General features: G+C 43.4%; 2 protein-coding genes, 1 long non-coding RNA gene and 1 pseudogene across 5 annotated transcripts; 3 read left to right on the top strand and 1 right to left on the bottom strand.

Moving 5' to 3' along the window:
- Positions 1 to 31,606: 31,606 nt before the first annotated feature.
- On the top strand, positions 31,607 to 32,588 carry LOC128098702 (glyceraldehyde-3-phosphate dehydrogenase-like; annotated as a pseudogene).
- Positions 32,589 to 42,758: 10,170 nt separating this feature from the next.
- On the top strand, positions 42,759 to 47,077 carry Dlx5 (distal-less homeobox 5). Of its 2 annotated transcripts, none has more exons than XM_052721350.1 (3): positions 42,759 to 43,311; positions 45,203 to 45,305; positions 46,367 to 46,480. In XM_052721350.1, the coding sequence occupies exons 1-2, from the start codon at positions 42,957 to 42,959 to the stop codon at positions 45,292 to 45,294; spliced, it is 447 nt and encodes a 148-aa protein (XP_052577310.1). In that variant the 5' UTR covers positions 42,759 to 42,956; the 3' UTR covers positions 45,295 to 45,305; positions 46,367 to 46,480. The 2 variants fall into 2 exon arrangements, with proteins under 2 accessions (XP_052577310.1, XP_052577308.1); XM_052721348.1 differs by having other exon boundaries at positions 42,763 to 43,311; positions 45,121 to 45,305; positions 46,367 to 47,077.
- A 6,081-nt stretch (positions 47,078 to 53,158) lies between these two features.
- On the top strand, positions 53,159 to 116,942 carry LOC128098180 (uncharacterized). 2 transcript variants are annotated; one of them, XR_008214163.1, is made up of 3 exons: positions 53,159 to 53,331; positions 54,919 to 55,397; positions 98,271 to 116,942. It is a non-coding gene; the product is annotated as an uncharacterized LOC128098180 (long non-coding RNA). The 2 variants fall into 2 exon arrangements; XR_008214164.1 differs by lacking the exons at positions 53,159 to 53,331; positions 54,919 to 55,397 and adding exons at positions 60,812 to 60,890; positions 61,685 to 63,113.
- Positions 56,157 to 61,667, bottom strand: Dlx6 (distal-less homeobox 6). The gene is made up of 3 exons (XM_052718962.1): positions 60,836 to 61,667; positions 59,397 to 59,590; positions 56,157 to 57,552 (listed from the first exon to the last, which is right to left on the bottom strand). The coding sequence occupies exons 1-3, from the start codon at positions 61,290 to 61,292 to the stop codon at positions 57,301 to 57,303; spliced, it is 903 nt and encodes a 300-aa protein (XP_052574922.1). The 5' UTR covers positions 61,293 to 61,667; the 3' UTR covers positions 56,157 to 57,300.
- Positions 116,943 to 144,179: the final 27,237 nt, after the last annotated feature.

Here is a 144,179-nt window from a genome sequence, read left to right as displayed (position 1 = left end):
GACTACCAAAAAAGAAAAGAAAGAAAAAAGATCAAGTGCATTCGTTCCCATGACAATCACTTTACAAACTATCTTCAGGTTCCTGTTGCTTGTGTTTCTGAAACTACTCTTTTTAAAAATTAAGATCAATTAAACTTTTCCTTTCAACATTGCATTGTAGATTAAATTGATTTCATCATCAAATTAATCTGACAAAGCCTCTTCATTCCTAGAGAGCCATTATTTAGGGATTTGTCAAACAAATCTTTATGTTTTTGTCCACTCAAGACTCAACTATGTGAATACTTCTGCTGAAGAATTCAATTTTTAATTAATTTTTAAATGTTCTTTTCACTGGCACATAATAATTGTATGTATTTATAGGACATTACCTAATGTTTCAACACATGTCTGTATTGAGAAATGATCAAATCATGATATTTGACATATTCATTACCTCAAATATTTACCATTTTTGTAAATTTTATTTATTTTCATTTTATGTATATGGTGTTTTGCCTGTATGTATGTCTATGTGTGTTCCCACAAAGACCAGAAGAGGGTATCAGATCCTCTGGAACTGGAGTTACAAGTGGTTATTAGCCACCATGTGGTGCTGGAAACTGAACTCAGATCCTTGGCAGGAGAAGCAAGTGTTCTTAAGCACTGAGCCATCTCTCCAGGTCCCAAATATTTATAATATTTAATAAAATATGTTTGTTAATTTTTGAGAATTTCATACGTGCCTCCACTGTGTTTTGATCATATTCACTCCCCACTCTTTCCCTAACTCCTACCAGATCATTTCCCATCCCCTCCCAGTATCACGTCCCTTGCTGTTGTTTCACAACCACTGAGCCCAGTTTGTGCTGCCCACACACTCATGGTTGTGTCAATATACCAAGAGCCACATCCGTAAAGAAAGCCGACTCGCTGCCAGCAGCCGTCAACTGTCAACAGCACCTAGCTTTGGTTGGGGGCTCATGAACCCCTCCCTTATCTATGCTGTAATGTTGACTGGGGTTGGTCTCATACAGGTCTTGTGCAGACAACCACAGCTCTGTAGTTCACAATGCCACAATCTTGTCATGTCAAGAATATATTTGAATCTGCATCCAGCACAAGAGGAAAACACACAATATTTTGTCTCCCTGCCCCAATCCCTTAAAAAAAATAATTTCTTAACACTAATCTTCCCAGCCCTGGGCTCCACTTCACGTCATATTCTGGTGCAGGGGGTATCTGTTTCTTCTTAATGTTCATCACTACAATGCCTTTTTCCATTTGTTCCTCTTTGGGGCCTCAAAGCATACCAGAGACCCTTCTCTCCAGTTAGCAAGGGAAACACAGTACTTCTAATATTTATTATACAAGATAATTAGCTCAAAATGTGTCTCATAAAAGGTCATTTCATACCAAAATCACAAAGCCATTTATTCGCTTACTTTAAAACAACTAGAATACAGGAGTGATGAGTGAGGTGCATGGATGAAGCAGACTCGGCATGGATAAACATTGAGATGGTGGTGAATCAGTGATACAATAAGACATACTTCGAAAAAATGAGAAGATAACATTTGCAAAGTCGACATAAAATTAGTTATTGTTTATTTCCTCTGGGGATAGATGTGTCCTTCAAAAAGCTATTAAATATCTTTTACAAATGGCAAGAAGATAAATACAAGTATTTATTGCCCAAACACACTCTTTAGGAAAGCCTGCTGAAATAGCTCCATAAGACATCTAAATTCTAAATAACTCAAATTTCAAATAACTAATGCTTGTCCTTTCCTCTCTGAAGTTTCTCACATGCTGTCCCCCTCCTGGGATACTTGTCCCTTACTCCCGCTCCCTCCCACATTTACCTGCTAAGTTTTACTGGCATTTCACATTCCACTTACTTTATAATGCAGAATTCTCTAGACTAACTTAGGTTGCCCACTATGTGCTCTCAGAGCATGTTTTTCTTTCCCGTCTCAAGAATTATCACATATTATGTGTATTATTTATGTCAAATTATGGACTCCATGGACACTATGACAAAATGCACATTGCTCTTGACTGTAGCCAGAATGTTTAATCACAGTGCTCAGAATATTAAAGGCATTCAACAGATTTTTATTGACTGGATGATTGAATGACTGAATGAAACCAGGTGATATCATCCACCTAATTCCTAGCCAGAAAGCAAGCTGTCAATCAACGTGTGCTGGGTGAAGGGAGGAAGGGAGAGATAGAACTTACCAGGGTGGTACCCCAAGGCAGCAAGGAATGTGATAAAGTGTTCCAGCTGGATAGCGCCCACCTTCTCAGTGGATAATGGGGATGGTGAGTCAATAGGAGTCAGTCAAAGTAAAACCCAGGAACAGATCCTAGTGACTCTCAGATCTATTGTCCTCTTGCTCTGTCATGCTGCATCCTGTGTGACTGTGCCATACTGAAGGCCCCATCAGTCTCTCTGTCTTCCAGCTCCTTGTTATATTTAATCCAGGAGCAAAGGCCCAGATAGTATTTTACTTGAAGGTAAAATCTATTTTTATTTATTATTCCGGGAAGGAATAAGCCTCATTGGTATGGGACTGGATAACTGGCTTCCTCCCTTTGTGATTTGTGCGTCTGTGCGTTTCTGTGTATGGATCTGTACAGTTTTGGATGGCTCTTGGTGACAAGACCTTTTGGCACTGCAGAGGCGAACATGTCAGCGGTAAAGTAGCACCCACATTTCCTCCATTCTTTCTTTCCTTAAGAATTATTGAGTTGCCAAAATTCTCTCTGACAATTTTCTCGTGTTCAGCGACCGTCACAGCAGGACTGACTTCTTTATCTCTAACTCAGAAAAGGCATGAGGCCTAGCCTTGAAATGAAGGTTCTGATAATATTTAATCTTTTTTCATCTTCCTTTGCTGAAGCTTAAGTCCCATTACTTCTGGTCCTGTCCTTGTTGACTAATGAGGATAATTGGTCCTTTCCTCCTGAAAACATCCTTTTATGTGTTTTGGAGAGTTATTATGGCCCTTTCAGGCCTCTCTTCTCTAGGCGGAGCAGGCCTGATTTTCGTAACCTTCCCTCACAGGGCTGATTTTCCAAACCTTTGATCATTTTTGTTCTTCCCCTCTGAACTCTCTCCAATTTGTCTGTCTCTTTCAAAATGTGGTGCCCAGGAAAGAATTCAACCCTCCAGTTGAATCCTAACCAATATGGCCTTACCCTGTCAATATTTCATGGACATGTAAAAATCTTAAACATTACTTACTGAAATCTTTGTGCAGAAGTTGCTTTAATTTAAAAAATAATAGAAATTAGGAACTTTAATTTGGCATTTAGGACCATTTAATTTGGTATATCTCGCAGAACCTACAAGATAGTACATAACAGCCATTAAAACAGCAAACTGTTGGACAATAGCAAACAGAATTTGAGTCAAAGAGATAACATTGTCAGAGTGGGCCAACTTTTCAAATATGGAAAAAGAATTCCACACTGCTCTGTATCATTTTGCTGTGTTAAAGAGTGTCTGATGGCTGTAAAGGCACTAGCTGCATTGCCTTGAAAACCTTCTAGGAGTAAATTTTCACACCTCGAGCTGATGTACAGCTCGTTTTTTGCTTTTGACTTTAGTTTAAAACTATAGTAACAGTTACCAAAAACTATAGTCCACCAGCTATTTAAACAAGAAAAGCAAAGCCTTTCTGCTGAAATTCGAGAGCAAATTAAGGATTGTTCAAAAGAGATTCTATGTGTTCCATGTTTGAACCGTGAACATCTGTGAGAATACCAAGAACTGTGTTCTATCAATGCTTGATTTTGCACGTGAGACCAAGTCATGAATCGTGAGATGTCAGTAAAGCAGCTTAATGCTTCAAGTGTGAATACAACGGGGTGGGGCTATGGATATCAACAGAATGGAGGAGTAAGACATGGCTCAAGGAAGAGATAAAGATAAAATCAGCTCTGAAAACATAGGCATCAAAGAAGAAAGGAGGGACGAAGCCAAGAATAGAAAAATGAGTATGCACCGGGGAATTGAGCTTGCCTGGAGCAGAGATGTGTTGAGGAGTGGCTTGAAAGCATGTGGGAACTCAGCGAGGTGGGCATCTGGGAGCTGGTGAGAAGAGTTTCTCTTTGGGGAGATCAGTCTGGTGGCAGCTTCCTGTGGGCTGAACATGGGGGCGGGGCTGGACATGGTTGGTGAGCATGGGGGCGGGGCGGGGCGGGGCGGGGCGGGGCTAAGCACACAAAGCAGCTGAGGGCACCTTCACCAAAGTGCTGGGCTGTCAAACTTGTTCTTTTAAATAGAAGCCCAATTACCATTTTGGGACTCTATTACTAGGTGACTTTGATGCAAGTCAAAGAGATACTCAACCTTAAACATCTGAGTCCCAATCCATCAACACACATATTTGGAGCACAGTGGAAATCCAGGAAAACCATTTTAAGATGGATATCTGTAGAGAGTGTTACCTTTAAACACTTAACTCTAATAAACTTTCTGAAGGGACCTAGGAGAAGGAATGCAATATGCATGACCACTAGATGTCACTGTTGCCAGGCTACCTCAAGATTAGAAAGTACAGTATTCAGAGAGCTTAAAATAAAGTCTTTAAAGCAAAACGAAAAAATTTTAATTTGTAATGCTTGCAGCCAAAATGCTTCTCATCCTGTTCCCTGCTACCACACACACATCTACAGTCTTCCTTCCTAAAAGGCAAATTCAAGACACTCATCTTGAGGGCATGTGGCAATCTCTAAAACTGGCCTGTTTCAATTGCCCCTTTTTTCCTAGTGCTGGAGATTGAATCCAGGGCCTTACGTAGGCTACATGAGGGCTCCGCTATTGAACACTAGCCTCTGCCCTCTTTCTGCTTTTTATTTTGAGATGGTATCTCACTGAATTACTGAGATTGGCCCTGAACTTGCTCTGTTGTACAGGCAGTCCTTGAACTTACGATTTCTCTGCTGAAACTTCCCAAGTGGCTGAGATTACAGGCTTGTACCACCAGGCCTGGCTTGATTATTTGTTTGTTGCAGTAGCTTCCTTCTTTAAGCGCTGACTTCTCTATGTCGGTGTGTAAGGATAGGCTCTTGTTTTTTTTAGGAAGTACACTTGCCCATGTTGACATTGTGGGTTAGCTCTTTTTCAAGTAAGCTGACTTGAGGTATTTGGCTTAGCTGTATGTTTCACAGATTTATGACTACAGTAGAATTCTTGAGTCCTCTGTGGGACTGTGTCTCATAATGTAGCTTTTACTACAATGGATAATTTGGAAACCTAAGTCACATTTTATTATGTGTTTACACAGTCCTAACTACCACACCACTAAAGATATTTTAAATATTTCAATTACTTTATATGTTTAGACTATAGACTATGGTCTGAACATAACAACCTATAATACCATGTTTTGTGTACCTAATAAAAGCTCTTAAGTAGCACGGTATGTACTCTTTGTAAATAAACACTGTATAAAATACCTTATGAAATATTTAAAGGCCATCTTCTCTAGTAACTAAATGTTATTAAACCAAAATTCTTCCCCACCCCACCCCCCAACCCCAGACTCCTCTACATTGCTTACTCTTCCCATTGCTGTGATAGAATACCCTGACAGAAGCAATTTGCAGGGCAAGTGGGCGATTTATTTTGGCTCAGGGTTCCAGGAAACACAGTCCGTCATGGAAGGGAAGGCTTGGCAACAGGGGGAAACTGATCACCTTGCATCTATCTTCAAGATTAAGATATGCATGCTAGTGCTTAGCTCCCTTTCTCATTTTTATTCAGACCAGGACTCCTGCCCATGGAATGGTGCTGCCATAGTTAAGATGGGTTTTTCTCTTCAATTCATCTAGTCTAGTATGAGCCCTCAGGCATGTCCTAAGGCTTGACTTCTAGGTGATTCTAGGTCCTGTCAAGTGACAATTGGTATTAACCACAGCATCCTCTAAGATAAAGCCTGCTAGATGGTTCAGCACATACAGGTACTTACCGCCAACCCTGAAGACCTGAATTCCAGCCCCAGGACTCCCGATGCAAACAGAGAACAAACTCCTCTTCCTCTAAAATGCTATTCAAGGTGATAGGAAGTCACGCTCCACTAAAGAGAAAGTTCATTAGCCAACCATCTAATTTTTTTTTTCCTGAGGCGGGGTCTCTCTGTGTAGTCCTGGCTGCCCTGGAACTCACTATGTAGACCAGGCTGACCTCACACTCAGAGATCTGCCTGCCTCTGCCTCTGGAGTGCTGGGATTAAAAGCGTGCATCACCACTTCCAGTTTAAACCCACAATCTTAAACCCTGGGATTTTTCTCATTGCCTGATTTCCTGGGGTAACAGAAGCATTCTCATTCATGTTTCTATCTCTTACTGAGTAGTAACTCCTTTAAGGAGCTAAGGAGAAGACATTAAACAGCGGCTATTGAATTAGGGTGGTCAAAGTGAAGTGGGATGATTCCTCGGGAGATGTGAATCTCCAGATAGAGCACCAATGACAGACCAAAGGCATGATTCCACTCTAGCCTCACTGAAGGAACCAGTGCATTTATTGGGATTTGCTTACAGAAATGTGGGGGATGGGTGCTTCTGAGCATCTTCAGGCCTGAGAAGCCTGCCCCAGCAGGGGTGATGATTCACCCAAGCCTGTCTCTGGAGCTCTCAGCATGACAATTCAGCTGGTCTGAGTCTCCTAGCCCCAGCAACCGTTACTGTTTACATAACCTTGGGGCGGGGCTTGTGAATCTTGCAAGTTTTCAGGAGCTTCCTGAAGCTTTCAAGTTCTGTTAGCTTCTTGAACCTCAGTTCACTTTGCTTCTTGAGTACTGTTTACATAACCCTGGAAAGGGGCCTGTGAATCCTGCAAGTTTCAGGAGGTTCAGTGACACTGTCTACCATGACTTCAGCATACCAGCCAGTCCAGATGTAGAGGGATGCGTAGGACTCAAAAGACTGAGAGCAAAAGCCTTCAAGATCACAGACAGTATGTGCTGCCCAGTAGGGCACAAGGCCCAAGCTTTTGAAAGGTTCTGGGACTGCATAAGAACATGCCTCTGCCTTCTTCTCATCCTTGCCACAGAAAGCTTTCTTTTCTCTCATCTAATGAAACTCACCACAAGGGACAGATTCAGGCTGATAAATCTTTGAAGTGTGTCTATGCAACACGGAACTGAAGTTTACCTTTCTGCACTGTGGTGGTTTGAAAGAAAATGGCCCCCAAAGGGAGTGGTCCGATTAGGAGGCCTTGTTGGCCTTGTGACCTTGTTGTAGGAAGTGTATCACTGTCAGGGCAGGCTTTGGGGTCTCTTTTTCTCAAGCATCCCTCAATGTGACAGTTAGTTGACTTCCTGTTGCCTTCAAGTCAAGTGTAAGGACTGTCAGCTCCAGCACCACATCTGCCTGCATGCCGTCAGGCTCCCTGCCATGGACTGAACCTCTGGAACAGTAAGCGAGCCACCCCAATTAAATGTTTCCTTGTAAGAGTTGCCGTGGTCATGATGTCTCTTCACAGTTCTCTTCTTAGAACACTGACTAAGACATGCACATACCAAGAAAACGTGAGAAATGGATATCAAGCCCTGTGGTAAATGCCATCCAGACACTTTGGAAATATCATACACTATGATGTTTCCTATCATATGTATTCCTATATGGTGGATAGGCATTAGTTTAATTTTCTTTTCTCTTTCTTCCTTTTTTTTTTTTGAGACAGGGTCTTTCTGTGTAACCCTGACTGACCTGGAGCTCACTGTATAGATCCACCTGCCTCTACCTCTACCTCCAGGGTGCTCGGATTAAAGTTGAGAGCCACCAGGAATATTCCCTCCTTCCCTCCTTCCCTCCTTCCCTCCCTCCCTCCTTCCCTTCCTTCCTCTCTTTATCTTTTCTTCAACATGTATGGGTATTTTGTCTGCATATATGTTCATCTACCACTTGAGTGCCCAGTACCTATGGAGGCCAGAGAAAGGCATCAGATCTCCCGGGACTGAAATTACAGACAGATGTGAGCTACCATGTGGGTCTGAGGAATCAGACGGAAGCCCTCTTAACTGGTGAATCTCCAGCCCTGACATTGGTTTAGTTTCAAAGAAAGAGCACTTTTTCTTTTCTCTTGTTAGTTCTGGTTTTGAGACAGGATCTCACTATGTACCTCTAGCTGACCTGGAACTCACGGTATTAGACTAAGTTAACTTCAAACTCGCAGAAATCTGCCTCCAGAGTGCTGGGGTTAAAGGCGTGTGCCACCACACTAGGCTCACATTTCTTGTTCTTAAGTGACAGCTGAAATATTTAAACGATCTGGGTGACTTTAAGAACTTCGGACACTGAAGGAAACATGAAAGGGTGGTTTTGTTTGACACGAAGTAAAAATCAGAGACTTATGTATCTCAGATTAACCTCCTAGTTATGTAGTTGTCATTATCAAATATTCTGTAGTAACAAGCCAGAAAGCTTGATAAATTTGAAGAATGAAATCTGATGCCATGAGATTGGTTTTGATATATTAAAATGGTTACCCCTGATACTATGGACTATACACTTTTTATTGAAAGATTTCTTTTCATAAAGTATCTTTTTGAACTTGTTTTTCTTTCTCACAATTCCTCCCAGGTCCTTCCAACCTCCCTACCCACTCAACTTTATACTGTCTTTCTCAAAAAAAGAAACAGCAAACACAAACAGAAAAATAAGAAACACATATACACAAAACCCACAAAAAAAACAAGGTCAAAATAAACAAGCAAAAGACCAATAAGACAAAAAAAAATGCCCCCAAATTAAAAATGAGACAAAAAGTCTGCAAAAATACCAATGAGTTTGTTTTGTGTTGGCCAACTATTCCTGGGCATGGGGCCTGCCTACCCTGAAGTGAGGTTAATGTACCCCGTGAGACTCCTTTGGAGAAACCTGATTTTTCCTTTGCCAGCTGGTATCAGTTGCAGATAACTTCTTGGTAAGGGGTAGGAGTCTGTGTCCACTTCCCCTCTCAATGCTGGAACCCTGTCTAGCTTAAACCTGTGCAGACCTTGTGAACGCTGCCACAGTCTCTGTGAGTTTCTTTGCACACCAGACCAGTCATGTCTGGAAGAAACCATTTCTTGGAGTCAACCACCACCTCTGGCTCTTACAATCCTTCTGCCTCCCCTTCTGCAAAGATTCCTGAGTCTTTTGGGGGTGGGGGGAGGTTGATGAAGGCATCCTATTTAGGGCTGAGTGCACCAGAGTCTCTCACTCTCTGCACATTGTCCACTCATGGGTCTTTGTGTTAGTTCTCATCTACTGCAAGAAGAAGCTTCTCTGATGAAGGCTGAGTGAGGCACTGATCTGTGGGCACAGCAGTATGTCATTAGGAGTCATTTCATGTTGGTGTTCCTTTAGCAGAGTAACGTAATTTTCCCCGTAAGACTAGAGTCTTAGGTTCCTAGCTACTTCAGCAGTGTCGTGTATGTGCAGATTCCATCTCATGGAGTGGTGTTAAACTCAATCAGAAAGTGGTTGGTTGCTCCCAGAACATTTGTGCCACTTTTGTACCAGTATATCTTGTAGGCAGTCACTTTTGTCAGTCACCGTGTTTATAGCTCAGAGATAATGATGATTACCTCTCTTCTCCAGTAGCGTGCAGAAGACCTTCCAGTACTATGTGTCATGATATTTTATTGGTACTCTAGCAAATGAAGCTTGCCTGGAGATCAGAGGATCTAGCTACTAGTTAACCATAGAAGCCAGGCCGTGGTGGCACACTCCTTTAATCCCAGCACGTGGGATCTCATGCCTTTGATCCCAGTACTTGGGAGGAGGAAACAGGAGGTGATATGACTGGGTGGAGAGAGGAAGTGATAAGGTAGGGTGGAATCTGAGGATTCCTAGAGGTAAGTAGTCTTTCTAGTGGCTGGCTGCTCTGCTTCTCTGATCTCTCAGCTTTCACCTTGATATCTGACTCCAGGTTTTTGTTACTAAGACCAATTAGAATTTGTGCTACAACCATGAACAATCGTCAGCAGGAGTTGTGCTTCTACTTAGGCACCAACTTGACTTCTTCATGTTTGATGACGTCAGTAAGTGTTGTCTTTAGCAATAGAGCCTACCCATCAGGTTGTGGAGAGCAGCCAACAGCTGTGGTAATAGCTTGTAATGTTTAGGAGTTTCTGTGGGGCCTCTTTAGCCAATGACTGAACAAGCTATTTCTGGCACTGGAGGTTTCACTTGGTAGGACGAGATGTCTAGTTGGGACATTGTCCCCCCTATTTTGGGGTGACTCCATTTATATTCCTTTCCTACACACACAAAAAAATATATTGTATATTGGAAATACATTTATATTATATTATATTATATTATATTATATTATATTATATTATATTATATTATATTATATTATATTAGGAAGATTCTACAGTAATAGATTTCCATATGGTCTTTCAAATGGCCTTTGGTGTTAGTTGCCCCTCCCCATGTTCCCTTTTTTACCTTCCTTCCAGTTGTCTCCCTATTTAACCCTCCTGTTCTAGTTTCCTGTTTATCTCTCCATAACACTATGCTCAATTTCCCCTTCCTTGGGACATCCTTTGATCCTGCCTGGTCTCTTACTAGGAATCTAACATCTGTGGTTATATGGATCGTAGCACATATTTTGAAGGTTTGGATGCTAATATCCACATACAAGAGAGAACATATAATATAAATATTTTTTGAGACAGGGTTTCTCTGTGTAGCTTTGGTGCCTGTCGTGGATCTCGCTCTGTAGACCAGGCTGGCCTCGAACTCACAGAGATTTGAGTGGCTCTGCCTCCCAAATGCTGGGATTAAAGGTGTGTGCCACCACTGCCTAGCCAATATTTATCTTTGGGGGCCAAATCACTCAGGATGATTTTTCTGGTTCCATCCATTTACCTACAAGTTTCATGAATTCATTTTTCTTAACAGCTGAATAATATTCCACTGTGTAAATGTACCACATTTTCATTATCCATTCATCAGTTGATGGACATCTAAACTGTTCCCAATGTCTGGCTACTATGAATAGAGCATCAGTGAACGTGGTTGGGCAAGTATCACTGTAGTAAGATGAAGCATCTTTTGAATACATGCCAAAGTGTGGTATAGCCAGAACTTGAAGTAGATCTATTCCTAGCTTCCTGAGAACTGCCACACTGATTTCCACTAATAAGTATTTCCTGACTGAACACTTTTTAAAGTTAGTCTTAATTCACAAAGAAGTTTACACATTTTCCATTAAAAATCATGCTAATAGCCAGACAATGGTGGCACATACCTTTAATTCCAGTACTTAGGAGGCAAAGGCAGGCAGATCTCTGAGTTGGAGGCCAGTCTGGTCTACAGAGGGAGTTCCAGGACAGACAAGGCTACAGAGAGAAACCTTATCTTAAAAAAAAAGGAACATGCTAATAAGACTTCAGTAGATTTATTCTGCCATTCATAGGGTACTTCAGCACAACCCAAAAGAAACTTCTACCAGAAGCTACGTAAAGTTTTCCTAATTTGTGTGATACAAAATTTGTAATCTAGGTGGTTATTTCCACTTGAGGTCAAAATATGGAAACAATAGGAAATCAGACATTTGGCAGAAATTCTAGCATAAGGCTTGATGGAACAGAATAACTATCTGATAGCTGGTAACTAGGGGGAAAAGCTAACTTTGTGTTTAATTTTATGAAAAAAAATCTTTCAGATTAATAATTTATTATTCATAGTGAGTTTGATTGACTATTTTAACCTGAACAAAAGTGTAACATGGTTCAAATGAGAAGCCCAGAGAAAGGGGAAAAAGCAATTAAAACTCTAGCAAAAAGTCCCAGGAGAGATGTGTTCTCTATGATGACGTGTCTGGCTTGAGCTCTGGAAATGCATTCTGTCCGGATGCTCCCACACTCCAACCTGGGACCTGCGCCAGCTACACACCACATCCAAGCAAAGAGAAGGGATGTGAAACAGAGCTTGTCGGGTCTATCCCAATGCCAAACCTTGCACAGGCAATAAGAAGGGGTCAGGAGTTCGTGATCAACATGAGTTCTTTCCATAAAGAATTTCATAGTACTCTGAATCTATTGTCAAATATACTGATTCTATTATTTAAGTTTAGCTCAGGTTGGCCTGGAACATATGATTATTTTCCTGTCTTACTTCCCTATGTTCTGGCATTACAGCCAGGAGCAACAATGCACCGCTTCATATATACTAATTCTTATATGTACAAATATTCTGTTAAGTTATGTTACTATATGGGAATGAAAAGAATGTTCCCTCCAAAAGCTGATCAGACAAGGAAAATCAAGTGTGCACCAGCTGTCTTCACTGGCCAAGGTTCTTGGACCTGAAGTAGACTCCCTTGGTCTAGCCCAGACATGGTGCCATACGCACTAGCAGCAGCCTTCCATCCTAAACGCTACCCTCCTCCCTTTCCATCCAACCCAACCAATGTACCTAAGGAGAAGAGGCAACACTGCGAATTTATCTCCTTTGTCAACACCCATCCCTGCACCACCCACCCATCCCTGCTGCCTGCAAAGAAGCAAATAACTCAGTAAATCAACAACTATGAGGTTGAGAGAAACTGATGCATACTTAGGAGGGTATTTTCAGGCCCTGTCCTTACCTGTGAATGCAGATTAGTATCAAAGGCAGTAATCACAGAGGCAGGAAGAGCCAGATTGTTAGGTCCTGAGCCAGGGAGAGGAGAAGACCCTCCCTGGTGCCGGGCTTTGAGAGGCCTGGAATGCCTGGGAAACGACCTAAACTTCTACTCTCCTACCTTGCTGCAAAAGGTTAAAAGTTCAGCTGCTCTTTGGGTTAGAGCACAAATTCTCAATGGGAATGTTACCCTTCCAGTCCCAAGGGGCAAGACTTGGTTCTCAAGAGCAAGAACGGTAATGATAATCATACTAATTTTATGTATGACCGTGTAGTTATTCCATCAAGACATAGATCATCTATCTTCAGTGTCAAAATTTCATAGGAAAGATGATTAGCCAAAAATGTCTTCAAAGGCTCCTGGGGGTGGGGCACAATGATAGAAAACAGACTGAGAAAAAATAGATGAAGGCATTTTTCTCAGAAATGCTCAATGAAGAAAATGCTGGCAGGAAAACAGAATCAAACCATGTACCAGCAAGAGTTGAGCAAACACGGGCCATTAAGCTTAGCTATTAAAAGAGAACCAAATCAGTACAAATGTTTCTTTCCTTTTTCACGGTATGCATAGACTACAGAATCTAGCATACAAAAAAAGGATGCTTGTATGGGTATCAACATGTGACTCTGAAGAGGACATTTTCAAATATTTGAATGATGCTAAACAGATAGTGAAAAGAGATGAGAGGTGGTTTAAAAAAACAAATAATATTCAAAGATGGCTCAAAGAACAGAAAATTTATGCAGGAAATGAAATTTGAACTGGGCCTTAATAGATGAGAGGCTTTGACCCAATAGAGAGAAGATGGAAAGCATCCAAACAGGACAGCACACACAGCATCCAAACATCAGAACATACTGCAAGGCTCTCTCAAGCCCACAGCGAAAATAAAGTCTCAAGAGACCTAAGATTCTTCAGAGTCCTGCCTCAAATTTGGCCCAATTGACGGTCACACTGAAGACCTCCCCATCCCCTTACCCCAGGTTACAACTTTGTTTTTGCAGTGTTGAAGACTGAATTCAGGACCTTGGACTTTCTAAGTAAGCATTCTACCATGGAGCTATCCTGGCTCCTTTTAAAAAGTTTTTTTTCTTAAAGTTTCACCATGTAGTCCAAGCTGGACTCAACCCACAATCCTCTTTCCTCAGGCTTCTGAATGCTGGAATTTTAAGTCGACACTACCATGCTGTTCAAAAGTTTTTCTTTTAACTTCTAAGTTTTTTAGTTGATGCATTTCTAGTGTGTGAGAAGTGGAATCCATTGTGGACTTTTAATTTTAGATATTTCATTTAGTAAAATATAAACAACTGAAAATTTACCATTTTTATTGTGCACATCAGTGACTTTAGGTACATTTACATTGTTGTAAAGTATCACCACTAACCATCTCCAGAACTGTTCACCATTCCATCCTGACCCTAAACTCATTAAGGAACTCACCATTACCTCTAGCCTCTGGTAACCACAGTTCTATGTTCTATTTCTATGTATTTTACTATTTTACCAGTATGCATTATTTGATCTTTTATATCCAGCTTATTTCATTTAGCATGATGTCTTCAATGTTCATCTTTAGTGCCATTAAATAGCAGAGTGTCTCTTCTTTAAGGCTGAATGTTGTCCATTGTATCAAGTCATTCTTCTTGTTCTTACTCTGTTGTTAATTGGAGAATAAAAGTACACACAATTTCTGTGAAGATGTAGTAGTTTATTTATGTTGTGTGTTATGTATCACATGCTAGGAGGCATATGCCCTGGGCACAGAAGAGGATGCTGGGTGTCCTCCACTATCATTCCCTTCCTCATCCTTTGAGGCAGGGTCTCTCCCTCAACCTGGGGCTTAGATTTTCTCATGCTGGAAGCTAATAAGCCCCGGTGATCCTCCTGTCTCTATCCTCCTTAGAGCTGGGGTTACAGACATGCAAAAGATGCTGGCCTTGTTCGGTAGGTGCCGGGGTCTGAACTCAGGTCCTCCGGATTTTGCAACAAGTCATTTTAACCATTGTGCCATCTGTATGGTTCCTTTCCCCCCCCCCCCACACACACACACTCATTTGTACATAAACTTTTGAAAGCTTTAGAGCAGTATTACAACCAGGATGCCAGATTACCCAAGGTCAAGCTGAAGTTGCTAAAAAGACAAGGGGAAAAGGATAGTTAATGTTACCAACATCACAGGATCTAGAATCACTAGGATGCAAATCTCTGGTCATGTCAGTGAATTAGTCTCTAGATTCCCTTCATTGAGGTGGGAAGACCCAGCCTAAATATGGGCAGCATCATTCCATGGGCTGGGTGCTTGAGCTGAATAGCACCTGTGTATTAACTTTTTTCTACAATTCTCTTGAGAATTCTGCTCAGCTGTGTCAGGCCTGGCTGACCTCAGCTGGGTTTGTGTGTAAATCACCTGCTCTATCAGCTAGTCTAGGATGCTGCAATCTGAAATGATTTGGGTTTCTACGGGAATTTGCTTCTTCAGAAAGCTAAGCAGGGTCTGTCTTCCTAGTGATAGTGGAGGCCTCAGGGAGCAAGGAAAGGCCCCCAAAGGTTCAGCCTTAGAAATGGGCAGGCTGTTGATTTCCTGTGTTCTCTCATTTGAAGGCAGTATGATTTTAAAACGTAGGTTCCACTTCTTGGTGGGAAGAGCCTGAACTTCACGTTGCATAGCACATGGAGAACATGGATCACTTCATGCAAGCCATTGTACCACAAAGGTGCTTCAATTTCTTGCTTACGCCCACAAGAGAGAAAATCCTGTGTCTCTGTCATCTAAACCCTGTAACCCTTTTCATGAGCGCTTCCTATGCTCAGTGAGAAACTGAGGATGAGAAGGCTTAAAATTTCAAGTCTTGTTTTCCAGTCACTTGGCAGGAAGTAACTCAGACCCTCTTGAGACTTGCTTAGTCCTGGAGATTCTCTCTGACCCTGCTGTTCCCCAGATGTGGTCTCCAAGTAGGAAGGTCATGTGACCTCTGAGCAGGCTGGGCTAGAACTGTGGTTCACTGAGATGTGGCTGGTCAAGCCTCTAGGCCTGTTACACCAAGGCTGTTAAGGAGTGGCTGAGGAGCCTGCAGCTGGATTGCCTCACTTGCTCCACACCTGGGGAATCTGCCCTCGCTGGTGGTGTCCCAGGATGATGTTAGCCGACCTCTGTCCTCTGTTGAATTTCCATCATGTTTTTCCGTCCCAATGCAGTCTATGAGGAGGGTCACCTAGCCCCTCCCTCCACTGCTGCCCTCACTAGATTTCCAGTCCTATCATCTTCCATGCCCAACCATGGATCCTATAGAAATGTCTAGATGCCTCTGCATAACATGAGGTCTGAGACATATTCACCACAGCCCTTCTCTTAACCACACATACTGACATCTCTTCCTTAGTGACTCTTCTATGCTGACATAAGGTCACAGTTACAGTTAATCTTGGTTGTCAAATTGAGTGAATCTAGAATCACCTGGAAGAGAAACCTCTGGACACACCTGTAAGGGGTTTTCTTAATTAGGCTAATGAAAGGGGAAAGACCTGCCCTAAATACAGGTGATACTTGTCATCTGTAGCCCAGTCTGAGGGAAAAGCTTTTGCTTTTTGCTTTTTGCTTTTTGCCTGCTTGCTGTCCAGTCCTGCCTGTTTGCCCTACTACTGCTGCTGCTGCTGACGTCACAGCCCAGCTTCTTCAACCTTCCAACATGAACTGAAGAACAGGATCTCTCCAGGAATGCTAGAGGCCTCCAGGGCCAGACTGGGACTCCTAAGGTATCCAGAGCAGCTTCCAGATTCTCAGCCATTGTTGGACTACCCAGGCTGTACCATGGAAGTCAATCTACTAACCTCCCCTTTAATGTGCGTTCATTCTATTGGTTCTGTTTCTCTCAAGAACCCAGACTAATATAGTCACTTATTGTGGCCTCTTCTGGACATTGTAACTATAAACACAATAAACACCTCCTTTTTCCTGATCAATCCAGTTAACTAACACACACACACACACACACACACACACACACACCTGCATACTTCCCTCCAAAGCCTAAAGCCACGACCATTCCTCTCTAACTTTGCTTTTTCTGAATGTCCTCCTCCTTCTGCCCTGTTTTTCCATAGTAAAGACTTTCTCTCCTCATAGGGCAGAAGTTTCCCCTTTATCGTATTGGTGCCCTTTAGTGTCTCATAATAACACCTAAATTTCATCATCAGTTCTACTCTACTGAAGAGTGTGGAAGGCTAAACTGGCGTGGTGACATACTTCTTTCCCTCTTGCTTTGCACAGTTTCTCTTTTGAGTAATTCAGTCTATTTCAGGTTTCTGCCTGAAACATTGAGACTTCCTCCTCTTGCTCCTGATGCACCTCAAGATAAGATCTGGGAATATGGAGCAAGATTGGGAGGGGTTTGTAGGGCCTGAGGGCAGTGACAGAGATAGGGCTTATAGCAGAAACTGGCCTAAACTGTGTAGGTGGCTGAGCAGGTCCTGTTCCCTTTACCAAGTAAAAATGTTTGGGAGTCTGTGACTTTGGCCAAACAAATCACACATATTTTATTTCACAATGCAACTGTTACAGCTACCTCAACCAATCATTTGTCATCACTACTTGTAGTTATGAAGATAATACATTAATAAATAAAAGTGTGTATGACTATACCACAAGTTAATTACTTTTCAACACAAGTAAGTTTCATTATAATATTTTGTATAGTTGTTGCTGGGGGATATAGTTGATGTTCACTTAATCATTTTTATTTTGTTCATACATGTGTACAATGTATTTTGACCAAACCCATCATCCAGTTTCTCTTCTCCAGTTCCTCCCAGATTCCTACCACCACATCTCCCACCTAACTTCGTGTACTTCTTTTTTCCTCTCCCAAGATCTGATCATTTATCTTACTTTTAAAGACTTATTTTTGGCTAGGCTCAGACTTAAAAGGGCTTAAAAAGACATCAAGGGCAGCCTATGTCTCTTGGGAATCTGTTCCTGGAGTTTCTCTTTGACTTCCGTCATTCTCTTGGCCGAAGGTATAGCATATTCTACAGCCATTTTTCTAATTATATTGTTTCTTGAGAGGAATATGTTGGCATTGTAGGGACTTTTGTCCATGGCTTCTTATTCTTTGTTTCTGACAGCATATTGGCAGACATCATCTTCTTTAGAGACATTAAAAAGCTTTCAGATTCTTTGAGCTCTATGGGGCCTCAACCACTGAGGTACAATAGTATCTGTCAGTCCCGGAATATCCTTATCTCCTCTTTTACGTAAGCCAGTTGAGAACACAGACTGGCATCCACAATGCATCTGTGAACAGACTTGGGCTTCCTCTCTCCAGTTCTCCTAGGTCTGTAACAAGAGTGCTCCTTACTGATCGGCAGCTGAACTCTGCCTTGGGTCAAGACCTTGTCATTCCCACCACTGATTCGGACCACACAACACTTCCACACTTCACCCAGAGCATCAGCAGCTACTTCTGTGGCCCTGTGCTTCTCATAGCTGGAGATATTTAGTTTCATCTTGATATGGCCAACTACCTAGGGGAGAGTGTGGGGGAAAAAAAAACATGTGCTTATTTTTAACCATTGAGTTGAATTTGTTTTTTGGTTGGTAGTTATTGAGATGAGAGCTGTCACTCTATAGCTTTGGTTGGCTTTGAATTCACTGTGTATACCAGGCTGGCCTCTAACTCACAGAAATCCTCCTGCCTTGGCTTTCCAAGTACTATTTAGAGGTGTGAGCCACCACACCTAGCTTGCTTTTATTTTATGCATTCAAAATATTGTTCTTAGGCTGAGTGTAGTGGCACATGCCTTTAATCCCAGCATTTGGGAGGCAGAGGCAGGCAGATCTCTGTGAGTTCAAGGCCAGCTTGGTCTACATAGTGAATTCCAGGACAGCCAGAGCTACATATTGAGACCCTGTCTTGAAAAATCAAAACAAAGCAAAACAAAATGGTATTCTTCTTCTTCTTCTTTTTTTTTTTTTTTTTCGAGACAGGGTTTCTCTGTGTAGCTTTGCACCTTTCCTGGATCTCCCTTTGGAGACCAGGCTGGCCTCGAACTCACAGAGATCTGCCTGTCTCTGCCTCCCGAGTGCTGGGATTAAAGGCATGTGCCACCACTGCCCGGTATGATATTCTTCTTGATGGGCCTATTGCTTATAATCCCAGCACTTGGGAGGCTAAGCCAGGAGGACTGCAAGTTCAAGTCCAGCCCAAGTTACATAGTAAGAACCTGTTGAGAAGAAAAGAGAGAGGCAGTGGGGAGGAAGAAGGGAGGGAGGGAGAAAGAGGAAAGGGAAGGAAGGAAGAAAAGATTCCAAAAAAATCTATAGGCCATAGGTTTATCACATACCAATGGGTCCATGATAGTTTAACAACTGCTAAGACTCCTTGCCTGAGGTCCTCAAAGTTCCTCACTAGGTTTGAAAGCAAGAGGCTCACACTGAGGGTTTGAATGACCCACCCTAAAAGCACTGAGGCCATCAGGATCGCCACGTTCCACTGACAAAAACTTAACAACATAGCTCTCTCTAGCTATATGGGAATCCAAGAAATGCAAGCTGAGCATCTTGCAGAGGAGAGCCAGTTGGGTGAGCATCTAACCAGCTCTGCCCGGGGGCAAAGCTTTTTACAGTTTCCCTCTCAGGTCCCTCAGGCCCTTCACTCTGGGGATTCAGTGCAAGGGACTCTGTTCTCCCCCCACTGCTTGCTCCTTGTGTTCCTCACAAAGAAGAGCATTTGCTTCTCCTGTTTCTCCACTGGAGCTCTTCTATGTCATTCTCTTCTACTCTGCGATAGAATTTCACTGCCTACAGCCTGAGGACAAATCTTCCTCCAAGTATGAGAGAAACTCCAGGATGTAAGTTGGCCAGAGTTGGCTGTGGTTATGAGAGCTGTGTATTGACTATTAGATAGGGATTACCAAAGAGAAAACAGATCAGTTTAACACACACACACACACACACACACACACACACACACACACACACACACACACACCAGTGCATGCGCATAGAGCATCCTGTTGCATAAGGAAGACACAAAGTAGTAAAAGCAGATTATCAGCTTTATGACTGGAACAATGTTAGTCTCAAGGAAGATGATAGAGAGACTGCAGTACAATGCTGGATTCCATTCTGATTGAGTTGGGAACTTATGGGCTAAATGGATATGTCCACTTTGTAGTATATACGTGGTATTCAGAAAAGAAGACTTGAAAAAGAAAAATGGAACTTGGACTCATAAGCATTAACAGATTCATGTGGAAAATCTCAAGACTAAAGAATGTAGAGAAAATTCCCATGGGGCTGCTTGTCTAGGAAGGCTGGTGAGTTAGTTATGTAAATACAACATGGTCAGGAGAGGAAAGGAAGAACCACCAGAGAGAAGCAAGAGCAGAGGCCATGCCTGTAGCAGGAATCTTAGATGGTCTTATTAATAAAATCAAACCTGAGGCCAAGTATTGGGGTGAACATTGGAAGATCAGAGAGACAGAACAAGCCACAGCTAACCTCACCTGGCCAACTTCTCAGCAGGTCTTGTTTCCTCAGACTGGAAGCTTCTGAGTCCTCATCCAAATGGCTCTCAGCTGAACTGTGCTGCTAGAAGCCTGAAAGCCTAACCAGCCAAATGCTTCTAGTTTCTGGTCCTCACGCCTTATCTACCTTTCTGCTTTCTACTACCACTCCCTGGGATTAAAGGCTCGCTTTCTGGGATTAAAGGCGTGTGTCACCATGCCTGGCCATTTCCAATGTGGCCTTGAACTCACAGAGATCCAGAGGGATTTCTACCTCTGGAGTGCTAGGATTAAAGGTGTGAGTGCCACCATTTACTAGCCTTTGTATCTAGTGGCTGTTCTGTCTCTGACCCCAGATAAGTTTATTAGGGTGCACAATATTTTGGGGAACACAATACCACCACACATGCCTTTGTGATAAACATCACTGTGGTTCATGCCAACAGTGTTTCAATAAGGACTCAAGGAAAGAAAATGGCAGAAAACAAACAGGGAAAGCTAGATTAGGATACTGTCACACCATGGAAGTTGAATGAGGGAGAAAGGATAATGGCTGCCTGATAGTGACAATGTCCTACTCCCAGGATGGGTAGATAAGTTATCATATATGGCAAAAGAGAATCTGCAGGTCTGGCTGAGGTCTGGACATGAGATTATCCCAGTTGTTTGAGTGGGCCCAGTTCTGATCATTCAAGAAGAGATCAAGGGGTCAAGAGAGAGGTGAGGTCAGAATGTTGGTTACTGATGCTGAATTTAAAGAAGAAGGAGCCCATGAGCTAAGGGGCCTTAGGTCCTCTAGAAGATAGGGGGCAACTTTCGCCTGACAGCCAGCAGGAAAACTTACCTTGGTCATACAAATCCATTTTAAAAACTGAATTAGACCAACAACCTCTGAAGCAGAAGGTTTACTTTCCCTAAGAGCCTTCAGGAGGAATAACTTGAGTTTCTTTTTTCATGAGACCCAGTCCAGACACATGGCCTACAGAGTATATTAAGCAGTGTCATGTTTTGTCATTATGTTTCTAGTAATTTGTTATGGTGGCAATAGACCACGTGAAAGAAGATGGGGAGAAGTCACTAAGGTAGTTCTGAGGCAACACTGATCAGCTCATTGGCTTAAGGTTAATAATTCCATGGTAAATAAAAAAGCTCATGGGTATAGGAAAGCTCCCCGCTTGAGGGAAACTTTAAGTGCCCTGGAAACCCAAAAAAATAAAAATAAAAACTGAATATTTGAAAACAGAGATTTTTCTTAAAATTCAACATGGAAGTTAAAAATCCCCACAACCTCTAATCTTTGATCACTAAAGAAATTCTGTGTGTGTGTGTGTGTGATACATGATGTGTAGGTGGTGTACATGCTATGACATGTGTGTGGAGGTCAAAGACAGCATTGTAGAGTCAGTTCTTTCCTTCACATTTCAGTGAGTTCTGGGGGTCAAAGTCAGCTTACACAGCGAGTGCTTTGACCTCTAGCCATCTTTCCCATCCACCTGGTCCTCTTAAACTATATGTTCTTTTACCATTTGGAATTATCCATTACCACTTAGATGCTTAGAGAACAAAATAACAAAAGGAAGGAGAGGCTCTGTTATCAAGGTTTTGTTTTATGTACTGTGTCCTCTGCACAGGCCAAATAGAAGATGCAGTAAGGAGATAAGCTATGTATGTGGAACATAAGAGACCGAGCTGCCAAGGCCCTTTGGAGCCTAGGGGACCGTGAGTGGGTCCCAGATGTCAGCACTGAACTTCTCACACTGTTAAATTTAGTTTTTACTTTGATTTGGTTATAACTATGCCCTGATTCCTCCCTCTTGGACTAAGAAATATTTAACTTTTTAAATGGGAGTTAAGAAAATTGATGTTGCCAGGTGGTGGTGGCACACGCCTTTAACTCTAGCACTCAGGAGGCAGAGACAGGCAGATCTCTGTGAGTTCGAGGCCAGCCTGGTCCACAGAGTGAGTTCCAGGACAGCCAGGACTGTTTCACAGAGAAATCCTGTCTCGAAAAAACCAAAAAAAAAAAAAAAAAAAAAAGAAAATTGATGTTTTGGAAGACTGTGGATATTTTGGGACAGACTGTGTATTCTGAACTTTGGATGTTTTAGAGAGGCTTTGAAAGAATTTGGATGATTTAAGTAGAAAATGGGACATTTCAAGTATTTGAACTTTTAAGGACTGTGAGACTTTTGAAAGTTAAAATGTTTTATGTGATAGTGACATTAATATGAAATCTTGAAGACAACAGGGAAAGGGTTGTGGTTTAATAGAGATGTGTTTCTGTGTCAAGTTGACACAAGCTTCAGTCACTGGGGAGGACTCTCAATTGAGAAAATGACTCCATTAGATTGTAAGCAAGTCTGTGCAGCATTTTCTTTTAGTAATGATGATTTGAGAGGGCCCAGGTCACTGTGGGCAGTGCTACCCTTGGGCAAGTGGTCCAGGGATATATAAGGAAGCAAGCTGAGCCAGGCAGTGGTGGCACACACCTTTAATCCCAGCACAAGGGAGGCAGAGGCAGGTGAGTCTCTCTGAGTTCCAGGACATCCAGGGCTGTTATACAGAGAAACCCTGTCTCGAAAAACCAGGAAAAAAAAGAAAGAACAAAAAGAAAGCAAGCTGAGTAAGCCATGAGGTGCAAGCCAGTGAGCAGCATTCTGCTGTGACTTCTCCTTCAGTTCCTGCCTCTAGATTCCTGCCCTGCATAAGTTCCTGCCATGGTTTTATTCATTCATGGTGTCTGACCTGAGAGTTGTAAGATATAATAAATCCTTTCTTCCCCAAGTTGGTTTTGGCCATGGGGTTTTATCAAAGCAATAGAAATCCTAATTAAGACATACTGGGATTAATAATCAATAATTTTAAAACATAAAATCTCATAGTAGATTCATATAGGATTCTATTTTTTTTTTTTTTTTTTTGGTTTTTCGAGACAGGGTTTCTCTGTGTAGCTTTGCGCCTTTCCTGGGACTCACTTGGTAGCCCAGGCTGGCCTCGAACTCACAGAGATCCCCCTGGCTCTGCCTCCCGAGTGCTGGGATTAAAGGCGTGCGCCACCACCGCCCGGCGGATTCTATTTTTAAAAACAATGTCTTGTTAGCAGATAAAACTTTACCCTTTCTGTGTGATCATAGAAGGATGTTTAATTTCTCTAGGCCTCGGCGTTTCCTTTTTAAACCCAGGCAATACAGATGAGTGGTAACAGGCTCTATCTTGAAGCTCTTTCCAGCTTTAAAAATTCTATGATTCAGAGACTGCTTACCAACACCACCCTAACACACAACCCACCAATCCACAGTTACCATTGTTGCAGACTATGTATGACACTATTGCAGGGAACAGCCAAGTCTTCATGTACTGTTATCAAAGACGGTTCAGATGCTTGCAGTGTAGGTATCAGGAGAGGGAAATTGGGTTTATCCAAAACATCATTTCCAATCGGTTGACTGAGGCTGACTTAAGTTCTGTGGTAAGAAGTCCTGAGGCCAGTTCCAGGTTAAGCAAATCTTGTGCTTTAATCTTACCTATCAAGTAGGCTGACAGACAGCAGCATGAGAAAACAGGGTATGGCCGTGTGAACCCCATATTTACTGTCTCTGCAGTGTGATCTAAGGATGATAAGGAGGTGAGAAGATCTGTCATTGACATTGCTTGCTATTTCCTGGAGGAGGAGACATTTGGACTGAGCCTTGAAATGAGGAAGTCAAGTTTCAGTAGACAAGGAAGAGGAAAAATGTTAGGAGGGTAGGCAGGGATGGGTAGTAAAACCATGGGTGACTTCTAAGCTCTGTCCACCCAATTATTAGTTGCCTTCTGTTCACCAAGACTTCTTTGCAGCTAGGATTCTGTAACATGGAGTAACTGGCATGCCTTATAGTCAGTATAGAAAACAGACGTGAAAGAGAGCCTTTTTTTTATATCCCTTGTGGTTCTTCACTGCCAGTGACAGGATATGAAAATCGGAATTTGGGAGACTTTTCTCCAAAAATGCATTCTAGTGGGTTTTTTCCCTCAAACATCTTTCTTTAAGAGGTAAACATAGCAGCAGTGACAGCAGCAGCCTTGCGTCTCTGAGTAGTTGCTCTAGCAGTGTATCTGTGTTCAGTCATCCCCAGTGACTGAACTCCAGGAGCAGCATCTAGACAGCTAGCTCAGACTCTCCCTCCAGACGCTGACACTTCAAAAGTATCCAATCTCCTGTATTAAATCCCTTTCTACCTAAAATATCTAGAATAACATTTGATTGTTACAAGAAGTCCTCATATGGGTAGTGGTAAAATAATCAAAGATGTAGAGGTAGAAAGTGTGACCAGAGGACATGAAAGAACTCAAAAGAGCTGAATAAACAAGTCTGGGGACTGAGAGGACATGGAGACATGCTGGTGGACAGGGTTGAAACAGATCCCAGAAGCCTTAGCCCAATCACATGGACTCCATCTTATGGAGTACAACTGTCACCCATGAAGAGTCTCTACAGAGCCCAGAGACTAGAGGTAAGGGGACCATCGAAGATACTGATTGCAGTTGCATGATATGAGGTCATCTGAAATAGACACTCAAGCTGCTAATGGAAAGATAAATTTTCAAGAGCTAAGGAGAGGCTGAAGGTGTAGTTGCTAATAAAAGCTCATCCGTAGATGAAGACCTGACTTCAAATCCCCAGAATCTACATAAAAAGCTGGGTGCAGTGGTGTACACTTGAGACCTCAGCAGTGGTGAAATTTGAGGGGGACACAAGCTGATCTCTGCGTGCTTGCTGCCAGTTAGTCTAGCCCATGTTTCAAAGTTCAGGCAAATTAAAAAATTTGTCTCAAAGAGGGGGGAAGAATGAAAAGCACCTGAAGAATGACACCCAAGATCATCCTCTGACCTCCACACATGCATATGTAACCACCATCACCCCACTAAACACCTATACTCCCCAATATACAAAAATACTAGACTGTCACAAAATAGTTAAAGCTATAAATAGGCCAGTATATACAGATATAGATGGAGTTCTAGAAGTTCTTAGTCCTCTTAAAATGAAGATTCATTCTTTCTCCTTCAATTTCTTTCTTCACAGGTGGGTGGAGGAGGATTTGGTCAAATTATGTTAGTCAGGGATCCTCTAGCTCTACCCACTGACACAGTTGTCTTTCACTGATGAATCGATATAATCTAAGGAAAATTACACTTCCAACAACTGGACTATTGTCCTAACCCACAGAAGAAGGGCCAAGAGTAAAGAAATGTCCCTGAAAGGGACCACTGTCAAGCCCCCACAGTTCCTCCCTGAGTTCCCAGGCCCTGGTTCCTTGGAGCTGCTGGAAGTTGTACTTCTGTGGATCTCTACTTTAAGCCCAGAATGAAACACCTATTGCTTCATTTCACCCTCATGACAGCCTTCCTGATATTTACTTAACAGTGGTATAAATGAGAAAACAGAAGCTCTGAAGATTTACAAAATTCTCAGTGGCACATACAGCTGATTTGTTTTGTCACTTGAAAATTTGAAAGCAGGATGAATTATAAGATTTAGAAAAAGGCAATCAGCACTCCATTTGCCCTATCCACGTCTCACTCAGGTCTGAGATGTCAAGGACAGGACATTGTTTTTGTACAATATTTCAGAAAATAGGTGAAGGAGATACTGAGGCTCAACATTGAAGGTTTTTGTAGCCCTAGAGTTTTTTTTTCTAGATCATCCTTGTATTGTTCTATTTTCTGAGTAAAAGCTAGAAGTTGAATGTTTGGGGATGGCAAAATAGTTCAACAAGTAAATGAACATCCCACAGAGCTTGGTAAACATAAATTTGATCCCTGGGGCCCACATGGTGAAAAGAGAGAACCAAATCCTTCAGGCTGTCCTCTGACCTCCACATACACACTGTGGCGTTCACATAGACAAAATAAATAAATAAATAAATAAATAATGTTTTGGATATTTTGTAATTCTATTTTGTTAAGCTAAAATGTTTAAATAATTTTACAGTACTCATCTACAATGTCTTCTCAAAACCTAGAATTGATTCTCACTGATTGCCATGACAATCATAAATTGAAAACAGGGAAGATGGGCTTCCCAAATGAAAAGGAGTTTTGCCACGTCTACCCTTTCATGATAGTGATTCATTACTACAAACCTGTATACCCTACTTTCTTAGGTTTACAGAGGTCAAGGAAGTTAAGAAATGTACAGCCTTGTCTGGTCCTATAACATTGTGTAGGTCAACCCCTCTCATCATCTTACTTGGTTAAAAAAGAAGGAGGAGGAGGAGGAGGAGGAGGAGGAGGAGGAGGAGGAGGAGGAGGAGGAGGAGAGTAACTTTCACTGCATCCAAGAAGCACTGGGCAAGCTAATTAATAGCTATAAAATGCTTTCAAAAGTGGAATGCTATATCTGTACATGTTAACTTTTTGCAATAATCACGTTAATACCCTATTCACTTCACTGGTAATTGGATAGCACCATCAGAATGTAATGATGTGCGCCATGCAGAAGTCAGGTGAGATGTTCTAATGAGGCTGAGATGAAATGCTGTCAGTGCAAGTCTATGAAGATCGTGTAACACTGTCAAAACTGAAAGCAGATTATGGCACTGGAAGTTCCACCACCATTAAAAGATGTTAGAAGGAGAGGGTTCCACAATCTGGGGCAATGTCTGTTATGACAGATCTGCTCAGGCGGCTTAGAAGACAAACTGGCATTCCTCATCTGATTCTCTTTATCCAAAGGGTTTTTGTGAAAATTCTCTGTTAATTTCCTCCATGAACATCATCATCCCAGAATAGGACAATGATTCTCAACAGCAATTTGTGTTTGAAATGTTCATTGTTCCTTGGGTACGTGGTCCAACGTTAATTACACCAGACAATCATTTCTTTTTCTGGGACAGAGAGTACATTTTAAAAGTTTTGTGAGAGAGAATAGTCCTCAATGTTTCACTCTTTGGAGAAACCTTGGCAGTATAAGAGAACTTTGTTGTAGAGACCACACTTCACAAAAAGAGACATGTCTCTCTACTCAATATGAAGAGTAGCATTTAGCCTCTCTCAATAAATAGTAGATTTCAAAAAATCCTTAGGATGGTTCACCTGAAAAGAAAATGAAGCATCTCAGTATAATGTTGAGCAATTGGAAGCCTTGAGTTTCAAGTCTCTGAAGTTTTCTACTATATGAGCAATTTGTATTAAGCAATTTTTTAAAAATATGAAGGCATGTTGTAGTATATTATTTTAAGATGTGTTACCTTTGTTTATGCTGTGGAACTTTTTTTAATGATGCAAAGATGCATTGCATTCTTTTATGTTTCATTTGTTTAACTCTGTGAAGTTGTGTTACTTTGCCTGTCTAAAACACCTGATGGTCTAATAAAGAGCAAAATGGCCAACAGTGAGGCAGGAGAAAGGACAGGAGGGACTGGCAGGCAGAGAGAATAAATAGAAGGAGAAATCTGGGAAGAAAAGAAGGAAGAGCAAGAGAACAAGGAGAGGAGGATGCTAGGGGCCAGCCACACAGCCACACAGCCAGCCATGGAGTAAGAGTGAAAGTAAGATATACAGAAGAAAATGAAAAAGCCCAGAGGCAAAGGGTAGATGAGATTTTAAGTTAAGGAAAGCTGACTAGAAATAAGCCAAGCTAAGGCTGGGCATTTATAATTAAGAACAAGCCTCCATGTGTGGTTTATTTGGGAACTGGGTGGCAGGCCCCTCAGAAAAGCAAAAACAACCAGAAACAAAGGCATTTCTGCCAAGACTATTGGAAAATAAGCATAAGGAGTAAGGGAAATAAAATCAACCCTTATGAAAAGGTAGATGAGACTGGACTGTGTGGTACTCAGAGGTCCCACCTTTGGGTTCTGAAAGTAGAAGTTCCATCATCGACCTGAACACATGGCTATGTAAGAATGATGCGGGCTGGATTTCAGCTCTCATCTCCCTTCATGGGGGCAAACATGTGCAGTGCAGAACCTGCACAACCACGGGGTGATAGTCTTAAACTTCGAGACACTGATGGACAATGGGCCATGTAGCTTTGTCCCTCAGTAGTGAGAAAAATCTCTGCAGTGCAATCAGATAAATTCCTGTCATGCCATGTTACTAGACAGAACTCTAGGAGGTGGTCTCTTAAAGGATTTTTTTCTTGTTGTTTAATTTCTGCATGTTAGAAGAATACACAAAATCAAGACTTGGCCAAGACCTTTCCACTGACTTTGTCATCTCTGTTTCTCTTCTAAAAGTGACCTGGTTTGAATGTTAAATTTTATTGTCACCGAACACATAGCTTTGATAAGAAAAAAAATGTGAAAATTGTGTCAAGAGGGTCTCTAGATACACCTGTGAGAAATGTGTGTGAACGTGATGAGAAGAGGCAAGAAGAAGCAAAGGCAGATGGGAGTCATGTCATCCAGCTCTCCTGTGGGCGCTGAAACAGTTCTAGAGACCAGTTGCCATAATGGTTAACTCCAACTATGAAACTAAGATTTCCCCCTTTTAAATATGTTTTTAATTTTTAATTGACACAGTAATTGTACATATTTGTGGGATACCATGAGACATTTCAATCCATGTATATAATATGCAATTAGCAGATCAGGCTAATTGGCATCTCCATCACCTCAGACATGTATCATTTCTTTATATTGAGAACATTCAAACTCCGTTAGCTATTTTTAAATTCATGGTTAATTGTTGTCTATCATAGCTATCCTGGTGTTCTGCAGACATTGGAAGTTTTTCCATCATTCCAATTGCACTCTACACTTTAGCCATCATCTATTCATCCTCAACTCTGCCTTTAGCCTCCTCAAACTTTGGCATCCATTAATGTGTTACCTGTTTTCTGTGAGAGCATCTTTCCTCAGATCTCCCTTGTTCTGACTCTAATCCTCCCAAACTGTAGATACACAGCAAAATATCAACTCTGTTTTCTCTTTTCTTGCTATTTTTTTGAGACAGGGTCCCTGTATACAGCCCTGGCTGTCATGGAACTTACCCCATCTGACCTCCTTGAACTCAGGATTCTGCCTGCCTCTGTCTCTTGAGTGCTGGGACTAAAGTCATGAGTTACTATGCTGGGATCAATTCAGTTTCCTAATTCAGGGGATGCTAACATCCAACACTTTCATCCTAAAGAAATAAATGAGACTTACTAAAAGAAAATGAAACTGTTGCCCTAAACAAGCATTGCCAGAGAATGCAGTACCATTGTAAGTGTCTAAGAACACAAAGAAGAGGAGATAAGCAATAGAAATGCTATTCTAGTGTCTAATGCTAGACACCCAGGATGTCAGAGACTTTTCATGCAATCAGCTTACTTTCCATGGACTCATAATTAAGTGTCCTAGTGTCTCTGGCTCTCATTATTCTATGACATGGGGTAACAATGACACTTTCATGCTGGCTCTTGTAAGCAGCAAACAGAACAACGCAGGCCAAACAGCATATAGTAATGCCTGATTGTGGTCATTTTTATATTTAAAAAGGAGCAAGTTTTCCTCCCCCCTTCTCTCTCTCTCTCTGTCTCTCTCTCTGTCTCTCTCTCTCTGTCTCTCTCTGTCTCTCTCTGTCTCTCTCTCTCTCTCTCTCTCTCGTGTGTGTGTGTGTGTGTGTGTGTGTGTGTGTGTGTGTGTGTGTGTGTGTGTGAGTGATGTGCATGTGTGTGTACATGCATCTGGAGGGACTCTGAGGCCACCCTAGGTTACATGAAACCTTACTTCATATGTAATCTCCAACTGTGTTCCTCTCAGGACTGCCTGTCTCTGTCTCAGCCACCTGGAGGGTGGGGAGATGATTTATCATCCATGCACATAGGAGAGCTGAGCAGACATACCTTTTAGGAGCACACTGGGCTACAAAAACAAGAGCTAAAGGTTACACCAGCAGCCCAATGTCTAGTCTCCAGTCATAGAGAGAGGGTTGCAAGATTGTCAATAGGAAGGAAAGAGATTAGGCAGGTTGAATGAGGTAGAAGGCTCACTCAGAGTCAGGAGTTCATTATCCACAGGCCTAGTGAGAGGTAGTGGAAGATGTCTGCATTGTTCACACCAGTCCCCAAAGGGCACATTCTTTACCAACAGCACTGGCAGTTGTGGCACTGCCCAAACCCACCAATAAATTGTGAGGGGGGAGTGGCACTGTGGAATGTGAGCCAATTCAAGTTAATGGAGAGCAAATATATAAACACTGAGGGCCACCTGCAACAGGTTAACGTAGCTACGTCTCAAGGCCACTGTGAAAGTAAATGTGAATATATGCAAAATCTCGGTGGGGCAAAGCACTTGAAGTCTGTAGAGCCTCCAGGAGCCATGCCAGGTACTGCTCATAAGCCCAGGGGCAGAGACAGAGCCCAATCTGTAACAGAAAAAAATTATAGAGCATTTCTCCTAAACTGGTATTTGGTGCAAGGTGAGAGATGAATGTCCTAGAAATCACATAGAAGAGAACCATGATGGGGCTGGAGAGGTGGCTCAGCAATTAAGTGCACTTTCTGCTCTTGCTGAGGACTTGGGTTTGGTTCCCACATGGCAGCTCATAACCATCCATAACTCTGGTTCCAGAAGACCCAACACCCTCTTCTGATTCCAATGGGCACTAGGCACACATGTGGTACACATACATACATGCAGGCAAAACACTCACACGTATCAAAATAAACAGTTCTCTCCTTTTTTTTTTTTTTTTTTTTTTTTGAGACAGGGTTTCTCTATGTAGCTTTGCACCTTTTCCTGGAACTCAGTCTGTAGCCCAGGCTGGCCTTGAACTCAAAAAGATCCACCTGTCTCTGCTTCCTGAGTGCTGGGATTAAAGGCCTGCGCCACCACTGCCCAGCCAAAATGAACAGTTCTTTAAAACCAAAGTTTTTAAAGTGATCCATCATCAATATCCAGAGCCCAATTCATTCTGACTTCTTTTAGAGGTATTCTCCCAAGGACTATCTTTGGAAAGACAGCTATCTCTTGTTCATCACTTCAGTAATTATTCTCATGAGCAGAGAGCTTGGTGGTTCTGTTGTTTTGCTTTTCTGTTTCTCTTCCAGTCTCTTTCATTGTTCTTATAAACTGGGAAACTTATAGGCAGTATTCCCACCCTGACCCATATCTCAGCTGTATGCATAATTAACAGGCCTCAAGAGTAATTCTCTTTAAAATATTTTCAGTGTAACAAAGATACCCTCTGATTCATTTACTTTTCTCAATAATAATAGAAAAATGTCCTGGGGGTGGAGGGATGGCTCAGAGGTTAAGAACATATACTGCTCTTGCAGAGGATTTTAATTCCATTCCCAGAACCTACATCAGGAGCTTCTAAGTTAAATTTCAGGGAACATGATGCCTCCTTCTTCTGGCCTCTGAGGGTATTGCATCCACACACACAAACCCACAGAGGCACACACATATACACACACAAAAAAAAATTTTAAATTTAAAGTCTCAGCTCTCTGCTCCTTCCTGTTCCAGAGACAGTCATATCTTCTGCAGCGCCAGCCTCATCCCTGAGACAAGATGGTGAAGGTCAGAGTGAATGGATTTGGTCATATTTGGTGCCTGGTTACCAGGGCTTCCTTCCTGGCAAAGTGGATATTGTTGTCATCAGTGCCCCTTCATTGACCTCAACTATGTGCTCTACATGTTCCAGTATTGCTCTACCCTTGTCAAGTTCAACAGCACAGTCAAGGCTGAGAAAGGAAACCTTGTCATCAACAGGAAAACCATCAGCATCTTTCAGGACCTGGATCCCACCAACATCAAACGGGGCAATGCAGATGCCAAGTATGTTGTGGAGTCTATTAGTGTTTTCACCACCATGGAGAAAGCCAGGACCCACTTGAAGGGTAAGACCAAAAGGGTCATCATCTCTGCCCCTTCTGCTGATATCCCCATGCTTGTGATGGGTGTGAATCATGAGAAGTATGACAACCCACACAAGATGTCAGCAATGCTTCCTATACTACCAGCTGCTTAGCCACGCTGGCCAGGATCATTCATGAACAACTTTGGCATTGTGGAAGGACCACAGTCCAGGCCATCACTGCCACCCAGAAAACTGTGGTTTGCCCCTCTGAGAAGCTGTGGCATAATGGCCATGGGGCTGCCCAGAACATCATCTCTGTATCCACTGGCTGTGGGTATGGTCATCCCAGAGTTAAATGGGAAGTTCATAGACATGGCCTTCTGTGTTCCTAACCCAAATATGTCCATGACTGATCTGACATGCCACCTGGAGAAAGTTGTCATGTATAATGACATCAAGAAGGTGGTGAAGCAGGCATCCTGGGCTACACTGAGGACCACATTGTCTCCTGCAACGTTAAGAGTGACACCCACTCTTCATCCTTGATTGGAGGCTGTCATTGCTCTCAATGATAACTTTGTAAAGTTCCTTTCCTGGTATGACAATGAATATGGCTACAGCAATAGGGTGGTAGACCTCATGGTCCATATGGCCTCCAAGGAGGAAGAAGCCTTGGACCACCCACCCCAGTGAGGACATGAGAGCAAGAGAGAAGCCCTCAGCTGCTGAGCAGCCCTGTCCCATCTCAGGCATCAACACTGAGCATCTCCCTCACAGTTTGCATTCCAGACCCACAGAAGAAGGGTGGGGTGCTTAGGGAGCACCATTCTCTTGAATACTGGCAATAAAGTTCACAACACACAGTTAGAGCCCTACAGGGTGATGGTGGTGCATGCCTTTAATCACAGCACTTGGGAGGCAAAGGCAGATGGATCTCTCAGTTCAGGGCCAGCCTAGTCTACAGAGTGAGTTCTAGGACAACCAGGGCTGCACAGGAAAACTCTAGTTTGAAAAACAAAACAGAACAAATTTAAAGTCCCCTCCTCTCTCCAGGTTTACCATGCAGGTCAATTGACAGCCATCTTAGCACAGTTATTCATAATATGATGCAGAGAAAAGAGTGTCTGGAATTCTCAAATGACAAGTACTTGGGGGGACATTAAAATAGTACACCCCAAAGCACTCAAATAACAAAGAAGGTAATGGGAAATTTAGGGAAAAGGACCAACTCAATAATATATCCTTTTCTTCCAAATGTGAACACAGCATTCTAGCTCATGTCTGTCATTTGCTTATTTGATTTGTGGATCTACATATGCTTTCAAATTTTCTCCTAAGGTTTAGTGTGATGTCTACATGTATTCTGTTGCTATCTGAAATTCAGGAGTTTCATAAGTATCTTTCCAGCTGTGGCTCCAAGAATTCCTGAAACTTGTAATAAAAAAAAATCCAGACATCTTTAAATCCCATTTTGAACTAATGTGTGTACAGCACAGTAAGTTACCTACTTGAAAATTTACAACTATTTCTAAGTGTTCCTTGATTTTCTTGGTAGTTGATTGAAATGCACACACCAAAGAGGGTGGGTTTTCTAATACACAAACCCATGGGGTACACACAATTATACATCAGAACTTAAGAATCAGCATGCATTAAGACCCCACTCTCCTGATACAATGGGGTGAAAGTTATTAAAACTTTAATGTTGAAAAAGTGAATTTTGATTATGTGCCTTCCCATGACTCAATGATCATTTCTCTGTCTACCAGGGATTGGTTTTAACTGTGCCCAGCCTCCATGCAAGCTCAATATCATTATACAAAATCTCATGATATTTGCACATAACCTACCTACACCCTCTCTCAATCCCTCTAACTAATACAGCATACATGCTACATCTATAGAATAATGACAAGAAAAAAAAAGTCTTAGATCTTCATCACACGTACTTTCTCTTCAGAAATACGTCCAGTAGGAGGTTGGTTGACTCTAAGGATGTAAAATATGCAAAATCAGAGAGTCGACTCACTAAGTCAAGTGCCATTAGAAGATTCTGGCAGCAAGTCAGCCATCCTTCCTGCTCACAGCTTTCAAAAGAGACTCCACTTTAGTGTCAGCTGCGCTTGGGAAAGCGATTGGCTTTTCTTTTCTGTTGCCTTCATTTTCTTCTGCAGGAACACAGAGGGTTGTGAGTCCAGGTGGGCACTGTGCCTTTCCCTGATTATGCTGTGTGGCACAGCAGGAGGACCTCTTATCTCAGACTGCGGTTGCCTGTTTAAAGTTATTTTTTCTTTATAAAAGGTATAAGGCAATAAACACAGCTGTAGAAAAAGGTTTTGTGTTTTTTTGTTTGTTTTAGTCTATTAAAATGATATAATTAAGTGCAATAAAGTTCCATAAAATTATACCATCTGCCTTTGTGCCCTTCCTTGCTCTGCAAGCTTGGCTCACAATGTTTGAATACTCTGAATGCATTTGACTTTAGAAATAGTTTCCTACATCTTTGCATAGTGTTGTCATATCATAAAATACAGAGAGGCCTCAAATCAATGAGTTCTTGTGTGTGTGCATGTGTGTCTTATGACATATATGTATTTGTGTGTGTATGTGAGTGTGTACATGCGAGGAAGCCACAGGTTAATACTGAGTGTCAGCTTCATTTACCTCTTCACCTTGCTTCTGTTGTTATTGTTTTGTTTTGGACAGAGTTGCTAAATGAACCTGGAACTTGTGATTTGATCAGATTAGTTGGCCAACAAGCCCTTGAGATCTGCCTGTCTCTGCCTCCCCAGCACCGGGTTCATAGGCTCATGATGCCCTTCTCAGCCTTTAAGTGAGTGCTCAGGATCTGAACTCAGTTTCTCATTCATGCATGGCAGCACTTTAGCAAGTTATTTACCTAGCCCGTGAATTTTAAAATTCTAAATTAATCTTGGAATTGGTATGCTACTAGTGCTACTGAATTCCCATTTGACAGTTCCTGTCTCCTCAACTGTACAGGAGATATTTTGTTTGTTTGTTTGTTTGTTTGTTTGTATGTTTGTTTGTTTGTTTTAAAGACAGGGTTTCTCCGTAGCTTTGGAGCCTGTCCTAGAACTTACTCTGTAGACCAGGCTGACCTCGAACTCACAGAGATCTGCCTGCCTCTGCCTAGGATTAAAGGCAGGCGCCACCACTACCCAGCTACAAGGAGCATTTTTAAAAATCAAATTTTTTGTTTATTTACTCTTTGTGTCTTTCACATCATGCCTCCCATCCCACCCGTCTCCCTCCCCTCTCTCCAAACAAAATAAAATTTAAGGGAAAAAAAGGAAAAAAGAGGAGAGAGAAAGGAAGAAGGAAAAAATCTCATCACGGAAGCTGCAGTGTGACACGGTGAGTCATGCAGTAAACTCCTCTATCTATATATTTTTACATGCAGACGTTTATTGAAAAGAATCACTGGTCTGGTTCGAGGCCCTTGGTCTCTGCTATACCATGGACTCACCACCGGGACTCATCTTGGACATCCAGTGACTGCTCTGTGTCTTGGGGATCCTACAGCCCCGGACTGACAACCCCACCCCACCCCTTGCTCCAGTAGATCACAAATGGGGAGGATATTGGGGTTCTGGGCTTGGGTAGTTGCAGGGTTGGTCAGCCTGCCCACTCTCCCCTGTCTTCGCCACCAGAGTGAGCTCTCCAGCATTGCCCTGACTAGTTCACCCCTTGCAGTGATGAGCAAGGCATGGAGCCTGTTCGCTGGCTTTCACGTGCTCAAGGTCATTTCTCCCACACCTACACCTTCAGGACCAGCTCTACTATGTTGCCCAGGCAAGGTGTAAGGACCACTCTCCTGAGTGCTGCTACTGATGAGGGGCAGGGACAGCTCTCCTGCTCTTGTGACCTCAGGGCAGCACTCCCACCTGCCTCAGGCATTGATGGGGATGGGTATCTCACCCCTGCCCACACTGCCACAAGACACATGAGTAGTGGGGACAGCTCTCCCACACTCACAACTTCGGGGCTAGCTCACTCACACCTCTGCCACCAGGGTTAGCTCTATTGTGCTGCCCAGGCAAGGTGCAGGGCCTGCTTTCCAGAGTGTTACAAGGAACATTTTTAATTGGAATGTTTATATAGACTTAAGAATAATAAATGTTATATAAGTAGTATCACAGCCAAACTTTCCTTTCAAGAAGATCATCTTCTGAGCTTAGGATGAGGAATGTGCCTCAATTTTGGTTTGCAAAGACGTAGACTAGTGGAAACCCGTTTACTTCCTGCTTAGATAAGCTTGAAGTGCTTTCAGCTGTGCTGTGTCAAATCCATCTCATACAGAATAGATTTGAGAGGACACTTGATGCATTTTCCTAAATAGTTATGTTTTAGCTAAATGAATAAACACACTTGCATGTCTTAATTATAAAAACAAAATATGTATAGCTCCATGATACATACTATCATTTGAAATAAACAGAAAATCTTATTAGGTTAGAATTAAGTGGAAAACAGTTTTTGCCTCTGGGGATTTTTTTATTCAGAATATTTACATAATTACCTAATATTAAGCCCTTTGAGGTTATTTTGTTGGAGGTGATCTCTAACTCCAGACTATTTTTTTTTCTTTAGCAAAGGTAAGGGGGTGTTGCAAGTAACTCGCACACACGAAGAATTTTTCCTTTTGTTTTCCTACTGCCTCCTCCCTTCTTTTCTCCTCATATCCCTCCCAGGGTGAGTTCATTGTCAGTTCATACAGGCTTCCAAACACATTAACTTGGGCTAAACTTCCTAAACATACAGAAAAACCTTGATCCTAAATAGGGAATTAAATAGTTTTGCTAACTCAGAAGATCCATCTCTGAAAGCCATTTTTGACCAGGGCAGGTGACACACCCCATTCACTTGCATTGCCACAGCAAATGACCAGCCACTTGAAGGATGGTGAAGAGCCCTTGCTGAGTTTGCAGTCACTGCTCTTATCTAACCATGCCAATCCATGGAGCTGTTTTCCAGGCAGCCATCACATAAAATGTGTTAGAGCTATTGCTTTAATGACTTACTAGGTTATTAAATAATCATAGTGCTCTATTTCAAAGATAAATGTAGTGTTACTGAAAATAAAATAGTTACTCAGATGTACTTTTACAGAACATTGTAGATGTAACAGTCTTATTAAATAAGATACACAGAGCCAAATGCAGAGTTAAAAGCCCAAGAGGTCAGAGCAGTAGCTGAGACCTGAGCTTACCCTTCCTGCCTCTGCCGTCCTTCCCCTCAGAAAGAGACCTACTTTCTGTGTGTCTGTCCTTTTATTGACTTTCTGTTCTGCCTTCTTATTCGTTGTAAACCCAACCACATGACCTCTTCGTCACTGCCTGTCTGTACAGGCCTCTAGGTCTCTATGGTTGGTATTGAGATTAAAGGTGCGTGTCTCCATGCGGGCTGTATCCTTAAACTCACAAAGATCTGCCTGTCATGTGATCTGGATTAAAGGTGTGCGCCACCACAGCCCGGCTTCTGCTATGGCTTGCTATTAGCTCTGACCCCCAGGCAACTTCATTTATTAACATACAAATAAAATCACATTTCAATACAAATGAAATATCACCATATTTTCCCCTTTCTATTTTAATAAAAAGAAAAAAGGAAAAAAGTTATAACTAATATAAGAAAACTATATACAAAAATACAATAACTATCTACCATATATACAAGCAATAAATACCATAAAACCTTAGACTCACAAATAAAAGATAGATAGGATATCTTCTTTAATTTTGCCAAATACAAATAGACTAGATATTATAAATAGACTAGATATTATAACTGTAATTCTTGCTTGATAACTGTTTTGTTATGTGTAATTTTACTATGTGAAAGTTAAAACCTTCCTTTTTGAAAAAAAAGAAAAGGGGAAGTGCTATGGATATTGTTCTGTATAAATAAAGTGCTGATTGGTCAGTAGCCAGGCAGGAAGTATAAGTGGGACAAGGAGAGAAGAGAATTCTGGGAACAGGAAGGCTGAGTCAGAGAGATGCTGCCAGCCGCCACCATGATTACCAACATGTAAGATACTAGTAAGCCACAAGCCATGTGGCAAGGTATAGATTTATAGAAATGGGTTAATTTAAGATATAAGAACTAGATAACAAGAAGCCTGTTGTGGCCATACAGTTTGTAAGGAATATAAGCCTCTGTGTGTTTACTTGGTTGGGTCTAAGCTGCTGCGGGACTGGTGGGTGAGAGAGATTTGTCCTGACTGTGGGCCAGGCAGGACTGGAGAAAATTCCAGCTACAGAACATGACTTAACCAGTCTCATATTTGAGATCTGTGGAAAATTAAATAAAATGCCCATGATTGGGCACTGTAGTGCATGCCTTTACTTCCAGCACTTGGGAGGCAGAGGCAGGCAGATCTCTGAGTTTGGGGCTAGCCTGATCTACAGAGTGAGTTCCAAGACAGCCAGGGCTACAAAGATAAACCCTGTCTTGAAAGAACAAACAAACAAAAATGCCCTCAATGAATCATGATCAGTAAAGACATGACAGAGAACTTCCTTGCTAGCACTTTTCATTGGACAAATAAAGAAAGCAATGGGTGAAATACTGCAAATAAGTAAATATTAGCCAAAGAACAAGACTTTTAAAGACAGACATGCGCCTGATATGTATTCGAGCCCAAGACAGTCTTGCTTATATTAAGTGTGCATATGAAACATCAGCATATATTATGCAGTCCTTTATCTACTTGAATTGTGTGCATCTGAATTCTGTGTAAAAACAAAACTTTAGATATTTTTATGTGCATTACAGTGAGTCTCATTTCCAAAATGAGGGATGCTCTATTCCCATTTAAAGAGATTTCCAGATGGGACAGAAAGGAAAAGGAGTTCATGTGGCTATTAAATTTATCTCATCTTTATTTATTATTAAGTTTATCTAACCTTCATTTATTACGGGGGACGGGGTTAGTTTAGCTCAGCTGGTAGAGTAGGCAAGCAGAAGCCCTGAGTTAGATCACCAGTGCCACAGTATCTTTCACTACATGGCAAGTTCAAGGCCAGCCTGGGATATATGAGGTCCTGTATCTAAATAGGTGAATAAATAAAATGACTCACCCTCCCCCATACCTTCCATAACACATTTACCAGCAGATTCAGAGTGACACACCCGTCTTCTCTTCTTTAGAATAGTGAAGGACCAGAAGCCTGCCTGGTCCCTCATTTGGATGAAAAGGGGGAGTGCTTCCTCAGATTCTCTAGGAAAGAAGGTGGCCCTCAAAGTCTTCCAATCACCCCAGCTGGGAAGATAACTGTCAGTCATGCACATGAGAACTGAAAGATGGAGAGCAGACCCCCCTCCCGCCCCAAACAAACAAACAAGAAAGGTACTACCCTGGAATGGGAGAAGAAAAGCACGGATCTGTAGGAAGGAAAAGAAAGAAAAGAACGTGGTCTGGAGAAAGGGGTTTATTGAAAGTTGAGACAAAGCACGACCACCAGGTAGTGGGCAGGACCAGCCTGACAAGCCTCTAAGCTGGGGAAGTTTTGTGTGCGTGTGCGCACACTATTCCTGGAGGACACTGGGTGGCGCTCGTGGTAAAGGCTTGTACTTCTTTAGGGTCTCCCCCTCCAACGCCACCACATATCCTTTGCAAATTTCAGCTACCCAAAGATGAAATTACATGCTCCCTCGTGTCTCAGCGGGGAGCGCGTCCTGGAGGAGTTTGGTGCCATGGGATTGTTTCTCCGCTGTCGGGTCAGTTGGGATTTGAAAAGCAGTAAGTGTCCCATCACTGGCCTTAGTACAAAGCTTGAGGTCTTGGTGTCAGAACCGCCTCCACAGCACCAGCAAAAATTATGACCCCGTCGGCGAATACCCTCCAGAGTATGTGTCCAAAGCACTGACCAGACTCGCAGATGGGGCCGACAGCGCACAGACCACAAGAGTGTACCAGGGAAATGAAATTGTGAGCAGACTCCAGGCTGTCCACAGTGACCCTCTCTTGGCTGCATTTAAGAAAAGGTGGTAAGGGAACAAACGGAGCTCAACTCAGAAAAGCAGTCAAGAATTTCAAAGAGGCACCAAAACTTGGTGATTTCACCCTGAACCGGACTTGATACAAGGGATTCACATCTGCATCAAGGCCAATGTTTCAGTACCTCAGGTTATCTGTAAAGATATTGCGTCATTTTATCAACCCTTGATCTTTTTTTGATGTTTATAAAAACATGGACGTGTGTGTGTGTGTGTGTGTGTGTGTGTGTGTGTGTGTGTGTGTGTGTATGAATATATATCTTCACTGAAAAGAGGAGGCAGCACATGAATTTTAGCAAGGTCTAGAATTATCTTACCACTATAACTTTGCCTTCAACCAGATCCTGAAGCTTGTCTGCAGTATCCAGTACCAGTCTCATGAGATGTTGCCTTCTCAGGAAGCTGTGAGAGCCCTGCTAGACTCAGCCTGTTGATGAAGACCATCATGACCTTATTTCCCTCCTGGTTATTACATTAAATCCCTATTCAACAGAATTGGTAGCAGTGAGGGACCACCCATCTCTCCGCACCATTTTTCTTTACCTGTAAACACTTCGATCAGCCCCAGGCATTGATTTGGAAGAGAGATTTGTGCAATTAGGCTCCATGTGTCTAAGGTGACTCCATGGGCTAGGTGAGCATCTCCAAAGCAGGCCAAGATCACATCCAACAAGGTCAGCAGTGTCTTTGCCTCCTTGAAGACACTCACAGGCTAAATCTAGAACCTGGACAACAGCATAAAAATTAACTGCATGGTATCAGGACCAAGGGACAGCAGGCATTTGTTGACCCCTCACATCTGTGTCAGAAGGGAAATCCAGGGACACCAAGGCTGCAAACAGGGACTGACTCATAATGAAGGAAGGGGAGTGGCCCTACTTAACACTAGTTCCCTCGAGTTCACGAAAGCTGAAGTTGTCCAGCCAAGGAAAAGCGACAGTAGCTGTGGTTTTCGGGGGCCCAGGAGGGCAATGACTGGGAGGTGATGCATATGTTGCTGCTTCCAATTGGAACTCCAGATTCCAGAGAGGGACTGCTATCCTTCTTCCAGTTCTCTGACAGAGGGTTTGAGGCCCTGGTAGCTCTGCAGCCACAATAAGAATAAAGTAACGGGGCTGGAGAGATGGCTAAGAGGTTAAGAGCACTGACTGCACTTCCAGGGGTCCTGAGTTCAATTCCCAGCAACCACATGGTGGCTCACAACCATCTGTAATGAGATCTGGTGCCCTCTTCTGTATACGTAATAAATAAATAAATTAAAAAAAAAAAGAATAAAGTAACATTAGACAAAACTCAGGCAAACTTTTACTTCTTTCTCTGGCCAGAAGACCCCCCCTTAATATTCAGGTTCCTGGCCATGGACCCCCCCCCCCAGAAAAGAACAAAAGGAGGCCCAAAACAGGATACAACCCCTGGAGTTGCGTTTTTGAGGGAAGTGGAAGTGGGGCATGAGTGAGAATTATGATACATTTCCTAAGCCCCCACTCAATGAAAACCAGAGTAAAAGCACATGACGATAAAATGAACTTCTTTTGGTGGCCTGTGCCACATGTGTGCATCTTAAGCCCTGTCTCCCTCTCTATATAAACTACGATGTTCAGTGGGCAAGAAATAAAGGGAAGTATACAGGAACCCAAACTAGGGAATTGAGAGGCATATGGAGTGTATGTAGGCAATAGAACCAGGAGAAGGTCATCAGTGGACATAATCCCACCTCCTAAGAGGACTTTGTTCCCTGTCCACTTTCTGGTCTTCGTATTCCCATTTGGTCTGGAGGCACTATAGTCACATAGCTGAACCAATTCACTTTTGCATCAATCTGGCTACTGAACGGAGACACACTTCGTTTAGAAGTTTCCAAGTAGATGAGGATACTGAGCAAAAGCAGGGCTGCTCAGCTCTTCTGGAAAGCAAGCTAGGAGGGGTTAGGCAATGTCAAGTTATTCAGGAATAAGACATTGGTTTTTAACAGTCTTTGCGAAGACTTCAGTTGCAGGAACTCTGCCAGTGACAGCTAAATGGACATATGCACTCTTGAGCATCTCTGTGGAGTCCTGAGAAATATTCTTCTGCAAAAGTGCTTGCTATGCGTCAATCTGTCTTCCAATTTACAAGTTTTCAACGCAATTTAGTCACAACTTGCTTCCCAACATCCCACTAAAACAATACTGGTCTCCATTTATTCCCATCTTCATCCAACACTCCTCTTTCTCTTTGACACCCATTCCCATAACAGTGTTCAGTTGTACAGTCTCCTTTGGTGGAGGGGGAGAGAGACAGGTAGGTGTGGAGCAAGAAAAGAGCAACATGGACCTCATCATCTAAACGTGTGCTTTTGAGACTGCTCATTGGAACACATTGTCTTCAAACAGCACAGAGCTGGGTCCTGGGGCTTCTTGGGTTTTCTTTGTTATTCACTAAAAACAGATCGACTGAGACCCTCACAACAGGCAACAACATGTATAGTCCCTCTGTGTGTGTGTGTGTCTCTCTCTCTTTCTGTCTCTCTCTGTGTCTCTGTGTCTCTATGTCTGTCTCTCTGTCTCTCTCTGTCTCTGTCTCTCTCTGTCTCTGTCTCCTCTCTCTCTCTCTCTCTCTCTCTCTCTCTCTCTCTCTCTCTCTCTCTCACACACACACACACACACACACACACACACACACACACACACACACACAATCCCTGTATCCCCCCCCCCCTTCTCTTTTTTTTAAGCAATGCTTTGTTGTGCTAAAACTAGTTGGACGAGTTAGGGTGTTGCTCTGCTCCGGAGGCCCTGGCCAATGGAACCCGATCCACCCCGCTGTGCGTAAGCGCGCAATTAAGGATTTAACCAAGGCTGTGCTGCGCCTCAGCCAGCAGTCAGCCTGCGGGAGACAGAGCCTCCACGACTCCCAGCCTCCTCCTCCCCGCCGCCGCCTCCTCCTCTTCCTCCTCCTCCTCCCTCGCTCCCACAGCCATGTCTGCTTAGACCAGAGCAGCTCCACAGCCAATTCAGGCAGCAGCGGCCGCCGCAGCAGCAGGACAGCCACCGCTCGGGAGCTATGACAGGAGTGTTTGACAGAAGAGTCCCCAGCATCCGATCCGGCGACTTCCAAGCTCCGTTCCCGACGTCTGCCGCCATGCACCATCCGTCTCAGGAATCGCCAACTTTGCCCGAGTCGTCGGCCACCGATTCTGACTACTACAGTCCCGCGGGGGCCGCCCCGCACGGCTACTGCTCTCCTACCTCTGCTTCCTACGGCAAAGCGCTCAACCCCTACCAGTACCAGTACCACGGCGTGAACGGCTCCGCAGCCGGCTACCCGGCCAAGGCTTACGCCGACTACAGCTACGCCAGCCCCTACCACCAGTACGGTGGCGCCTACAACCGCGTCCCGAGTGCCACCAGCCAGCCAGGTAGGCACGCGGAGGCGGGAGGCAGGTACCCAGGGCATCGTCACCCGGCGGGCGTGAGGTGGGGTGGTAGATGAGGGCCACGCTGTCCACAGCCCTAGAAGGGAGTGGGGGCCCGGAACTGCAAACAGGAGAGCATTTCACCAGGCAATTTGGGGGTTTTCGGTGGAGGAACCTCGGGGAGGTTTCGTCGGGTGTTTTCCCTCCGGCGCCCCTCGGGGGGTTCCTCCTTAGCTGGATTCCTAACTTGCCTAGCCTGAAAGCCAGCTAGGCTGGAAAGAGGCTAAGGGGGGTTGGAGTGGGGGGGGGGGAGATCAAGCAGCCCCAGTGGTGTTTGCGTAATAAAGGGAAAGTTAGTTAGAATTCTGGGTGAGCGTGCTGAGTTGGTGAGATCTAGTGTGGATTAGCCTGAGAAGCGCCCCGAGGCCTCGCTGTGCGGGTGCCTGCAGCTCACCGGGTGGCCTAAGGGCCGGAGGGCTGCAGCCTGACAGAGAAGAGTGAGCAGGGAATTTTGCGGTTTATCCAAGGCATTTCCAAACACAAAAAAGCCATTTAAAATAGCGGAGGGTTGCTGAGAGGTCACGTTGTTAGAGGGATTTTTTCCCCCTCACTCTGTCTTTAGGTGCCTAGAATTTGTCTGCCTCCTCCTTCCTCACCGCCTCCTTTTTTCCGTCCACCTTGAAACTTGCTCAGAGTTACAGTGGGGTAGTGAGCTTGGGCGGTAAATGAGAGGCGTGAAGTCTCGGAGGAGAAGTTTGACTGGTCGATTTTGATCTCTCCTCACCAACACATTAATAAGCCTGCTAATATTAGCATCCCCTACTCCAGCAGAGTGGAGACCACAGCCCTCATCCTCCACCCTTCCTCTGGCAGCCGCTTCACACACACAGGCTCTCCCACTCCTTTCAGCTCCTAGAACTTTGGGGGGGAAGGGGCCATGTGGCCGAGAGGCATGTTTGCAAAACACTGGTTCAGAGACGCCCCCCTCCAGCGGTGTACATTTATAACAGTGAGAATTCTTCCCGGCTCTCTCCCCTTTACTACGAAAATATCTTCCCGACAGATTCCTTTTCAAAGCATCTCTGATTGAACTTTGAGTCTGTTCCTGTCCCTGTCTCTGTATTCGTGCATAAGGGGAAGATTTTTTTTTTTTTTTTTTTTTTTTGGCCAAGAACATATTAAGTCTATTTGTAAAAGAAACCAGACACATCCGTGCCTCGCAGATCTGCAGTGAGATTATGGGGGCTGCATAATCGACTCTCTGTCTGCCGCGGCCCCGACCGACCGCTTGCCGCTGTAGTGAAGGAACATAGTTTGCTTGTTGGTCTTTGAACTTTGGAGACCTTGGCTAGCGTCTTCCCTGCCCAAGCGTCTAGCTTCTGCGGGCGCCCGAACAGACGCCGACAGAAGCGGGGTCACGGCCCAGGGCCTCCTCACTTGACGCCCTGGGAATGGAGTGGGTATTCACGTCCCAGAAACGCCGGGGGAGCCCAGGGTGAATGCGGGGGATGGGGTGGGGTGGGGATGTCTGAGAGAAGTAAGCATCCCTAAAACGAAGGAGCAGCTGACTGTGTGCGAGGTGCCCCACGGCACGCAGGAGCCATTAAGCCGGGTACTGGCCGGCTCTTCTAATGTATGATTTGGGGAAGGGACCGGTTTCATTGAGGTTTGAAAAGTCAAGGTGGTGATATTGGGAAAGAGAGAGAAGACTGCATACTTCAAAATAAGCAAAACCCCAGTGATTGGAGGACCGGTGCAAAAGAGCCTGTTGTCTGCCCAGAAGCTCTAACCGCGTCTGTTTTGATTGTTTAGAGAAAGAAGTGGCGGAGCCAGAGGTGAGGATGGTGAACGGTAAACCAAAGAAAGTTCGTAAACCCAGGACTATTTATTCCAGCTTTCAGCTGGCCGCGTTACAGAGAAGGTTTCAGAAGACTCAGTACCTCGCCCTGCCAGAACGCGCCGAGTTGGCTGCCTCTTTGGGACTGACGCAAACACAGGTAAATCCGGCCGCCGCCGGGTACCGGCCCCGCCTGGCCTGCAAGCCGGGCTGGGCCGCGTGGTTCGGTCCCGACTGGCTGGAGCCGATACCCTAGAACTCTGCAGACACAGACAGACAGACACCGATAGACAGACACTAGCCCTTGCATCCTTCCCTCCACGAGCCAGGCCTGTTAACGACACGTGGCGGTGGGCGCGGGATTCGTCGTTTGTCCCGAGTTGCCCGCCCCCACCCCTTTAGCCACCGAGGGCTGGGGACCAACGTTCCAGAGTGAAAACAAGGGTAGGGGTATTTGTGGGGGCGGGGAATCTCTCGCGCGTTCTGAAGAAATGTCTGGGTCTCTTCACAATGAGAAGCTTCCAGGCACAGTGGCCTGGCTGTAGTCTCCGGCCATGTAAAGGCCTGGGTCGTCGTGTCCGGATCGTGTCCTACCCCTGGGGCAGCTGGAAGCCGCAGCAGCCTGAGGGTCGCGAGGTGGGGGCGGGGGGCGCTGTTGTACGAGGAAACCCTCCTGGATTGTCCCCTTCTTTTCCCTCCCACTCCAACTGGCTGGGGCCTAGAATAAAGAATGCTCAAGTCGCCGCCCAGAGCTTCAGGCAGAGTCTGGCCTCCCAGTGCCGAGGGGAGTGAAGGGAGTCCCGCAAGAGATTGGGAAGTCGCTCCTTTCCCTTGGCACACTGAGCCTTCAGTCTGGCCCACGCCCCTTCTACCCTCCAACCCCCCCACCCCCTGGGGCTCTAGCCTTTGAGTACTCTTAGCCGGTGCACTGGTGCACAGGCCCACACGAGCGCTCAGATCCAGAGATAATAAAAGACAAAGCCTTGGGGGTCTCACCCTAGCTGAAGCCGGGTGCTGCCTGAGAAGGCCAGGGCTTCCTCTGTGGGCCCCACTCCTTGCACAGAGTGAGGTTGCACATCTTGGCAGTAGGTGGACAGCTGCTGGGAGATACCGGGACTGGGTGTAGTCTAGGGGCCAGAAGAGCCTTCACTCACTGCCCAGGGAAAGGCGCGGGCAACCTCTGAGTGTCCCGGTAACGTGTGCCTTTGTTCCCCCACCCAGGTGAAAATCTGGTTTCAGAACAAAAGATCCAAGATCAAGAAGATCATGAAAAACGGGGAGATGCCCCCGGAGCACAGTCCCAGCTCCAGCGACCCTATGGCGTGTAACTCGCCACAGTCACCAGCGGTGTGGGAGCCCCAGGGCTCATCCCGCTCTCTCAGCCACCACCCTCATGCCCACCCTCCGACCTCCAACCAGTCCCCCGCGTCCAGCTACTTGGAGAACTCGGCTTCCTGGTACCCAAGCGCAGCCAGCTCAATCAATTCCCACCTGCCGCCGCCGCCGGGCTCCTTGCAGCACCCGCTGGCCCTGGCCTCCGGGACGCTCTATTAGATGGGCTGCTTGTTCTGTCTTTCTTGCTCAGTTTTGGGACTACAGTGTTTTGCTGTTTTAGAAATCAGAAAGAAAGGAATTCATACGGGGATGTTTGGAAAATGGAAACAACAACAAAAAAGTTCATGTGTAAAGCTTTTTTTTTTTTTTTGCATGTAAGTTATTGCATTTCAAAGGACCCCCTCCCCTTTTTTTACGGAAAAAAAAACTTTTTTTTTTTTTTTGCGCAACTGTGGACACTATCAATGGTGCCTTGAAATCTATGACCTCAACTTTTCAAAAGACGTTTTTCAATGTTATTTTAACCGTGTAAATAAGTGTAGATAGAGGAATTAAACTGTATATTCTGGATAAATAAAATTATTTCGACCATGAAAACTGTTCCTCTTTGGCCCCCCGATAACTGGCTAGTGAGGTTCTGTGCAGGTGATTAAAAGCAGACAAATTTTTCAGAAATCCAGCAATGCAAAGCAGAAGTCAGGAGCTGCATGGGGTAGAAAGGTGTTTGTGCTGGACGCTGTGGTCTATGTATCTGTCTGCACATGTGGTCTGTTTATAGTACTGTCATGTTTAGGGTGTTTTTTTTCCTAACCGCAAAACCATTTAAATGATATTAAACATAACTCCAATTGTTTCGGATAGAAAGGAATATTGAAATCTAAATACATTTCTACTACCTTGTATGTGAGTAAGAAGGCAACAGAAATCCCTCAATAACCTGGAATTCTAAGTTCAAAGTGATTCTGATGGGGAATCACTTCCTCCATCAACGTATGTATTGCAATTAGACAAATTATGATCCTTTTGAAAATGAGCATCCCAAGATGAGAAAGGAAAAGGAAATCTGCTTTCATTCCTACTATATTTTTCAAAACTGAAATGTTGGGGCACAGCAAGTGCTAGCTTATGCCTTGGAGTCCTAATGTGTATGACTAGAAATTTGTCAGGCTCTTTCAGGCAAGAAAATATCCTAAGGATAGGCCAAACAAGGAATACAGGGTAGGGAGCATTCCTTTTCCAAAAAAAAAGAAGAAGAGGGAACTGGGGGAGGGGGGAATCGAGGCCTTATGTTGATTTCATTCCGTGTGAGATGATGTTCTTAATATAATTGTCTTTCACTATCATCTGTACTTTGTGGCTCTTTCAGGAGCAGCTTCTGCCCTGCTTTTACAGAATACAGTAGCAGAGCTAATTCTAAACTGTAGGAAATGGGATCTTCACTGCGATTTCTTTGTGAAGCCATCTTTAAGGCAAGGATGTAGGAGTTGCAGCAACCTGGCCCCTGACTTGCCCTTTCCTTACACCTCTGCACGTAGACATCTAGACTGTGCCCAGAGCTATAGCCTGGGTCCAGAGCTATGCCCCCAGGCCTGAATTAGAGGCATCTTTGTGGCTGGCTGTCCTTCAGTTCACCTAAATCTTTTTCATTATGACACCAAAGGAACATATAGTGTTGGAAATTACTAGATTTATGGGAAATATTACACAGATAGGAAGTCAGTTGCAATAAATGTAACAAAGGAGCTCTCTTGGGGAGGGGGGATTAGAACATAAAAAATTACATCCTGTCGTCTGAGGATTTCAGAAAGGACCCTGCCAAGCAAGCAGTGAGAACCAAAGAGGCAGGCTCTGTGCCCTTGGGCCATTTAAAGAGTCAGCCTGTCTCCTCAATCTCTTCCTTCCTTCCCTCCAAACTTCTACCTCCATTTTTTCTCCCTCCCCCTTTCTTTTCCTTTTTTCCACCAAGTCCACCAGTTTGGAACTCCTTGGGCCTTGGGGGTGGCTGCGGTCCACATCCAGGCAGCCTGGGCAATTGAACCCTGCCTAAACAGGAGAGCATCTCCAAAAACTCTTTCCTGTCCTCACTGCATTCCACCTGGGGTGGGTGATGGTGTTAGGAGAGACCCTAGACCCATCTCGTTTTCTGCAGTGGCAGGGTGAAATGGGGGAAACAGATGAAGGTGTCTATTTTCTGCTTTTCTTTCTTTACTTGCAAAGATTTAAGCAGTTTCCATGATACTAAAAGCCCGGAGCTTTCTGAAGGCTTGGTCTCCATTTCCAGGACCTGTCCTGTTCCCACCTCAGGGTGTGTGTTTGGGAAGGTTGGCAGTGGCAGCGCACCCACTGCACACCCCCAATATTACCCGCCCACTGGTTTCCCAAGAGTGTCAAAAATGTGCTTGGAACATGCTCTTTCCATTTTGACACTCGGAGAGGGTGGCTGTCATCTCCCTGCTCCCATTCCTGGTGGATAGGGGTGTGTGTGGTTTCTTCACTACCTCCGACCCCCGGACTCAGCCAAGCAGAGGGAAAGGCGGGTCCGGGCCTTTCTCAGGGAAAAAGAGGGATGCTCTTTAATCACTGCCCTTCACCCCAAGCCAGGGCATTACTAGTTGTTAAGGACACTAAAGCCAGTTTGCTTGGGGCCAAGCCTAGCGCGGCGGCAGCAGCAGCGGGCGGCGGGGAGGGGGTTGGGGGGTGATTTCAGGATTCCACCCCTTGTGCAAGCCCCCTTGCTCCTCTAGTAGTGGTCTCCTGCTCGTCTTTTTTTTTTTAAGCTTGGTTGGGGGAGCGGTGAACAAAAAATATTCTGGCAAGTGAGTCGCAACGGGCTTTCCTGGCACCACGGGGATTCTCCCCGGGGAATTTAACTCCCTGCAGTCCTGCGCCCAAGGATGTAAAAATAACAGATCCTCAGCAAAGTCTGAAAATATCTCTTTCTCTTGCCCTCCCTCCCACCTTCTTAAGCTCTCCATTGTTTCTCCCTGTATCTAACAGGCGCGCATCATTCCTCACAATATTTTGGCCCTGGCAGACCCCACTCTCCCTGCACTTCAAACTAGGAGTCGTGGGTGCCTGCCCATTCTGTTCCTCACTTGCATAGTTCTCTAATACCCCCAAGATGAATCAAGCAAGCTTCGGAATTAATTTTCTTTACAGTGGACCCCCATCTCCACCTAATACTTTCAGTTTCCTTTTTCAGACTTTCCTGTAAAGCCCAGGAGACCCAGAGTATGTTGGCAGGGCTCGAGTGATTTTTTTTTTTTCTTTTCGATGCCCTGCCCGCCTCCCGGGCCCTCCTGTAGAAGATCAGCTAAATTGGCCTTTGTTTGAGACTAGGGTTGGGTTGGGCGGGTTTCTACTCCCTTTCTCGCCCTTTTTCCTGGCGGCCACCTCCTTGTGGGACAAGAGTCGGCCTGGGGATCCGAGGGAAGCTGCATTCCTGTGGGTGCCAGGCGGCTCCAGTGCCGAGCCACAGGGCCTGAGACACACACACACTGAAGAATCCGCAGACCTCGCTGCCCTTGATCTCACTCTCGTGCTTGCTCTTTCCCTCGCGTCGGGCACCTACCCGGGAGTCAGTCCACTCCCACTCGGATCCACCCAGGGCCCGGCCTTGCATAGGAGAGCTTTGACCCACACAAAGATGTACACGCATCCCCTCCCAGAGACACCAGCCAGAGCAGCATCTCTCCGCCTAAGGACAGCCCTCTCTCTCCCGCCCCTTATACCACAACCCAAGGCGCGCCGGCTAGCCTCCCGTGGCTCCTTTGATCGCACCGGACGCCCAGTGGCTCGCGGTGTCCCGGCCGTGCGGTTCAGAATTACCCACAGCGCGCCTAGGCCGTGCATTCGAGCTCCCTGCCACCTCCACACAGTTCAGTATCTAGCGCTCCCCAGCCCGAATTGCCCTGGATGCCTGCTGGAAACTGCTCTGCACTCCCCCTCTGCTCCTCGCTTCCTGTTGTTCCCAAAGAGGGACCTTTAGGACTACTCAGCCACCCACATCCCAGCCCCCTCCCCCACCTCCTGGTTCCAGCGCCTCCCACTGGCCACTGGGATCCCGCCAACCTTGAGCTCTCCAGCCCTCGGGGAAGGCACACCCTGAGGTCGGTAGCTGGGAGACACAGCTGGGAAGCGCGCCACCCTCGAGGATCAGTCTGCGGTCACCTAGCGCCTCACTCTCAAGCAACCCCCACCCCATTGGCTGGGTGCAGGCTCCCACTGCCCAGAGCTGGGGAGGGGGCTTTTCGGCTCGCTTCTGTCCCCCCACCCCCACCCCGCTCCCGGCTTCCCTCCGCTTGTTCCCAGGTTGCCCGCAGACCCAGTCCCAGTCCAGAGGAAATTTGGGCCTCGAAAATAGCCGGAATCGCGGTGGTACACGTGGGATTGGTTAAATCTTTTCTACATAGCCTGTACCGGCGACCTGCATCCCCGGTGTTCTCTTCTGCCTCTGACAGGCTTTCGATTCCTTAGCGGTGCAAGGCAGAAAGTATACAATGTATCTACTGCCCGAGGAAAACTGGATGGAGGGGTGCAGGAGCCTTCGGTTTCAGTCACCTAGGGCTGCCCGCTGTAATGTGATAACCCGCTTTATACTTTGAGTTCTAACCTTAAAGATAGAAACAGGGAATTTACTCGATTCCCTCTTTAAAGCACTGGAGAGTCCGGTTTTTACAGCGATTGAATGTTTCTGAGCTGTTGTTCGCTTGGACTGACTGACTTCTGATTTATGGAGTTCCGACGGAATCTCTCTGCCAAGAGCACATGTATTATTGAGTCTGTTCCACATCCTAAACCAAGATTTATATAAAACCGTGAAATACCACACATTGCGACCTTTCACCACAGGAGTGGGGGAGGGGGAGGCTTCAGGACCTGATTCTGCACACACACACACACACACACACACACACACACACACACACACACACTCCTGGCTTCAGTAACAATTCTCTGTGGAATCCACCATACACAGTCTGCTGTATTTTTTTTTTAAGAAGTGGGTGGGAGTGAAGGATGGTAAACAGTTCCCAAGCTATGATTTATTTTAAAGCATTTTTTTTTTCTTGAAAGGCGTGAAAACAGAAACTGCCGCTTATTGTCATCCTAGGACTATTTCTGTCACTTGCCATTTGCAAGGTGGGGAAAGAGGGGCGCGGGGGGGGGGCAGGATATGGACTCAACTTTCATCTATAAACAGGGGTCACTAAACAGGGGACATTTCATTATTGCCCTTATATTCACAGGAGGTAGGGAGCCTGCTTGCCATCCCGCAGGGTGGCCCAGGCTGGGCAGCGCGTGGGTCTCTCTAAGGTGTTGTTGGGAGGAGGGAGAATCAACACAGTTGGCCTAGAGACAGGAAAAGAGTGCCCAGGCAATTCTCTGTGCTCAACCTGGAAAAACTGAAGTCTTGGGGATAGAAGGTCTTTAGGTGTCTCTGACAGGGGTGTCCCCACCAGAATTAGACCAGCAAAGTCTCTACTAGGCCAGGGGTTATCCTTCTGGAAGTAATGGAATCTTCAGAGGGTTGACTAAGAGACCAGGAACAGTCTTTCAATCTCTCTCCAGCCCCTCTCCCTCTGATTCTCCCACCCCTTTCTAGTCTGTCTTTTAGAGTTTGAAGGTGACGAACCTTGCCCCATTAGGCACATTGTGACGCAGAAGCAGTCAGACTGATTGACTTAGGGAGGTTTTAATTAATAAAGTTAATGACGAAATTAAAACAAATAGCCAAACCAACTGAAGATGGCAGCTTCCCAGTTGGCTACATTTAATTAACATCTACTAATACATATTCAGCTAATGTCCTCTAGGACACACTATAGCTTCTTCATTGTGAAAGAGAGCAGAGATGGAGCTGGGGGACAGAAACGCTTCGGAAGCAGCCAGGGCATTTTGCTCTGATGACAAGAGCGATTGCAAATTCATTTAAAAATATGTTCATAACAAGTGACAGGCATGTTCTGAGGTGACTTTGGTGGAAACAATGGGGAAACTGACAAACGTTCTTTGCTGTGGGGGAGGGGCCGTGGGGGAGGGGCACCTTCAAATGTAGGGAAATGCTTTGGCAGTGGGAAGAAAGACAGGAGTATTTTTAAAAGAAAAGGAAGAAGGAGGAGGAGGAGAAGAAGAAGAAGAAGAAGAAATGTTATTTGGAACTGCAGGCAGGCAGCAACAGCAGCCTCCGCAAATGCATCAGCTCTACACTGTTGAAGACTTGGACACACAATACTTCAGACCACTGATTTGCTATTTTCTTAATTCTGGCTCTTCTTTTTCCATATGAATCAAACAGTCTTTTGTCCTTCAGGGTTTGATTTGATCGCTACTGTTCACATTTCACTTTTGTATTTTCCTCTTCCTATACCATTACTCATTGAGTGCCCCGTGAAATTACAATCGTACATTTTCAACTCAGCAACCCATTTGCAGTGCAAAAAATAGGGTCTAAATAATGGCTGAATTAGCCCTACTGGACAGTTTCAGATGTAACACTCTGTAATAATTATATTGCAGGCTGGATTAGGATGCTATTATCATAATCTGGACGTTTACAATTATCTGTAATTTGCAAAGATGCGCCAGGTCTTGATTACAGCGGCTTTTTTTTTTTTTTTTTTTTTTGTATCACGCTAACCATCACTAAACAGTGACAGTAATAACAGCTAATTTTGCTGGCAATATAAGAGGTGCTGGGGTGTGCAAACAATTTCACACCTGGATGTGCTCACTCAACCAAGAATACAGACACAGAGCTTCTGCCCTGAGACTCAGAAAAATACTCTCCTGTGCTTCGGCTCAGGATAGATTTCTAGACCCTGAACATTGCTTAAGAGATATTCACTGGGGTAAGTTTTTATTTCTGGCATACTTCTAGGTACCGTTTTTTATTTCTCACCTCACACTCTCCAAGCTGTATATAATGTGTTGTTGTGATTTTCTTGAACTGCAACTTTGTTTTCTAGGGTTTGCTTCTGATCTTTTATTTTCCTTTAACAGTAAAAGAGTTGATCTGGTGAAAACGGGATCCTTAAGAACCTGATTTGCCTGTCTTGCTTCTGTGCTGCTGATGTGCTGGGAGTAGTTCGTGACTGGAGACTAGGGAAAGACCAGGTTTCTGTGAGGTGTGGTAGGAGCCTAGAGTCCAAGCTAAAGTCTATCTGAAAATTGTTACTTACAATTGATCTTAGGTAAATACATTGAGGTTTTTACATGCGGCCGTGATTTTAGGTTTTGAGGCATCAAGAGATCAAACAGAATTGGCTGTGTGGCTTGCTTCTTTGCAGTCAGGTATGCGGATGCATGTTAGCAAAAGCAGGTGTGCCCGAATCTCTGGGCTTTGCAGCCCCTGGGACATCTTCTCTCCAGCTGAGGGGAAAGTTTGTAGAAACACTGGCATCTGAAGCCCTTCAAGGCTGTTAGAGCTGTGGTGTGTGTGTGTGTGTGTGTGTGTGTGTGTGTGTGTGTGTGTAATGGGGGAGGGGAAAGGTATCCGGATCTTGGACCTTATTGCTTGTTGAACCCAAATGCAGCGATCCTAGGGTTAGAGGGTCATGATTGGTTGAGACACAGAACCAATATATGAAGCCAAAGAACCAGTTTAGTCTATGTACCAAGGAAGACAGTAGCAAGAAGCTGTGCTGTTCTATCTATAGATGACGCTGTTTCCTGATCCTGTAGATTTTATAAGCATCTAGAAATGTTTAGTGTGGGAGCCCAAAATGTTTTTGACTTCCCCACACTGCAGAGAAAAGATTTTCTACCATGGCAAGAACCTTTACACTACGTTGAGTCCAAAGATAAGGAGGTGCTTATTTATTAGTGAGGAGGAGAAATTGTCTCTCTCCTATACCTTTACCCAATAGCTTTGCTCCCCACCCCACCCCCTTCACATGGTCAGAATAGGGCTTTGGAACTCAAACTCTGTAGCCTAGGAAGAAGTTTGAACGTGGGGAGGCGCAGTAGACACCTCAGCTGGCAACGCCTTTCACCCATGCCCCTCCCACCAATCCCTCCCTCAGGGAATCAGTTTCCTAGGGGGTCAATACATTTTAAAAGAGAAAATATTAACCCTTGAAGTTCAGGGGGCCCAGTGGGAACCCAGTTCTATGGAGAATTCCAGGGGAACTATCTCCTAGAATTTGTGTGATTAAGCTGATGTTAAGAGATAGAGATCGGATGAAGAAACACCATCGCCCCGCCTCCAACATAGTAACATACATTGGCTGGGTTTCAGAACTCCACACACTCACAGTGGTTTGGCATATATTTGGTGAATTTTTTTTTTTTAAGAAAAATGAGTGTTGGTTTGGATATATGGTAGCTTTCTCTCTAACATAATTTGAATAATTCAGCAAAGCCCTGCTACCAGCTGTACTCCCGCAGCCTCTTCCATTCTTTTCAGCATTATAATTTTGGTTAATTTTCAATTTTAGGTCCTACGTCTCTGCAATTTGTGTATGAATAACAGAATAATTTCCCTCTTTTGTTTCGCCTTTCCTGTTCCTGAATCTAAATAAAGATGGCTTTTTAGTATTAAAAGTGGAAGAAAATTACAGGTAATTATCTTTGACGGTAAAAACGCTGTAATCAGCGGGCTACATGAAAAATTACTCTAATTATGGCTGCATTTAAGAGAATGGAAAAAAACCTTCTTGTGGATAAAAACCTTAAATTGTCCCCAATGTCTGCTTCAAATTGGATGGCACTGCAGCTGGAGGCTTTGTTCAGAATTGATCCTGGGGAGCTACGAACCCAAAGTTTCACAGTAGGAAGGGGGAAAAAAGAAAAGAAAACATTTTTCCTAATGTAACAATGCGAATGCTAGAAAATGACAAGACTGATCGGCTCTAAACCATTCTGAAGACTGACTGAGCGTGGAAGTTGCTCAACAAAAAAAGGAACGGGTATATTGGTAAGTAGTCTTTGCTTTGTGTCTAATTATAGTGACTGTCCTTTTGCACGACTGTATGTCGCTGTCATTATATGGAGCACTCTGAGTATCTCTATTGACTTCTGATAAATGGCTCAGTGGTTTCAAGGTTCATAATTTGAAGGATGCCCAGGTCTGTAGCCATTAATTCTCACAGTATGGGGCTTCCTGCTTGTATGACGAAAAGACTTTTCATTTTCATTATTTCTTTGCTTTCCACGAGATCGGAAGGATGTGTTTCTCCCAGGATAGTACATTTTTCTACCTCGCTAGTTTGCACTTGGGTTTTCAACATTAAGTAGTCAAAATTGTGCACTTTGCTTTCTGGGTTTGTTATTCTTTCCTCTTTCTAATTTTTTTAACCGCTTCCAAAGGCAAATATAGCTGTACTATTTTGGCTGGGAAAAGGGAAAGGAGAATATTCAGATACAGACAGTACTGGAAATGGCTGGATGTCTAGAAATTAACCTTGGAATAGTTTATAATAATGTTTAAAAATACAAAAGTGTGTATGAATCAACAACAAAATTAAAATGAAAGGCCGAGAAAATATCTACAGCTCATGTTAAAGTACCTGAGACAAAGGCTTAGGTGAAAACTGACATCTCTTCAGGCACTTGATAAGTATGTATAGAGCACCCCAGATTAGGAAACAGAAATTATTTTAGAGAGGTTAAAAAATAATGGAAAGGGAGAAAGGATGAAGAGACAGAGACACATGGAGAAATAGAGGACACTCCCAACATTTTGTGGCTTTTACTCCATATATGAAAGAAGACAAAAACATACAAAGTATATATACAACTAAAATTCAACAATATATACAGAAATGTTTCTTGATATAAACGTCCCTATTAGCTTAGTGAATGCCACTATTCACCTAGGAAAGGTGTCAAAGCAATAGAATAGTGCTTTTGGTTGTTTCCTTGGTCTTTCTTGATTCAGAGTTTGGAAGTGGGTTATGCAAAGAGCGTCTCTCTTGTTGCTGTTACTATTTGTATTTAGTTGAATCATCGGGTCCCTGGTCATTGTATTTAGATAAGACCATGCAGTGTTTCCTTTGTGGCAATGTTCGAATTTGACAGCCAATTTTCCTTCTTTCTTTAGAGAAGGGATAGTGGGGGGTTTCTTTCTATCTTCTTCTTCTTCTTCTTCTTCTTCTTCTTCTTCTTCTTCTCCTCCTCCTCCTCCTCCTCCTCCTCCTCCTCCTCCTCCTCTTCCTCCTCCCCTTCCCCTCCCCCTCCTCCTTCTCCTTCTCTTAGTCTTGGATTGGTAAATAAAAATTCAGGAGTCCAAAATTGTCTTTCTTCACGTAATGTCTTAAACTCATTAAACAAGTAAAAATGCTGCCATGTTTGTGCAGATTGTTCTGCGGGTGTAGAATGTCTTAAAAAAAAAAAAAAAAAGTCACTTTGATGGAGAGTCCCAAAGAGGAAACTCAGGGTCTGGATCCCAAGGTGTGAGGGAAAATATCCTTACAGTGATGGGTTTCCAGAACACTGGTACAGAAGCTAGTCTCTCTGTCTCTGTCTCTCTCTGTGTGTGTGTGTGTGTTGCAAAGTTACTTATTAAGGTTGCTGAAGAGAGGAGATTGTAGAAGGGGAAGACAGGGGGAAAAGAAAGAAAGGTGGAAAGAAAGGAAAGAAAGATGAAGAAAGATTAAAAGGAATGGAAAACAAGGAAGGAAAGGAGGAAGAAGAGAGAGAAGAGAAGGAGGGAGAGAGAGAGAGAGAGAGAGAGAGAGAGAGAGAGAGAGAGAGAGAGGAGACCCAGATCACAGGGACAGCTCCTCTGAGCTCATCGTTTAGGCTGTTTGGCAGATGCAGGTGAGTCCTGGAACCTCCGAGCTTCCTTCAGAAGTCCCGAGGCTGTTCACTCAGACAAGTCACATCATTTGTGGTCTCTGCATGGTGTCCTGGTGTGGTGAGGAGTACCAGTGCGAATACCCAGGCATGTAGCTGTTGGGGGGCATACTGACGCCCTTGGCGGAGGCAGAAACGTCCCACACTGGAGGCAGCGCTGGCGAGCGTGGAGACAGGGCTGCTGAACCTGGGAGAGGGTCACTCTCATGGGGGTTACTGCCCTGTTTCAGCAATTTCTTAAACTTAGAGCGTTTATTCTGAAACCATATCTTCACCTGCAAGAAATGCAGCAATCATTATTGCAGATAAACATCAGAACGGTGCCTTCAATGTCATCCTAGACTCAAGAAGCAATATAAAAACAAACAAACAACAAAACAACCATTGCAATTCTAAAAAAGCCCATTCCCAGCCCTCTCCCTTCACTTCTTTACAGCCATCTCTATCCCTCCACTCTAGGCCTGCTCGATATCTTGTTAGGATACCTACAGTCCTTGTGATTCTTGGGTTGAATTTTAGCCTGGGTCTTAAGGCATCAGCATAAAATTATAAATAAATCAAATGAGATCAGTGGACCAAAATTTTATGGATATTTACATGAAGTAGATTTTAGAGCACAATCATACAACTAAATTTACCGCCTCCAATTACTCAGTTTTTATATTTATCAACCCAAAGCTCGCAAAGTTATGCATATCCAAGTAGCAAATGACTATGAATTGATTAAAGGCTGTATGTTCACAACCAAATGCCTTAAACATACCTATGTATATTGTGCACATGCCATGCGATGTGCCTGGGATATCTTTCTCCAGACAGAAATATTCTTCCAATCCTGCAGGGAATAAGGAATGCACCATCCCCCAATTCCCTACCTAGTACGTTGCTTAAGCAAACAGAGGTCATCAATCATCACATGATTGGGATAGCTACTAAAATTCAAAGGCCCCTGAAAACCACACATGAATCACAAATCTGTGTTGGCAGCTTATTTAGGTCAACAACCCAAATTTTTTGATGAAAGAAAATCTATGCTGCAGCTTTACCTTTAAAATTCCTGAATCTGTTTTTCTAAGAATAATAGGAGTCACGGAGCATCTAGAGCTCTTTCATAGCAAGCCTCAAATGTTTTCAGTGGCAACATGGCAATAGAAACCAGGCTGATGGAGAAGAGCTTAGGGAAGTGGCCTGACGACTCCATTCTACACGGTCTTGGCAACTGTCTTGTAAGGCCCAAAGTACCCTTGCTGTATGAAGATGAGGAATGCCTTAATAGGCCTCTGACCCCATGCAGTTGGCTTAACTGATGGCTTAAGAGTGCAGCCTGATATACTCACCTCTAGGCCCCTTTCTGTGAAATCTGAAATGTCCAGCACATCTTTCAAGTCAGCAGGACTGTTATCTGTGGTGTCCCAGGCCATAATTTGGGGAATATTCTCTTTGTTTGCCAATTCTGTCAAGTCCTGTGCTCCAAGGAGGTACCTCAACCTGCACTATTTGGTACCAGGGTGATTTAACCACTGAGCTTAAAGCAACCTCCAGAAACCCTGCCTTACCCATCCTGGAGTGAATGGCTTGCCCATGGATGCCTTTATTAAGCTACTGGAAAATATGTCTAGTTAACTTTTGCTGCTGGTCTCAGCTCTTAAGTTTTCTTCCTATGTCAATGAGTTGAAATTCTTATTAGCTCCCAGGGGCCACAAAAGGATCCTTAAGAAAGGGCCTTATTTTGCTTCCTAGCTGTATCCCCCCCCAACACACACACACACACACACACACACACACACACACACACACACACACACTATTGTTTTGTTTCATGTTATTCTGCTCTGGAATCGGATTTGATTGAATTATACTTTTGTTCACCAAAAGATGCTAAGCTCAGCTGGGGTCGCAGAGGGTTGGTGTATATGCAAATCCAATCCAGCATTCAATACCAGGTCATTTATTCCAAACTGTGTGATCCCGGGAAAGCGCGCAACTGGAGCACAAGCATTTGCCATTTATCTCCTTCCATCCTTGGTTGACTAGGCCAAGAATTCCTCCTGGTGTGCTCTCTGCACGATTTGCAAGTGGGGCCAGCATTTCAGGGATACTTGGGCTTCTTGGGAATTACCTGTGTTTGTGTCAGTCCTAAGGAAGCAGCCAGTTCGGCTCTCTCGGGAAGGGCCAGGTATTGAGTCTGCTGAAAGCGGTGGTTTAAAGCCTGGAGCTGCAGGCTGGAATAAATGGTCCGAGGCTTCCGAATCTTTTTCCCCTTTCCGTTGAACCTGATTTCCCCGTTTTCAATCACTGTAGTTTTTTGTTGATCTGTAAGCAAATGACACAGAGGAGCGGTCACCTGTGAGGCCACTGCTGCCTTCTCCCTTCATGTGACAAGGCCTGTTTAGTTGCCCCAAGTTTAAAAAAGGATCCTCGTAGTAGTATCCCACTATGCCCTGAGCTCCCTGGGTCCACTGTAGCCGTGTGTCCCCAGAGGCTGTGGAATCTTCCCTCTGACCGTGCCTCTAGGCCTAACAATGCACGGTGGTGGCCGAATCTAGGAAGCCCGCTGCATAATAGCGGCGCTCCGCAGCAACGGAGGCACGCGCTGGCGGCTTCCCGGAGTACGCGGCTCTGCGAGGCTTCTGCTGTCTGGGCCGAGAGCGGCTTCTTGGCCTGACTTTTTATAATGCCTGAAGCTGTATCTGAGCCACCCCGGTGTTTACGTGGCCACTTGGTTTTGTGTCACTCAGTTGCAAGCTTAAGTGCTTTAAGTCCCTTCCGTATGTTCGAAATGATTCTGCTCGTGTGGATCAAAAAGCAGAAACAAAACACAATCAGGAGCTCAGAGCAGCCCCAGGCAGGCTGCAACTCTCTGGACAGCAGAGAGTTATCATCAAACCCAGGCCCTCTGTTTCACCACCAAGAACAAAGGAGCGGCCAAAGTACTATCGAAAACCCAGAGAGAGGGGGCCGGGTCAGGATTGGGGGCAGGGGACACCTCAGAGCTCACAGGGGTAAGAAAAAGCCCAATAGTCATTAGTTTAACTGAATCTATCGGCCGCAACAGCTTCGTTCCAGGTCACCAAGGCGCACCAGGTGCCCCACGCAAAGTAGGCCACTGCTTGCCCAGCGTGGGGTGGGAAGCCTAACTAGCTCTTCAGTCCTAGCCCAGGAATGTCCCCAGTCCCGACAAACGCGGGTTACAGTCAGAGGGAAGGGGCACGGCACGGGGCGCACAGAGCGGGTGGGCTGGAAGGCGCAGTAAGGACGGTGGAGCGAGACTAGCGCACAGCCCGGGGGCGCAATGGGAACCGCGCAGGAGGCAGTGGAGCCAGGCCGGCCGCAGGGCCAGCCAGCCAGGGGTCCACGGCGGCGGGAAGGGGCCCGGCTGGGAGAGGCCGGCAGGCAGGCGCCAGGCGATCGGGAGCGCACGGGGCCCGGCTGGAGGCGCGCAGGGCCGCCCGCAGGAGGGGGCCGGCAGAGGCCCCGGCGTGGAGGAAGTGAGCGGGGCGGGAGGGGTGGGAAGCAGTAGGGAGGCGGGAGAAGCTAGCTGCCTAAGCGGCCTCTCACCTGTGTCGTCCCCGCGCGTCTGGGCGGCCGCGCTGCTGTTGTGGTAAGACTGGAGGTAAGGGCTGTGCTGCGAGTGGCTCATGTAGGGGTAGGCGGCGAGCGACCGGTGGTTGTAGGAGTTGCCTCCGCCCGACGCGTAGGGTGAGCCGTGGTGGTGGTGCTGGTGGTGGTGATGGTGGGAGCCGGCCGCCGCCGCCGCCGCCGCGGCCGAGTGCAAGCAGTGCAGAGGGTAGTGCGCGCCTGCCATGGCCGGGGAGGTCTGCTGCGAGTGCGGCTGCGGCGGCGGCGGCGGTGGCGGCGGCGGCGGCTGCTGCTGTTGCTGCTGCTGCTGCTGCTGTTGCTGTTGTTGCTGCTGCTGCTGCTGCTGCTGTTGCTGCTGCTGCCCGAACTCCATGAAGGCGGATTTGGACGAGTCCTGGCCTTCCAAGCCGTCAGCCATCGTAGTCATGGTCATCATCAAAACTTTGGGGGCTGGAGAAAGCCTTCTCCCGGGTTTCCTCCACCCTCCCCCACTTGGCTCGCGCCGCTTTCCCCTTTTGCAGCCACCTTAGCTCCTGGGATCCTTGCAAAATTTTTTAAAAAAAAATTTAAAAAGGAGGGGGCGGAGGTGGTTCTCTTCCTTGCTCTTCTCTAATATATATATATTTAATATAAAGAGATATAGTGAGCAGGGCCTTGTTAACCCAAAGGGAGGAGGAAGGGGGAGGGATGGGAGAGGAGAGAGGGGGGAGGGGGGAATCTGCTCTCTTCTCCCCCCTTGCTTTCCCCCCTTGGATTTTTTGGGGGCTGGTGCAGTTTAAGGCAGAGATTTTAAGGTGGATTCTGCGAAAGTTGCGCGTCTGCTTTCAGACTTGATGCAGACGCCACGAGTCGAATGGTTTGTCTCCAAAGGGCAGCGCCTCCCTATTGGTCAGTCGCCCCCTGACGTCACAGGCGCACCGCTTCTACTGGCGTGTGCGCTGCTTGCGGAGTTCTTCGCCTACCTTAAGCAACTACAATCTCAGCCCAGAGCTGCAACCTGGGTCCGCCCGGAGCTAAAGGCGAGCAGCGGTGGAGGGAGGCGCCCGGGAGGCTGCGGACGCATCCCGTCGAAGCTCCAAGCCCAGATCCTGAACCCTTGTTTCCAGGATTGGAGACTTGGAACAGCCTGACTGGAAGCTGATCTCTTTCAATTCATTTGCACCCTTTCAGGCTGCCTGTGTTCAGAAGCAGTGTACCTAGCTTTAAAGCCAGAACCCCCTCACTTGACCTCCCCCCTGTCCCCAGGACCCCAGCCCTACTCTACTCCCAAGGGAGCGCCTTGTCACTATGGGTTTTTCTGGAAGTTCTTTATTGAAACCGTAGAGGGAAGAAGGACCCCACATCTGGGCTCCATCTCATGGGGGGTAGTAAAGAATGAAAACTCAGACCTTGTTCTGGCGAGATTCCTGCTGTTTTAGGTCCTATTTCCTATATGCTGACCCCCCCACACACAAGGGAGGAGCACCACCTCCCAGCCCAGAATGCAGCAGTCTGCTCTGAAAGCGAATCGTTGGAGGGTTGACAGTAATGCATTTTTTTCCTATTGAAAACAGAAGCTACTGTAATGCTTTCAAATATATGCAAATGATACATGCGGTTAGTGGTTTGGCAAATCTTGATTACAATATAAACTACCCAAGTAAAAGTGCCTTCGTCCTAAATTTGTCTCTCGATTACAATTCCAATTGATTTTATTTTATTGTCAACATTGTTAATGATAAAAATAGAGTCGTTTTACAGTTATTTTTACTTTCTGGAAGGAGGCAATTAGAGTTCTAATCAGGAATACACAAAAATCTCCCATGATTAACTGCAGTACTTTGTTCAAATTGCTGCTATAAAATTCAGAACAATTTGCCTGTAATGATTATGGACTGGGTTTATTTTGGGAGGTGGAATAAAAGTGGATATAGCATAAATTATCCTCTAATTATACACCAGTGTCGCCTCAATTATCCTCTTATCAAAATGGTTGTCTAACTGCCGCATTTAGTTTCAATTCTCTCCTTTTTTTCTATAAAAAGAACTTCATACCTTGTTATTATTAATCCATTTATTATTTGCAAGGGGGTTTATATCCGCACATCCAGGTGGTAGAGCCACTTCAGTTTCAAAGATGGACTGGGGAAAGACATTAAGTTTGGAGCAGCTCAGGGCTACGGATCTAGCCTTTCTCCCTCGGGTCTCCAGACTCAGGTTCAAGCTGCGGAGCAGGGACAGCGGAGCCCAGGCGGCCACGTTCAGGCCCAGCCACCAGGTAGGAGAACCCGATTTAACTCTAGGCGCGGAGAAGGGCAAGCCAGGCCGCACCGGGGTCGGGTCCCGGGACCGCAGGTAGACTCCGGAAGCCTTCGCGATCAGACAGCGTAGCTTGAGTGGGCAAAATCTGAGGACTCACACCTTACCCCCCGGGCTCAGTGCCCACTTTCGGTGGGCTCAGGGAACTAACGGCGAGCTTTTGGTAACAAGGAGAAATGTGCTGGGTAGCAACCCTGTGTAGGGGTTTCTGGAGGTTGGCGGTCGTCTTTTTAAAAAAACTACTGGGACATCTCTGCACCTTACTTCGTCTGTAGCCCATAAGCTACACGACCCCAGGAATCCTAGAATAGAGAATTTAGTGGCTCTGCTTGCTACTGGAACTCCAGAAAAGGGTGGTAGCAGACCGAGCTGCTCAATTTCCAGGTTGCGCCTGGGTCGCCGACTGCAGCTTATGCTAATTGATTCTCCTAGCTACCCGCCTAAGGTCTCCAGGAGCCCGCAGGCAAGATTGCCTTTTTCTTTTTCCTTTTCTATTCTTTCCTTCTTTAATTTTATCAGAAGACTCGAGACTCACAGCCCGCCCGTTTCCTCCATAGTTTCGCCGGCAGCTAAATTTGCTCCCTCTTCCCTTGCCCAGCCCGCCACGCTTAACTTCTTGAGTTCCGGGAGCCGGTTCAGTAACTCTGAATTCGTTTTTTTAAGTGGCGTCCCTTGTTCCTTCCCTTTTAACAAGAGGTGCAGTTTAACACGCGAACCTGTAACGCGATCCATGCGCTTACATATCGTCGGTGAATTAAAACAACAACAACATCTTCTAGGAAAATGAAAGATGGGCTGGGTAAGGAACTGATGGGGTGCAGGAAGGGAAGTCAGGGAAAGAGAAGCACCCCCCACCCCTCACCGGGCGCGCGCGCCGGGTGGTGCACCCGGGCTGCGCGCCCAGCTCGTAATGTCCTCAAAGTCAGCAGGTAGACATGTCAGTTTTATTACTCTATACCCTGCAGCTTGCTGTTAACACGATGAAGGCGTTTCTCCCGTTGACTTTTCTGAATCTCTCCCTTAACGCTCGCAGGTGCTGTGCTTTGCCCACTGACCCCCCGCAACTCTGATAGCTTCTGGAGCGGCATGAAGGTGGTGGGGCTGGGAAACGTCCTCTCACCACTTAAGCTCCAGATCCAAGGCGCGCAGCGTCTGTTTGCAAAGGGATTTCCCTCTCGCTTGTTTAAAGTTTGGGGAAGCCGGGCAGGCTGGAATTGTCTGTTCAGGTATCCTGTTGGAGCTCTTATCCCTTCCTCCGTAGGTAGGGGATAAAATCTCTTCATTGTGTTACAGGGGAGCAAGTGTGCATCTAGGGGGTTAGTTGTGTATGATGCAGGTTTTGTTGAGATTTTCTGGGTGACCCAGGTTGGGCTCTGAGCGTGTGCAGCGAGCAAGGGGTCTCACCAGACTGGACAGCGGTCTTGGTGTGCTCATTCAGGGTAGAATGGTAGGAATGGCCATTCCACTTTCCCGCCAGTCTAGGGAATAGGAGATGGAAGACCACTGTGGCCCAAGGGTGGACGGCTAGTGCCCGTCACAGCGTGGCCTCTACCACCAGCTAAGGTGCAGCGTTCTTCGCACAGACTTCCTGGAGCCCAAGGCGCATTGCTCCAACTGAAGTTGGGCAGCTCCTTTCCTAGTCCCTCACCTGGTGTTTGGGGCAGCTTAGTTAAACTGCGAAGCGGGCACTATAAGTCACCCCTGCCTCACCCTAATGTAATCTGCTGCCAGTCCTTTGGCTGGAGGCAAAACTTCGGGCTTTTCAGAGCCTTGCAAAAAGGCGCACACCTCAGGGGCTCTCAGCCCCGGCGCCTCCCGCGCAGTCCAGGCTTCTAACTCTTTGTCTAGCTCTCTGGGGAGCCTCCGCCAACTCTTGCTATTGGGAGGGGAAGGAGAGCTGGAAGAGCCACCGAAGCCTTTATCATTCTAAATACAAGTGAATTTAGAAATCTGGAGGCCTAAGAGGTTTTTTCTTTTTTTTTTTTTGGGGGGGGGGGGACGCTGTTACTGTAAGATAACGATCATACTCATTAAAATTTTAGGAAGGAGGATTGGAGGCCTAAAATGCATTTCACTTTTTAAGGTGTTGAGGTGATGAGATGTTGGGACTTATATCACTGCTGTCCGCCCTCTGGACACCTCCCACTTGTATCCTGCAGAGATAGGTGTGTAGGAGTGGGCTCATTGGGTCTGAGAATTGTCCCAGTTGAGTTCTGGAGGATGTTTGCATACACATGCGGGACTGAGAATGCCTGGATCTCCCAGCAAGGCTTGCAGTCTCGGTGGGGGCTGCGCCAGTCCATTCAAGCCATCCAGGATTTGGCTGGGTTTGGTTGCTAAGTTGGGCTCAGTTATCACGTTAATTCTAAAGAAATTAGACCTGGATAAATGGCCTTTGAATTCAAAGAAATAACTCGGTGTTGATTTACATAGCCACATTAAGAACCCCCTTCTCAATAGGAGACATTGGTGGAAAAAAATTTCTGCTACTTCTTTTCCTCATTCAGCATAAAATTTTCTAAAATTCTCTCTCTCTCTCTCTCTCTCTCTCTCTCTCTCTCTCTCTCTCTCTCTCTCTCTGTGTGTGTGTGTGTGTGTGTGTGTGTGTGTGTGTGTGTGTGTGTGAATGGTATGTGTGTATAAGGAAAGGGTACCTGATATTCTAGAGCTCAGAAACCTTCTTCCCTCCCCCAACTCACACACCTGTAAAGGCTCCAGGGAAGGAGAGAAAACTCCTCCTTTCCATTTTTTGACCCAGGCTAATGATGGCACCTTCAGGAGTAGCCCAAAGAACCAGGCTAGGCAAGGAAATATTGAGACCTTGTTGGTACTTTCTCTAGCAATGAAACTGTAGTGCTTATGTTAATATTGCCCTCTTATAGGTTCCTCCATATGAAACTTAAATGTGGGCTTACCTATTATATGCTCAGGAGGAAGAGTCATTTGGGGATATAACCCTTTCCTGGGTCCCCAAAACAGGCACCTGGGAAACCACAACCTGGGACTGACCTCCAGCAGGCTTCATTGGGGTTTTCAAAAGTGTCTCATTTGAAGAATATTAACTAAGCAAGTCTCAACCTAGAGGCTTCTGTTGCAGACTTTTTAAAACCTGAGATTTCATGTTCTTAACTAGGGTCCTCAAACTCAACATCATCTCACTTCTCCCTGGACTCATTTCTGGATGTGTTTGCACCCAGAGCTTTCTTACTTGAGAGAACCCAGTGACAACAAGGTTGAGAATAGCTCTGTTCCCCACCTCTTGGTTTGGGGTTGTGCATGAAAACCTGTTTGCCTACATTTCCTCCCTCTCTCTCCTTCCCTTCCTTCTCTCTTTCAGCCTTTGGCTTGTCTCATTCAGCAAACATTGGACCCAACCCCTAATACATAAACATTTTTTTTCCCCTCAGCCCAAGGGAGACGAGGGTGGAAGAACTCTATAATGCTGACTTAAACAGTCCGTTTTAAACACGATAAATGCAGATGTTTGTCTTTTCAATACGTAGGCTCAACCAAGGCTGACCCCCCTCAGCCCTTTATCTGCCCTGCTGGGAAGCAGAGCAGAGCAAAGGAAGATGGGAAGGAGTATCAGAACTCAGCTTTCATTTACTGTCTTTGAAAAGCGGGACCCCTGACCATAGAAGGGTAAATGCAATCCTAGAGTGGCAGGGAACCCAGCATCAACAGGAAATGGCAGACTATTTTTAGGCTTAATAAGGAGTTAATATAGCTGCCCAGTGTCTTCCGAAATGCCTGGAAGCATCTCCTGTTTAATTCTTTCATCTCTTCATCAGCAGTAACAATAATAAAGTCATAGCAAGTGTCTCTGTATGAAGAGAGAGCCAGACTTGGCACAGCTCTTCAGGGAAACCTGGATGAAAAGCATCCTCTTGTTATAATGGAAAGAAAAATGTAAGTGAAAACGTTTTTCATTAGTGAGAAAGAGGCATGTTCTGTGTCTGACCACCTCCACCAATATATATATATATATATATATATATATATATATATATATATATATATATATATATGTACGATTTTCTTATCTGTTCACAGACACTTCTTATTTCTTATTTTTGGAACATCTCAGTAAATAAGAAGACGATTTATTACTCATTCTTTTTAAATAAAACTTTCCTTAGAGGACCACAGATTTGCCAGCCCTTGGAAGTCGCGATTGAAAAAAAAAAAAATCTTGGAACTGCTATTGTGCCAGTTCTCCTGTCTTTTGTTCAGAAACAGATTTCCTCTCCGCGAGTCGAGGAGCTAGGATCCTCGTCCCTTTCTACCCTGGGGATAAAATATTTTCCCCCGTGTTGTTTTTCATTCATTTTATGCGCAAAAATGTTGCTTGCCATCTCCATGTCCTCAAGTGGGGCTCCTTCCCTCGGAGATTCAAAGCCCTTGTTTCTCTTAAATACACCGAGAGAGCGTGTCCATTTGGCAAGCTAGCATTTGACTTCGCCATCTTTGGAAGGCAGAGACTAGAAGAGATTTATTTATTTATTTATTTATTTATTTATTTATTTATTTATTTATTTATTTATTTATAGTTAAGAATAGAGTGGGCTAAAGAGGATGAGTGTGAACCTGCTTTTGTTGTTATGCCTGGCTTGTAGATTTTCTTGTTCGTTAGGTGCCACAGCACTTTAATGTTAGTTTCATAACAAATCAACAAAATTAAAACTAACAAAGGCAGTTCTGTTTGCTGGCCGCCCCGCAGTGGTGAGTATTTACTCTTGGGGGAGGGGGGTGGGGTGGAGGTGGGTGGGCTAGACCTGCCAAAGCCGAGCTCCATTAGCTAGTCTTTTACTCTATGCCCTCCTCCCCGGATTCCTCAGCCTGCTTCTCTCTCGTACACTCAGCATCACACTGACCACTTCCATAAGGTCGTAATAGAAGAACCCATCCAAAAATTACAAAGGGCCACCTCTCCCGAACAAAATGAGCTATTCTTCTGACAAGATTGTGAAGCTCAAAAGTGTTGGGCCCAACAATTAAAAAAGCAAGGGTAGCAATTCAGGATGCCAGGCGAGCAAGTCCCAAGCAGGCAGGCTGGCATCCGGGCTATCTGTGAGCCTGGGGTGAAGGAAGGGGCGAGGGGCAGTAGCCGAGAAGGCCGAACGCCTGCGCCCGCAGCTGGCTCCCACGCGCCGGCGTCTGCGGGAAGTCAGGGGCTGGATAATGGAATTCAGCAGGCAGGGATCCTCGGAGAGCCAGGCCACTGTCTTGTACAGATTTGTAGAGAAACCCTCACTGTAATTAAAACCGTACAGTCAGATTAATTCAATGTGTTGCTCGGCAGCATTTTTAATAGTAAAAATCCGCTTTAAAATTGAATTAGGGTCGAATAAATTTTCTGCGAGACTCGCCGAATTTGCCAGCTTTCATTGAAGCCAGCTAGGGTGGATTTAGGCAGTGGCGCCCCTCCCTCCCCCCAGAGTTGGAGGTGGGGTAGGGGTTAGAGGCGGGTGTTGATCAACAAGGGGGCCGGTTTGGTCTCTAGACTGGGCGGCAGGAGCCCGGCCCAGGGGGGTCCTCACTGCCTGGGGCTAACTCTCTGATCTCAGGGGGCAATGCACAGACTTCTGACACCCAAGGCCTCCCCCAGTCTTTACCACCCTTTCTGCGAAGTTCTTGGCTCTTGAGAGGTGAAGGGGGTAGGGAAGAAAGAGAACTCTACTGTATCTTGAAGCAATTTCTCAGTGTGTTGTTTCCGCGTGTGCTGGAGGTTGGAGCCCTCTCTGGCCGCCTGAGTGGCAGACGAGAGAAAGTCCTGGCTCTCAACCCGCCCCCCACCCCCCCGCCTCACTTCTTGAAAATCTTCCAAAAATTAAGGGTAATATTTCAAGCATGCTGTCAAAATGTCTCCCAAGCTTTGATTTGGCTGGCCGCCCCCTCTCCCTCCCTTCCCAACCCCACCTCGCATCCTTCGCTTTTCACGTGGTTGTGAAGTAAATGTTAGCGTTGCGATGTTTTCCCCCCTCTAAGGTTAGACACCTCAGAGCTAAAGACTTGCTTAAAGTTCCTACAAGAAGTGCCTGGGCGCTAATGGGGAGGCACTCACTTGAAATAGGCCTGGGGTAGGAGAAATGGGGTGGAGAACTGGATCACCTCTTTCTTGAAGTTAAAGGGGCTTTTAGGGGCCCCAGAAACAGTCCGAAGCTCCCCACTCCCTCCTCCCAAAGATCGGGACTCAGCACAGGCTTCTTGACGTACTCTTACAAGAGCAATCGGGTGCAAACCTGGGTCGCAAATTCCCTAACAAGTTATTCACATCATCAGGCCTGGGAAAACAAAAACCTCTGTGGGTCCCTGTTCCTCAGGCAACAGCGCGCAGACGCTTTAATTGCTGCAAATTGTCACTCTGTCCCCTTTTCATTTTCTCACTCCTTCGTTTATTTTTAGTACACTTCAAATGCCTACACACTTTCCTAGTAAGGAGAGCAGAGCAATTATTGCCTTTGCCTTTAGGGCCTGCTTTGCCAATCACTGAACGTGGATAGAGTAAACAGGGCGAAAAGCCAGGCGCGTTATTGGTCTTGCTTATTTCAGGTGGAGGGTGGTAAATAACTCTCCCTACCGCGTCACCCCTCCTCCCCCTCCTTCGGTTCTTGGGTACCAATTACCTGGAAGGAAAGGAGCTGTGCGCTCCTCCCTTGTGCTCCTCATCACCACTTCGTGCACGCCAAGTTTTACTCTCAAATCCAGCGGATCCCGTCAGAATTGACTGGGTCCACAGAGAGTTGTTAGGGGGAAAAAGAATTCTATGGAGACCCAGATCTTAATTCTGTCCTTGACTAGAAAGATGCATCCTGAGAAGGAGAGGAGGCACCGTCCCTCTTCCCCGCCCCCCACGCTGGGAAGTGGGGCCCTTTTTCTCCTAGAGCTCTGTAAGGGCACAATACAAACCTCCAAGAGATAATCAAGACCCCCTTTTAGATTGACCTGGGACAGTTTGGACACTGCCAGGATGACTTTTTTTCGATGTATTAGCTAGGAGTTCTTAAGAGTGAACCTTGAGTTTCGAGATGTGTGTTGCCTTGGATTCTACTGAGTACTGTAACAAACCCCACGTCTTCTATTCGCATCCTAGATTGGGGATGGGCAGGGAGGCAGGTGTCTGTAACCCACAGCGGCCTAGGGGGGTATCTGGCATACTGTGGATGGATCCGAAACAAATCAGCGCGGGATTAACTTGTCTGTCTGCTGAATTGTCTCCAACTGCTAAAGCTGCATGGGTCGCACCTGCCAGGGCAGCTTCGGGTTACTAGCTGGTGCTGAGATACAGGCCTTGTCCCAGCTCAGGCAGGACAGACAAGGCTGGCTACCTGTTAGGGTGCCGAGGGTCACTGGCTGGACACCTTAAAGGAACACAGCGAGTTTAAACTGCGCTGTTCTCTCACACACCCTTGTCCCCTCCTATTTCTTTCTTCCTTTCTTTTTGTGAAAACATTTACAAGGAACCTAATTTCAGATTGTGGAAGTAAATTTTACGGTAGGATATATTTTACAAAACATGTAATCTTTGCAGGCCGGAAGACTTTTAATTAAAACCATACTTTGACAAGTTGAGTTTCAAAGCAAAGTCACACCAGCACGGAAGGCTAATTCATATTCAAGATATAGTCTGTAATTCAAGTTGTTTGAAAACGCGGGCCAGTCGGGACAACGCTCTGCTGGGCTGGTTACCTGCCCAAGGGCCTGTGGACTCTAGAGTCTATCTATAATGGAGCTGAATAGAGTACCTACTTGTCTACTGGGGGGGGGGGGAGAGAGAGAGAGAGAGAGAGAGAGAGAGAGAGAGAGAGAGAGAGAGAGAGAACCCTAGAGTACCTTTAAAGTCCTTAGAATAACTCCAGAAAGGGGGGGGGAGTGGTCAGGGAGACCCTAGTGTACAACAGACTCCCAAGGAGAAATGTTCTGTTCCATGAGATGGAAGACCTTTGAGAGAGGCCCCCTATCTTCCCTGGTCCTGCTGACCAATACTAGAGAAAAGGAATTTCCCATAGGACCCCATTCCTGGTGATCCCAAACCTGTGGTGTGGTGGTTTGTCTGTCTAACTGATTAATGGGCACAGCCCTCAGAGTCCTCGTGGAAGAAGCTCTGAGTGGTACTGCATTTAAGTAATTGCCCTCAACAATCTTCAGGAACTGATCAAATCAGAGGGGGTTAGCTTCTCATGGGAAGGAAATCTTTCTCTCCTCTCCTTTATCCTCTCTCCTCTCTGCTCTCTGGGCCCCCTCCTCCTCATTCTGTTGTGGATGGGAAGGAGTCTGTAGGTACTTGGGGTCCACAAATATGAGACAAAGAGATTTCCGTAGGGCTCTGGGGTTAGAAGGGGAGGTCCCAGGAAATAGTATTTTCAGAGAACAAAGCTGTGGCTGACGCTGGATTTTCTGGTTCTGATTTGGAGCCCATACCTCAAGTGTTCCTCTTCAGATGCCTAACCTGCTGATGTTGAAGTCTACCTTAGAAAGAGGCCAGGCTGTGGATTTGATTTGTGTTGGTTTAATTATCCTTGAAATAGCAGGAAAATCTCTTCTCTTATCCAAGCCACCCACAGTACTGGGAAACAGGGCCGTGCTTCAATTGGTAGCAGTAAAATAATTGATTGAATGATAGGCTCTTTTTCTTCCCCTATATTTCATTTCAAACACACTATTATTTTCCTATTTCTTAAAGGATGGATGTAAGTCTTTTAAAAGAAGAACACCCCAAATCCAAAATGTTCAAGGAATATTTTAGGCTGGGTTGTGGCACACACATCAGGCCTGCAGCTTTGTCCTAGCCTTCTGTGGCTGAAGTTAGCACTCTGGTTTTATTGGTCTGGTTTACTAAGAAAGCTTAATATTTTGCGAAGACATGTGCAAAGCACAACTGTGAAAAAAAGATAAGTTATTGTGGACAGAAGTTGCAAGAAAGCATTTCTGAAGAGTGAGTGGATTTCTCCTTTTTTTGTAAATGGACATCACTATTGAATGATATATGTGGTGTGCGGACCTAACAGTGGCCAAATACCAAATAAGATCTCAAAGTCATCTTTCCATGCCTCACATTTTGAAGGGTTGTAGTCACGCTTTAGTTCTGTTGCACTTTTTTTTTAAAGGCATGTTATAGTTGAAGGTCTTAATGGAAGGTGGGAAAATCAGAGGAACTACTGGCATTGTTCTAAGCATCACACTGTGTGAGCTGAGCATAACATCCTGGATACCTGACCAAGTTCACTTGCAGCTTAATCCAGTGTTGGAACTTGTGAGTTGCGCAGAAAGGGGAAGCTGTAAGTAATAATCCCCACCTGTTTTACTGCAGCCACGAGAAGTAGTTTTCTTGTCATGGGGTGTGAATCCCCTTGGACAGAGGTGTTAGAGGCCCACTTTAGGCAGCAAATTCTGGAAGGACAATATGATGGGAAGAGGATGAGGAAGGTGGTTCATAATGGCCAGCAAGGTCTACAGCCAGGGCAGGCAGCAGCTTTGGTGTGCAGAAGGGGTGGACAGTAATGTTTCCCAGCTGGCCCACCCCTTCTGTGGGAATCAACCCGGGAATCAACCTCATCATCCTCAGCTTGGAAGCAGCCAGGAGAGGCCCAGACAGGGTGGAAATCAGGCCACTTATCTACCTTTCTTGTCCTCTGCCTTTCTATAATTAGCCCCATTTCACAGATGTGAAAGCTAACATATGGGTCTCAGCCCACAGACCTCTTTGGTGTCTGGGCGAAGGTGAGAGATGGAGCACAGGTGTTCCAGCTTCCTATCTCCCTGGTAACCATGTGTGACTCGGGACAGGGGTGGGGAAAGAGTGGACTTGGAGGCTACTTTTCTAAGCCAGGCACACAGGTAATGATTCTGGTTTTGTGGGGCTCATTTGGTCACCTAAGGAGATGGGAGTTTTCACAGGACAGATGAGGCATCAGTGGTCTAACACTCCCCCCCCCCCCCCCCCCCCCCCCCCCCCCAGTGAAGGAAGACAGCAATCTCAGGCTTTCAGTCAGGCTCGTGAAATGCCTCCTCTCTTCTGACTTTAACTTTTTCTCAAATTCCGAATACTTTAACCCTTGCTTGTAGTAAATGTATTTATGGTTCTAAAATGTGCCTCCCACAGAGATCTTCACTATCTAGAAGAGGATCAATACTGAAACACTCTTTATTTTTAAAGTGGGTTTTAAAGGCCTATTGTGGGGGAAATGAGATGTCAATGTGACCCCGAGGCTTAGGAAAAGCAGGATTCTATTGGTGGCAGCCCTAGGGCTGCGCAGGAGTGGGCTCACGTGTATACCTTTGCATGCAAATCCTAAGGCATGCGCATTGTATCCCTCCAGTACCCACTTCCGTCTAGTAGCTGCGACCAAGACTTCCAGATGCGCAATAATTGGGCTTCCTTGTTAAACAAAGGTTTCCCCAACCACCGCCTGCTTCCAAGGTTCCCAGCCTCTAGGGCTACTTACTCATCTCTCTGCTCCCCACTCCTGCTTTGCCCTCTTGAGTTAGACCTTGGGCTCGCACACTAACTTCTTCAAAGGGCCCCCCAAATTTTAGGGCTCAATGTATCACTTTCCGCCATCATTCCTTTTGTATTGATTGGCTTTAAAGGATATGAAAACCTACTTTCCTGTTAGTTGTAGGGCTCCTCCTTTACGTCTCCCCATACAGTGAGCTTAAACATACGGATACGGACACACCCACATACACCCACACACAATCGCTTCCCAATGAATCTGATTTGACAGAAGGGTGTCAAAACCACTGCTCTCCAGCCCGAAACCATTGCTGCCTAACCCCCTCTCCAGCCTCCCAGGCAATGTTGATTTAAGTTGAAAGCACAGGGCATTATGGGCCAAGAACTGGACAAGCACTATGGGTGGTCACCAGCCAAACGCATTCCCTGCAAGCCAGAGCTGGGGTTGCTAAGAAGCCTGTCTGGAGTCAGCCTCCCCATATAGGTGTGTGGATGATGCTCTTAGTCCTCTATGTCCGAGCGTCTTGATAAGCGCCACCCCGGGTGTCCAAGACCCTTCAACATAGGTGTAAAGACTTCAGAGATCCCTCGCCTGGAGTAGAGGAATGGCCTTTTTCAGAAAGACACCTTTGTAGGCCAGAAATAGTCACCAATGCGTTGGGAGTCTCCCTCGGGAACTCTTGGGGCTTCTCATGGAGCTGGCACAACCACAGCAGCTTCAACCGCGCCCACTGCGCTTGGGGCCTCTCAGTTAGCTTTCTTTCTGGTAGACGCAGGTAGCGCTCCTCCAGCAGTGACTCTCGGTTTACCTGCAGAGCCAATGGATTTGTGTTTTTCTACCAGAACCTCCTGCCCCTGAATGTCCCTTCCCCCTCACCCAACCTTCACCAGAAGGGTGAGAGGGGGATTTGATTCTCTGATAGGACACAAATAATTATTGCATCATGTAACTTCCTACATCTTGGCTTTAATTTTCACTGAACCAAACAAAGATATTTGCAATTTTAAAATAAGCACTCGATTTAATAAATGGGAACATTGTACAGGGAAGACTGTGTGCCCCCGCCGCCCCCTTCAGCAGACGTTATTAGCTCTGACAGCATGCCGCTCAGGTTTGCGAGAGGATTTTGTAAAGGGATGACAGACAGGAAGGCCAGCAATCATGGACTCCTTGGCTGAAGCTTTTTTTTTTCTTTCTTTCTTTCTTTTCTTTCTTTTTTTTTTTATCAGAATGTTCTGTTCGATGCCATTTATCCTTGATGATAGAAAATTGCGCTGTTGCCAGGACGCTGCCGCCGCCGCTGAAATAGAGGGCAGGAGCCGCGTTTCCATTTTCCGGCTTGAAAGCTATTCAAATGAATTTGCAGAGTGGGGGGAAAGTCTAGCGATAAACAAATGAGAATAAATCGAGTTCCCCTTTCCATTCTCTCCTTTAAGTGGGTAGTTCTTCATTTCCCATAGAAAGAATTTTGTTCATCAGTGTTTAGGAATACCTGGGAGATCAGGGAAGCCGAAGCAGGATTTATTTTGATACTCTTTAAGTGAGTAACTGCATAAACATTTAAAAAGAAGTGTGTGTCTAAATACACATGAAGTATAAGAATTATATATCCATAAATCACATGCATGCTGATCTTCACACAACTCCAACTTCAATGTTAGGTAAACCCAGGAGCGTTTCGGTGGAATATAATTTGCAAGCAACACTACTTGTTATGCATATGGACCTCTCTCTCCTTACAAATCTAATGTTGTTAGATGGGGAAACAGTTTAGAGCCCTCTCCACCGTGTTATGTATTTCAGGATACTTTGCTTTGGTGTGGGGGTACAACCTAGCTAATTTAAACGTTTTCCTCTCTAAGTAAAGTTAAGCAAATAAAAATCACTCTGTTATGTGTTTTTTAGTTATTTTTCCAAATGCATCTTTCTTTATAGTCTCTTTCTAAATTGGGGACTGCAAGTTGAAAGAATTAGTTTAAAGAATTGGTGTACTGTGCCTCTAAAGGTCTAACAAAGAGACGGAAGCCGGCAGGTCTCTCCTTTAAATTTGGGATACTTTGCTAGTTTCCAAAGATCACCATTAAAATGTGACATTTAAAAAATGAAAATCTAAGAACTACAACCCTCAACCAACCTCTCTCTCTCTTTCCCTTCCTTCTTCCTCCCCCTCCCCCATGAGGGATGACGCAATGAAACAACTTCCATTGAATTCTATCTCTGATGTTGTTCATCATAGGGGAGGTTAGAGAATTTCTAGCAATACAAGGACCTTTGAAATGCAAGAACTTATCATATCTGAGAGTCAGCTGGTATTAAGAAACAAAAGTCACATTTTAGATCGTCTTTAAAAAAAATGCGAGTTCATTCTGTCTCCCAGACGACGGTGTTTTTAGGTACACAGATGTTTCCAGTGACAAGCCAAAGGTGGGTCAACCAGGGCTGCACGAAGGGGGAAAAAAAAAAGGTGAGGTTTTGAACCTTTCCAGTAGGGTGTTCCAGGCAGCTGTGATGTCTGGTTACAGATGGCAGAACAATTCAAGTTTAGCTAAAAGAAATTCCCCGTCAAAATAGTAGCGCAATAACGAGAAAAGTATTTGGCCAGGTAAAGCCAAATAAAAGGAGGAGCTGGCCTTATAGAGTCGAATGAGCTTGCATTCATTGTAGGGAAAAGCAGCTGGGGGGTGGGGTGGGTGGAGAGTGTTCAGGCACATGGAGTCCCTCTCCCAAGTTCATGGCCTGAGGATTGTGTTCCGATGAAGAGCCCCACTTGACAGGAGTTTTCCCACCTGAGAGAACTCAAAAGGTTCTTCGAAAGAGAATTTCTCCTCCAGAGGGAACCTGGTGCCTCAGAACTCCAGGCATTGTGGAAGATGCTACAGAACCTGGGACCCCCTTTCCTAACCTCTGTACTGCTTGCGCTGGAAAGGCACTCCAAGCCCCTGGGGACCCTCAGGAAGTAAGTTCAATAGGAGGTGAAACCTCCCAGAGTGCCCAGGCTGGGCCTGTCCCCTCCTAAGGTCGTGGGGTATCTTCCTCTTAAGATACTTCTTAGGCTTTGGCTTTGGAGCTTGTCTATGTATGGTGTGTGATCTCCAGCTGGAGGAGGTGCAAAGTGGATGACAGGAAGACCAGGCCTTGGATGCTAACCTAAGGGAGCCTGGAGGAGGCAGGGTTCCGCTGGTCGGTTGAGTTAGGCATTGGTCCTTCTTGTTATGTCTTGGTGCAGGTAGGCCAGTAGAATTGCGGAAAAGTTGAGTACTGGAACTGTGTAGCCCAGACGATGGGATCATTTCCTAGGCTTAGAGAATCCCCCTCGGCTCCCCCCCCCCCCCCCCCCCCCCCCCCGCCAGCGCGCCCCATTCCCATGATTCTGCTTTGCAGGGAGAGAACGGAGTCCACTTATAACCGCTTGTTTGAGCTACACTGTGGTGCGCCCTCTTCCAGGTAATGCAGCTAAAATCAGTCAAGTTTGGAGGAGGGAAGTGCTCCCCACCCCCATCCCTAAAGGGGTGTGTAAGCTAAGCATTACAAATGAAATTTTTTCTTCACCTTCTGAGATCCCAGGAATATGGACTTGCCTTTTTCTTCAACAAAAGAACACGCGCTTCTGAAAGGCTGCAGAACCACTCACCCTTTAGGGGTTCCAGTATCCAGGAATGTCCCATGTGGCGGAAACACAAAAGCGCAACATTTTGATATTTTAAGAGATTTTCTCCCCTTTTAAATCCTTCTTGTAAATGCCTGGTTGTAGCGACGTGAAAGTGCTTTCCTGTGAAAACATGCAGCAGGGTTCCCCTTCCTTTTCATGTGCTCTAGCAGCGGCAAAAACATTCCAAATGAGCTAGAAGGTCATTATGGAGACTATTAAGACATTCGGGGTCGGCCTCCTCAACTAGCCAAAGTCTTGCCCTAGAAAAAGAGAAAAGAAAAAGCAACTGCGTTGAAAAGGTACTTTAAATTCTGCATTTTCCTCCCAAATTCCAAATAACTTTTCACAATTAGCTAACCCTCACGCTATTATTAACCCACCCCCAGTAAGCTTCACTTCGCCTGTGTTCTGGGACTGCGTTTACACTTAGTGCCTAACTCTCCAGAGCTTGGAGGTGTGCTGTGCAAACAGTGAAGAGTCCCACTAATCCTGCTTTGATCTCAGAAGGCAGATCATAGCAGACATCAGGTCACCACTCCAGCTCTGTTGGGAAAGAGGAGCCCCATTTCTTTTTCTTTCATTACATTCCTTCTTCCCTCCCTTTCTGCTCGCATATCTTTCTTGCATTTAGAACATCCACCCCCAGTTGACAGACTCGGAAGTATGAAGATGACTATGAATAAATTATGGTGTAAAAGCAGGACAATTAAGTTTGGATGGAGCCACTTTTTGTCTTACAGACCTAGAGAGTAGAGTTCATGTATTCACCATGCCTACCTGGTTATTTCCACAAGTCCACGCTCCCAAGGCATGTCCCAAACACAACCTCCACAGGAACTTATTGCCTGAGAACGAAGAGTTGCATTTTCTTCTTTTGTTTTTTAACCCCTAAATCCTGGAAGCACAGAATAATGACAGCCAATCTTAGAACATTTCAGACTTAAAGATTAGAAGACTATATTGAAATTTCAGATTTCAAGTCTGAGTGCTTTGGCTAAGCAATGCTTAGGAGATGACAGATGACTAAAAGAACTGCCAGAAAAAACAAAACAAAAAAACCCCCAGACTGTATAAAACGAAGAAGTGCGATCTGTGTGTATGGATGGCTTTGAAAGAAATGATTATTGCAGAACTCATTCAACCCAAATGTGTCCCTAAACAAACAAGTACAGGAATATTTTATACTATCTGATTTTTATACACATAACGCAGTATTTCACTGTGCTTATGTGTGCACATACAGGTAAATTTTATAGCATGTTTCAAATCAGATCATTCACACAACACACACACACACAGTTAATCAGTTTGTATAGGTAAATATGACTGAGCTACATACACACTCAAGTGATGTGTACATAATCATAAGCATTTGTGCTATCTACATATCCTACCCCCTCATTTCCTAATTTTCTGCTACTACTTCAGCATTCTACTGCAAGAGGCTGCTTATGAAGCTGTAGCTCTCACAAGCTTCCTTTGGAGTCTGCAGCATGGAAGGAACATATGCAGATATTTGAATTTGTTTTTTAAAAAAATGAGGTTCTGCTGCAAATCCTCATTATTAAAGTTGGTTTTTATCTAACCGCAACAGGCCAGCCTTGACGACAGCCCAAATCACTAGCAGCCAAGCTACCTAAACCCTTTTACAAGCAGGACAAAGTACATTAAATTGCTGCGAACCAAATATGCTCTTTTGAGAGGACTTTGCCCACTGGTTTGGGAACAAAGCTTGGAAAGCCATCTACAGTAGAGAACGGGAATTCAGGGAGAAAGAAGCTGAAAGGAAGAGAACAGTGCTCATGGTTACTCAGGGGGAGGACTCTTGCGTGGCCCTAGTGTGTCTCATGAATTGCTGAGGATATTTCCAGATGCAGTGTTTTCTCTCATCCCCTCCCTCTTCTGGATCCATGCTTCTAATTCTGGTACTAGAGAACTTGCAGTGGGCACTATCAAGACACTTCTTCAAAAGGGGTTGGGGACATTTTGTTTGAACATAGAGACCAAAACATTGCATCAAGAATCACAGGAATGCTCATTGGGGTGATGTGTAGCTGAGAATATCTTGATATATGACCTGGCTGGTTCACTGTCTTTAACTTACGGCTTAGCGGAGCTCTGAGTTCACTTTATAACTTGGCTTTACACAAAACCTGAAGTTTCTCCAGGAAAAAGCAACAAATGTTGGTTACTTGTTAGTCATTAAACATGACAATAAACATTCCATCTTAATTTGAGTTTTGTTAGAAATGGCAATCTGTTCAGTCCTCTCTCTCTCTCTCTCTCTCTCTCTCTCTCTCTCTCTCTCTCCCAGAATCCCAAGAGTCTAGCATGTCTTATGTGTGTGAGAAGAAAGAATAGACCTCCTTGTCTTTTTAATTAAAGTTTATACAGCTTGTAGAAAGTAGTAATTTTCTAGAAAATTAAATCATTTTAGATCAGTGTAGTTCCACCCTTCCGCCTTTTACATGGTTCTAAGCAAATCTTGCCCTTTAAAAACCATCAATTATGAAGCAAAGATTGCTGAAGAATTCTGAACTGACGATATCAAGGTCTAGGCATCTGATGCTGCCTTAATAAGAGTAGATATGGAAATGGAGTCCACCATGTTTGTGTGGTGTGACAGCCGTGCTGGATTCTGTAGGGTGCTTAAAATATGTATCAGAATAGGCACAATATAGCTCCATTCCTGGAAATCACGTCGCTGTTGCTCCTCTTTATTCTGGGAGTTGTGAGTCATATGGATAAAAGGCTCTCAATCTCTCTCCCTCCTTCCTCTTCTCACTCCCTTCCAAAATATGTATTCATGTTTATTTTATGAGTGTTTTGTCTGAATGTATGTATGTGTGTGTACCATGTGCCTGCCTGATGCCCTGGGCCATCATGTCTCCCTAGAGCCATGTCCATTGTCTTCCCTGGAACTGGAGTTATAGATGGTTGTGAGCTGAGGTGTAGAAGCTGCAAACTGAACCTGGTCCTCCTCAAGAGCAGTAAATGCTCTTAACCACTAAGCAGCATCTCCATCTCCAGAAAGGTCTCTCCTAAATCACTTTTCTAACAAAGGTGAGAATCAAATTTAGCTAGTGGTAATCAAATATTGATCCAAAGGGTTAAAAAAATGCCAAAGAATAGAAGTCATTTCTCTAAAAACAAAAAACTATTAATGCTTACTTTTAGGAGAGTTGCCTAAATTTTTTTTCTTTCTTTGTTTTCTTTTTTTTTTTTTTTTTTTTTTTGAGACAGGGTTTCTCTGTGTAGCCCTGGCTGTCCTGGAACTCACTCTGTAGACCAGGCTGGCCTTGAATGCAGAGAGTTCTGCCTTTGCCTTCCAAGTTCTGGATTTAAGGTTCCAGCCAAGTTGGTTAGAGTTCTTAGTGGCTTCCTGTTGCCTCCTTAGGAAAGACAAGCTCCTTTTTCTGGAATCCCTGGGAGGTAGTAGACTATTCTGAGAAGCATGGACTCTGAATCCTGACTGTTATGTAATACTGAACAAGTTATGCTACTTTCCTGAGCCACAGTTTCCTTTCAGAACAATTGGAAAACCGACCATTGGAATAGAACCAACTGACTGTAAAGTCAGACAAGAGAGATGCCCAAAAGTGCTTAGCAAAGTGTGGCATAAAAGGGGATGTTCAGAGACTACAAGGTAATGCTTAACGTCAACATTAAATTCGGTTTTATCAAGACTCGCCCCCCTGCTCTAGGAAGCCTCTCTGGCTCACTGACCACTTGTCTAGCATCTCCAACTCAGCTCAAGTGACATCAGCCCTGCAAAACCTTCTTTGATACTTAAAATTAAGTCGTTGCGTTCCAACCTGTCTAGTACCCATTGCTTGCTTCTTTCATAGCATTTCACAGGTTTTATTGTAATTATTGCTTTCTTTGTCTCCTTCTTTGGAATATAAATGACAACATTTACCTTTTGTAGAGCTCACAACTGAGTCTGATGAGTAGTAAACAGTGTGAAACATTCATTCTTTGACTTTCTGCTTTGCATGTATTTATAAGTCAGTTGCAATTGGGTGGATTCTTCTAAATTTAATTTTCTCTACATAAAAATGGAATCGATTCTTTAGGGAGATTGGTGAATGGAATACATTATTCCCATAAGTAACTTTGTAAAAGAGTTTTGATCGTGGCGCTTCAGTAAGATGATGTTTTTCAGAACAAACTGTCTTTGGAGAATTTGCTTGTTTAATTGAAGACCCTGTAAACAAGTTGGGTTACCTGTCCACTCCTTGGACTCATGGTTCAGGTACATGGTGTTTACAATGATCCATATGGCTATTAATAGTTACATTTAAGCCTTACAATGCCTTGGCCAAATGGGCTCCCAATGAATCTGATTAAGTTATAGCCTTGAATGAAGGTCCTATGTATTTTCGAAAGTAGTTAATAGAAGAAAATCCCCGTCCTACTGCCCTGGTCTCATAGCACCAGCTGCTGGGTAACTCACTATACAGCCTAGACTGACTTGAAGTCTTGCTTCTTCTCCTGAGTGTGGGCCACCTAGTCATCTCAAAAGACAATTATTTAACCTTCCCTCATTGGCTCCTTGAATTTGAATAACTCCAATAGAAGTACAGGAAAGCTCCATTATTATGAAAGGCTTATTTGAGGGCAGGCCAGGAAAAAATATGTATGTGCAAATTGTAGAACACCAGGTGGGCATGGTGGCTAGTGCCTGTAACCCTAGCACTGTGGTGGTTGATATAGGAAGATTGCCAAATGTTTGAACTATATCCTGAACGTTTGAACTACATCCTGAACTATATGGCGAATTCCAGGCCAGCTAGGGTTCCACTATGAGATCTTGTCTCAAAACTGAATTAAAGCAATTCAAAACAAAATCATGGAATGTTGTTATCTACCATTCAGGTCACGTTTCTACAAGCCAGGGCCAAAGGTTCTTCGTCTGAGATTCATAACTGGTCTGCTTCATATATAGGCCAGAACTCTTGGTAATTATTTCATTAATCGCCAGAAACAGCGGATAGTGGAGTGTTTGAAAGCAGTTTGTTTTCTTAAGAAGATTAATCACCCCCTGCAAGGCTAATTTAACTAGATTGTAAACTCTCTTTCTTCCACTAAAGGAACAGTTAAGCCAATGCCCCATCTTGGATTATTAAGTGTGTTGAAGGCATAAGGTCCACACTACGAGCTTTCAGGATAACTTAAAAATATTTGCATTCAGTGGTAAAAAAGGATAATTCCTCCCGTTCTGGTCATGCACATTACAACGAATGTTTATAATGTTCCTCCAAAAAGAAAAGAAAGCAACACAAAATTATATAAGAAGAAGAAATTGCGTTTCCTTGTGAGAAAGTAGAGTTTCCATTGTCAATGAAGGGATCTTGATTTCCTTAGCCTAAGAATGAAGTAGGTGTTTGGTTTGGATGCATATCCAAAGAATGGGCCTCCCAGAAATCTGCAAAACAAGCCTGGGGGGTGTGGGTGGTCAATTTTCTTGTTGTTAGCTAAGGCGCTCCTAAGCCCTCTTGCTTACTACCCCAGATAGCTAGCCCTACACTCCCATATTCCCAAGAGGCATTTCAGCTATCTGCTCCTTACAAGGGGGCCCAAGAAAGGAAGGGAAGAGTGAGACAGGAATCCGATTTTAAACTGGAATTTGGACCCTAAGATTAAGAATGGTAAATAGTAAGAAAAACAGTGAGTTTTGTCACACTTGTGGATTTTCATTTCTGTTACCTTGTTGGTGACACTTCCTATTTATATATACTCTACACTTTTCCATGAGTAGGTTTAATAGCAGACATGTAATAGAAAACAAACACTGCCTACACTCATTTCAGATTCAAGCTGTGGAACTGTTCTCAGCAGGCTGACCAAGACATTTCTGCCAAAGAAATATTCGCTAGTGAGTTTTATTATTAACACAGCAACATGCATAAAACCCTCTGTATTTTCTCTCTCCAAGTAGACAATTGGTTCCGAAAAAGGCAATCTTCCTTACTTCAAAGTTAGTTTTTGTCATATAAATGGCCTACCTGATCCATCTCAAAAACCTGCTGAAGACACTCAGAACAAGCATCTGTAGCCTCCCCCTGGCAGACTACCCCCTGTGGTTACTGCAAGTATAGTGTGAAAAATGTTTTATTGTTTCTGATTGGACCTCCCAAGCTTGTCTCTGAATTTTTATGCCCAAGTACCAAAAAACAAACAAAAACACAAACAAAACACCCACAAAAAACCAAAAAACTAAGAAAAATACACCTCAAATCACCACATTTTGCTTTCTTTCAGGTTCAAACCCTATAAAACCAGCACATTTTGTACGGTTTCCACCCTAAACTGTAAGCTGGCATGAGATGTTGCTAAATGCTCTACAAAGCATGCACCACCAACCTTGACAACGTTTTGGTGAACTTGGCAGTGACTTGAAATGCAGGTGACACAGGCTGAATTCTTAGCAATAATTTATTGTCGTCCCACTGACCCAGCTTGGAACACGGAGCCGTGTTGTTGTCTTGGTAGTCATTCTTACTTTTTCCTCTGACATCTTATTCATATTTGCTTTGTCTTGGATCCTCTCCAACTCTCTTCTCCAAACTTACTCTTGAGTGTATCATTCCCTTGGGCTGTGCATTTTGAGGTGAGTCAGATGGATTGTAAAGAATGCATAGGACACTAGATTGTAAGTTTCTTCTGGGCATGTATGACCTCTTACTAACAGTTTCGAGTTTCAGACCAGAATGCCGAATTTTTGTTCTGTGACTATGGCCCTCCACGGTCAGTGCATCTTTGTTTCCTAGTGGCTCCCACATAGCAGACGTTCAGTAAGCATTGGTTAAAAATCAGTATACAGAACAACTAGATAAATATTTTTGTATCATTTAATGTCCATAAGAGCTGTAGATAACATAGTCTAAGGCCCCTGACTGCTGTTTTTTTGGGTTTGGTTTGGTTGGTTTTGTTTTTTGAGATAGGGTTTCTCTATGTAGCCCTGGTTGTCCTGGAACTTGCTCTGTAGACCAGGCTGGCCTCCAACCCAGAGATCCACCTGCCTCTGCCTCCTGAGTACTGGGATTAAAGGTGTGTACCACCACACCTGACTGTGATTGCTGTTTTTGATGGAAATTGGAGCAGTCTAGTCTGGGAGTTTTCATCCTGATTTTACACAAGGCTATTGTGTAGCAGAGTATCCATAGGGCTAAGGAAGGGATGCTGCTGTGAACTCAGACACTCTGAAACTCAGCTGCAGGAAGGCTTTAAGGGAATGGGAGGGTAAGCACTCAGATCCTGCTGTTGTTACTCATTGCTCTCCAGAAGTGGGAACTCCTTTGATAACTAACTGCCAGGAGGAGGCTCCTGGGTGCTGAGAGCAATTTGGGTCAACTGGAATCTTTCAGTCCTAATGCCCCAAAGTCATCAGCATGAGAATTCTTAAGGTCTCTGTGGAAGGAGAAAACTGTCACACACACACACACACACACACACACACACACACACACACACACACACACACAAGAGCTATTATGCTACATTTATAATTGCTACTACTATAAAATTATGAGTGTTCTTATTTTAAGAGCTAGGAACCATTTTGACTTGAAGGTACTGTTGACTCCGTCTTCATTAATTGTTTTCTTTACAAAGTTCTCAGAATTTTCCTAGTACTTTATTAGGCTTCTCCTTGGCCCAAGTCTGTATCTCTCAGAAAAATGCTTCATGGAAAATTCAGAAGTAGGTGGCTGATATTAGCACATCATGTGTTAGCATTTGTCTATTTGGAGCTGTGACTGAAGTCATGGTGGATACGTTTCCAGTTTCTTTCTTCCTTAAAAAATTCATTCATTTCTTTATTTTTATTAGTGTCTGGGTTTGCATGATGTGTTGTAGGTGTGTGTCCCATGGTGTGCATGCAGAGGTCAAAGGATAATTGTCTGGAGTCAGTTCTCTCCTTCTACCCTTAGATGGGTTGTGGGGATCAAACCCAGGTCACCAGGATTACTCAGGAAGAGTCTTTTCTTGCTGGCTCATTTCGAATCACCTACCCCTGCCATTTCATCTTTTGGTTGTCCCTGAAAGAGCAGGGAAATGCTTTTACCTGAGAAAAGTCAGCTCTGGGGGAGACTGAGCCAAGAATGCACACTTGCTTGCCCGCCCCCTCCAATTCTGTTTTGAAAGTGGATTATCTCTGCCACTTGCTTATCTGATTTCTTCAATCTACTTCTGGCCTCAGGCACCTTGACAGACAGAGGTAATCTATGTGCCTCCTGCTACTGAATTCTATTCCTTAACCAAATGAGGTCAAAGATCCTTAAAGTCCTATCCAGGAAGAATGTTGTCAAATGTATACAATTTTGGTTTTCTATCCAATTTGGCTAGACATGTGAAGAGTCAGCTTTATCTGCTATGAAATTCCACATCTGTCTTTTTAGTAGCCAGAATTCAGTTATTTTATCCTTCCAAGTTTCAGTTGTATAGTATGTAAAGGAGAGATAATTACAGTCCCTGCTGCTTAGGGTGGTTGTTAGAATTAAGTGACCTATTACACAGAGTGTAGTACCATGTGTAGGAAGTGTTCAACAAATGACAGTCATTATTGATTGTTCATATCAAAGACGAGAACAGAAGATTTTCTTTTTAAGCACAATTTCTGAGTGTTTCTTTAACAACACTATTAGATGTCTTGGAATGCATGCATGAAAGAACTGTGGCAGCAATGTCCCTACACCTGGCTGGTCGCATTCCTGGGTCCTCCTCCGAATGTCCAGGTTCTGGTTTAACCGGAAGTTGGGATTTGGAATTAGGACATTCTGGCACCTTCTAACAATGTAGCCAGGGCTAGAATGTGGTGGAAGATGGGTGAAGCCTCTTGGTATCAACCCAGATTGTCTTGGGCCTTGCCAGCTGCCCCTCCTACCCAACTTTCCAGGGGTGGTTTTAGAGAGCATGAGCTTCCAGCACTGCAGACGGTGGCTGGTGGCCTTGCCTGCTGCCTGAGGCCTTGCTGGGTTCCTGGCCCCACCCCCAGACTTCCAGTGCTCTTCTGGCTCAACCAGAAGTTCAGGTGTGAGGTGGGCCTGGTGGTATGTGCTGGCCTGGAAGAGTGGGTGGGGTGCAGTGGAAAACACTTGAGCAATGAATGAAGAGGCCCTGGGGAAGTGCATGTGTCTAGGTGTGTGCATACTGGTGGTGGTGTTTGGGTTTTGCTTTTGTAAGAGGGATCTTCCTTCATATCATTTATCCCTTCTGTGTACTTTAAAACTCTTCAAAGGATTCGATCCCTCCAGGAGAGTGAGGACTGCTGGAGGGAGATCATTGTGAGGAAGGCAGGGAAGAAGTCCAAGTGGATCTTCCTGCCAGTTGTCTCTCTCCTTCATTATCTTTTTCATTTTAGCCTTTCTAGAATGTGCAGCCATTTCTGGCTCTCACAGGAACAGAAGCTGAGGGTCAGAGGTTAAGGAGCTTCCAAGTTCTTTTCTTTTCATGGTCGCCTGCTCTCCTGAGCCTGTCCTCTGTTTTTAAGACCCTCCTCTTTTTCCTTAGAGTGTAGAGAATGAGAGAGCTTTCAAATTAATACCCAAAGCATGGGGAAGGGGAAAGTCCAGAAGAAAAGAAAGGAGGAAAGCTCTAAAGGAAGGACCGTGGAAAAAGAGGGCAAAGAGGAGGAGCTAGCCCCTAAGCTGCAGACAGGAACCTCAAATCAATACAGAACAGGCAGAGTCTTTTCTTCTAAATTTCATGAAGTACTTGCCTGAGATTGAAAGGGAAATGGGATGGAGAAGGAAACTTCTAGGGGAGGAAAGCTCTGAAAGCCTGATGATGATGCTGGTTAACACAAAGTGCTATGTAACTGGGTCCTTGGGACTCATGCAGACAAATCAGAAGAGTTCAGATTATCTTTACATATTAGTAGTAATGACTGATAGCTTGCTAATATTGCTAACTTTTAATTTCAGATCCATTTCTTGGTGGTGACTGTAAAGTTGTTTTAAACATATGAATTTGGTTTATAGATTTACTATTAAACAGGCCTTATCTTTGAAGCATTACTTCAGTTTAACTTGCTTGCTTATTTTTTAGTATATTGACAAGATACATTAATTCTAGGAGTGTCATAACAAAACAAAAAAGTAACTGTTGTTATGTATGGAAGTTATAAATTAAGGAGGAAACTTTCAGAATATACAAAGCCAGTGAACTGGAGTCATAGTTAAGAAAAGCCTGTTTCCTTTTACAGATTGGTAGTGTTTATATGGCACGTACAGTAAACTTTCTAAATGTTGTGTCAGCAGGGAAAATCTGCTTTAGAAAGTCGCCCAGCTTTCTACCCCAGCAGGATGGTCCCCCAGCCAGAGCACCCCCCCCTCAGAACCAGCACAGGGATACCAATGTTTCTTATGTCAAACCAAACTGAGATGGCAAATAGTGCAGGGGAAATTCTCAGAATAAAATACTTATTTGTTTTCTAACTTACTCAGCATCTGTCTCCTAGCTGGTACTGTCTTAGAAACCAACTTTGGTTTTCCTCCTAATACTCAGTGTCCTGACGATTGTGATTAAATGTCTTTGTGCCCTTGTTCCCTTAGTTGTGTCCTGCCTTACATTTCCTGGGTGTTCAGGCCTCCTCACAGGTGACGTCACTTCATGTGCACACAGCTCGGTGATGGGATATCCTAAATCTGTTACACATTGGCCTCTGGAGTGTTGCCAGGATTCAATGGATCATAAACAATAGTAGCAACAGCTGTGAGAAGAATCCATGGACCAATTTGTTGGAATAAAGCAAAACAGGGCTTTGCCATATGGGAGATCTAGCTAAGATGGGTTTATTAGATGTAGGATGCTTTGCTTGTAGCCTCAGGGCTTTCTGGAGGGAATCTGAAATCTTTTCATTATGCCCACATCATTACCAGATGTGGATAGAGTGAAATAGACCGGTGTGTGTGTGTGTGTATGTGTGTGTGTGTGTGTGTGTGTGTGTGTGTGTGTGTGTGTGTGTGTACTCATGTGTGTACATACCTATGTAAAGATGTAAAATTTCAGTTCATATATGGACTTTCAGTATAACTCATACTCATTTTCTTATTCAAGAATTTCATCCTGAACTTTCTTAATATTCAGCAAAACTCTTTCGCCTTCTGCATCTGAGTAAACTCATGTTCATCAAGTTGTAGAAGCAAAAGAGTGATAAAACATTTACTTAATAAGTAACTGCACAGTTTTATGCTCTAGTGGTAGGCTAAAATGGACCGCTTCACAGAACTTAAAAATTCACAATGATTATTGACACTGTTAATCAGAATTTGCCTTGTGAACAGCTCAGGGATCTGTTATATTAAGTTGTCATGTGGTTGCAATCATACCTTTTAACTGCCATCAGAGGTAACTGTCAGCAACACTGTATCTACTCTCCAGTCTATTATGGCTTCAGTCCCCCAGGGTTCCATCCTGAGTCCAGGGCGATTTGTATGGTACACTAATGACCTGCTGATTGTCTGCACAAAAGCGAAATCATACGCTGTTCAGGCAACACAGTGATTCCACACAAAAGCAAAGGACTGTCTAGTGTCAAAATAATACTGTACTCCAACTTTGATAAAGGTTTTTAAACTGACTGCAAGGTACTATTTGGTGCTAAAGCATGTGGCAGAAGTAATGTTTATTCAAATAACTAACAAGTTGGCAGTAGGTAAATTTCAAAGTGTGTGTGTGTGTGTGTGTGTGTGTGTGTGTGTGTGTGTGTATGTGTGTGTGTGTGTGTGTGTAAAGATACTGTTCAGATATTTCTGCTGATGTTTGGTTCTAATTTTGAAAGGTATATGAACTAGCCTAATACCTTTATTTCAGTTAGACATTTATTCATAGTTACTATTGATGCACACCTGAAGTAATGTATCTCCAAAGAGTTTTCTTAATAGATTCTGAAAGTGTGTGGTGGACACTTTATCAGTTTGTCTACTTATGTATCTACTGGTAAACATGGTCTATGCTTTGCCTCAGTGGGACTGTAGGGGCCAGATGAGGTCATTTCAGTCTCTGTGCAACATAGCCTATCCACAGTGTCCTTCTGGACCTTAGGACACAGAAGCCTGGTCTGGTCCCATCTAAATTCTGTCCTGTTTTTCTTTGCACTGACTCCATATCTTATAGACTGTGTGTGTGTGTGTGTGTGTGTGTGTGTGTGTGTGTGTAAAGGGCTGATACCTTAGGAGCTGTGTCACTGTGTAGTGATGGAGATCCCTGCTGAGACTCTGACCCAGATTCTAAAGCATTTTTTTTTTTGCTGTTGTTGTTGTTTGTTTTGTTTTGCTTTTTTGAGACAGGGTTTCCCTATGTAACAGCCCTGACTGTCCTGGAACTCACTTTGTAGACCAGGCTGGCCTAGAACTCACAGAAATCTGCCTGCCTCTGCCTCCCACATGCTGGCATCAAAGGTGTGCGACATCATGCCCGGCTAGATTCTGCAGCTTAATCCAAGACTTGGCTTGCTTTGATTGTTCACTTTTTCACTAATTCATTTAGCTTAAGCCTGTTCTTATATGCCAGCTCTTACGCTGGACTCTGGGATGATAAGAAACAAAATTTAGTCTCAACTGTTAAGACCCTTGAGGTCTTGTAGGGTCTAGTGATTGAGTGGCCAGATGATAATTTCCAAATGTTTCACAGATTGTCAAGGATCCTCTAGCTCATCCTGAAAAAAATGTAAAGAGATGGTGGATTGTGGCAAGGTGGAAAAATTAAGATTTCTCCTCTACACTAGGTCAAGAACCTAATTTGCTTCTGGAATTATAGAAAACCCAGACCACAGGAAGCACACGGGGCACACATTCTATGAAATATTAGTAGGTTGTCTGAAGTAGCTAAGGAAAGAATCTTTGGCAATGGATGGTAGATTACAGACGTCAGGAGGAACGACTTTGGAGGCAGGAGAGGTGGCTCAGTGCTAAGAGCCTTAGCTGGTCTTCCAGAGAACCTGGGTTTCAATTCCAGTACTTAAATGGCAGCTCACAGCTATCTCTAAATCATTCCCAGAGGCTTTGACATCCTTGTCTGGCCTCTGTGGGTACAAGGCACTCATGGGATGCTCAAGTCTACATGAAGGTAAAACACTAACGTACAAATAAAATAAATAAAAAAAACCAGAGATTCGCTCAGCACTTGGAAGGCTGAGGCAGGAGGATCACAAACCAAAGGTCAACATGGGATTGCATAGGGAGACCTTGTTTTTAAAAAACTCTAGGGGCAGGTTTCTGAGAATATGACTGAGCAACCACTCCGATCCCGACTCTATCGGAATTACCCATCCACTTCAAAACAAATGTGTAGTTATCTATGACCTGTCAGGGCACATGGTGGGTACAGTGGATTCAAAGATAGCCAGGGTAGAAACAGGAAGGGCTCTGGAGACCTTGAACAGGTAGAGGGGATTGCAGCAAAGACTGTTACCTTGTGGGAAAGGAGAGAACAGTAGCCTAAACTGCAGAAAAGGAAGACAAGAGGTCAAGGAGAAGGCGCACAAGGGCCAAGAATGCAAAGGCCTGGAGGGGAGACTAAACAAGGTGCGTTCCAGGGACTCTTCCCTTGTGCCCTCCCACCCCCCCACTACATACACACAGAGTTTCTCTATGTGGCCCTGGCTGGCCTGGAACTCACTCTGTAGACCAAGCTGGCCTTGAACTCGCAGAGATCCTATTCGCTTGCCTCTGCCTCCCTCCACAAGCGCTGGGATTAAAGGCCTGTGCCACCACCCCTGACCGCATTCCAGGGACTTAACTCTACCTGGAATCACTGAATTGTCACCTGCCAGGAGGAGAACTTGAGATGAGGCTTGGTGAGTGAGCGGGGCCAGCTCCTGAAGCATTTTGAAGGGTGTGCTAAGCAGTGTGCTGTCTACCTAGATTCAAGGGGATTTACTGAGAGGATTTGAGAAAGGCAGCACGATGATGAAATGTGAATGTTAGAAAGATCATTTCAGTGACATACTTGATGGGAAATTGGAGAGTCTGGGTTGGCAAGCCTTCTGTACTCATCCAGGTGGAAGACAGGACCAGAGTGCAGCAGTCTGTTCAGTGGACAATGGGTAAGCTGGAAGCCAGGCCTGGCCCGTGCAGGACTGGAGGCTGAGGTCACCGGATCCCTGACTCACTGGAGCTCAGAAGTGGACGACATGGTAAGACGGACTCAAAACAAAGTGCAGATGTATGTCAATCCAGTTATTCCTGACTCTGTGTCACTTTCCGTAAGTTTTACAACGGCACCGCAGCAGTTTTGGTTTCTGGGAAAATGAAGTGACTTTATCGTGGGAGGTACATGGGAAACACAGGCAAAATGCCCGGGAGCCCAGAGCTGACCGGTCAGTGCTAGACCCTGCTGCACTCAACGTTGTGACGTTTTCCTACCTTCTTCTGTTTCGTTCCCTTTCAACGTCCAGCTTCATGCTTTTAGGTAGGATGTGTGTTACGTTTTGGTAGTGGTCTTTTGATCTCTGGGCCATGTGGATAGTGAAGGTCCTTTCCATTTTCTTCTCTCTTCCTGCCTGCGGCAACCCTGCAGAATTCTGTGGGCCATGGCAAGATTATCCCTGGAAAAGTCAGTTCTGTTGAAACTTTATTCCGGTTTGGGTGATGTTATAACCAATGAAAAGGAAGGCTGGTGACGATGGCAATCTTCTCTTCCTTCCCTTTGGGGCTTTCTGGTAACTGCAGCCTCTTCCTCATATACTTGGAATGTAGTTTTGGTGTTATCCTTGGCTCTCCTCAGGGCAGCTCCTCAAGCGCTTGTGGGGAGAGGACTTGTATTTCTTTTCTACAGAATAAGCTTTATTTTTCACTTTGAGGATATTCCAAAATCCTGTCATATTTTCCTTTCTGACATCTCTAAGACTCATCTTTCCCCGTTGGTCTCCAGTAACCAAAATCCTTTCCTATATGTTGGCTCCCTGAGTTCTGCTCCCTATAAATCTCTCCACTGTGGTCTGTGTTCTTGAGTTCCGCCTCTGCTAAAGCAATCTCCTTGGAGTCCTCATGACAACACGTTTTAAAAATGCCTTTGCTGGTTTCTCTCTGCATTGAATCTGACTTCAGGAGACTTTACTGTTCATTGCCTGATTATTTTTTTCCCCTGCTGACTTCCCACATTTCTCCTTAAGTTCTTAATGCCTGACCTCCTCATATGTGTTCTTGCAATTCCTCTCCTTCACATTTGTTTTTCTAGGCAGTTTTAAGCTGTCGCCTCCCTGGCCAAGAACATTTTCTTTCCTTTCTATACGCCAAGACAAGCTCCACACACATTCTGTCCTGCAGTCTTTCCCCTTTCCTAGCCTTCTTTCTCATGGGTGCTAATTTCCCTGTCTTCAAGATAACAGTCTATCTTTCTAAAGTAAGGTGACATTCTAGACACATGAGAGAGAATATGTGGGAGTGCCCTGGACTTCATCGGTAAAGCCTTCATTGATTGGGGAAAATCTCTGCTATCCATTGACCATTCCATTCTGTGATGGCCATCCCTGCAGTCCTGACTTGAGGCTCACAGCAGCAGCTGCCTGGGGCCTGCTTCTTATCACTCCTGCAGCCATCTTTTCTCGCTATTTTGCCTTCACAGCATTGCCAGGGATGTCTCCCAATCTGATCCATTTTCCCGCTTTAAAAAACCTGAGCAACCAGGCTGCTGGCTTTCCCTGCCTTGTAGAAGAAAGACCCCTCAAGCCCTGCCACACCCGCTCCCTTCCTTAACTCATTTTCTCTCCAGGTCTTACACCTGGCTAGGCACAATGGGGGGGGGGGAGTGACTGCTCCCGACCAAATTCAACTTGTACAATTCTTTGTTATCTTTAAAAAGCAAATTAAAAGACTGAAAATCTTGTTTTCTTGGCTTCAGCTCAGAAAATATGGTAGTGATGCAGCCTCTCATGCTTTTCAAATTGAGGGTAGGAATCTTAACAGTGGTGACCCCTTTTGATGGAGTGGACTCTCTTCCACTTTCCACAGCTCTGTGTCCTTTAGTATCCCCAGCATTGAGAGAAAGCGTCATTTTCTATTTACCCTCACTTTGTACTTTGTGTTTTAAGAGAGATTATGCACTTGGTGTAGCACCAGACTTCTATGATCTTAGTACTCAGGAATCAGAGACCAGAAGATTGTGAATTTGGGATCAGCCTGGACTATCGAGGAAAGTTCAGGCAGGAGTGAACTGTATAGTGAGATTTCTTCCCCAAAACATAACAAAAATAAAACAAACAAATCAACAAATCCCAACAGAGAGGGGGGCATTATACTACTGTGCTATAGACAAATAAGAGATGGGCAGATGTTATTTTATATATAAAGAAACATTTGCGGGGAGAAGACTTCATGCTTTGTTACCCTAGTCTCTGGAGGCATTCCAGTTTGGAAGTCTAAGTGGTTTGGTGCTAAGCATCTCTGTTCAAATTCTGTTTTCATCAATTACTAGTTGTATATCTTTGGAAAAATTACTTAAACATCCTCTGCCTCAGTTTCCACTTGAGTAAATTGGAGAGAGTGAGCACCCAGCAGAATTATATGAAATAATCTATGTAGAGAATTTAACAGATAGATTGGAACAAACACGGAAAATGCTCATATTGTTATTGCTATTATTACTTTGTTTCCAAATCTAACGGTAGAAACATCAGATCCATGAGAGACATGGTTTGAGAAGGCGGCATTTTGCTTCCTATCCCCGTCTTCCTAGATGTGGGCCTGGTCAAGTAATTTAACCTCACTATGCTTTCATTGTGAGGATGTTTAAAATCTTAGTAATAGCAACAGCACAATAATATCAGCCACATCTTTGGTCTTCAGCCATCATCTGACACACCATGGCACAGAGACAAATTTGTGCTCTGTGTTGTAAGTACTGGCCACTTTCTAAGTATTTGATAAATAAGTGCTGATAATAAATAATATTATCAGTCAGCCTTCCTGTCTTTTGCCAAGAGGATGCCACTTGACAGTCACAAAGACCCAGGGAGCCAGATAACCTACTTGCATGTGATATGAGTCACCCACACTACTTTATGGATTTTTAAAAATTTCAGATATAACTAGAAAGCTTTAAAATTTCCTGTTCAAGTGTGCAGTCCAAATGCCCACCTGTAAACTGCTTATAGAAGATTCACCTAAGAGACAGTAGAAAGCACAGACTCCAGGCTTTTCCTTGGGCTCACTGAGTCACAGTCTCATGCATAGGGGTTTAGGATTTAAAAAGGTGATTCTGCCTGTCAGGGAGTTGGAAATTGTATAGAACATGTTTATATGATACTAATCGGTATTCCTTCTCAACAGCATTGTTCTGTAATGATATCTCCCCCACCCACCCCACCCCACCCTACCTCTGTGGTATATGCATGTGTTTGTGTGGGTGTGTGCACATGGATGTGGGTGAGTCTGGAGGTGAGAAGTTGGTGCTGGGTATTTTCTTAAACTGCTCTTCCTCTTGTTTTTGAGAGAGTCTCAGTGAACCCGGATCTCAGATCCAGCAAGGCTGGCTGAAGTCCATCTTTGCCCCTGCAGCACCAGGATTAGACGTGTGCCACTGTACCTGCCTGGCTGGCTGTGACATGAATGCTAGGGGTCTGAACTCAGGTCCTCCCTTTACCAACTACGTCATCTCTTCAGCTCCCAAATATCCCTTGTGTTTAAGTATGGTCTTCTTTCTCTCCTCTTCGCTTCTTTGTCCTCCTCCTCCTCCTCCTCCTTCTCCTCTTCTTCTTCCTTTTTTAATTTGGTTTTTTGAGACAAGGTGTCTCCGTGTAGCCCTGGCTGTGCTAGAACTAGCTCTGTAGACCAGGCTGGCCTCTGACAATCTCTTCTTCATCTTCATCCTTCTCTTCCTTCTCTTGGCATTGTAGGGGATAGAGCCCAGGGCCTTGGACTAGGAGTCATGGAGCCACATAGCCACAGTCTTAATAGATTTTACAACAGAGGGCATTTTCTTTGTCCATCTTGGTGTCCACCCCTGCACATGATCATACATGTAGGGACTTACCACATGATGGAAGACTAGTTTATACAGTCTTGGGATATTTGGGCTCAGATGATGCCTCTAAAACATCCTCTTCCAGAGACCTTCTGGCCCTCACTATGGGATGGTCCCTTTGCACACAATGCCAGAGTCTCCCAGGAACTTATTAGCATGCAGATTCTCATGCCAGGCCACAGATACACTAAGCCAGACTGTTGTCCAGGAAAGGAAAATTAATAGCCAGATGACACCAATCTGCTGCTCTGGACTTTGAAAAGATGCCCTCTCTCTGTGTGTCTGCAATGAAAGCTGTGTGTTGTGCTATGAGAGTTTTCTTGGGCCTTGCTGTGACCTGGGATTTGGAAGATTTGGGCTTAGCTGTTTAAGCCATTACCCTCCAGCTCACTTGCTTTTAAATTGAGACATCTCCCTAGGGGAGGCACTGGAGTGTAGGCGTCTCTGTAGACATCAATTCTGAAGGAGCTACCTCTTCTGTGTGCTCCGAAAGAATGACTTTTTCTCGGGCTAGGTTTGGCAGCTGTTCTGTTTTCTTGGAAGCAACGTGTCGGAAGTGACTATGTGTATGCCTGGTAAGATGAAACAAGAAACGCGTGAAGACGCCCTCTTCGCCTTGCTCCTTTGTGTCTTCCCTCTCGTTTCTTCTCAGATACTGGTAATTGAGACTTTCATGTGTGAAAGTTCCGTTACACACTGTCAATATCTTATGGGAATGCTAGTGCCACTCTCTTGGTTACTGTTCTATCGCCGTGAAGAGACACCATGTCCAAGGCAACTTACAAAAGAAAACATTTAATTGTGGACTTGCTTACAGTTTCAGAGGGTGAATCCTCTGTGACGGGATCATCATAGTAAGGAGGATGGCAGCAGGCAGGAAGGCATGGTACTGGAGCAGTAGCTGAGAGCTTACACCTTATCCACAAGTTGGAGGCAGAGAGAGAGAGAGAGAGAGAGAGAGAGAGAGAGAGAGAGAGAGAGAGAGAGAGAGAGAGAGAGAAGAGAAAGCTAACTGGGAATAGCTTGAGCTTTTGAAATTTCAAAGACCACCCTCAGTGACACATCTTCAACAAGGCCACACCCCCTAATTCTTCCCAAAACAGTTCCACTAATTAGGGACCAAGCATTCACATTTGAACATAGAGGAGCCAAACATTCACCAATTGTGTGTGTGTGTGTGTGTGTGTGTGTGTGTGTGTGTGTGTGTGTGAGAGAGAGAGAGAGAGAGAGAGAGAGAGAGAGAGAGAGAGAGAGAGAGAGAGAGAAAGAACTGAACCTCTGATGTCTCTGGGTAAATGAGATCAAAGTCAGTCCCTTGGGTGAGGCTTTCTGAGAAACTTCTAGAGAGGAAAAACTGATTGCCTTTTTTTCCTTATTTCACCTAGAACTAAGAGATGAGTAGCATTTTCCTTTTTCATCTATGACATAATAAATGTATACTACAAATTGCTAAGTATATTAGTTACTTTTTTGTTTTATAGTGGCTGCCCCTTAAGTAACCACTGTCCTAATTTGCAACTCCACTGCTACCAGCAGTGGTCCCATTGAAGGGGCCACAGCCTGAGGGGATTCTGTTCCCTCAGGCACCGACTCTTCCAAAGCTACTAAGGGAAACTTTATCTAGATCTCTATCTCTCTAAATAACTCATAATTCAAAGGTTGAGGTGGAATTCTGCTCGCTCAGAGAGGCTGAAACGCAAGTAGCTCACCTTCTTCCTTTGCTGGCGTCTTCCAAAAAACCCAACCGTCCTTCTGCTCAGCCCCCACTATACGTGGTTCCTCCCTACCACTTCCTGTCAGCTACTTGCTGACTCAGTCTCCTGCTCACAGGTTAAATTTATTTAATCAAACAAATGTAACACATCCTTGCATTGTTAACAAAAACAGTAGGGGAAAAAATGCAACACACTTTAAAACAATATTCCATAACAGGTTTCCATACAGAGTTTCTCTATGTAACCCTGGCTATCTTGGAACTCTCTCTATAGACCAGGCTGGCCTTGAACTCACAGAGATCTTCCTACTTTTGCCTACTGAATCCTGGAATCAAAGATGTGTGCCACCACTTCCTGGCTTTATTTTGTTTTTTTGAGACAGAATCTCTCTATGTGGCCTTGGCTGTCCTGGAACTTGCTGAGGAGACCAGGCTGGCCTTGAACTCACAGAGATCTACTGGTCTCTGTCTCCCAATTACTGAGATTAAAGGTGTGTGCTGCCATGCCCTGGCAGCAATTGTTAATAATACTCCAATATGAAAAATACAGATCTCGTGATTGGAAGACTTTCCATTTAACTGCTTTCTGTCATGTTAGAGAAACTAGAGTGAATGTGAATGATTAAATGCTATATAGGTTCTGGGTTCCATGACTTGAGAACAGGGACAGGTGGGCATAGCAAGTGTTTGGTCATTTTCCTCATTACGAAAGTGGTGGCACTATAATATAATGCCTTTGATGATTTTGTTAGATAGGCTCTAAACTAGAAATCCTTCATCTAGACTACCTTTTGGAGAGGGTCGTTCTGCTCTATTTTGTTAATGACTCTGGGAACCAATCACCAATTGTCCAGGAACTGAACATGGCTTGGGTTGCTGTGCTTCTGACTTTCATGGGACCAAACATGGGTCCAAGTTTGTCCCCGAATATTGTCGTGTACTTGGTTCTTAGCTTGTCCAATCAGTACTCTGTTTGGGTCAACTCCATGCAACACTGAACAACAGTTTTGCATTCCTGGACTCTTTCCTCATTCTCTTACATCCCACCTTAGCTCACTTATATTATAAACATTATGCATACAGATTCACTTGGATTTAATTGCAATTATTATTTTTTATTTTTTCCTGGTATTGCATAATTGATGAAGGAACCCAGGATATTTAGGCATATTTTCTGTATTCCTACAGTCTCCTTCATTGTCTGAAAAACCACAGAGTTCACTTAAAAGGCAATGAATCCTTCATCAGGTTTTCTTTAAGCCATGTATTCATCAGGATCCCCACTTGTGCTGTGGCTTAACTTTATAATCTTTGATTTATAATTTACAGCTGCTGAGAACCAGAGGGAAGCCTACTCCTTTGGAAGAACATTTCCCTAGATTACCTCGCCACTGCTGGGGATCCCCTTGAACACTGGTCCCTGAACACCAGCTTCCAGAAGACTCCATGGATGGCCATCCAGTCTTATCCACTGCTGTTTTCCCTCTGCACTTCCTTCTTCGATTCCTTCACTCTAGCCAGGCTCTCATCAGGGTCAGATCAGAGATGGACCAGCTGGACCACAGATTGGAGGACTGACCTCTTAGAGTGCCAACAGTCAACAGTGTGCTGTCCGACCCATAGAAAGATAAGAAGAAGAAGAAGAAAATATGCTGTGTGGAAGGGAGAGGAATGGTCTGATAATTCCTTAGAGGCTGAAAGTGAGGAACAACGAAATTTAGAGGAATGTGACATTTTCCTGCAGGGCTTCTTTTTGGTCCCTACTGAGATATATAATCTGGGTGTTCCTGCTGGACTGTGATTCAGAGGAGACTAAGTCTTCTAGTGGTCCTCCTGCTAGTAAGAGACGCCAACCCATTAGTCTCTGTGTTGCTTCTCTGCACTGTAGATCTGCACTTTTAACCTGGAAGATGTTGGCATTGACTCTTGTAGGATAAAGGTCAATGATAACAGCTGTTCAAACCTCCTCCAACTTTCTGTTTGTAGATCAGGTGGTGACATCCTGTACTGAGATTGTTAGAGCAATGGAGTCACAGGGTGGAACTGAACTCTTTTAAAATATTTGGCTGAAACATGGCATTGCTAGTTACGTAGAAGAGAGCATTATGAAACATGATCAGAATCATGAAACAAGGTACTACTGGTCATATTTTGCAATCCAGCAACCCACTAAGGACAATGTAGACTCTACAGAAACTGGGAGCAGGTAGACATGGTTCTTTTCCCATGAAGCTTACACTCCAGAGTCCCTGTAGGGGTGAAAAGCAGTGGCTACAGCACATGTGTGGCCACTAGTTGGGGAGGAGGAGTTCCTAATGTTGCAGTCATGGCCAGTGGCCAAGTATCTCTAAGCCTACCTTTTATAAGCAATCTGTGAACATGGACTGCTTTTCCCTAGCCAAAGTCCTGGGATGTCAGGGGAAGTGCTTGAGGTTTGCAGCTTCTGGGGAGGGAAATACGAAGTGATTTAGACCAGGGAACAAAAAGGGATGGGATTCTGAACCAACTATTGCTTCTATTCTGTGTGGAAATTACAGTATGAAATATGCTGGGCTGGGAAACTTTGACACCTTGGTATTAGTTCTTCCTTCCTTCCTTCCTTCCTTCCTTCCTTCCTTCCTTCCTTCCTTCCTTCCTTCCTTCCTTCCTCTCCTTCTCCTTCTCCTCCTCCTTCTTTTTTTTTTATAATACTAAAAAGCTATGTGATTGTAGGCAAGCCATTTCCCATTCCCTGTGGATGTCTCTTGAGTGACTTTAAAACCCCTTCTAGTTCTGAAAGTCTTTTTGTTGCTGTTGTTGTTTATTTGTTTGTTTTTTTCAAAACAGGGTTTCTTTGTGTAGCTTTGGAGCCTGTCCCGGAACTTGCTCTGTAGATCAGGCTAGCCTTGAACTCACAGAGCTCCCCCTTCCTTTGCCCCCTGAGTGAGTGCTGGGATTAAAGGTGTGTGCCATCACCACCTGACACTCTGAAAGTCTTAACATCAGGCCCCGGGCTACAGGGGTCAGTTTCAAAATACCCTGCCTTCAGATGCTAGATCATATATATTCAGCATCTACATAAACTTTTTTTTTTATTTTTGAGGGGATGTCTGTTTTATCAACTTTTTAAGTACACATTGAGTTCCTCTGTGGAGTTAAGAAGACATTAACTCTAAGTCCTCCTTCATTGCGGCTTGCTGCCTTTCCTCACGTCCTTTGCTTGTTCACATCTCTACTGAGCTTACACTACATGCTGTGCATCAGATACATGTTGGGTTTGGAGATACATGCTGAACCTGACACTTCCCAGACTCCCTTCACTTTTCCAGAGAGCCTTTCCTTTACTTCTACCTTCTGGCACTTTCTTTGGCAGGAACCAATTGTATCTAGGCAGTGTGCTGTAGCACCCTTGAGGTAACCACATGCAAACAGGGACCACCTAAGCAATTTTATCAAACACTAAGATAGACATTTAAGTAACCATTCAGACCCAGGATTACCACAAAAAGAACTTTCTCCAGGTATAAGGAAGAGGGACATTTTCCTTCCGGGATGTGTGCAGAAGAACCACCCTCCAGCCTGTGGAGAACACCAAACACTCTACTCTCTGCAACCTGTCCTTGCCCAAGCAGAAAGAATCTAAACCCCAAAATACTTCTCAATAAATAGACATACTTTCTATGCACTGTTTTTCTCTGTATCATCCCCATGGCTTGCCACTTCTTAAAAAAGGAATGGAAAAACACTAATGAGACAAAAATGTTGCTGTGAGCTCTGACCTCATTGGGAATCCTTTTAGCAATTTCTCATTTCTATTTCATTATCAACAAATCTACTGAATACTTATCTTCAAGTCCAAGATACACAAAACAGTGGAATTTCAGGTTCAGAGCTGTTGACATATACTATTTGTTTTGAGTCTTTTTGTCATAGGGAATGACTTCAGACATTTCAGTTTAATGACATAAGTGGGGGAATGAATGGCTCTTGACTTTCACTTTCTTTTTCAGTTCAGGTCAAGGAATAGGTACCTCCAGGCAATGTCTACACTTCTCTATGATCAAGGGCTCTTACTGTTTCTAGGTATATATCACTACCAAGGAATATTCATCTCCTCTTCTTGTCTTTATTTCCTACTTGGCAAAAATATTAAAGACAGTATAAAGTTCATAAGATAAACTCTTCCGATAAGAAGTTAGAGAAACAAAAGGCCAAGATTATTGTATTTGAAAAACAGTGGAAAGGAGTTACTCCATACAACAAGGCCCATGTAGGAAGTTTATTGAAGGAAGGGGAGAGAAGGGGCAGAAAAAGGGGCAGAGACCGGTCCCTGGGGCTGAGAGCGAAGGAAGAGAAAGAGAGAGAGATGGGAGGTGTACAAGGCCCACCTTTTATAAGGAAACATAGCAGACGTGCACAGGGTTGCTTTTAGTGACTGCAGCTGAGGTATATCCCGTCAGGACCCTAAGGGCAGGCCAGTGCAGATGCCTAAATGCTAACAAAGATAAGCAAAATAAATGGAAAAAAAAAAAAACCTTAAATGTTTAGCAAGCATTCAACTATAATTCTTTGGAATCCATGTCTAGTGTATCCTTTCTGTGTTTTTTTTTTTGTCTTTGATTTTCTTTCTTTTTTAGTTTGTTTGTATGTTTTGATTTTTGTTGTTTCTGTTGTCGCTTTTCACTTCTTTTGAAAGAGAGATAGCAGGAAGTTGGTTGGGTAGGGAGGTAGGGGGGATCTGTGTGGAGTTGGAAAGTACGTGATAAAAATATATTGTCTGAAAAAAAAAAGAACTTTAAGTTTTGTGCTTTGAGACAGAGTCACAGGTAACCCAAATGGACCTTGTGGCTGAGGTTGGCTTCAAACTTCTGATTCTTCTGCCTCCATATGGGTAGACCGCTGGGATTACAGTCATGTAACCATGCCCAGTTCGTTTTCAAATATTTAGTGCAGCATTCCTCCCTTTCTGCAGAAGTGGAATCAGTAAATCCATATAATTCTAAACATTCTAATGAGGAGAACAGTCTGTTGAGCATTTTCACACTCCCAAGAATCTGAATATTAGCTCTGTGAAGACAAAATATAGAGATGATAGACTGCTCTTCCTGCTTCTCATTTGAATGGTCTAGTGTGTTGTAGTTCCAGCCATTGACCTTAAAGCAACCTATATATGTTTTCTTTATTCCTAAAGAGAAAGGAAAAATCTGATTTTTTCCAAGCAATTAAAACTCTTCTGCTTCAGGTAGGGTGGAAAGAATGAGGAGCTATGTCTCCCTGTATATAATTGCAAGGTTCATCTTTCTTGTTTTAATGATTGACAGAAAACTGATAAACTGAGACATTTCCTTGTTAAGGGTGAATGTACTCTCTTGGTGGTCCCATTGCTAATTTGTTTGACTATTTTGTACGATTTCTTACTCTGTAATGGAAAGGTTTATTAAATACGAGGGTGGCAAAGCTTTCTGAATACTAATGAACTTATTTGCCAAAATTTAAATGTTCTTCTTGCTAGTGAATGTCTGTCTCACTTAACAGGAACCAAATTGAATAATGAAGAAAATTAGACTCTAGTGAACCTCAAGAGAAATCGTGTGTGAATTGTAATAGAAAACTGAGGGAGAAAAGGGTCATATTTTAGAAAAAACACTAGATAATTTAGATTATTTTTAAAAAAGGATGAACTTAGGGAAGCTCAGGTTCTTTTCAAAGAAACACACATTCAGACAATTAATTCAAAATGCTGGTTTTCCCTTCACCCAAGCAGTCTATACCTATTGCCAGTCTACAGTAAAAGAAGGGCAGATTAGGTGGGAAATGCACGCCAGGTTTCTGTGCTTACAATTCACTAAACTTCTTCTCATGTGAGGATCTTATATACCTGTGATGGAAAGGGAAAATCAATAACCTTGAAAAATGAGCACTATTCTTCAGAGAAGTTCAATAAAAAGATAGAATTTGGGGAATTGCTGCAATTCTTCCTACAAGCATAAGATAATGAGTGTGCCCTCACACTGATGTGTTTAATTCCACCATCTTGGTGTTATGGCTAATGAAGTACATGATCATGATGCCTTTCCTCTGCTAGCATCCAGGGGCATTGTGGGAACAACATGGTTGCCCTCCTGACCAGGAGACAGGGCGGGGGAAATTCGGCAACCATACCAACTGCAAAGCATGGTCAGCATAAAACACAGGGTGTATATGGAGTAAAATCAAGCAGCTAAGGAGAAGAGATGAGAATGGGAAGGTGACAAGGAGCAAAGATGGGAAATGGACCTTTTGTCCCTGACACAAATCTGAGAAAGGGACATGTTCGCTGAAAAAGCAGGAGGGAGTGAGGGTCTTGAGGCTGAGAAAATAATCAAAATGAAAATAATGAATGTCTCTAGTTTTCAAAGGAGTTCTTCCTGAGGTTTTTAAAAATTAAAGGTAAATACAGAGGAAGGTCAAGGCCCTTGGAGCCTGTGGAGTTTTTAAAATAAAATAAAACATAAAAAAAATGGAAAGGTAAATAATGGACAAGAAAAGAAACCCAGAGTAAAGAGAGATTCAAAGTTAGGGTTGATTTTCAACCCAGAAGGTGTCTTTTGGACATCATGCTGGACTTCATCTCTGAAGGAGAAAAAAAAATGGTTAATCTATCTCAGAGTAATACTATTTTATACTATTTGATCTGAGGATGAATTTTCTTTATTGTCCCTGATGAGATTTAAAAACAAAAACCAAACAGCAACAACAACAACAAACTAGACCCTAATTGCTTCCGTGGTGGGGGGCGCTTTCCAGTTACAAATCTCAATTTCCCCCCTTATAATGATAATTGGGTTTCAACAAGAGGGTAAACAAACAGGGAGACAGAGACGTATCTCTACCATGTCAACTCCTGGCCTGCTCTGATGGAAATAAAGGATTTAGTGAGTAGAGATGGAGGCAGAGGAACAAGACAATGGAACAGAGGAAAAGGCTGCATACCCAGTATGATGGCCCAATTTGTGGGAAATCAAATGAACAATTGGGTTTGAAGGACGTGTGCAATAAGGAGGCTGGGATAATAAGACGTATTTAGAAAGGGGAGATTACTTGGGAAAGCGAGGGTGAATGACGAATTATGTGGAGATGATTAAGGACTGAGGAAGGCAGAGGAGCGAGGACATAATTGGAATGGGAAACAAAATGTGACCAAGAGGCTGTAAAAGGCAAGTTCCAATTCTGCATGGCGACTCACCGACCTCTAGGGAAGGCGCACAAGCTGGAGAGAGAGGTGGAAAAGACCCACACTGTTCATGGTTAACACATAAAGTCAGGACAATAGGAGAAGCAGTAAATGTCACTCTTCTTTCGGAATGAAAGCACATCCAGAGGAGTGCATTAGTCTGTGTTCGCCATTCATTTATGAGGAGAATAGTCTTCGTCTCCCTTTGTAAAAGGTTGATTTATAAAATGATTGCTATTAACGGAAAGAAAAGGTAAGCATTATCCGGGAAGTTAAGAAAAGGTTGAGACTAGAGTAACTGAAGTGGGGAATATGTGAACAAGCCTCTTCATGGCCCTTAATATAAGATTTCCAAATTTAACATTCCATAGAAGAACTAGAGGCCAATTATCCAAATACAAGCATAGGTAGTGAGGAGGGAGGAAGTTTAAGTTGTCGTAAATACTTTATAATATGTTTTCTGCAACATTTCACCCTCCATAAAAATGGTTGTCATAAGTTAAAGAGCTTCTGGGTGTTATTTGAAACACTTACATGAGAGGATTTATAGCAATGTAAAGTAGTAGACACAATGTTAATTGAAAAAAAAAGTTCATGTTGGGAGTTGCTCTAAGTGCCTGTGATTTCCCTTTTACTTTCCCCTGTTTGTGCTTAGGATTTCTTGCAAGCAGACAGCACAGACCCCCTTCGGAGGGAAGCTGATAAAGTAATTTAGCTGGAAAGGCTTAATGAGATAATGATGCTAAGGCCAGTTAACAACTAATAAGCATCTAACCACGAGGGATGATATTGTTGCTTATTAATTATAATGATGATGTGGAGGAGAGAGACAAGGTGGCACTCGCTTAGCAGAGAGTACTCAGGAGTATGACTGACTCCCAGAGGCAAAGCTGCCATCAGAGGGCTTTAGAATTAGGTCAACACTTAGCCGAGTTTGAAAATTTGTGTCTGCTGGGTTATATGGCCACCACAGAGCTAGAGGCCATGCAAAAAATAATGGTAGGCAGAGCTGAAGTAGAGTCCTGTGTGACTTCCAGGATATATGCAGAGGCAGACTCCAGGTCAAGGTTTGGGGAAGTCTTCTTGATGATAATTCCCACAGTAGTCACTCCTGGGTAGACAGGCAGGTGTCCAGAATGAACTGGGTAGGCTTCCAGGTGGATGACCTTCCCCTTCACCAATGAGTCTGGTGAGTCAGACATGGAGCGTAGCTATTCAATTGGTTTTTCTGTTGTTGTCCTTGTTCTGTTTTTCGAGAAAGGGTTTCTTTGTGTAACAGTCCTGGCTGTCCTGGAACTCCCTTTGTAGATCAGGTTGGCCTCACAGAGATCTGCCTGCCCCTTCCTCCGGAGTGCTGGGATTAAAGGCATAGACCACCACCACCCGGCTGTTTTTTGTTTGTTTGTTTTTAGCTTGCTTTAGAGAAGGAGCCCAGAAGATTTTCCTTCCTTCCTTCCTTTCTTTCTTTCTTTCTTTCTTTCTTTCTTTCTTTCTTTCTTTCTTTCTTTCTTTCTTTCTTTCTTTCTTTCTTTCTTTCTGTTTTTCTTCCCCCGCACCCCCGAGGTACATTATCTGCTGACTTGACTTTAGAGGTATGGGGTGTTAGGCAGTCACCTGACTCTGTTTCCTGTATGCCCAGGCTGGGGGAACTGTAGCATCAACACAGTGGAGACGTACTCATCTGTAGAGGGTAGAAGTAGAGAAGGCAGGTTGTGGTAGTGGAGGATAAGCCGTTATGGGAAATGCATCAGGCTTTTAGGAATCTTAGGACTCCTCCAGGGAGGTCTAGGATCAGGCGACACAGGTCCAGCTTGGGAAAGCTGATTGGGGGGCCTGGTAGGGTATATGAAACTCATCTCCTTATCCCCAGTCTCCCCCAACAACTCTGGATGGGTCCTGAAGCCTCAGCTGTTGCCTACTTTTTGCTGGGTCTTTTGATCCACCTCTGCAGTGACAAAGGTGATTTTCCATGCTTTCTGGTGCTGTCATTGGTGAAATGAGGGCCATGCCACAGGATTTGACTTAGGCTATGTGATAATGCACATTGAGTACAGTTATATTGTAATAGTAGAGAATGGTATTCTCACCACCAGCTTAAGGGACATCATTTTCATTTTTTATTGAACATGAGGCTTGAAAGTGGCAAGAGGTGAGAAACAGTGGGGCTGGAAAAGAGGGAACATCTCTAATTCTGACCTTCCTACCAGTTCTGGGACCTGGAGCAAGTCCCTTGATCTTCTGAACCTTGCTTCCCTCATTTATAAAAAGAAGGGCTATTGAGGAGGATCTTAATAGCTATAAAGCTATATCCAACTTTATAATTCTATTTTTATATACTTTATATTTGCAATCCCATGAAACCATTTATGAGAGAAGCAATTGACCATCTCTATTGCCTTAAGTTTGTGGTTCAGAGTAGAAGCTTAAGTTCCACTCACAAATTGATCAAAGGCATAACTTCTTAGTAAGAAGCACCTATGTGGCAGACCCATGCCAACCTTAACTTAAGTGCTTCTCAGGTGACAAAGTCCATGTAAAGATTAAACAAGTCCTTTGATATTATATAGTCAATAAGAAATATAGCCAACATTTAACCCCAGGTCTCCTTGACATGAAAGCCATGTTTACCTCTCATAGTTTAAAACACATGCTTCAATCATTGAACATAGAGAAATTGAGCTGGTGCCTAAATAAAGCCTTCATCCCTATGTGCTTCTGTCTTTGGTACAGGAAGGTGCTCTACATGGTACCAAAGAGAAATGTAAACACCAACCCGGCCACAAACCCTTTGATCTACGATGCTGTTATGTCTGCAAGATATGCTGGGGCAATGGTGGCACAAAGCCTGTTGGAGTAACCAATCAATATCTGATTTGATTTAAGGACAACTCCGTGAAATATCCAGACCCAACACTTCTTGGGTGACCAAAAACCTGAGACTCAATAGCTCAGGGACTTAGGATAAAACCAAGTACTACTGTTCTAAAAAAAAAAAAAGCAATAAAATGACTCCTAATGACATTCTGCTATACTCATAGAATGGGCTCTTGCTCAGCCATCATCAGAGAACCTTCTTCCTGCAGCAGATGGGAATATAAAGACCCATAGCCAGATGTTATGTAAAGAGTGAGAGACATTGAAATAGCTTTAAATGGGATGTCTCCATCAAATCCCTTCCCCCAGGGCTCAGGGAACACTACGGAAAAGGAGGCAGAAAGAATATAAGAGCTAGAGGGATGGAGGACACCAAGAAAACAAGGTCCTCTAAATCAACATGAGCAAAGCTCATGTGAACTCACAAAAACTGCAGTAGCATGCTCAGGACCTGGACAGGTCTGTACTAGGTCCTCTGCATATATATTATGGCTTCCAGTTTAGTGTTTTTATGTTTTTTTGGGATTCCTGAGTGGATCTCTGATTCTTATGCTTTTTGGGACTCTTTTCCTTCTGTTTGTTTATTTTGTCCAATTCCAATTTGTTAGTTTTTGTTTTATCTTATTACATTATAATTTATTGTTATCTCTTAGAAGCCTGTTTTCTGATGAAAGACAGAAAGGGGGTGGATCTAGATATGAAGAGAGGTGGGGAGGAAATGGGAGGAGCAGAGGGAGGGGAAACTGTAATTATGATATATTATCTGAGGAAAAAAACGATTTCCAAAAAAAAGACAAACAAAGGGAAGAAAAGCAAAAATACAAATGAAACAAAAACCACAGGACTTATTTCCCATAACTTATGGAACAAGCCACTGAAAGCTTTGGCTCTCTTAAAGGTTCTCTACTAGTTAGTGAGGTAGGTAGGCACAAGGCATGGAGTGAGCAAAGGCTGCTGATTCTCACATAAACATCTCTTTGATTCCAATATCCCTGCATCCTTCACTTGACCAGTGATAGTAACATGATTGCATAAAAAGCACCATGCTTGAAACCCATCTGCCATGTACATGCACATGCCTGTTTCTTCCAGCATGTTGAAGGAGAGACACTTAATCCAAGCAAAGAGTAGCAGATGACTGAACTTCGCTCATCTACCCAGTGGTCACAGAACGGGCATCCCTCCACACCCCAAGCCTCTACTCAGTTGGGTAGAGAAATTCTAGCACTTAGGAGGCTTTAATAGGAGAACCTCATGTTGAAGCCCTGACTGGGCTACATAGAGAGACTTTATCTTAAACAAAACAACAACAACAACAACAACACCCCCCTCCTGAAAAGAGATTCCTGACTCTAAAAAACCTGTTTTGTCAATTTAGTTAATAATTCATTTTAAAAGGAACTATATATTTTCATTTTTTATGACAAATAAATTTCAATAATTCTAATTTGATTGCAATCTGTATAATATACCCCTCTAAAAATATCATCACAATAGCCGTTGTCACACAGGGGCGTGTTAGCCTGGCCTCTTAGCCAGGCATGCTTGGTAACCAAAGGGACCATCTAGACCAGGGTTTCCTAAACTGTTTTCATTCATGGTCCCTTTCCCTTGAAAAATTTTTATATGACTCCAGGTATGTAAAGTAGTTCTATAAATCAAACATTTACTCCTAAAAAATCATTCAGAAATATGTTTTAAATTATTCATATATATATATATATATATATATATATATATATATATATATATATATGTTTCTCGAGACAGGGGTTTTCTTTAGAGTAGCTTTGTAGTCTGTGCTGCAACTTGCTCTGTAGACCAGGCTGGCCTTGACCTCACAGGCCTCTGCCTCCCGAGTGCTGGGATTAAAGGCATGTGCCACCATCATTTGACAATTTTACTATATATTAAAGATAAAAAACAAAAACAAAAGAACTGTGTACTAAAGAGATGCAGGTGCTTGCTCATTGTGACAGAAGGTAGACTACTTCTTGGTAGACTATTTGATATTGGCAGGACACAGAACATCTTCAACGTTCTCCAGAGCTGACTATTATTTTGATTTTATAACCATCAATACTGAGAATACTACTTCGTATAAAAATTTGCAAAATGACAGAAGAGTGAAAAATGGCAGAAGTACAGTTAGGGTCATTTCAGAGATTGTTGGCAATTCTGTCTAAATCCATTCAATAAATTAAAGAACAAAACCAAGTCAGTAAATAACAAAATTAAAAATCAAACATTTGAATCCAATCCAATCCAAAAATATACCAGTTTGATACCCACACATCAGAAATAATGACAAGTAAACAGTAAAAGTCTCTATTCTCTATAATTAAACCACTGTGTCTCTAAGCTGGCAGAAAGCACTATAGAGATAATAGTAACATTGTGATCCACGGAATAGAGCATTCTCAGGTCAGCATTTACTGCTGTTGCATACATGTGAAGTGTTAAATGTGCATGTTCTGTGCCCTCAGGAAAAGGACACAATGAATTTGTGGGATGCCACACAGGTGAGCATGGCCAGAAACACCTCGGATTTGTTTTTCATTTGAATTAAATTAACTATTGGTTACTGCACACTCAGAAACCCTTCACTGCTATATTCTTCACAACCCCCACATTCAGTTATGTGACCCTCATGTGGATATGAATCTCCACGTAAGTTTAGAAGCTGAGTTTTAACTATTTATCGACTGGTTTAAGAAAGATGTTGTGCCAGGTGGCGGTGGCTCACGTCTTTAATCCCAGCATTCGGGAGGCAGAGCCAGGTGGATCTTTGTGAGTTCGAGTCCAGCCTGGTCTACAGAGCGAGATCCAGGACAGGCACCAAAACTACATGGAGAAACCCTGTCTCGAAAAACAAGAACAAAAAAAAAAAAAGAAAAGAAAAGGAGAGGGAGAAAGATGTTGCATCAAGGTTAATTTAGAGGTGTAGGGCATCAAAACAGAGGTGCTCCTCCTTCATGAATCTTGCTTGAAAGTAATAAAGCCAGTTCTTTCTTGATAAGAACATTGGCACTTAGGATTTTAAATTGTCTTTCAAATAGTTACTTCAACATCTCCTAGACAAAGCTTTAGCCTCAGACTTTTTATATATATATATTGGTTTGCACTGCTCAATGGAACCTAGGGCCTTGTGCATGCTATGCAAGGACTCTATTACTCTACCTCAGCTCTACACTTAGCCTCAACACACAATTCTTTACATGCTCTCTCTCTCTTTTTGTTTTTGTTTTTGATTTTTTGGTTTTTTGAGACAGGGTATCTCTCTGTAGCTTTGCGCCATTCCTGGATCTCGCTCTGTAGACCAGGCTGGCCTAGAACTCACAAAGTGCTGGGATTAAAGGCATGCATCGCCACCACCCGGTTTTGCTCTCAACTGCTTTTTTTTTTTGGCCTTCTATAGCTTTAATTTTTCTCTCCTTTTTTTGGTGTTGTTGCTGAGTACATGCTACTTTTTATTTAATGTGGTTGTGTTTAGCTAAGTGTGAAAAATTAGAAATGCCCAAGTATGGAATTCGATAAAATAAAGATACAATAGAACACTATGTTGTCATTTAAGGGAATGGGGTAGTTCTCTATATATCACTTTCAAGATATATAACTGGACTTGAATAGGCAAAGTACAGAAAAATATGTGTGGTGTGCTACTGTTTGTATATGCACATACATATGTATGTTCAATATGTTTCTATGCATTGTGTGACTGTGGAAAGACATTTAAGGAAGTGCTAATAGTGGTTTTCTCTAGGGAGAAATTGGCTGGAAGACTGGAAGACTATCCTGTTGTCCTATATATAGTGTATCATATTCGTGTATTATCTATTCACATTTTTATAAGGCAGAAGGCAGAGCTAGTTTTATAGAGATGGAAAAGTACAAAAGACATATTGTTATGTATAAAGAACAAATTACAGAATAGTATAAATAGTATATGATCTGGCTTTTGTGAAGTAATCATAAGTATATAGATATGTATACGTATGGTGTACACATACATATAAAGAATGCATACCAAAGTGTTAATAGGGGTACACTCAGGGGAGAAAGAAAATGTGTGTTCATTTTTTTTATCCTATGCACTATTTTTTTTTTTTTTTTTTTGGTTTTTCGAGACAGGGTTTCTCTGTGTAGCTTTGCGCTTCTCCTGGAACTCACTTGGTAGCCCAGGCTGGCCTCGAACTCACAGAGATCCGCCTGGCTCTGCCTCTCGAGTGCTGGGATTAAAGGCGTGCGCCACCACCGCCCGGCCCCTATGCACTATTTTATCTGACTGTTTTCATACCAAGCACACCACACATCAATATATTAGAAATAATTCTTAAAACATTAATCAAACTGTACATTAAACAAGGCTTGCCAGACCAGTTTTTTGGTTCAGCTGCTCATGTTGTATCTCACGGACCCAGCTCCAGTCTCTTTCTCAATCTCCTCTTTGAGGCTTCCTGAATCTCCCATTCCTTTGCTCACTCTTTCCTCTGTTTCCCAGCATCAACAGGGCTAAGATAAGGTTGTCACTAAGAAATCATACTAACACTACTGTGTGTTGTCTGTCAACCACTTTCTTCTTAGGTCAAATAAACTAATTTTTTGGAGACAGGCTGGCCTTGAGCTCGATATGTAGCTGAGGATGACCTTGAACTCCTGATCCTCCTGCTTCCACACCCCAGGTGCTGGGATTTTAGGTGTGACATAAGCAGGGCTTCACACTCCCTAGGTGAGCACTCTCCCAACTGAGGTACGTCCCCAGCCACCCCCATTTTCTTTGTAATTAATCCAGAATGATGTGGCCCAAACCTCCTTGTACTCACTTTAGAGACTTCGCTTTGGTTAACTGAAACTCCCCGTCCCCATCTCTTTAAGAAAGTACCCATGTTTTCTGGATCATTTGTATTATCACGTAAGTACAGTATGTCTCCAGTCTCAAAGAACAAAACCCAAGAAACCCTGTTTGCCTCCACACTTTTTTCTCCATTTCTCCACACTTCTTTGTGGCAATTCTTAAAAAACATTTCCCTTACTTCATAAAGCCATCGTGTCCTCATTCATTCTCAACCTCACTTCTCTCAGAATTTCAGCTGTGACCAAATGTTCTCCCTAATTCCTCTTTCCAAGGCCATGGTATTTACTTGCAAAATCAATGATTCTCATCTTCTCAATTCATTAATCAAATGCCTCTTTGACTTTCAATTTTTTTCATTTTTCTTTATTAAGAAATTTTCTACTCACTCCACATACCATCTACAGATTCCCCCCTCCTCCCTCCTCCCACCCCCTTGACTTTCAATTTTCCTGTTACTCCTCTGCTGTCCTGTCTCTTGGATCTTTCCCTACATTACAATATCTCCTTCTTTATTCTCTTCACCCTGGAGTGTTGGCTTGCTCATGACTTAGTTCTTGGAGACATCTATCTTCTTTCTTTAAACTCGTTTGTTAGTCGTATTATGTAGCCCTTAACTTTGAATAACATCACCGTGCTGAAATCTGATCAAACTCCTGTTTGTACCTAGGCTTACAGATTCATTGTCTTTTTGACACTGACAGTACTATTTAACTTTGTAATAGTCATCTCAAACCCAACGAATCCAGAATAGACAGAACCACCGTCTCTTCTGATCCTCTTCATGTCGATAAACGATAACTCCATTGGCGCTCTCCTGTCTAAATCCTGAATCTGATTACTTTCTTTAGCTCTCTCTCTGAAACCCTAGTCCAGCATCAGCACCAGTCACCTGACTTAGAACAATATAGACTTTTATCTAACTTATCTAAAAATCTGTGTGTGTTTTAAATATATAAATTACAGTGTATCATTGCTTTGCACAACATTCTCAAATGGCTTCTGTCGTACTCAGCATAAAAATCTAAAGTCCTTTCCATGAACTTTAAGGCTTGCGATGCCTCTTAGACTCACCTTTTATCTCTGAACTCACTCCATCCTTTCCCCTTCACTGTTTTCATGTCACAGTGACCCGGATGCCTTTGGAACATGCTCTCCTCAGAACTCTTGTACTTACATTATCTGTTGGGAAAACTCTTCTTGGCCTGCTCCTTTCCTTTATCCTGCCCATGGGTCACCTCATCAGAAAATCTTCCTTGAGCGAAGAGTCTGGAGCCCGAGGCTGTCTCAGTTGACCCTCTACACTGCTTTGTTTTCAGCACCACCTGATAGGCTGCCTACGGATTTGACTAATATTTGCTTATGATTTACCTGCCCTGGAATACACAAAACAGCTATTTTGTCTCATTTAATACATCTCTAACATCCAGAAGAAAAAGGATGTTATAGAGTAGCTTACAAGAAGTTTCTGAGTTTTCAAAAGAGATGGCAAGAAGTTCTCTTTAGCACAGTCTCATTATATGGAATTCTTAAGACAGTTTAATTCTCCATTAAAACTGTCTCCTGTCTTTAAGTTAAAAACAAAACAACAACAAAAAAACCTGTTTCAACCTTTTCTTTAGAAACTATGATAGACTTACAACTATTGCAAAAGTAGTACAAATAACTCCATGTATTCTTCATCCATTGTTTCTCAAGTTGTCTTCTCTAACTGTCCTTTTGATTTTCTGAACCCTAGTTTCTTCAATCTCTTATGATTTTTTTTTACACAGATTTCCAGGATCTTCCTACTGCTTCTTGAAAACCTAGGAATTCACTCACACTAGCAAGCTCTGTGCCATGAAGCTACCTCCTGACCCAATTCCAATTCTTATTTTGTTGTTGGTGGGTTTTCTTCTACACCAGATTCAAATTCCTATGCCAAGGTGATGTATTATGTAAGGAAGGGAAAGGATATTTTAATTAAATGGGAAAATACGTTTAACCCAATTTTTTAATACTAAAAAAAGAAAAGAAGAGGAAGACTTCCATCTTTGAAGTGCACTGTCCTACAGAGAGGTACACGCTCCTGTAGATTTTGCATACCAGCTTGCTTGCTGTGATTCTAGAGACTGGCAATTTTTAGGCTTTCCTGTGATTTATCTCTTATAGGAAGAGTTGAATACAAATAAATCTATGTTTTTAAATGTATGTTTGCATTTTTAGTCACTTATTTTGTTGAGTTCTTGCCATTCACTTATTCATCAAACATTTTGTGTTTCAACTGTGTAATATCGCCTCTTATCCCCAAGTGGATCTGGAATGAACATCACCTTTAAATCATTACAAGTACCGAAAGATTGAAAAACTCCCATTGTCCAGGTAAGTCAAGTACACTTTATTAAATGGGCATTCCTGTTCTGATGATAATCCTTGAATAACTGGTTTCCAGTATTAAAAAATGAGCAAGGGCCAGTGCCCTTTACAGCATGCCTGCCATATAAATGAGATAAGCCCCTTGAAAAGATAAGGCTGGGCCAGTGAGATGGCTCGGCAGGACCTTGATGAAGATCTGCCATTCACTTGGAACTCTTCTTCCTCATCTATGCCCATAATGAGATGGTTTGGTCTTTTCATGGCATCCCACATCTCCTGGTTGCTCCGTTCTTCTACTTTAAGAATTGTTTTCATATTCCTTGCTCATTTTGTCTAAATCCTCTACTTTGCCCTCCTGTCCAGATAGTCTATCTTCTGCTTGATTCATCTACTTGTAAGTTGAGTTTTCTAGTTGGTTATTGGGTTTTTCAATTCCATCTTGATTTCAGCTTCAGTCCTTTTTCAGTGTTTTCTTTGTTGAATTCTGTTCTCAAGTCCTGGATTGTCTCTGTCATTTATGTTTGTGTTTTCTTTGGGCCTCACACAGGCACTTACTCTCTTTACCTTCTTTCTCTTTAAGTTCATTCAGCTGTTTCTTTGTGTCTTCCTTAAACTCCTTGAGTTCTTTGATGACGTCTATGATTATTGTTCTTTTAAATTCTGCGTCTTGGGGTTCATCTAGGTAATTATCATTGGCAAACATTTTTAAAGGACTGGGAGCTTTTGTAGAGGAGACACTGGCTTGATCTTTCCTGTTGTCTGTGGGTTTGGGCTAAGATCTGGGCATGTGGGCTTCTTTTGTTATTTCAGTGTCTAACACAGAAAGAGCAGGTTGGGGTAGAAGAGAGCTCGTAGGCAGGTGGGGCCTAGAGGTTGGAAATGACTTAGGCAGAATGAAGTCAGGTGGACACAGGGGACAGGGTTGATATGCAGAATACACATCCTGACTCGACACTGGAATGTGGAGGTAGATCTGGGAGTTGGGGAGGGCACATGGAGAGGTGGATCAGGCAGATTCACCAGGCTAGACCCTGGAGAAGGACATGTAGGATCTGGCTGGGTGCAGAGGTTGGTTGTTGAGATGGCTCAGTGGGTTAAGAGCTAAAGGCACTTGCTGCCAAGCCCGAAAACCTGGGTTCAATACCCCAGAGCTCACATGGCAGAGGGGGAGAATTGACTTCAGAGTTTTCCTCTTCTCTGCACATGTGCCATAGCATGTGTATGCCCAAACTCATAACTCCCGCCCCATGCACAAAGACACTCACAATAAATGAATGTTCAAAAAGGTTTTTTTTGTTGTTTTTTTTTTTAAAGGCAAGACTTACTGATTTAATAATCAGTTAAAAGAAGACATGGCTGGGACATCACTAACCACTCAGTTAAAATGAGTATGTAGTAAGTTCCCCTCATGAAAGCCCATTCGCACACGGTAAACATTACTTAGACAACTGCCTGCCAGCATTCTCCCAGTCTCACCTCCAGTATTAACAGGGTGAACATTTGTCATTTGTCTAAACTGTTCCTACCTGTTGTTCCAGCATAATTGTTAATTGCAGCTCCCTTCCCTCTCTCCAGAATCTTGGCTCGGACGATAAATTATATGGTCAATTCAAGTATTAGGGTCTCTGTGATGAATGATCAAGGCACCATTCCTATTTATTGGCATTACCTTGTCACAAGCTGTGAAAACACTTTCCTTTGTGATTGTTTCTTCCTGACTTGTCACAAAGACCTTCACATAAAATCACTCTCTCCCATTAAAGTAATTACTGGGACCCTTTCAGTAATGACCACTTGTTTTACCTTTCCTCTTGAGACTGAACACCAAATGCAGAGATTGCTTTTGCTGGGTCAAGATCAAAATTCTTCAGAGACACTAGCCTTGTACAGGGGAAATACTGTCTCTCTGATCCACAAAAGTCTGAAAGAGACATTTCTCCATAGAAACATTATCTTGTAGAAAAGGGCTGAGGTTTCCTGCTGACTCTCTTCTCTGAGGTTCCCCCCATTCTGAGATTCTTTTTTTCTCTTTTCTTCTTTCATTCTTCTGCCAATTTTCAGCTCAGAGAATGGAAAACCCCATGCAGTATACATGGCTTCAGTGAGTCTCATGTATTCTGGGCTGAGATTCTTAATGTCTCTGGAATTGCTCCTGGGCTATGAGTAACTGGAAAGAGAATCTGGGTGGCCTTCTCAAGGATGATCTCTGCTAAAACTAGCTAATCTCCTTGATTCACAAGTGAAGATGCTCTTGAGTTGCCGAGTTGAGCCAGGCTGCTGAAGCTGCAGGTTTCTGCAGCTCCCTTCTTGGCCGATGCAGGAGGAGCCTGGACACTGGTTCATTATTACATCTTGGAAAGTCGGTCAGAACTTTCCTTCTTCAAAGATTTGTCCTTACAGTACTAAATGTAAAAGAAAAAATGTAAAAAAAGTTTTTCAAAATGTGGAATCATGCAAACAAAATAAGTTGTGAAAAGATAAAAACCTAGCCTCCCCGCATCCCCAACCCCCAAAGGGCATTGATTGTTTTTACTGTTAATTGTTTTGCTATTTTGTAATTCATTGACAAACTATGGAAATTTCTGTTGTTTTCTGTCTTAGCAAAAATAGTTTCCGTGAGACTAAGTAATTTTTTTTTGTAAAACATTGTATTTAGGATAATAGATTTGTAATGACTTTATCATTTTGTGTGTAGCTTGTTTAAAAAATTAAATTGACTGAAACAAAGCGTCTAAGGTGTGCTTTTTCTCTTTCTCTCCTTTTATCTTTATCTATATGCAACAAAACTACTTAGAACTGTTATTATGCGCAGAGTTAACTTCATCATCAAACACTGATGAACCCTGAAATATTAATAATGTGACTTCAGTTTTGATCTAAATAAATGTCATGCTTTTGTCAAAATGTAGAAAAGGCAGAAAAGTTGGAGTCCTACAGCCCATCTTAATTCAAGGACCCGGGTTGGACAGCCCTAGGAAACTTTTAATAATTCTCTCTCTCCCTGTTTTAGTTGTCAGTTCTGCTCTCTCCTTTCCACCTTGCCTGCTCCTGTTGTGGGAAAACAGATGACAAACACCACAGTCATCCTTCCCACATCCATGAAGATAGAGTCTTTGCTGAGTTTTTAGGGCCTGTTTATGAAAATTGGCCTGGGCAAGTGTCCCCAGAGTGTTGCAGCCCCTGAGTGAATAGGGACGTTCCTTGACTTGGAAGCAGTGGCATCAGGTGGTTTGAGGGACTGGAGTGTCATCTTCTGGGAAACCAACTCTACTGGGATCGTGTTAGTATCTCATAGGTTGTATTGTACACTAAAAACACTTGCAGGTGTCTTAAAGAATAAAGACCTACATAAGGGAAGTAAACATTTATCTAGATCTAAAAAGGAATTAAAAAAGAAAAAAAACTGATTCCAAAAATTATTATCTATTTTTAACCATGGGTGTGAATAACATAGAGTATACTATATCTTCCTTGACAAGGTGAGTGCGAATAGCCTGTGCTCATCTTTGCAGTTCTCAAGAGATTTATTCACTGGCTTCCAGCCAACACGATGACAAAGTTTTATTGATGTGCCAAATCCAAGGCTTGGGTGTCAGAATTGGGAAATCTGGGACATGATCATTTGGCTAAAGAACTCTCTCTAGCTTCCTTGTGCTTTTTTGTTTGTGAATGGCTCACAGAAAGCCTTAGAGGCTGTGATAGAAACTGCAGGTCTTTAAAATGAGAAGAGGACTGGGTAGGAAGAGGGGTCATTGGGGTGGGGGATGAGTTGCATGTTTGTGTATTTTGTTGGAAGGTATTTTACTCTACTAGCAAGGCTCATTGGCAGGGTCAGGAACAGTCCTTGTTTTGCGAAGGCTCTTCCTCCTTTATACACTCCTCACCCCCACCTAGGCCCATAATTTCATTATCTGGCCACTCAAAGCCCCTGTACTGTGTTATCTTACCAAGGTGAATATGCTTCGGATTTTGTCTGCTTCTCAGACAGACTGAACTTCCCACTGTATTCCAGCCCCCTTTCCCACTGATACTTGCTTCTGTTTTCCAAAGGAACAGAAATTTACCTGATAATCTAGTCAGGATGACAGCAAAAAGCGTATGGAGAGCTTAATGTACTGTGTCTCCTAAAGAAGGCGGGTAAAGATGGGTACTCCGCCTAGATAACCCAAGAGCAACAGAATTTTGGCTCAAAAATGTGAATTTTCAGTTAGCTGTAATCCCAGCTGCTTATTGAAGTCCAGCTTGGGCAACTAGACTGTGTTTAGTGTACAATTCCAAAGACTGTCTCAAAATAAATTTTAAAAAAATGCAGAGGGGCTATGAATGTAACTCATTGGTAAGGCATTTATCAAGCATGTTCTGTGTCCCTGGTTAAAAAACAAAAACAAACAACAACAACAAAAACCCTTTTAGTGTTGAAGTTTCAGGAGTGGTGGAGTAAATTTTGGGGAAGAAGGGTACAGTATTAGACACCCTTAGACTCATGCCCATAGACTACATGCGGGTGGGAAGGGCCAGCCCTGGGGCCTGGGAGAGCACAGCATCTGTTTGGTACAGCAGCTCTCCTAACAGCAGAGGGAGGAGGTGCTGTTGGGAAGCAAACAGCCAGAGAATGTGCCTGACTTCTCTGTCAACAGGAAGACCGAGGACTATCCATGCCTTTCTCCTCCTGGAGGTTGGTACTGAGAGAGGGTACTGGGCACCCCTCCCACAGACATACACCCTCACCCAGGCACTCCCAGCCTCACCCCATAGTTTGATTCCTCAAAGATCAAAAAGACAAAAGATTCAGAAGCGCCTGCAGCTGAGCCCTGCTTAGACAATGTAATCCCAAGATCGATCGTGCCTGTTTTCTTTTAAGCGCTCAAGTACTGCAGATCAAATCCCTTCCTCACCATCACTTTGCAAACAGCACTGAGGATGTGCTGTTTCTGATTACATAATGATTTAAGGCAAGGAACATTTTGTTGACATACCCACACCAGTTCTGATTTGACACTGGGTTACATTTTGCTCTGTTAATTCAAGATTTTCCGAATATTGCCATTGCATAGATAGAACATATTCACTGAGATGTTGTTGAGGTAGGGTTCTAGTTTAACTTTAAACACAGAAAAATTTCCCCTGTGACTTATATTGATTCCCAGTGAGAATGGCAAGCACTTTTGGTGGGTCTCACTAATCATGTGGTTTCTGTATGTAAACACTTACCTTTTACATGTGTAAATGTGGACAGAGCATAGACTTTTTCACTGTTAGCCTAAGTATGTACACAAGCATCCATACCTTACAGATCTCTGGTCATTTTTAAATAACTGTTCCCTCAATTGAAGTAAGATTGCTACTGCTCCTCTAACTATTAACTAATAAAGATGCCACACTGCCAAAGTGCTCTCAGCAAAAGTAGGAGTTTGAATGTCTAGCATCCATGTCAAAAGCTGAGTATGGGCTGGGCGGTGGTGGAGCACACCTTCAATTCCAGCACTAGGGAGGCAGAGGCAGGCAGATCTCTGAGTTGGAGGCCAGCCTGGTCTGCAGAGCAAGTTCCAGGAGACAGCCAGGGCTACACAAAGAAACTCGGTCTCAAAAACCAAACCAAACAATGAACAACCAACCAAACAAACCCTGAGCGCAGTAGCCCATCTCTAATCTCAGTACTGGGAAGGTGGAGTCAGGTGAGAGAGGCAAACCCTGCATCATGCTAGCCAGCCAGCATAGCTGAATTGACGAGTTCCAGGTTCAGTGGGAGACCCTGTCTTGAGAAATAAGGTGGCTAGTGATTCAGGAAGACGCCTGGTGTCAATCTCAGGCCTCCACACACAAACACAGATACACACAAATTAAAAAAAAATCTGTAATCCAAACTAATTAGAGTCATAGTTAATCTTCACTTTTAAGAATGGCATTGAGTCTAGACACAGGGATTTTTCTGGGAAACCAATGAGGCCACTGAATAATCTCCTTTAGTACTGAAGGAATACACAAGTCATTCTGATCACTGCCCTAAATGGTAATGTTGCCTAGACTATGAAGAAATGCCATTCAATAGGCATTTCCCTTGCAGCATGGTACAGATCTCTGTGCACAGATCCACATCAAGCTTGTTCTTCTCCTGCTTGGGAACCACACTATCAATACTGCCAAGAAACATCACTGTGATGTGCAATGCTGCCGTCATGCTAAATTCTCAGAGCTCTCTCCTAACCTGTGCAGGAGAACACATATATGAGAAAGCAGTCAATGATGACAGCAATTATAGATTATGGTCACGACTAGTCCCCCAGGAAAGGGAACCACTGGTTGTAACTAAAATGTTTATCACCGCAGAAAAGCCCCCACATACTGTTTTAAGTCTCTGGATAAAAACTTCAGATAACAGTTTTTGATTACTGACTCTGTCACAAGTCCTGTGCTTAACCATGCTGGCTTTGATCTGGTTTGAGCCTCATCATTGCTCGTTGGTTAGAAGGTATCATCATGCATCATGCCCTGACCCAGGTGTGCGTGCACTGGGAATGCATGGGAAAAGTCAGTGCCTACAACATGTGACTTTCAAATCCCTCCCTTCCCCCAGACCCCAGGACATGCAGTTGCAGGATTCAGTTTTTCTCTATGTCCACAATTGATGTGGACATAAGTCCTATGGCTTCAGGGTGTTTCTATGTGTGCCTGTGTGTGCAGCACATATTTGAGGGTTTTCCTCAATATTCTCTTCTGCTTTTCTATCAGCTTGTTTTTGGTGGACTAACAGGCCCACTTTGAAGTTCTCTTGGTGTTGAATCTCTATTCCAGTAAAACTTAATAGGGGTTCTTATTTCTATATTCCCAGGATAGCACCCCTAAAATTTTGAAACATGCTGTTTTGAAAATGTTTTTAAATCCACCATGAGAGAAACTGTGTCTAAGGGCCATCTCCCCAGATGATGTAAAGACTAAAGTCATTTTAGTTATCACCCACCCGGCTCCTTCTGTGTGTGTGTGTGTGTGTGTGTGTGTGTGTGTGTGTGTGTGTGTGTGTGTGGCTTAGAGCTTTCTAGCTTCTCAGGCTCCCCGACACTGTACCTTTATGTTGTTCAGAGAGTCAACTTAAAATATACAATCTCCAGACGGGAGTGATTTAGCAAAATTAAAAACAGGCAAGGGGCAGGGAAGGCGGGAGGTGTCAAATGTTTTCTCTGCCCACTATCAGTTTGATGTGGTAGCTTGTTCCTACCTAGTCCTCCGTCATGCTGTCCACTACCCAAAGCTAAAATATCTGAAACGGTAACAGAATACACATGAATAGAGATGTGTAGGCCCCTCTGTCTCCCTTCTAACCCACCACAGAGAGTTTTAATTGTGGCCTGTTTCAATTTAATTTTGCTTCACCTCAGGATGAAAGGCACTAGTTTCAGTGCACCTTAAGAGGTACCATAAAATATGTATAAGTACTTGCAAAAATTCTTTTAGCCTCCTCCAAAGAAAATCGGTATTTCTGATCGCTTATTTGTTTTTGGAGTAAACTCTTTCCAAACAAAACCATGTCATATTAGTGAGCTAATAGTAATGTCTTCAACTTTATAGTGCACACACTTATTTAATTTTCATGTGCACACTTAGTTAAAATTTCTTCTCTGGTTAGAAACAAATCTAGTAAGAGAACTGCAAAGAAGTTACATGTAGGGAAGCAATGTCACATAGTAAACCCACTTTGTAGTATGCGTTGGGTGAGATTTGGAGTAATTCAGAAGAATTGAGAAGATTAAGTAGAAAAAGAGAATTTCCCAGTGATCCAAGATCTTGAATCAACATCATTCGGTACAGCCATCCCTTCATAGTTAGGCTCACAGGGCTGATTCATAGTGGGATGAGGTAAATGGATACAGAAATGGCTAGTGAGGCATCTATGAAGATAACCATTTCCTTCTCCATTGGTTCACTGCTCTCAGCTCTTACGTTCATCTTAAAAACCATCACAGGCCAAAGTTGATACGGATAAGGCTACGATCTATCACACACCTCCTGAATATAGCTACAGCATGGACCCAGAACTGTTTTAGGCTGTAAATCACTTTTAACATGGGTGCAATTTCTGAGTTCTAGTGCAGATAAAAATCCTTGTATTCTTCCTGTTAGCACCTTGCATGCCTTTCTGAAGGATACAACCCATGGGTCTCAGCAGCACAGAAAAGATAAGATATCCTATGCCGTTCATTTTCTGCAAATAGTCTGTATTTACCATACTATGCCAGTCGTTCCTGGCTACCACTTAGGGCAATTTTGCTTAGCCTAGCGGAATGTCTTGGAAACTACTGGCAATGATTTAGTCTCCAAAATTGGAACACATTTAGTAGAGACAGAAAGCCTATGAACAAATAGTGGGCATGTGCCAGAGTAAATAAGTGTGGTTCATGAGCTGCGGTCAGAAATGTCTCTCTTTCAGTATGCAGGCAAAGTCTTTGCCAGCATTTGCCATAAAGCCATCACACAAAGCAGTTTTTCCCCCCAGCAAGACAGACTCAATGAAAGAAGGATTCTAGCTCACAGTCTCCTCTTGGGGCTGTCATCACAGGTCATGCCAAAGAAGACCTGAGCTGAGAGGACTTTTTCTCCAATTAGTCTTTCTTACTCAGCCTGCCAAGCTTCCATGAAAAAACAGAATGAGACTCCTGAGGGAATAGTAGACTGTAAGAGTTGGTAGAGGAAAGATTCTGCTGCATGCAAAGCCCCTCCCAGGATCTCACAGTAAACCACAGAGTCGTTTTGCTTCGCCTCTTTTCCAAACCCAAGCTTTGGCCCGTACTGTAGAACTCCTTCGAAGCACTTGGTGCGGCTATCGTGACAGAGAGATATGGAGTCAAGGAGAAGATCCTTCCCGTGTGGAGACTGAAGGAGAGAAACCTGTGCAGTGTCCGCTTCAGTCTTCTTGCATTTCCTTGAGAACTTAACTCCTGGATCACACGTCACTGATGGCTTTAGTGAACTTTAGCTAGAATAGCATGTTCTCTGATGCAGTGTGTGTGCATGCTTGCCCACTGAGCACACAGTGTGGTTTTGTGTAATTTTCTACTCCTGTGTAGTAGACTGTGTAGTTTCATGGTAGTCACTGAAATTCAAGAAGGAATCTCTCTTTTAAACAATTGAATGAACCATAAATCAATACCCAGCAAGATTCACTCATTGTGGGATTTTTCGTGGAGGGCTATAGAGTTCACCTTTAATAAAGCATACAGTAAGAGATGCTACTTTCCAAAGCCTTCTGATGAGTTCTGTGAAGTAGTAAAGCATGAGTGAATGCTTGCAAGCTACCTCCAACACAACTTTAGGAGTAAAGAAACCCAAAATATTGTTTCTATACCAAGTGATGGATTTCCTAGTCAGTCATGAATCCCACAGTTAAACTAGAAGAGTCTCCACTGGACACCCACCATATGCCAGGCATCTTGCTGGGGACTAAGACTACAGAGAGGAAAGTCGGAAAGGAAGATGTCAAGATGTTGACTATTGTCAGTTCTGCATACGAGGTGTCAGCCTTCACTTTGTGCAATTTCGAGACAGTTGAAAATATGTCTGTATTTATTTGTGTATGTGGGGTGGGCAGGCACACAACTGCCACTGTAAGGATCCCACATGCAGAGATAAGAGCACAACCTTCAGGAGTCTGTTCTTGATGTCTACCTTGTTAAGGCAGTCTCTTGTTTCTGCTGTTGCACTGCATAGCTTAGGCTAGCTGGCCCTTAAGCTTCTGTGTGAGCCTCCTGTCTCTTTACCCTCTTGTGCTGGAGAAGGATTGAAATCACAGCTGCACACCAACACGTCTGGTGTGTTTTCAAACATGGGTTCCAGGGATTACACTTAAGTTGTCAGGCTTGTGTGGCACTGAGTCACCTCCCTGTTCCCACTTTGTTGTATTTAGACAGGTAAATAAGGGGCTGGAGGGATTTCTCAGTGGTTAGGGGTACTGGCTGCTGTTCCAGAGGACCTGCATTGGATTCCCACCACCCACAATGATGGCTCACAACCATCTGTACTCCAGTTCCAAGGATTCCAATGCCTTCTTCTGGCCTCTCTCATTGCCCTGAATGCATACTACACAGATGAACACTCAAGCAAAACACTCATACACATAAAGTAATAAAATAATACAATGTAAGGTAAATAAGATGTTCTTTTGTTTTAAATAGAAAGAAAAAAGTGACAGTTCTTTGGTTAAAAAGCTTGAAGTTGAAAATGGAGAAGAATGGCCCAATAATTTAAATACAGTGTGTTACACAGCATAATACAGAAGTACTGGAAGATAGCACAGTTTCTTTAGGGGCTGGTGCTAAGTAGGAAATGTATCTCAGATGGAAGAACAACTGGCTTAAGAGCTGGAAAAGGGAATCATTTTGGATTATGATTTCCTGCTTAGACATGTAATCCTGGACAAAGCGCTTACTCAAATAGCTTCCTGCCTTGTCATGTGGGGATACTACTCTATTGTGTTTATAGTGTTGAGAGGATTAGATGTGAAAATGCATATGAAAAAGCACACGAGTCTGTACATATCAATATAAAATGCTATTTTTGTAACTAGTTTCAGAGTCTTATTTGTTGTACAAACTTACACAACCAATAGTACTTTATCATTATCTATTTATCTGCCTGTCTGTCTGTCTGTCCATCTATCATCTATCTTCTATATATTATAATCTACCATATATTTATCTATCTATCAAGTAGCAATGCCAATGATCCCAAAATGATGCCGCATTTTGTTTAGTAACACCCAACAATCCTTCTTCTATGAATTAATGCTAAGGAATTAAATAATCTATGTCAATATTTAAATATAACAACCAAAGTGATCAGCCAGGTGTGGTAGTGCACACCTTTAATCCGAGCACTTGAGAAGCAGAGCCAGGTAGATCTGAGTTTGGGGCCATCCTGGTCTACAGAGGGAGTTTAAGGACAGCCAGGGCTACACAGAGAAACCCTGTCTCAAAAACAACAGAACAACCCTCTCCCTGAAATAGAACTGAAGTGATTATGAGGAGGAAAGGGAAGATCAGAACAGGCAAATGCAAGAAGACCTCTGCCCACCGTATAGAACTAACCCATTCAGCATTTGGGATTGGCTTGAATAGTAAACAAATAGGAGATGCCCGAGCACCCAGAGAAAACTCACATTTGCTTATACTGAAATCCGAGTTCTCTCATCTCACATTACGTATTTTACTGACTCCCAAGTCACCCCTCAATTTCACCTCGTAAAAAGGCAAACACATGTCCCTTCCAGTTTTTATCTCTTTAATTCTACCTGGACTTTGTTGCTGTGTCCTTTTGTGCGGAGTCCAGCTTATGCAATGATTTTGTCTGGCAAGCTTCTCCAAGAGCCCTGCAATCCCACAGCTGTTGGCCTGCTTGCCTCTGACAATCACAAACCCCAGGATGATATGCATTCCAAATGCAGGGCCATAAGACAACACAACAAAGCAAGCGATTACTGCAAAGACTGGAAGGTGCCATAGTGTGTGTGTGTCGTTTCCACCCAGGTTCTGAAACACTCTGCTGCATGCATTGCTGGGCTTTTCTCCCTCCCCAGCCCTCTCCCACCAACTTCCACAGCTCAGGAAGGACAGGGAAATGAATCTTGCAAAAATAGTCAATTCTCTTACAAGTGCTTTGAGCTTTTGATCTTCTCGGTTGGTGGTTTTACTTACCCCACTGACCATTTTTAGAAGAATTGCATTGTGAATTTCATATTAGCAAACACTTATAAAGCCTGACAAAATATGGCAGAGTCAAAACCTAACTACCATCACTTTCATATCTCAGTCATATTCTGTGATCATGTTTTAAAAAATTATTAAAAATTTTATTTCCTTCAGAATCACTTAAAGGCATAGAAGATGAGGAAGAAATTGTTATAGAAACTGATGAAAGATCAAGCTAGGACAGGGTATACACACACACACACACACACACACACACACACACACACACACACAGTCACACTGATCAAATAGGCCTCCAGATGAAGTCACTTTTTAAAAACAACTTTAAAATGGATGTATGTATGTATGTAGATATGTATATATTGTCTCTGTCTGTCTGTCTGTCCCTCTGACTGTGCCATGGTGCACATGTGGAGGTCAGAAAGGCAACTTTGGGCATTGGTTCTCATCTTCTACCCCACTGAGTCAGAGTCTCTTCTGGTTTCTGTTGCTATGCTGTGGAACTGCTGGCCTGGGAGGTCCGGGGTGATCGTCCTCTGCCTGCCTCCTAACTTGCCGGAGAAAGACTGATGCACACCAGCCAACGCATCTGACTTTTTCTCCTTTTGCGTGGGTTCCAGGCATTGAATTGATGTCATCAGGCTTGATGTGTGTGACTCAGACCTCAGCTGGCCGAGCCATCTTCCCAGGCCAAGACGATGTTTCCTTACCTGTGCTAGAGTCTTCCCATTACATCTTTTTCCTTGCTAGTGTTTAGAATAATTCACTCTAATTTGGAAAAAAAAAAAAAAAAACTCTACTAGACTATTCCAGAGGCCTGAGGGAACAAAGCTGAAGAATGGTGTAAATCAAACAGATCCACCTTTCTGCATTGTGATGTGGCCAGGGTATCTGGACACCGTCAGGGCATTGCAACCTTATCCCAAAGGGACATTGTTATAGGAAAAGAGTTTAATTTTTTTCCTCTTTGTAACCTTGTGAAGTTTCCACATTGCAAAGCAATCACATCTTTCAAGCTAGAAATGATTGTGTTTGGCACCACAGCCTCTGGTGTGATGGCCTGTGCTTGTTTTCACTACAGCGAAAGCAGCTTTCAAAATAAATCATCTGTAACAACATTCTACTCCCCAAATCATATAATCCTATTAACGGAGTTTCATTTTCCCCCATTGTCACTGGTCTGACAAGATTGGCTAAGTTTATGTGTGGAGACAGAAGGCCTTGGAGGATTTGGCTGTGGTGAGGAGAGTTACTCAGCTGCAGACGTGTGGAAGCTCACTGCACCTTACATATCCTCACCTGTGTTTCATCTTACCTCATGTGCTTTGAGGCTCACAGCTACACAGTCACTCAACAACTCAAGCTACTCAAGAGATAGCCCATGCTGGGACACAGGAAGCCTGGTAGGTTACTGTGCTTGTCACAGTGAATAAGACCTCTGTCAAGATCAAACATGCAGATTCACTGACTGAGAAAGTATTCCACATGACTGCATGGAATCCTTACCCAAAGTAGAAATTATATGGTAAAACCTACAAAAGCATTTTCTTACATTACAGAGTTCTCAGGAGAGTATGTTTTTTTCCTTGGTGATGAAAAGACAAAAAAGAAACATCTTACAATAACTGAACAGCACGTTTTTCTTCTGCCAGTAGTGAGAAAGGGTTTCTACAAAATATTTAGGGAGTTGCAAGCCCAAATATCCCGGCCAGCTTGGCCTGTGTTTCTTGCAAATAGTCTGAGGCATGATTGATCTTGGGTTTATCAGTCAGGCAACTCGTTAACAGTTTGTGAATGTAATGATCTTATCAATGCAATCAGCTGAAGCAATTGTGGCACTTTTATAATCCTCCATAATAAGTGACAGGTCCCAAGTGTTGTGAGCCAGCACCACATACTGCGGTGGACAAGCTGTTCTTCCGGTAGAAATTTACAGATACGCCACCTCTGCTCCCCAGGCAGGCAATCTCTTCACGTCAGTCCTTGAATAGCCTTGTCCATGAGCCAGCATCTTCTGGCATCCCATTGACATCTAGGCTGAAGTGTAATTCCATTTTTTCAAATCAATACAAACTTAGCATAAGCCTGACTTTGTCCTTTTAAAAGCTTTCTGAAGCCAGGCGGTGGTGGCGCACGCCTTTAATCCCAGCACTCGGGAGGCAGAGCCAGGTGGATCTCTGTGAGTTCGAGACCAGCCTGGGCTACCAAGTGAGTTCCAGGAGAGGCGCAAAGCTACACAGAGAAACCCTGTCTCGAAAAACCAAAAAAAAAAAAAAAAAAAAAAAAAAAAGCTTTCTGAGTCTGAATTCACAGATTCCTTGCTTTCGGGTGTTCTTACTCAACTAGTAAGTAACTCTTACTCTAGAGCTGAGCCCTGCTTTTGAATTCTATCTCTGCACTTATTAGATTAATACATTTGGCCAAGGTATTCAACCTCATCAAGATGCAATTTGTCAATTTACTGACAGAGTCCAATAATATTGTCCTGTTTGGGCCGGCAAGATGGGTCAGCGGGTAAAGACACTTGCTGCCAAGCCTGTTGACCTGAGTTTGATCTCTGGGACCCACTTGGTGGAAAGAGAAAACCAACTCTACACAGTTGTCCTCTAGCCTTCTCACGGCCATCAGGGTATGAGATTGCCCCGTCTCCACGTCAGTAAGTGAGCAAATGTGATGAAGAAGATCGCCTGACTTAAAGGATTATTGAGATGATAAGACATTAATTGTAAAGTATAAAATGTAGCTCCTACCCTTGGAATGTACCCTTGGAATAGCAATGGGACAAGTATGCATGAAATGAATTCTGCGTAAATACACGGTAAAAAACGGGAATAAATAATTTCATAATCTCAGGCCTCTGCAAACATTTCTTTCAAATGTTTGTTATAACAAAAAACTGGTTAGAGGGTCCTAGGATTTCACCATTTGCCTCCTTTGAATCCCTAGACATAAAGTGGTTTTGTGTAGCAGATGAAACAGGGTCAACATCTGCTTGATTTCCAAGTCCACAGAAAAGCAGCAGTTTCCTGGGAAGCAATTTTTGCATCCAAAGTAGTTTTAGATAAACTGGCAGTATAATAGAGCTTGAATGAATGATAACTAGCATCTATAAGGTCCCGCTGTTTAAAATTTTATGGTCATTATTTCAAACTTGTGGAAACCACAATTTTCATTAGAGACAGTCATATGTTGCTCTTTCTAGGAAAAGTTTGGAAGTTATAGTGATTGCTTGAAAGTTCCCCTCCATATCACGAACTAGCCATAAAAAACATGGAGATTTTAATTCATCTTTAGAAATTGAAGTGCTGCTTTATTAGGACATAGTATTTATGTATATAACTTTATCTAACTAACACAATTACACATAAAGCAATGGTTCCAACCTGTCTTCTATGATCATTTATAAACATGGTCTCACTTTCCTCTTTCTTAAAGATAGAGAAATATTCACCTTTACTGCCATGCTGTCTAAATGACTAAAGCATTTAAAAATTTTAAAACTAGATTCTGTTTAATTGGAGATATGAGTGACCAAATACCTACTGTCATTTAACAATGGTTAATTTTATATTAAACTAGTTAAAATTTAAAAAAATCATTTCCTATGACAAATTAGGCCATTTGGGGTCCTCATTAATTGTATATATTTCATGACTATTGAGCTAGGCACAAAATTAATTCAGACAAGTTGTCTGTGTATCTGAAAATATCACCTTGGTCATTTACTTATACTTTCAAACAATATTGTGATTCTAAACAGTATTAACATTTATTGGGACACATTTTATATGTCACAAAATTTATTATTACAAATCTATAACTCACTATTTAAAAAGTAAGTTTATAGAGTTGCACTGCCAACCACAAGTTTGGTTGGTTGAGCAATTGTTGACCCTAAGATTGAAATTGTTTGGACAGAAACTCAGGGATGTACAGCTAAAATGGGAATGTCCTTAAATAAGTTCGCCATTCCCAAGTTTCATTATGAACACATATCACACAGTGATGAAGTCATTTGTGTATGAGGCTGTCTCCATGGCAGTCCCTGAGCTCTTTGGGAGTGGGGGTGGGGGTGGGAATCTGGCAGAAACAAATGGGTTAGCAACACATTTTCTTGTATTAACAACATCTCAGAATGTTACCTCAGTGGATGGCAGAGCCAGTACCAGTTTTTTCTAAACACTGTTTTAAAAAATTAGTAAATAAAGGCTACCAGCGAAGACTTTCAGCTCAGGCCTTTTTTCAAGGGGTGTGTCAGGAAGGGAGCTGTGTTTTCAGTCTGGTAAAAAGGGACAAATACTCCATGAACCACTAAATCCTCTCTGCTTCTCTTCAGAAGATTATATCTGGATACCTTCAGACAAAAGACAGAACCTAAACCCAGAGTTTGTGAAGTTAATTCAACTCTAGCTGGAATGAGCAAGGATCTTACTCCATTAACCTTGGGCAGACAACCATGCTTATATCATGGTCTGGAATCTTGCCCTTAAAACCCACAATTGCTGGCTATTACATTATCACTGCCTGCTAACAATTACTCCCATGCGGCAGGATGACATTCTTTTCCTGCTCGAAAGAGTCCGACAGTTTCCCTGGGGCACAGGTGTCATCCAAAGAAAGTCTTGGGTTCTAGAGGAATTTTTTTTTTCTTTCCAGAGTTTGACCAAAGGGCTACAACTAACTTACTTTATTGCCTTTGTATCCCCACTAATGTTTTCTGGACTGCGTAGGAATGTTTAAAAAAAAAAAAGCAGAATGGGAGATGAGGCTTTTAATACACTGTGAGTATGGTCAGGCTCAAAACAAAAATAAAAATCAGATAATAAATCTTTCATTCAAGAGAATGACATGTTTTGATCAAGGCCCCCTCTCCCTCTCTCTGATGATGATGATGATGATGATCGTGGTGGTGGTGGTGGTGGTGGTGGTGGTGGGGTGGTAGTGGTGATGATGATGTGGTGATGGTGGTGGTGGTGGTGGTGGTGGTGGTGGGGTGGTGGGGTGGTGGTGATGATGTGATGATGATGATGATGGTGATGATTATGGTGATGATGATGATGATGGTGATGATGATGATGATGATGATGATGATGGTGATGATGATGGTGATGATGATGGGGATTGAACTTAACACCTTTCCCTTGCTAACTACTTGTTGAACTGATACTCTAATTCCCACGATGAGAATCTCTTAATTTGACCATCTAAAATCCTCGAATCACAAAAACAGGCTGATAGTGACATGCTGGCTCACCTGTGCGAAGCAGAACAGTGGTGAGTTAAGGCAAACTAATGAACCATAGAGTCTTAGACTATGTCTGTATCACATATGGTAAAACAGAACACTCTGAATTCTTAACTCTGTGACACAATGACAGAATTAGTATACATTTAGATGTTGCACAGCTGCATTTGATGTAACATATTGCTGTATTCTTATGGTCGTACATTTATGTAGTTCTGTTTTCTTATTAGGCTGAGGTATCATGTGAATAAGGACTAAGGTAATATCTAGCTCCTAGCCTAGAGATTGTAAGCATGTGAAAAGATTGTGGACACACAGGTTATATTTGGAATGACCTGATGCTAAATGTAGCCAAAATTCTAGAATTGGGGATTCTATATGCCAATATCATTAGGTGAAAAAGGCTTCATCTTCCAACTTTGGCTAACTCAAGCCATTAGACATGAAGAGATCATGTTTCTTTTCCTTTGGGGAACCTGTACGAAATATAATGTAAGAGCATTCTTACCAGGTGTTAATATAAAAATCAAATTAGCTAAAATTGTTAAAAAAATTACATTTCTTTTAAAAATCAGTACAGAAAGATAGGGACCTGATTACCGGTATCTCCTTTTAGAGGAATCTTCCAAATATTTCAGAGGATTTACTTTTGTGTTCATTTCAGACCAGAACCCAGAGAGGTCCTATTAGATATAACCTCCTTTGACAGAGGATAGCATAAGTGCTTGAATGTCCAGCTAGCATTAAACTCAAAGGTTTACACTTCTGTTAAAAAGAATAGTATTGAATATTTACTGACTCTTAGTTATTAAAATATCTCTTAAAGAGGTTTTAAATCTAATTTTACCTTACTGTACACTAGATAATGCCAGTTCCTCTTGTGTTCATCACTGTAGTGACTTGGGATATTCTTAGGTTCTAGATAATTGGATACAGTCCTAACTCTACCGGATTTAGGTTATTTGTGTATTAAAAAGCTCATTGTGCATATCCTACCTAATCTACTGCTATGGTTTACAACCCAAAAGGCTCAGAGTGTCATGCTTTTGTGAATCCTAATTTTATTTCAATATTGAAATTTTGATATTAATTATAGATGTTATTAACTAGTAGGAAAGAGAAGCCATATTGTTTACTATAGTTCAACCAAGGCAGACATTTACTCACATAGTTTTTATACTCATTCCTAACATGTACCAACTGCATATCAGAGTATGAAAGGGAGGAAAACAGAAATAGGATAGAGAGTTTGTGTGCTCTTTCTCTAGCAATAACCGTGCACCAAATACTTACAACCTATATTAGGTAGGCTAATACTAGCTGTTTTAGTTAGTGTAATGCTGGTCATTGTCACAAGTGGATAGTTAAACACAGGGGTGCTTACATACAACAGAAATTTATTTTTGCCTGTGAAACGTCCCAAATCATTTACAGTAAATGGGGAATGGAGATATGGGAATGATCCTAGTCACTCAGGGACATAGACCTGTGAGGTTCTGTACAACTCAGCATTTATCACCCATTGTTATGACTGTTTCTGGAGACGGGAAGAAAATAAACGAGTATTGAAAATTTGGGAGCTTTCATGAGCAGAGTCTGGAGTGAGGCCCGTTATGTGTGTCCCCTGCCCCAGTGACTAGCCTTTAGGTTCAGGACACCATGAGCATGCAGAGCAGGGCTCGGACATTATATTCCGACTGAGAAGCCCATTTGGCTACAACTCCGTAAGCCAAGAGCTGTCACTGTCACTTGGGAAGTGCATTTATTCTTTCATGTTTCACCAGCCTTGTCCTCTGCTACTGGGGTCACTAAGGTGACGATTTGATGTCAGCGCAGCCTGGGCTGTGATGAACAGCAGCAGCAGCACACCGGGTGTCGTGGTTTGCATTTGTTTGCTCCTGAACCAATTTCGTCTATTGAAGTCTGAGTTTTCTCAGCTTTAGCCCACGCTAATTTGGTGCCTGGTCTATGTAACTATGACTGCAGCTCAGCCTAGAGACTGATGTTCCTAAGATGTCGTCTTCAGCTCCCCAGCGGGTCGCGTTGCTGTCTGTGTTGTGCTGTGAACCCTGTGTTGTTTGTTGTGAATCACTGAAACTCCTTAACAAACAACTGCCTCATAAGAAAAAGGAAAGTAAACACTCTACTTCTTATTGTTTATCGTTGAATGGTCTTTTGGGAGCTAGGAGATAATACGTCATTTTGAAAAATGGTTATTTCTTACTTCTAGCTCTGTTTTGTCCCTGTGTTCTAATATATCTTCTGAGGGCAAGAAGATACCTTTAATGTACCTATAGATTCTGCTTTGATTATAGCCAAAAGTCAAAAAGGTGCTTTAATAGAATTCTAGTTGGCTAGGTAAGTGCATTGTGGAAAAAAAAAAAAGATATAATGGTTCCAGCTGTCAATGACCACAATTTACATATACTTAGGATCTAGCACTTGCTAGCAGTGAGGCTTGATTTTAGGTGTCAGTTTTCCTGAGCTCTACTCATATTAAACACTGTTGTTGGGTGTCTCCAAGGGTCTTTCTAGATGATTTGAATCTCAGTAAGATGGACTGACCTTCCCAGTGTAGGCAGACACCACCCAACATACTGAAGGCCTGAAGAGAAGAAAAGGTAGGAGGGGAAGAAATTTGCCTTTTTTTTCTGCCTTGCTTCCTGAGCTGGTACAGCTCATGTATGGGCCTTAGAGCATTAGCTATCTTGGGTTTTAAGCCTTCAGATCTTGACTGAACTAACAACCACTACCAGCTTTCCTGGGTCTCCATCTTCTGTGGACAGTAGAGCCTAGAACTGTTTGCCCTCTGTAATTACACGAGGTAAGTCCTCATAATAAATATTTTTTTCTCTCTCATGCATATGTTTTTGGTTGTGAGCTGAGTCATCTCTTTAACGGCTTATCTTTTAGCAGCTGAACCATCTCTCCAGCCTCACTCATGAATATGTATATGTGTATTTACCATACACATCTCATTAGCTCAATACATACATATATACACATATATGTAAGCATATATATGTATGCATGTATGTACGTACGTATGTATTTCTGTAGAGACACCTAACCAGTACATGAAAGAAAATGTTGAGCTTTAAATTCTCAGCAACATACAAAATCAATCAATCAATCAATCAATCAATCAATCCTTTCATTTAACCACCTTGATCACTTTTGGAGGTCAGTATACATTGTTGCTGTTCTGTGCATGATGAAACTCTGACAGAGGTCAGGAACATTCCTATACTGTACCAGTAATAAGTGACAGTGCTATGAATGGGCAGTATTTATGTGATTCCAGGTCTGTGTTTGCCACCCTTTAAGAGTCTTGCCATGGAGTACATCCTCAAAGTTTCCATTTTCCATATATCTTCCACACATCAAAAAAAAAAACCCAAAAAACTCCGGCCAGGCAGTGGTGGCACACGCCTTTAATCCCAGCACTCGGGAGGCAGAGCCAGGCGGATCTCTGTGAGTTCGAGGCCAGCCTGGTCTACCAAGTGAGTTCCAGGAAAGGCGCAAAGCTACACAGAGAAACCCTGTCTCGAAAAACAAAACAAAGCAAACAAACAAGCAAACAAAAAACTCCATGCTCCACCAGTACTCTTGGCAAATAAATGCTACAATAAATAAAAATAGGCATATCAAGAGATATATTTTTTATTACCTTGTTTCTCCCATCAAATTACATGTGCCGAAGAAGAAACAGGCTTCTTAGAATCCAGAGCACATTTACCATCAGATGAGCCTGGATTTGCAGCTTCAACCACAGCACTTGACAGCATCGCTTAATAAAAAGACTTAAATCCACCTACAACTTTATACTCAAAAACAGATTACACCATCCTGTGAAAGCAAAGCAGTATGAGAAGTGATAATATAACGGTTCCCTGGTGTGTATTGATTCAGCGCGAGCCTTTTGATTGTCTTACACTGGTTAATTTGGATTGGGATGGTGAACTCAAGTTAGGTTTAATTGGCCCTTCTGACAGAAAGTCAGAAGTCTAAATGGGGAGAATAAATGGTACATGCTAGCTGTAATAAAACTTTGAACACATTTTAAGCCTATTGTCATTTAGCTGTTCTAATATCTAGCTGAAGTCAAAGAGATGTGGCATTGCTCATGATTTGGGGTAGGTTTCAAATAAATGGGAATAATAATAGTGCCAACCTCACTGGATTATTGTCAAGATTAAATGACATCATGTATACTTAGTAATGACCAAGCAACAATAGGTGCTTGCCTTTCCTTGTGTGTGTGTGTGTGTGTGTGTGTGTGTGTGTGTGTGTAGAAAGAGAGACAGAGACAGAAACAGAGGGAGATAGAAAGATAGAACTCATGTGTCTCTTTTTACAGTCTCTGACTTTGTTTACTTCTTACAGGTTCTGTCCCCACTTATAGCTTAGAGCATCAACAGATGAATTTTATGGAGTTATAATTAAATCCACAATATTCTTAAAGATAGTGTGATTTTTTTATTATTATAATTTTATTATATATGCACTCAGGGAGCACGAAGCTTTATCTTGCATGGATGGATCTGATACATAATGAATATTTTCAAAGTCAAGCCCAACTTAAGTTCTTTGAGGGAATATCTTAAACCAGGGAACATGATTTGAACAGGGTCATTGTCAGAGTGAGACACTGAGTTCATCTCCTGTGACATGGTGATGGTACATTTTTGGATGGGATGTGTGTGGAGGAGGTGCTTCTTTCAGAGAGTACTGGAAGTTAAAGTGGTTTAAATCCTGAAAATACTGGCTTAGTAGGATGGGTAGTTGGAGTCATCTTGCATGATTAAGGCTTTTGTGAAAAATGAACACTCCTTTCTTTTCTGTTCACCATTTTCCCTCTAATTAAAACGTATACAGGGCTGTGAGTGCCCATTAAGGCTGAATTCGAAATCTGAAGTCAATGCTCAGCTAAATGCAGCTTTTTTTTTTTCATTTTGTACACTGTCATCTACTTTCTGCCTCTTCCCATTCCAAGCATCTGGCAGGTGGTGGGAGTCCCTGTCGTGGAGAATTAAGCATCTTTTCTGAAGTTCAATTTCTGCGTTATTCATTTGAGTCTGACATTTGGGGGTCATTTTGCTGACCAAAGACTGACAACACAGAACCACTGTCATCGAGGAGCCAGGGTCTGGCGTCTCAGATGAAGCAGTTTAGGAAAAGGACCCAAGCTTAGGAGAGATTTTCCCCAAAGCTTAGAAATAGCAGGATACCCAAGAGTTTGGGAGTGGGTGGGGCGGGTTGGGATCTGTACTGCGGGCAGAGCCACCTGCATCTCCCTGTAGAATAATTTGGAAAGCTTCCCCCCCACCCCACCCCCATTCCTCTTTTGGCAGGACATTAGTCATTATAATAAATATCTGGTATTTACCAGATCCGTTTAGACAAATAATCTGGAAGCGACAGGAGGAAATCTGCAATAACTTACAATCAGCTCTTAATTTGGAACTGTTTAGATTTTTCACAGTATGCCTGAAATGAGTAATGTTTATATGAAGTTCAAGACTTCCACAAGCAAATCTGCCCTCCTGAGGGTGACAGCCTGCTCCTGGCATTCTGAAATGCAGGCCTGATGTTTTACATCATGTTGGAGATTCAGCATCTGGGCAGTAGGTATTCAGCTCTATGGAGAGTTTATAGGAAAAGGACCATCTGAGGGAAAAGGACTCCTCTTTCCATAGCTCCATGTTTCAATTACATTAGCTTTAAGATGTGTGGATCCAGATCTCTGCAGTGAATTGGGGGTGGGGGTGGGGTGATGATCAGAAAACCCGACCTAACACCAGAAGCATCCAAATGAAGTAAGACAACATGACCTCACTGAGCCTCGAGGCCATATGATGAATCATGACAGGACCATGGGACTTGCTGCAATCACCATGGGCTACGAGAGAGAAGGGGGACTGAGCCTTTTCATTCATCAAAAACATTGATGGAATACATCCAAAGTGCCAGAGAGTGAGCCAGGTGAGGACTGTAATGAAGAAGGCCATTTAAAGGAGCTTCTGCTGGCTTTGGGAGGGGGCATTGAAGAATCAGAAACATAAAATAGATTAGAAAGAGAACGGAAGAAGTTAAACATTTACAGAATAAAAAGGGGAGTTAGGCAATGCTTGAGGTAATGTGGTTAAGAAGGGCCTCCGTGAGGAGGTGACATTTTATCTCGTATGGATGACAGAAAAGATCCATCCATAAGGACATTTGGAAGCATTGTCTTGCTATTTAGAGATCCCCATATGCAGGTGCTGAAGCCATAAGTAACTGATTCCGGTCTAGAGTTCTAGAGAGGCCAACACTGATTATACACAAGAGCACCATCAGGGGTTGTTTTGTTTTTCTTACCTCTAGAAGAGGAAATGCTTTATAATGTTTACTCATCATTAACATGAAATGAGCCTTTCTGAAGATAGTTAATATCTCTGTCTGTTTCTCTCTCTCTGTTTCATACACTTGCATGCTTGTGGAAGTAGCAGCCTTGGAGCTCTGAAATCTGCCGTGGTCCTGCTGCCTTCCATTGCCTGCTGCCTTCCATTGCCTGCTGCCTTCCATTGCCTGCTGCCTTCCATTGCCTGCTGCCATTCACTCATGTGTCAGATGAGATGTGCCAGAGCCCCGCTCTAACTGTTCCCAGGCCTGTGCTTGGGGCTATGAAGTCAGGGCCAACGTTTCCACTGGGTACAACTGCTGGAAGCCCCTTCTCTTGCTGCTCTGTCAAAGTATGACTTTGTTTTAGGGGATCTGGCTCCCATTCTTAAGAAGCCATTGTGAAAGGCTTTCATCATAGCCCTCAGAACTGGCCCACCCAAAAAGGTCCTGCATCAGTGGGAGCTCTGGCCCAGAGTGGAGAATGGTATATTATTTCAGATAGGTCATTAACCAAATTCCCTTACAGTGCTATCTTGGGCAGAATGTCACTTTAGTCTGTGTTTATTTGTAAACAGCCCGAGGCTCTGAAGTAAAAGAAAGCCTTGTACCCATTAGACTGGGGTTCAGACCCACATTCCCTTCAAGGCCTCTTGGGAAAGATTTTGATATGTTTTCAGGAACAGACCACAATTACTGCTCTTGGACCGGTTGCTTTTGGACTACCTTCTCACAAGTCACAAGTCACTGGGTGTCTTAGGAAAGAACCTCTTGCTCTCTTGCTGTTTGTCTTTTCTTTTTCTTTTTTTCTTTTTTTGGCTTTATATTGAAAGAGCAAATAAGTAAGTAAATGGCTGAATAAATGGAATGACAGTTATAAGAAGCAATTCTTTTCTGTTGAAATCTTTTGAAAATCAGCCATAGAGAAGAAAAGAAACAAACTGAGAGATCACTTTAATTCATACAAAGGAGACATGTTAATGTTATCAGGATACTAGCTGTAAACATGAGCATAAACATTCTAATTAATATTCAAGAGGATAAATATAAACACCAAATTCCAGCTGTGAACCACTTGAAAACATAACTAAATTATGTACATTCAGTATTTTCGAGAAGGTGATCTTTCTTGTCACTATGCTCAACAACATAAAATACTTTTTGATGAACATTAAATTTATCATGCTGTGATTATATTTCTGCAAATATTTACAGTCCCAGTGCCTTTTAAAATTTCCTGTTCGAAAAATCACATCCCTTTGATCTACTGTTTGTATGTCCTTCCTTTGAGGAGACTCATGTATTTGGGGTTGTTAGCACAGTCTGGGATTGTTTGACTTTTCAATGAGATTCAGCGAAGTGTGTGTGACTCACCTCAACAATCACCCAGGTTAGGATTAGAACTGGGCCAAATTTGAAATGTCCAGCTCTATGGGGCACCAAGCATTGGTCAAGGAGGAGCTGAACAGCTAGGTCTGTGCAGCAGCTCCATGAAGAGAGGTGACTGGGAAGGTGAGCAGGACTGTGACCTTCCTGCCCCTCAGCTATGTATTGTCCATTATGGTTTCTTCTGGGCACATCTGGGCACCAGTATTTAATAGTGTGTACCTGCTTTGTTCATCACTGGGAGATTATGGGATTACCTGGGATAAAAAAAATAAAAAAGGAAGGTCATCAGATCAGCTGACACCAGGTCCAATTTAGGCTTTAAAACTATAACAACTTCTAGGCTTTTAAACAAGCCTATCAGCAACTTTTTCTTTTTCAAGGCTAAAGCCATCTTTTCAAGGGCTTCTAGGAGTTGGAAGGCAGTGAACTTGCCAGTATTCCTAAGACTCCACAATGGGTAGATATCCAAGTTTCAGTTTCCTTGTCTGAAAATCATATCACAGGTAATAATATCTATTTTTTATATAGGCTCAGATAAACTAATAAAACTCACAATATTGTCCAGAATCTAGTGAACTCATAATAAAACTAGGTGATTATTATTAACCAGAAGTATTTGATGCTTTCCATTCCTTCCCTACTGTTTTGTTTAGAAGTTGAACTTGGTCTTATGTAATTTGTTTCAGAACATTATATAACTAGTTAAATAAATATATTCATCTGTCCACCCAGGCAATACATGTCTATTGGATACCTATTACATTCATTTTGCACCAGATACAGACTCAACTGTTATGGCTATAGCAACAACAAAGCCAGATAAGGTCCTTGCTCGTATATTCTGTGATCATGTAAAAGAGATAAATGAAATGATAAATCAAGACGGGTAAAATGTGAAGTATTGGGTAATAATAAACGATTTGAGGGGCAAAAACAATAGGACAATGGCCACCAGCAGAGACCACAGCTGATTCTGATTGTGTGGTTAGGCAAAGCCTCTGTAGAGCAGTATAGGAAGGAGTGAGATGATTGATGAGCTAGGAAGACAGGATTCAAGGTCAAGGCTGCAGTAACAGCAAATGTCTTGAGGTGGGAAGGATCTTTGCGTTTTCAAGAAAATAAAGATGATCCAAGATTTTTGCTCACATCTGGCACTGTAACAGGCGCCTTACTGGCCTCCTTGCTTTGGCTCTCACAAAGTCAACACCTTGTAAACAACGAGTCAGATAGTGTTCTTTCCCACACTCTGTAATGACTTTCCATTTCACTTAGGAAAATATGCAGATTTCCATGTGCCTTCTGACGGTCAACCAGTGTCATCTGGGTCCTGCCAATCTTTGCAACCACCATGCTTAGGAAGGCTACCCCTCTCCAAAGGAGTGAAATGGCTGTGGTAAGGTCTCAGTTGGGGGTTGGTAGTAGGCGGAGAATTAAAGAGATGAGTGGTACTTTTGGGTGGGGCAGTGATTGTAAGAGGATGAGTTTAAAGAAAAGGCTAACAGGTCTTGTTCATGGGTTGGCTACGGGACCAGGGTTTATCTCTCCTCAACTTTGCTAAGGTATCAAGTAATCAATGCTTGCTAAAGGCCTCTCCTAGTTCGAGCCTCCGCTTTCCTGGGGACTTTTTTGTTTATTTTGTTTTGTTGAGACAGGGTCTCACCATGTCCTAGCACTCACTCTGTAGACCAGGCTGGCCTCCAACTCACAGAGATCTGTCTGCCTCTGTCTCCCAAGTGCTGGGATTAAAGGTGTGTGCCACTACACCTGGTTCTAGAGACTCTTTTTGGTAACAAAGCAAAAAGTGAGAAATGTAAAACTTAATTTCTTATATTTTTGGTTGTGAGCCTAGCCAGTAACAGCTGAGCCATCTCTCCAGCCCAAAACTTAATTTCTTAAATGATCAATTTCTCCCCAAATTTTATCTCAACATGGTCTCAAAATTTGGGAGGCCAGCTCCCACCTTTTAAATGGATTTCTGTGAGGAGGAGAGAAGGATAAGAAGATATTAGATAGAAAGATAGCGAAGAAGAGAAAGAGAGAAACACAAGATAGCTTCGGGAGGACCTGGGTGAATACCCAACGGCCTTTTCAGTTTATTCAAAAGGGCTTTTTATAACAATGCCAAGGAGCAGGGTAAAAGACCCCCCCCTTGCTAGATCAAAGCACACCTTATAGCCAAGGATAGACCCTTCAAAACACCTGGTAGCCACGCCCATGGTTAAATCATCCCCTTATGCAGCTTTGCTGGATAAAGCAAGCCCAGATTCTCTGACCCTGAGTAATTTGGGCCTCCACAAAAATTGAAGGCCCATCTCTAGAATTGTAGTGAAACGTTAGCTATGTGAGGTGGACATTCCACTATGTGTGGACATTCTACGAGGGGTGGACATTCCACTATGTGTGGACATTCTACTAGGGGTGGACATTCTACTATCTGTAGACATTTTACTATGTGTGGACATTCCACTGTGTGTGGACATTCCACTATGTGTGGACATTCCACTATGTGTGGACATTCCACTATGTGTGGACATTCTACTATGTGTGGACATTCCACTATGTGTGGACATTCCACTATGTGTGGACATTCTACTATGTGTGGACATTCCACTATGTGTGGACATTCCACTATGTGTGGACATTCCACTATGTGTGGACATTCTACTATGTGTGGACATTCCACTATGTGTGGACATTCCACTATGTGTTGACATTCCACTAGGGGTGGGCATTCTACTAGCGCATTATCCCAGACCCTGAAGAGAGAGAGTGGAAAGAAAAAGAAGTGAAAACCAACCACCCTTTAAAATATTATTTACATTATTAGATCAAGTTTTCATTTCATATTGAGACTCTTGCTCAAAGGGCTTTGAATTAATTCTGGATTTAGTATTTATACTATAGAATCTTAAGATTGAAACACTCAAGTGATGAGAATGTACTTTACAAACAACAGATGTCATGGCCTGCAAGACATCATGTAGTCTAGCTCCCAATTTGGCTCCAAACTCGAGTGTTTGACAGCAAAGTAAATATTTTACCTCCCCTTTGAGGTGCCAAAAGGCTGACTCGCTTAATTTGTCTAAAACCTGTGTAAATTTTATCCAGAGTCTTATCTTGATTCCTCTATTTGACTTTGGTTCCAACCTCCCAACTCCCTCGTGTTCCTGGTCTTCTTGCCCACTTCTATGTCTTCTACAGCACATTATCATAAATGACTATATAATTTAACTGTACATGTTGTCTGGTTATTGTCTCAACAGGAGTGAGTTCCACAATAGCAAAGAGTTTTCACTTATATAGACCAACCACATAGGACAATGTCTTCCAATACTTGATACTCAGTAATTATTTGTTGAATGAATGGATGAGCTTATTTTCCTATTACATGGTGAGGTGATGGGTGGTAGAATGAAAGAAGCCTCAAGATAAGAAACTGAGCTGTGTATCTACCACCAATTCATATACATATAGGATTTATATATATATATATATTCCTATGAGTCATTGCTCCTACAGGCTGATAAAAGCCTCATGGGAAGGAAAAAAAGCCAGAGTAGGAAGCTGCAGCTGATGTAAGCCTCATGGCTTTAAGCAGATGGAAGCTGTGGAAAACCCTTGAGCCCTGGGACGGTTTTCTAAAAGAGGAAATAACTCACGCAGAGAAGAAGCTTCTAAAGCAAGTGCATCAAAGAAGGCCGACACCTCCGTTGCCTCTGACCCCTCCCCTTTTGGAGTGGAGCCAGAGTCCTAGGAGATGGGGCTGGAAGAATAGTGGTGCTAATAAAAAGCTAAGTCACAAGGCAACTCTGTTTTGTGGCCTAATAGCAGGGTGTGATGGTGATGGGGGAGGATATTTCCCTACCCTCCCACGTCAGTTGGGAACTATTGGTATGTCAAGGAAAAATGGCCTCATAGGAAAATAGCAGAGCAGTTGTTCCAAGAATATTTTCTGGTAGCTGTATCTTAAGAAGGACTGGATGTGACTTATGCAGGCACACAGGATTCCTCCCTGGTGTCACAGTGCTAGTTCAAGAAGCCATTCTAAGCATGGAAGGATTTGGAAGGAACCTGGAATAATTGCTTTCACTTCTGCAGCTTTGCTAGTGTTCTGAGAAAGTTCCTACTAGGTCTCACTTACTGCTCATCACCATGGGAAGAAAGTGAATCCTGGTCCATGTACAGTGAAGGGTGTGCTGTGCAGGGGAAGCCTTTCTGAGCACAATGCCCTGTTGTTCCTGCTTCTCTATTAATACTCTGCTATAGAGGAAATGAGTGTCGCCTGAAGGGATGATGATTCCTGGCCACTAGGCAAGAAGAATAATCCAAAATCTGGACTGTTGTGGGAATTCAAAGAAAGAAATTGGGTGAAACCCATGGTCACTCTAGGCCTATCAGACTTCATCTGCTCAGGATTTCGTCACAGGATTCAAGGTCCTGTGATAGAGTCCTTCCCACTGAACTATGGAAGTCACATGAGCAAATGAAGATCTCAGAGCCAAACGGAAGAGAGAAGAACTGAGAAGACATGCTACTCTAGGATTTCTCCTCTTCTCCTTTCCAGCTTCCCTGAAACAGAGAGCAGCCTTCTCTCTTAGACTTCAGAGCTTCTCTTCCCTTATGAGAAAACAGACAAAAGAAGTGATGAGGCAGTAGGATTTCCCAGACGCACACAACTGAAGTAGATTATGCTTTTCCTTATGTTCTTGAGGAAGGGCTCTGAATGAAAGAGAAATAAATTAAGAAATCCAAATTTGTTGGAAATTCAACTTTCTTCTCATTTATGTAGCAAATTAGAGTTGATTTCCAGACTACAGGTAGTTGAAACACAGCTTTGGTTATTGTCTAAAAATTTAAATGCTAGTAAATTTTGTGCTGTATCATTTAAAAAGGAGAATGGTAGACATACAATCCCATCCCAGTCATGGAACTGTTGATAATTTTTATCTGCTTGGAGGAAAGAGTTTTCTCTAAGACTGTAGCCCCTATCTGCCACACTACGATGGAAGACCACACATCTCGGACTATCTGGGCAGCACAAACTGGCCTTAAAAATAAAAGGACACAAAATTAGATGGGTAGGGAAGGGGGCGGATCTAGGAAGAGTTGGAGAAAGGGGGTGAACATGATTCAATATAAAACTCTCAAAACACTAATAAAAATAAAAAGGAAACTATGGATCAAATATACCTGACATTTAAAACCCCCCTACTGGGGATAGCAAGATAGTTTCATACATATAAGCATGAGGTCC

The sequence above is a fragment of the Peromyscus californicus genome, unplaced genomic scaffold, assembly GCF_007827085.1.
Source record: "Peromyscus californicus insignis strain IS unplaced genomic scaffold, ASM782708v3 Scaffold_6__1_contigs__length_162567912, whole genome shotgun sequence".
NCBI classification, from domain to species: domain Eukaryota; kingdom Metazoa; phylum Chordata; class Mammalia; order Rodentia; family Cricetidae; genus Peromyscus; species Peromyscus californicus.
The sequence above is the reverse complement of the archived record's forward strand: the minus strand, read 5'-3'. Positions and strand labels throughout refer to the sequence as shown.

Coding starts and splice junctions, on each gene's coding strand:
- Dlx6 (XM_052718962.1), bottom strand. CDS start 61,292: ATGATGACCATGACTACGATGGCTGACGGCTTGGAAGGCCAGGACTCG. Junction 59,591..60,835: donor GACGCGCGGGGACGACACAG/GTGAGAGGCCGC, acceptor ATTTGCTTACAG/ATCAACAAAAAACTACAGTG. Junction 57,553..59,396: donor TAGGACTGACACAAACACAG/GTAATTCCCAAG, acceptor CATTTCTTGCAG/GTGAAGATATGGTTTCAGAA.
- Dlx5 (XM_052721348.1), top strand. CDS start 42,957: ATGACAGGAGTGTTTGACAGAAGAGTCCCCAGCATCCGATCCGGCGAC. Junction 43,312..45,120: donor GAGTGCCACCAGCCAGCCAG/GTAGGCACGCGG, acceptor TTGATTGTTTAG/AGAAAGAAGTGGCGGAGCCA. Junction 45,306..46,366: donor TGGGACTGACGCAAACACAG/GTAAATCCGGCC, acceptor TCCCCCACCCAG/GTGAAAATCTGGTTTCAGAA.